General features: G+C 41.9%; 4 protein-coding genes and 1 long non-coding RNA gene across 5 annotated transcripts; 3 read left to right on the top strand and 2 right to left on the bottom strand.

Annotated features, from left to right (window-relative positions):
- Nucleotides 1-1,443: 1,443 nt before the first annotated feature.
- Nucleotides 1,444-7,893, bottom strand: LOC110488231. The gene is made up of 4 exons (XR_002468369.2): nucleotides 7,250-7,893; nucleotides 7,005-7,133; nucleotides 4,338-4,422; nucleotides 1,444-2,759 (listed from the first exon to the last, which is right to left on the bottom strand). It is a non-coding gene; the product is annotated as an uncharacterized LOC110488231 (long non-coding RNA).
- Nucleotides 7,894-8,009: 116 nt separating this feature from the next.
- Nucleotides 8,010-11,135, bottom strand: LOC118946464. Its single transcript, XM_036970998.1, has 7 exons — nucleotides 10,988-11,135; nucleotides 9,541-9,725; nucleotides 9,281-9,354; nucleotides 8,728-8,867; nucleotides 8,439-8,619; nucleotides 8,103-8,125; nucleotides 8,010-8,029 (listed from the first exon to the last, which is right to left on the bottom strand). Exons 1-7 carry the CDS (start codon nucleotides 11,049-11,051, stop codon nucleotides 8,010-8,012), a joined length of 687 nt encoding a protein of 228 aa, XP_036826893.1. The 5' UTR covers nucleotides 11,052-11,135.
- Nucleotides 11,136-28,989: 17,854 nt separating this feature from the next.
- On the top strand, nucleotides 28,990-56,686 carry LOC110488230 (metaxin-1). Its single transcript, XM_021560369.2, has 8 exons — nucleotides 28,990-29,322; nucleotides 38,891-38,960; nucleotides 40,459-40,544; nucleotides 49,381-49,473; nucleotides 54,418-54,600; nucleotides 55,309-55,385; nucleotides 55,496-55,653; nucleotides 56,013-56,686. Exons 1-8 carry the CDS (start codon nucleotides 29,242-29,244, stop codon nucleotides 56,234-56,236), a joined length of 972 nt encoding a protein of 323 aa, XP_021416044.1. The 5' UTR covers nucleotides 28,990-29,241; the 3' UTR covers nucleotides 56,237-56,686.
- A 2,063-nt stretch (nucleotides 56,687-58,749) lies between these two features.
- Nucleotides 58,750-94,484, top strand: LOC110488229 (thrombospondin-3b). The gene is made up of 23 exons (XM_021560367.2): nucleotides 58,750-59,065; nucleotides 62,464-62,670; nucleotides 63,688-63,941; nucleotides 67,997-68,099; nucleotides 77,081-77,107; nucleotides 77,252-77,334; nucleotides 80,363-80,414; nucleotides 81,062-81,210; nucleotides 81,472-81,612; nucleotides 81,916-81,990; nucleotides 82,149-82,301; nucleotides 82,984-83,094; nucleotides 83,195-83,302; nucleotides 83,852-84,011; nucleotides 84,415-84,533; nucleotides 84,621-84,673; nucleotides 84,904-85,097; nucleotides 88,534-88,712; nucleotides 88,803-88,851; nucleotides 89,037-89,233; nucleotides 89,459-89,631; nucleotides 92,383-92,522; nucleotides 92,623-94,484. The coding sequence occupies exons 1-23, from the start codon at nucleotides 58,981-58,983 to the stop codon at nucleotides 92,676-92,678; spliced, it is 2,868 nt and encodes a 955-aa protein (XP_021416042.2). The 5' UTR covers nucleotides 58,750-58,980; the 3' UTR covers nucleotides 92,679-94,484.
- A 7,232-nt stretch (nucleotides 94,485-101,716) lies between these two features.
- LOC110488228 (thioredoxin-interacting protein) lies at nucleotides 101,717-107,050 on the top strand. Its single transcript, XM_021560366.2, has 6 exons — nucleotides 101,717-102,228; nucleotides 102,803-102,878; nucleotides 102,984-103,131; nucleotides 104,851-105,210; nucleotides 105,503-105,805; nucleotides 105,922-107,050. Exons 1-6 carry the CDS (start codon nucleotides 101,973-101,975, stop codon nucleotides 105,967-105,969), a joined length of 1,191 nt encoding a protein of 396 aa, XP_021416041.2. The 5' UTR covers nucleotides 101,717-101,972; the 3' UTR covers nucleotides 105,970-107,050.
- The last annotated feature ends 37,129 nt before the right edge of the window (nucleotides 107,051-144,179 follow it).

The raw sequence follows: 144,179 nt of genomic DNA, 5'->3' as shown, positions 1-144,179 counted from the left end.
TACACCATTTCTGGAAGTTGAAAATATCTTAGTTCTTCCATGGCCTGCATACTCACCAGACATGTCACCCATTGAGCATGTTTGGAATGCTCTGGATCGACGTGTACAACAGCATGTTCCAGTTCCCAACAATATCCAGCAACTTCTCACAGCCATTGAAGAGGAGTGGGACAACATTCCACAGGCCACAATCAACTGCCTGATCAACTCTATTAGAAGGAGATGTGGGACGCATGTGTCACACACCAGATACTGACTGGATTTCTGATCCATGCCCCTACCCTTATTTAAAGTTATCTGTAATCAACAGATGCATATCTGTATTCCCATTCATGTGAAATCCATAGATTAGGGCCTAATGAATTGATATCAATTGACTGATTTCCTTTTATGAACTGTAACTCAGTAAAATCTTTGAAATTGTGGCATGTTGCGTTTATATTTTTGTTCAATGTATATAACAGAAACAATGTTAAATGAACAATGTACAGGAAGGAATACAACAGTACCCAATGTCAGTCAATGAAAAATAAATCAAACATAGTAAGATAGTATTAAGTTGGGTTGTTAGTTGGCTCTCTTTGTTATCTGTGTAACTATCATATAAAAACTACACATCCAGGTATTTTATAGTTTTTAAACTGACATAATCACATTTGACAATTGATGTTATACAAGCGATGTTACACAAGCCTCGAAAGTTATAATGATGTTTAGGGTATGGGGAGGAGTAAACAATTGTTGAAGGCTGTGAGCTCCAAAACAACAGAAACCCGTGATTGTGGGTGGCCTGTGTGATCCATAGAATGGTTTCATTCCATTTCTAGTTCCACATGTTCCTAACAACACAGTCACGAATAAGGAATGCACATAAAAGTTAGATATTGAAGAATTCTCAATGATTGGGCCAAAATAGGCATATCAAGTTTTGTATGTGCGTTCGTAGTTTTTAACTTTGCTGTTTGTAACGTGTATGGAACAAAAAATGGAATAGAAATATATTAGATGGATTACACGGTTCTGGTTGAGGGTTTTTATGAGGTTTCCTCAAAACCATCTGATTTCAATCACACTGGGAGCATGTACAACAGGAAGAGCTCAGCTTAACACACCTGATTATTTGTGTAAAGCTTAGAGGGATTATGGTCTGAAGGACTGTTTTATTCTGTAGACTGTTTACTTTCCCAATCGTGTATTGACTCTGTACTTTACAACTCATAATGCACCAGCACAATGTGGATTTGGTGTTCATGGTTGTAAAGGAGGATTTTAACAGGTTTATTATATTTATGTACAGTTTATATATATATATCCTTCTTATTCCGGATATATAAAGTATATACACCTATAATACCAACTGGGTTTGAACCTCGTTTTGAATGTCTGCACTCCAACAGACGGTTAGCCTGCTGAGCTAAAGCATTAAGTACATATTTGGTTTTCATATATTTTATTTGAGTAAAAATAAATGCATTGCAAGACAAAACAAAACACGCCACAATGTTTAATAAAGCATTAATCTTAATTTAATATTTAATAATGATTAAAAATAAATACTAAGCACAGGTTTTCAGATCTCAGCCAGGTTCATCATGCAAAGATAGTTCATGTTTCAAAGTACTTCATCCAACCACCTCCACGACACTTGCATCTTACAGTGAGATGGATGGAGAGATATATAATTTTCTTGGAGCATCGTGTCATTCACACATTACTCACATACCACACAAATGCTAAACAACCTGTCTGCTTACATAATGTTAATGGTATTTGCATTGGGTTCAAATAAATATGAAGTTGCCATTTAAAAGGCGTATCCTTCCTTTAAGGGTGGGGTGTGTAGATTACACGGACAGAGGTAAGCGGTTGAATGCATTTTCATTAATGAATCTACTTTGTACCAGCCCACATCCTATTTCTGTAAATCAATAAAGCCTAAACCAAATTTCATGTAACTCAAAGGATACTTGGGATTGCATGCATTTTGAATGACTTCAGATTAGATTACTTGAAGCATGTAGTTATTTCTACATGAAACTACTTTTAAGGTAGAAAAATAGCAACTTTGATGTTGGAGTGAACTGTCACTTTAATGAGGACACTTCAAAGAAGTCTTCTATTAAACTGTATATAACATGATGTGACACAAACTCAATACACAGAAATCAAGGACACTAATGATGTGTAGTGCTCAACTCCCAAAACTAACTTAAGATCTGTGCATGTAACTTGAGTTTTTGCAAATCTTCCATTGACATCAATGGGATCTCAAGTCAAGTTAGGATTCATTTCCATTTTGCAAGTTATCACATTATTAGTGTAAACTCCCTATTCAAATATCTGACCAATTAAGAAATGCACTCTGATTTTTACATATATTTTTTAACAATAATCTTTAACATTATACAACTGAACAGGTACATAAGATGCAAAGCAAAACATCTGAGATGTGTGTACCAATATTGTTTTGTACCAATGGACAAGTCAGAATGTAATAAAGATGCTGTTTGCCTTGATAACAGGGTCAAAGATGATGACGTCACATAGAGTAATACAAATACTAGCAAGGTTGCCCAATATTTATGCACAAACAAAAGTGTAATAAATAAAAAAGTATGAAACCATTCATTCCGATCATTTTCATTCTTAAAATATAACATACTAAATTCCTGATAAACTATACATATCTACAGGGGCTGTGATTTGATTTTGCTTGTAGCTCATCCTTATCTGCTTTTGTTCTGTTGACCAGAGTTTGCCTGAAAAAATAAATAACGATTATCATTAATATCTGTCATATCAGATAGATTATTATTTTCTTGATCAAGCAAGAACATAGTAATATTGTTCAAGGGGGTTTGGCTTGACCAGACCTATTAATAAACATTCTCCCCCATAGTATGGAACCAAGGCCCTACTGTTGATTCTCACAATAATTTAATTGCTTGTTCATGTCAATATTACATATTCTCATTGAACCCAATTTACTGGTCATTTACACTGAAAATGACAGGTTATTCAAACCACACACACAAGGTGGACAATCAATCAATGTTTTTTTGCCATTCGTCAAAAATAATGACTCATTTCGATTGAGCCTCATATGGGAACAGATTGGCCAATGAATGACTCACAATGGGAGGTGGGGAGAGGCAGCATTGTATAGGCTTCTTCCCATACAAGATATATCCATTACATTTAAGGATATTATGAATATGATTGGCATGCACTGGGCAGGGCCACTAGAATGCAGGTGTGAGTCAATCTGCCGCCTTTACTACCAAAGTAAGTACAGGGGTATCAATCACCAACACAACAATGGTGCTGGGTGCCATTCACAGGAAGTATCCCTTATAAGCTTTTGTAAGAGTGACATATAGTGGCATAAAAGATTGTAGGGCGTTGCTGTGAATGGACAAGCTGGGTACTGATCCAACATAATCTGATATCAAATAGGAAAGACCAACTGTTCTAATTGGACTCCTCTTTGGCCATAGCAGGCCAATTGGATGTCAACAAAACTAAGCTACAGATTGCAAATTAGATTGAATGTGTTCTATCATTCCATCAATGTGCACGTGACACTCAACACAATGAAAACACGTGTATTTCATTTTTGTGCTGCAAATTATTTGCATAAATTCCTGCAATGTGATTACCTGACTATGTCCTGTAACTCTCTCCGCTGTGTAGTGTATTTTAAATAGTTGAATGTGTGTGTGTGTGTGCTCTGCTTGTGTGTAACCTGCTGCGTATGTAAAAGCCATTAAAGAGCAGTATTATGAGGTTGACTTGATATGCATTAATAACAACAGCAAAGAGCAAAGCTGAATGCATTTGTTTGCATTACGCTTCTCTCCTATTATTTGGATTATATGGCTGTGTACTGTGTGGCTTGGTTACATTTGTTTAAGCTGAAAGGGCTCGCTCTACCCATTTGTCCCTGTGGTAAGCACTTGAGCCCAAAGTTTTCTGGCCCTTCCTTCTTTCTCAGTCCTTTCGTTACTGCTCTTTGTGTTTTGCAAGTGTCTTGGAACATTATTCTTGATGCTATGATGACAACTGGGAAAAGCAGTAGATTGGGACAATGGGATATGGATACTGTCAATAGGTGGAACCTGCAGACATCATTCAATCAAGTATCCATATGTACCTGAACTTGAACACGCAAAATGTGGCTGTCACAACAATCCTGAGCAATATGTTATTTGCATGTCACAGGTCAATGATATTTTAAGCCATATTTTAGTGACATAAAATTCACAACCAATCCGGAAAGGTCTTAGATTGTGGGTCTGTTAACATCACCAATCAGGAGCTGTGTTGGATTTAGGTACCTGTTGGTATGTCACCTCCACATCTTCCTGCTCAGGGGTTCACTATGTACATGCCTGTTTTATTCTTCTTTCGGGGCTCATCCTGCTGAGAGATATAACTCAGTATCAGACAGATGCATTCATTTCAGAACTTCCTTTCAAAACAACCCTTCCTCTAATGTCTATTGTCAGATTATCCCATCCTCACTAAACGTATGCAAAATGATGTAGGTGAAGTTCATGAAATCCATTCAGCATTGTTAGTCCAATACACTTAACACTCACAGTAATTCAAATATTTGGTTTAAAGTCTTTCACTCTGGCTTTTCAATTTGCAGCTGTTGCCGTGATGTGGTTTTGTAGAGGTATGCCACATTGTTTCCCCCACTATATGGTTCTTTCTATTTGTTGCTATTACAGATAACCATAGCTTTTGACATCAAGATGCACTTGAGTTCTTACATCCGGACACTAGAGTGCTTTGATAACATACTTTACTCAGAGATAGCCCCAAAGGAAGACCGAAGGCCAAAAGGAAGGCCACTAAGATTAAAGAGGAAGCTGGATTGTAGATTATCAAAAGTATTATTGTTCCTATTCTTTTGTTGTTGATCATATTAAGTATCATCAAATGTACAGAGGGGGCCAGGCCAATTTGATTCATTTGTATTGTACAGTGGCTTGCGAAAGTATTCACCCCCCTTGGTATTTTTCCTATTTTGTTGCCTTACAACCTGGAATTAAAATTGATTTTTTTGGGGGGGGGTTTATATCATTTGATTCACACAACATGCACAACACTTTGAAGATGCAAAATATTTTTTCTTGTGAAACAAACAAGAAATACGACAAAAAAAACGAAAACTTGTGCATGCATAACTATTCACCACCCCAGAGTCAATACTTTGTAGAGCAACCTTTTGCAGCAATTACAGCTGCAAGTCTCTTGGGGTATGTCTCTATAAGCTTGGCACATCTAGCCACTGGGATGTTTGCCCATTCTTCAAGGCAAAACTGCTCCAGCTCCTTCAAGTTGGATGGGTTCCATTGGTGTACAACACTCTTTAAGTCATACCACAGATTCTTAATTGGATTGAGGTCTGGAGTTTGACTATGCCATTCCAAGACGTTTAAATGTTTCCCCTTAAACCACTCAAGTGTTGCTTTAGCCGTATGCTTAGACTCATTGTCCTGCTGGAAGGTGAAGGTGAACCTCCGTCCCAGTCTCAAATCTCATGAAGACTGAAACAGGTTTCCCTCAAGAATTTCCCTGTATTGAGTGCCATCCATCATTCCTTCAATTCTGACCAGTTTCCCAGTCCCTGCAGAAGAAAAACCTCCCCACAGCATGATGCTGCCACCACCCTGCTTCACTGTGTGGATGGTGTTCTCAGGGTGATGATAGGTGTTGTTTTTGCGCCAGACTTAGCGTTTTCCTTGATGGCCAAAAAGCTAAAAAAAAATTGTTGTTGAATTTTAGCCCCTTTTCTCCCCAATTTCATGGTATCCAATTGTTAGTAGTTACTATCTTGTCTCATCGCTACAACTCCCGTACGGGCTCGGGAAAGATGAAGGTCGAAAGCCATGCGTCCTCCGAAACACAACCCAACCAAGCCGCACTGCTTCTTAACACAGCGCGCATCCAACCCGGAAGCCAGCCGCACCAATGTGTCGGATGGAAACACAGTGCACCTGGCGACCTGGTTAGCGTGCACTGTGCCCGGCCCGCCATAGGAGTCGCTAGTGCGCGATGAGACAAGGATATCCCTACCGGCCAAACCTTCCCTAACCCGGACGACGCTAGGCCAATTGTGGTCCTATGAACAGATACTATGAACAGATACTCCAATCTCTGCTGTGGAGCTTTGCAGCTCCTTCGGGGTTATCTTTGGTCTCTTTGTTGCCTCTCTGATTAATGCCTTCCTTGCCTAGTCTGCGAATTTTGGTGGGCAGCCATCTCTTGACAGGTTTGTTGTGATGCCATATTCCTTCAATTTTTTTACTAATGGATTTAATGGTGCTCCAAAGTGGTGTTCAAAGTTTCTGATCGTTTTTTATAACCCTACCCTGATCTGTACTTTTCCACAACTTTGTCCCTGACCTGTTTGGAGAGCTTCTTGGTCTTCATGGTGCCGCTTGCTTCGTGGTGCCCATTGCTTAGTAGTGTTGCACACCTTTCAGAACAGGTTTAGATATACTGAGATCATGTGACAGATCATGTGACACTTAGATTGCACACAGGTGGACTTTATTTAACTAATTATGTGACTTCTGAAGGTAATTGGTTGCACCAGATCTTATTTAGGGGCTTCGTAGCAAAAGGGGTGAATACATATGCACGCACCACTTTTCCGTTTTAAATTCTTTAGAATTGTCTGAAATAAGTCATTTTTTAAATTTCACTTCAACAATTTGGACTATTTTGTGTATGTCCATTACATGAAATCCAAATAAAAATCTATTTAAATTACAGGTTGTAATGCAACAAAATATGAAAAACGCCAAGGGGGATGAAAGGCATTGTATTGTAGTGCAAGGCACTGTATTGTACTAAATGTGGTATTAGTAATATTAGCTGCTGTAATATTCAACATTTCCAGCGCCAATGGCAGATAAAGGCTATGTTGAGGTAGACCACTATAAGTGCATGATCAGATGATCAGATTTCATGTTTAAAGGTATTCTTACAATGGTCTCAAAGGTCTTTCCATTGGGTTGCTCCGGCTGGGGGCCATGGGAGACATGTCCGGGGAAAGAGCCGATGTTGGGGGTGCTCTTTTTTTCATCTTTTGACCTTTTACAGCACCAACGCACCACCTGTTGAGAGAGCAACGTATAAGAAAGCTATCAGACATTGCGGAAAACTGTTTGCGTTAAAGTATCACAAAATGTTTGTTTCCGAATGGACACAAAATACCATGCAGGTTACTCACCATCATGATGAAGATGATAATGAGGAGTAGCAGGATGACAGCGGCTAACACCAACAGAGCAATGGCCCATCCCGGTACCCAGTCTCTGAAACCACCACCATTACCCCCGGAAGCAACGTTGGCAGTTGTGCTAGATTTAGTTGTGGTGCTTGACTGAGGCCTGGTGGAAGGCTTCAGGGGACGTTTAGTAGAACCGCCAGATGGGGAGGTGGTTGATCTCTTACTGGTTTTTGCTGAGTCCACCCTCCCAGGTGAAGTACTGGCACCATGACTTGTGGTTGGTGGAAAAGTTGTATTGGTCCTGTTGTTTCCTCCTGAGCCATCGGTTATCACTGAAGATAAAGTAGATGTAGCACTGGATGTACTGCGTGCACTATCGTTTCTCTTCCCACTGCCTATAGTGGTAGAGACGGTTGCAACACCAATTGGACCTTCTTTGGTTTTGTCAAATGAGGGATCTTTCGTAGTTGTAGCCAATGGAGTGGTTGTTGGCTGTTTAGTAGTAGTGGTTGTTGGCTGTTTAGTAGTAGTGGTTGTTGGCTGTTTAATAGTAGTGGTTGTTGGCTGTTTAGTAGTAGTGGTTGTTGGCTGTTTAGTAGTAGTGGTTGTTGGCTGGTTAGTAGTAGTGGTTGTTGGCTGTTTAGTAGTAGTGGTTGTTGGCTGTTTAGTAGTAGTGGTTGTTGGCTGGTTAGTAGTAGTGGTTGTTGGCTGTTTAGTAGTAGTGGTTGTTGGCTGTTTAGTAGTAGTGGTTGTTGGCTGTTTAGTAGTAGTGGTTGTTGGCTGATTAGTAGTAGTGATTGTTGGCTGTTTAGTAGTAGTGGTTGTTGGCTGTTTAGTAGTAGTGTTTGTTGGCTGGTTAGTAGTAGTGGTTGTTGGCTGTTTAGTAGTAGTGGTTGTTGGCTGTTTAGTAGTAGTGGTTGTTGGCTGGTTAGTAGTAGTGGTTGTTGGCTGTTTAGTAGTAGTGGTTGTTGGCTGTTTAGTAGTAGTGGTTGTTGGCTGTTTAGTAGTAGTGGTTGTTGGCTGATTAGTAGTAGTGGTTGTTGGCTGTTTAGTAGTAGTGGTTGTTGGCTGGTTAGTAGTAGTGGTTGTTGGCTGTTTAGTAGTAGTGGTTGTTGGCTGTTTAGTAGTAGTGGTTGTTGGCTGTTTAGTAGTAGTGGTTGTTGGCTGTTTAGTAGTAGTGGTTGTTGGCTGTTTAGTAGTAGTGGTTGTTGGCTGTTTAGTAGTAGTGTTTGTTGGCTGGTTAGTAGTAGTGGTTGTTGGCTGGTTAGTAGTAGTGGTTGTAGACATGGGAGTCGTATTTGTTATGATTTTAGCAGGTGTGGTGGGGATGGTTATGTTTGGAACCACGGCTGGTACTGGTGTTGCTTGAACTGAACAGAGAAAAGAGGAACTCACTCAGGTAAAACATTCAATCAGAGTAATGAATCAATAAATATTACATTATGTAAAAATACAATTGGTATATTTGTATGTCTTACATTCGGTATAATTTGAATTTATCTGGAGAACGGCAGAAGGATTGTCTTTGATATGTTTCAGGAAGAGATACTTGACCACCCATTGATTGATACCCTCTGTGTAGAAAACTATGGTAGCGTTTGCTATCACTGATCCATGACTGTGAAAGATAAGATTCAGAAAATTAAGAAAGTTAAAGATAATACAGTATAATAACAAATCCAACACCCAACCTTGATCCGGTGGATTGCGGGCATTAAACACGGCTTGCAAACCAGAATATCATAAGTTTGGCCCTGCGTGAGGCACAGCCATTTTCAATGTTTTTGTTTTGTTTCAAAGTTTGATATGTCTCTACCCTAACCCACCAAAATGTAACATTAAGGATATTGCGTCATTGAAGCTATAATTTTTATGAGATTATGTAGTTTAGACGAGACATGTCATTCCAAGTCATAATTTAACGTTTCTATCTAAGTCAAGGACAGATATGAATACAGTGTTTATACTTTAGTGACACATCCTCTTAAAAGCAGATTGAGGATCCAGATGACTCAGCCAAGCTTACTGTACCTGAAAGTCATTGTTGCAATGCCCTCATAAACGGATCCTGTTGAGCACGTACGACACCCATAGACTTCAGCAAGCTGCAAAATACTACATTAGTCCACCATTTCCCTCATTGTCATGAGACCATCCCATTCAGAGATCATTCCTGCTGTTATAATTGCTGTAAGTAAGTAAGTCAGCCTTGGACAAGGCCAGAACAGCCCATAGGTCCTTGCTGTGGTATAGTGGTATTGTTTAATTCAAGGCATGGTTCTCAAGCTTACCAATTGGTTGACCTCGTCATACATTTTCTTGTAGTCCTTAGAATTTGGACTCAACAGGGAGTCATTGAAGACACGATTGATGATCTCCAAGCAGATCTGGTAGGCCATTTTTGCTGTGGGGGTGGTGCTCATACCCGCTGGGGTGACTGAACGGGGCACTCGAAAGAAGCTGGCACACAGGGCACCTGTGAGAAGCAAAAAGATACACCTTACTCAAGTGGATAAATTAAGGCTAAAGTGTAAGGTGGACAAACTTTCATGTTGGGAGTCAGAGGATATTTGAGGGAGCCTAAAGTGCTAACAGATAGATGTCAAGTCTTAATTTGAGCCAGTTTGCTACAGCAAGAAAATAATCCTGCAGCAATAGGAAATGTGAATTATTAAACGTATTACAATTAAATGGACACTTCCTGTTGGGGTTGATACATTTTATGTGAGGGCAAATCAGCTAGATCAATTACACACTTTTAGAAGCCTTTTAAAATCTTGAAGACATGACAAGTTTGCATTTCCTGCTGTGTATGTAACTGTTATGATTTTTGTATTGTCCATTTGTTGTCTACTGTATTTAAACGCCACTTTAAACGTGTACATGATGCTGCAATAAAATTGACTTGTGGAGACAATAAAGTCAGGAAAGTAAAAGTGCAGGAAAATTCTCAGCAGCAAAAGAGATTAAGATCCTACATCTGTACACACACATAGAGTTAGCCGTTGGCTGTATAGTTTTATCCCCTTTTCTGGGGATACTGTATATTGTGTCACATTCCTACCTGTAAAAGGACACGTACAACCCGTAAAGTTAAATTTTATTTTATTTAACATTCAGGCCTGTAGAGGTCATAAAAGGAAACTTTCCTATTCAAACACTCATTTATGCCCGACATAGAATTCAATGTGTACCGGATTACTCTATCCTCATTACTCTTTAGCTTAGATTACTATATTCGCATCAGACATCAATTGAAGAACAATACCCCTCTCAAAAGTGTTTGGACTTAGATTGACTTTGCTAATTAGTTGTTGTGGGATGATCAACTCATGGAGATCTGAGTGTAGAGAACACTCGAGCGATTCCATCACTGTCATTAATATGCAAGGCATTTAGGGTTGGGACTAAGACTACAGTATACAAGGACCATTGTCCTTTTAGCTCAAATTAACCAAACCAAAGTAGATTGAATTGAATTATGGATATGTTTCAAAATAATTGTATTTTCAAGTCACAGAAAGTAGGCCATCTTTTCCCACTTAAAATCAGTCAAATATACCTGAATCAACACCAAGACAATCACCAGTCCATTCTTTTGTAGGGGTTGATACATTTTATGTTAGGGCAAGTCAAGTGTGACATTTTTCCAACTTCAAGCTACAGAAACATTTCTCCTTCCTTTTTCCATAAAGCAACAATAATGTTGTATTTACTTAACTGAATGAGTTTTCTTACCTGAGATGGCAAATACTAAAATGCATTGTGTAGTCCTCAAAAGGTTAGTCGAAGGTCGTACCATCTTGATGATTAAAATCAGGCTATTTAAACAAATTCAACCAAATGTATTATACAAACTATTTAACTTCTCAAGTATGGACTTTTCAATGATGAGTGGAATTTGTCATCTGCAGGGTGAGGTACCCTTTTATATGGGTTAACCTAACTCAATTGCCACGTGGATCTGAGGCTGGGCCGGGATAAAACTGAGTGAGAGGTGAATCATACCTCAACTCTGTTTGCTTCTGTGATTCTTGAGATATAGCATCAAGGCACATTTGTTTGACCTGTACACACAATACACTGAATTGGATCAGAAAAAAAAATCATATCTATATTTGTCCTGACACTTGTGTAAATCGTTGGCTGGGCTGCAATTTATTTAACAATTATTTGATCTGGGAGTCATACTGAGACCAAGGTGTCATTTACAGATGAGCCCTGAATTACATAAATGACTGAGAATACACACTTTAAAACATAAATTCAAAAATGCAAGCAGGAACAAAAACATGGTCGTAAAAAACAAACACATTCATCAGTAAAAAGGTCCTCAATCAGCTTTCTGAATTACCCTAGAGGCACCAGAACATCACTTTTAACAACATTTTGAAGATTGTTCCACAAATAAGGTGCAACAAAAACTAAAAGCTGATTTACCTAACTCAGTAGAGACCAAAGTAATTCCCAGTTAGACATCCCTGAGACAGGGTGTGGTAACTCGTATGTCTAAAGTTTAATAAGGATGTTAGGTAGAGTGAGACCTTTTGAAAAAGGGCTTTATACACGAAAACATAGTTTGTATCAACCTACGTGACATCAAAGAGGGCCAACCAACTTTCTGGTAGAGAATGCAGTGATGAGTACAAAAATTGTCGCCCGTAATAAAGCGCTTTAATGAAGTGGCAGCTGCGTTCATATAGAGGATGTTGCCATAGTCTAGGACCGATTAACTCAAATAATTAGGGGTTCAACAAGGGTTCTTCTTAAGATCCTCAAAGTTCTTCAAGAATCTAAGGGTTCTTGGTACTGAAAATTGCCACCAAAAGGTTCTTCCAAGAACCCCATAGGAGATGGGGTTCATCGACCACCCTCCTTAGTCTTGCAGGAACCTAACTGCCCAAATGAAACATTTGAATTTAGAACGATAGCTGGTGCAGTCACTTAACTGAAACATTTTAAGATCTCCTCAATTTAAGGTAAGGTTTGTCCCTTGTGTGATCTAAATTGATGTTGTTTTATAATACCATCTATACATATTTGTGCAAATCTTTCTAAAACAGAAAATGGACACAATTCAATGGATATCAATCAAGAAAGAGGTAAGAATATGTAGGCTATAAGCATATGTTGAAGGCTAGCCGTATTGGGTGCAGAACTACTCACTTTGTGTCTGTGTCTGCAGGTATGCAGACAAGGGGGCACACAAAGGTATGTCAATTGGTATTGGCATGTTAAGCAGATCACATGTACCATCCTCCTCCCTTACATCTTCAATGAAAATTCCATAGGCCTCTACATTCTGGACAAGGTATGAGTATGAAAACCATTATATAAAAAAACAAAATCATTCACATTTACCACAAAAAAAACAAGTTATGAATGCTGCTGTGTGCATGTTTTGTTAATCATCTTTATAATTACTATTTTTTTAATTCTCAGACTTCACCCTCCCTACACCTCTGATGAATATAACAGGCTACCTGTTAGATCACCATGCACTGCAAAATCATTCTGGCTGTGGATACGTAGAACGTCAACACATTAACATCAACACGCAAGAGGGTATTCCCATTGCATTTGGGGCTCTGCTGGGAGTTTACCTCATATTTGCTTAGCCTCTAAAATCATAATAATCACTGACAACTAAAATATTGTGTTATTGTTATTATGCATTATTATTATTAATAATAATCTTCCTCGAGGATCGATTAAAATCGGTTCTTTGAAGATGTGAAGAATGTGAAGAACCCCTAAATGATACTCCAAAAACCTTTTATTTTTAGAGTGTGAATAATCTGCTTTCAACTATTTAAAAAAATAATTTTTACCCCTTTTTCTCCCCAATTTCGTAGTATCCAATTGTGTAGTAGCTACTATCTTGTCTCATCGCTACAACTCCCGTACGGGCTCGGGAGAGACATGCGTCCTCCGATACACAACCAACCAAGCCGCTGCTTCTTTAACACAGCGCACATCCAACCAGGAAGCCAGCCGTACACTGCGCCCAGCCCGCCACAGGAGTCGCTGGTGCGCGATGAGACAAGGACACCCCTACCGACCAAGCCCTCCCTAACCCGGGCGACGCTAGGCCAATTGTGCGTCGCCCCACGGACCTCCTGGTTGCGGCCGGTTACGACAAAGCCTGGGCGTGAACCCAGGACTCTGATGGCACAGCTGGCGCTGCAGTACAGCGCCCTTAACCACTGCACCATAGAAGAGCTCAGCTTCTTTACAAACTCCTCAGTATCGTTATTAAAATACAGCTTTTCATCTATCCAGATGCCCAGATATTTGGAAGCAGGGACACAATCAATATGGACACAATTTTTAAACCAGTTACATGCAGCCTGGTCTAGGCCAATTGAGGAAAGCCTCTGAATTAGCAGTGAGTGATCAACAGTATCGAAAGCCTTTGACAGGTCAATGAAGAGGGCAGCACAATGATGCCTTTTATCCATACAGTTAACCACCTCATTTATAACTAGGGATGCAGCAGAGATAGTGCTATGACCTGGTCTAAAACCTGACTAATGGACATTTAGAATACATTTCAAAGATAAGAAAGATCTTAAGTGAGAATTGATCAAGGATTCTAATAGTTTAGCTAGGCAAGAGTGTTAGACTGATAATGATTTAGGTCACAAGGATCACCACCTTTGTGAAGGGGGAGTACATGGGCTGCCTTCCAAACCTTGGGGATAGTACCAGATATAATCATAATCAATGGATCAAGCATATCAGCTCCAGTGGATTTGTTATACATACATCTTAAGCAAGACATCTAGCACATCACAGATAGTCAATTGTAGAAATGAAAGATTCACCAGAAGTAGACAGGTTAACTGTCGAGTCAGCTAGAGGCTGGCAGAGGGAAGAGCAGTTGATTTACTGACCAGGGTCAACTACACCACCGTTTCTCTCAAATAAAAAGCCTACCGAGATAAAAATGATGATTAAAAGCATCATTTATCCCATTCTTCTGTTATGATGCCAGTCAGACAGAACTTGCTTATTATTGGAATAGCTAACTAGTTGTGTTAGCGTACGGATAGCATTATTAAATAACATTTTAAACAGAGGAGAGAGGAAGGCATGCAATTGAGACTTGAGAAGGCTAACCAAATAGGTGTTTTTCCAACACTGTACTCTGATTTTGTGTTTTCTCAGTTAGACTAAAACAGAAAAGGGATTTTCTAAATCATTCTAAATCATTCTAAAATCAGCTTTTTCAGTATCTCAATCAAAATGTTTTAATATCTTTGGTTATGATGCAGCTCTTTTATATTGAACATAAACCTCTTGATAACTCAATTTCAAATGTTGTCATTGATTAGGATCTGTTTATACACAAACAAAACATCACCTTGACGTTAGTTTTTGCCTAACCTATTCTTATAATTGTGCTTCAAAGGGGAAGGGAGTTGTGTGGCAAAGGAGGACACAAAGAAAGTTTTTGACGTATGTAGCTTGTCACCAGTATGTAAAATTGCTTTTTAATCCATCTATAATAGGTTGTATTTGCTGTCGCAAAGCCTTGGAGCCTTTGCTTACTGTTATTAGGTCCTTGTACCCACCCAAATGACTTGTCATGTTGGAACGATTTACACACTGTTGCGTAATGGCAAACCCTGTGGGATGCAATTCATCAACCTGAAAATAAAACTATGAATAAGACCAGGGTTGGGGAGTAACTGATTACAAAAAAAATGTAACTGTAATCAGTTACCTGCTAAAATATTGTAATCAGATTACAGATACTTTAGAAATTGATGATTACTCATTGGATTACTTTTAATTTCAGAATGGGATGTTTCCAAAATGTTTTGATTATGACACTTTTCTGTTTTCTCAATGACATTCAATTCACCATTGAAAAAAAGGCTCAAGTTTAACTTTGTTACACCTGAGCGAGTCTGGCCACAAGTCAGAGACCACTATGATGAAATGCCAAATGCTTGACTATGATTGAGCTGAGTGATTGACTATCCAACACAACACTAATAATCAACAACACAAGTGAGGTACAGTACCTGTAATCTTGAATTTTCTTCCATGGCCACAAAACGTTTCAAGGCTGGGATTGTATTAACCAACGCATGACCAAATGAACATCATATTACTCACAGGTTAGTAATACATTGGGTGCAGACTTTCTGTTGATTTTCAACTATAAAAAACTATGTTTCCATTCTAGCTGCCCGCAATCTATTGGCTATCTGTATGCAGTTAGTGCCGCCCAGTGGAAGAATGTGATTAATATCTTACCCAACTTGTCTGCTATATACAGTACCTATACCGTGGTCCTTGAAGAGCCTCTACAGGGTTCTCAGTGTCCATGTTTTTATTTATTTATCTCGCTTACCACAGACGTTGAATTTTGATGCAATTTTTGATGCAAGAACCGCGAAAAGGTTGGGTTTAGGTAACAATAAATGAAATACATTTAAAAAAGACTGAAACCAAACACTCCACATCATGCCTAGGTTTTGTATGGGGGTCAGGATGAAATCTCCATTTCAACATTTTACCTCTACCCTATGCTGCTTAGAAAGGATGATATTACTAAGCTTATTGTATCATGACTCAAGATATGACCCAGATGCAGACACGGGAGCCGGATAGTACAGTTCTCAAGTGATTTATTAGAAACACGGGGCAGGCAAAGGGCAGGTCGAGGGCCGGCAGAGGTTCGTGATCAGGTCAGAGTCAGGTTCAGGACGGCAAGCAGGGCAGAACCGGAAAAAAATAGGAAACAGAATTAGAGAAACAGAAAGGTGGGAAAGAATGCTGGTAAGACCTGACAAGACAAGATGAACTGGCTACAGGCAAACAGAGAACACAGGTATAAATACACAGGGGACAATGGGAAGATGGGCGACACCTGGAGGGGGTGTAGAGACAAGGATGAAGACAGGTGAAACCAATCAGGGTGAAACATATTGAGCACACAAGTACCTCACTATACCCGACCTCTGTAAGGGATATTGGCAAGTGCCATTGTCAGAGGCAACCAACCCGGAGTCATCAGCCTTCCACACATCTGATAATATCAAACATCGTATGAACTGTAACTGACTTCTTCTCAAATGCCTCTCAGACCACAATGGAAAAAACTGAGAATAGCATATAAACATAGCATAGCATATTAACAAGCTTATAGTTCAACACAATCAAACCATGATTAATCCACAATTCAATAAAATATAGCTTATAAAATAAGTTTAAAATCTTTAATGTACAAGCTGTTATTGTGTGTGTTGACATGGCTGCATGTGTGTGCATAGCCGCATGCATGCATGTGTGTGTGTGTGTGTGTGTGTGTGTGCGTGTGTGTGTGTGTGTGTGTGTGTGTGTGTGTGTGTGTGTGTGTGTGCGTGTGCGTGTGTGTGTGTGTGTGTGTGTGTGTGTATACCTGGCTGCGTGCCTGTGTGCATAACTGCGTGGGTGTGTGTGCATGCATAAAAACATGAATGTTCCTCGTTTTCTCATGCTCCTCCTCTGAAGGGGTGTCCCTCCATCCCCCTCAAGTATCCTCAACAAATCACCACATGGAGTTTGTTTGGACATTTCAAACTATTTTTAAAGCATGGCAAGCATTGTCAGCTTTTAAAAATAATAAGAGCACCATGAATTAAAAACATTGTTGCTACGGTCATTTTTTTGGAATACCAAAAAAAGTACCCCATTCCAGAGAAGTCTTTAAGTAGTGCTAGCACATCTGAATTCTAGTAAAGGTCTCACTTTTGTCATATTTATATGAACACAGCAGTATCAGTAGAATGACCAGTAAAACACAGGTGGCCACAAGACCCACAACTGGGACTGATGAAGACGATCCAAAAGCTGGGACTGATGAGACTTTAAGGACCGCAAAACATCAGACCAATACTCAAAGAAAAATGTATATGAAATAGAGAATAAATATAATTTATTGAAGTGGACACATTGCTGTAGATAAAATATAGAATAAATATCTTGACAACTGACTGGCAAAGGCTGCACCTCCAAACCTATGCTTGTTAACACTAACATAACAAATATTAGACTATCAAAGACATTATGAAAAGATAACAAGTGGTCAAATAGGTTCTCTCACCTCCAACTGTCACCCAGCTCTCTAGTTATTCTCCTTCATTAGACATACACTTATAGGAGCTTTCACCTGCCTGATTATGCCACTATGGGGATAGTTAAATTCTCCGTTGGTCTCATTCTTGATGCGTAATCCGTCTTTGTAGTACTCAGTCCTGATATCTAAATCCACAGCGCATAGTAGTAGATTCTCCCTCCGTCTCCCGGATCGCAGCAAAAACATATTTACACTGTAAATCGGCATGCATTAATCAACATCACTGTAGACGTCATAGACAGACATCACACACAATTGAACAATTTTGTTTGAGCTTGTGTCTCATAATGCATTGAACTCTACAATTACAATTGTCATGGAGTACAACAGTCATACCATGCAATGTGATGTTGACAGCAGTACTGTACTCTCCTGTTCCAGATTCACGCCAGTATTACTCCACTGTCCCCTTCAAGTGTGTAGCTGATGGTACATGTGGACCCTGTTACTGACCCCTTGTTATGGTCAGACAGACATTGACAGGTATCCTCTGTCTGTACCTTTTCAGTCTCCATCCAGTAGCGTTCCCCTTCTCCTCAGAGCTCAATGTGAGAGATTTCCATGCAAAATGCTGGGTTTTGTTGGGACTTGTGGTAAAAGAAACTTAAGGAGGATGCATATCTAATACAAAGACATACTTGGTCAGAGTTTCAACTGAGATACAGTAGTGTGAGATAGACAAGCAGGCAGGCAGACAGACAGAACCATAGACGCTTACCTCCTGACTAGAGAAACTGAAGTTTGCTATTTGCCTCTCCCAGCTACACACACATACCCTCCTTTGTGAGTAGAACCAGCAGGGATAATAGTGTAGAATCTCCCTGCATGCCCATTACTTATGTCATATAGGGGCTCAAGAGGTTATTATTTTCTGTAGGGAACAATCTTGTTCCAGAAGAATCTCCAGCCTGTAAATAACTCTTTAACTCCACAGCTCAATCACTGAGTCTCCAGGGCTTGAACCTCTGTCAGTCATTTTGGCAGAACTGATTCTGTACTAGGGCGCTGTACTGGAGTAGCCGGACATCCTGTCCTTATACCACGTATACTCCCAGTCTCTTACATCTAATAATGACTATCTCTCCACTGAATATCTGGGTCCAGTCAGACTACAAGGTCACAACAGCATTGGGTCTGACTGTACGAACACAACACACACAATTATCTCAGTTTTACAATTCTGAATATATTCATAGATATTCATGACAAAAAGCTTGAGGTTACATTAAGAACCGTAAATGGATCATGTGTAGACAATACAATTAAGTAAAATGCATCATCCATTCATGTTTTGGTAAAAAATATAGTTTATTTCAGATTCACCATTAATATTTATCTGGATTGGATCACTGTACAGGGTGTAGTAGGCAGGGTCCTCACTCCCAGCTCTGCACCAGTACTGCCCTCCATCTGAGACACTGACTCGGCTGTGTAGGAGTATCCAGCGATAGTAACTGGGTCAGAGCCTTGGCTGTGTCTGTACCAGTAGATTGTCCACCCAGAAGACTCGACTGTACAGGTCAGTGTCACTGTATCGCCTGTGAATACTGCCCTTTGGCCGGACTTCAGTGTGGATGTCGGACGATTATCTTTTGGAATTTAGGAAAGGTTGTCATGCAACAGGAAAACATCTCTTGAATCTGCTGCCTGATATGTCCTCTTGATGAGTAACTGATCAAAATTCAGCGAGGCAGAATAGCCTACTGACACATAACATGTCTATGATTGACTCAACATTGACTCAATGTCCAACTGTATGACAAAAAGTCACACACAAGAGAGTAACTCACCATTTATTGTCAGAGTAAACACGTCACTTGGTTATGAAGATGTGGGTCTAGAGAATCTGTTCCCTTCACACCAGTACTGACCCTGGTCAGATACAGAAGCTATACTAATGGAACACTATTGTTACCGCTGTCTTTGAACCACTGATAGCTCCAGTCACTGTGAGATCACACAGTACAGGTCAGAGTGACTGTCTCTTGGATCTTTAGTCAGTGAAGCCTTGGGCAGAGCTGTTGAGACATATCACAGATTAGACACATACATGATCTTAACTGGGTACATGCAATTTAAAATAAGTCTTTAAAAGAAGATAAATGTTTTGCTCAGAATTAGTACTGTGGCGGTAATGACATTTTGTCAGCTGGTGATTGTCAAGCAAATAACTGCCTGTCTCATGGTAATTGACCGTTTATTAACATCAACACATTTAGCATCTCCTGGCTCCCCTGCAGAGCCTACAAGCCACTGATGCAGACCTTCGGAACATCTACAGTCTAATAAATCAGAATAGCATGTTAGAACCTGATATGGCTATGCCATATGGCTGTGGGCTAGACTAGTTCATTTAGTAGACAAGATTTGCTTAGAATTCCGTGGCATTGGCCTCCCGAGTGGTACAGCGGTCTAAGGCACTGCATCGCAGTGCTTGAGGCGTCACACAAAGGTACCAACACATGAGACACACACAAAGGTACAGACACATGCATACGCACACATTGTGATACTGTTGTATGGTGGTATTGAACATTTTGTGTTGAGGAAATGTGGTGGTCTAGGGATGTTATAAGATGTACAAACATAGTTCACTGTTTTATCTTTTGTCTTATATGTAATGTCGATGATTTGGTGTGCTTGAAACCCAGGAAGAATAGCTGCTGTCTTGGCAGCAGCTAATAGGGATCCCTAATGAATAAAAATAAAAATACTACAGACCCGGGTTTGATCTCAGGCTGTGTCACACCTGGCCGTGCCTGGGAGTCCCATAAGGCAGCGCACAATTGGCCCAGCGTCGTCCGGGTTAGGGGAGGGTTTGGCCAGGGGGGCATTACTTGGCTCATCGCAGTCTAGGGACTCCTTGTGACAGGCCGGACGCCTGCATGCTGACACCGGTCGTCAGTTGAATGGTGTTTCCTCCAACACATTGGTACAGCTGGCTTCCGGGTTAAGCAGGCGGGTGTTTAGGAGAGTGGTTTAGCGGGAGAAAAAGGGGGTAAAAAAAAAGTAAAAATTGCTCAGAAAGTATCTAATTATTTCCAAGTGTAGCGTGTTTGCCAAATCGCTGAGCCATAAGTTGTTAGATGGAACTTCCTTCCTTTTCCTAAACAACAACATACATTTTATTGCCGAAATGAGACTGAGAGTTTAGTTGTTTTTGGAGGTTGGTTAATCTGTTTAGGGTTTCTGACACTCCCACGATGATCAGAAGCAGGTCTGAGTCAATTGAAGTCTCCAGAACTTCGGGGATCCTAAAAATTCCATACCAATAACCATGTAAGTTAGAGCACTTCTGCCGAAGTCGATGCCTCTCCTTTTTCGGACGGTGCTCGGCGGTCCATTTTTCATTTTCCATTTGTCTTGTCTTGTTTTTCCACACACCTGGTTCTCATTTCCCTCATTATGTGTTGTGTATTTAACCCTCTGTTTACCCCATGTCTTTATGTGGTATTGTTGATTCTGTTTCATGTTATGCGCACGTTAGTCTGTTGCGCTGGGTTATGTTAACCCAAATTGTTATTTTGTGTTTATTTTGCCGTTTGCTTTTGGTTCGCCTAAATAAAAGGCTCCGTTGGCTACCCAATATCTGCCCTCCTGCACCTGACTCCCTTAAAGCCATTTACGCATTCCTGACACATAGGGCAAAGCAGTGGAGTAGTGTACACTCCTCAGCATGACATGTATCACACATAGGGGAGGTCTCAGGAAATATCCTATTCAGCTTAGTTTTTGAATAGTGTATTCTGTGTAATACCTTGAATTGTGTGAGACGATGTCTGGAGTTAATGGAGCAGGTGTGGATCTACTCCATATACTATCTTCCCAGTCTGCTACAGAAATGTCAGTGCCTAGCTCTTCCTCCCATTTTGCCTTAATGGTATCTGTAGAAGGTGTGCTGACAGATTTAACAGGGTCTTATAGACAGATTTTTATGCATCCATCAAACATCGAAGGTTTAGCATTTCCAAATGTAGCAAGATGTTTTCTAACATAGTCTCTAATCTGTGGATATCTGAAAAAGTTACTTCTGGGAAGATTATAGGTTTCCCTCAGCAAATCAAAGGAGGCAAAGGTCCCTTCCATATATAGATCCCCTATGGTATTGATGCCTAGTTCTCACCATTGCTCAAAGGTGTTGTCAAAGTAAGAGGGGCAAAGGAGGGATTCCTCACAATAGGGAGCAGGAATGATATTGGATTAAGGTAAAAAAAAAAAGAGGTGCGTCATCAAGCCGAAACGTAACAGCACAGAGTGTATCATGAGAGAGAATGTTACTGAATGTTTTATAGAATTCACCAGGGAATCCATATTTTATTTCATTTTATTTATTAATTTTATTGTATTTAACCTTTATTTAAGTAGGCAAGTCAGTTAAGAAGAAATCCTTATTTACAATGACGGCCTACCAAAAGGCAAAAGGCCTCCTGCACTGACGGGGATTCAAAATAAAAATAAATTAAATAAAAATATTGGAAAAAACACATATGTGAGAGACAACACAACACTACATAAAGAGAGGCCTAAGACAACAACATAGCATGGCAGCAACACATGACAACACAGCAAGGTAGCAACACAACATGACAACAACATGGTAGCAACACAACATGGCAGCAGTACAGGGTACAAACATTATTGGGCACAGACAACAGCACAAAGGGCAAGAAGGTAGATACAACAATACATCACGCAAAGCAGCCACAACTGTCAGAAAGAGTGTCCATGATTGAGTCTTTGAATTAAGAGATTGAGATAAAACTGTCTAGTTTGAGTGTTTGTTGCAGCTTGTTCCAGTCGCTAGCTGCAGCGAACTAAAAAGACGAGCCACCCAGGGATGTGTGTGCTTTGGGGACCTTTAACAGAATGTGACTTGCAGAACGGGTGCTATATGTGGAGGATGAGGGCTGCAGTAGATATCTCAGATAGGGGGAGTGAGGCCTAAGAGGGTTTTATAAATAAGAATCAGCCAGGGGGTCTTGCGACGGGTATACAGAGATGACCAGTTTACAGAACAGTATAGAGTGCAGTGATGTGTCCTATAAGGTGCATTGGTGGCAAATCTGATGGCCGAATGGTAAAGAACATCTAGCCTCTCGAGAGCACACTTACCTGCCGATCTATAAATTACGTCTCCGTAATCTATCTTGGGTAGGATGGTCATCTGAATAAGGGTTAGTTTGGCAGCTGGGAGGAAAGAGGAGCGATTACAATAGAGGAAACCAAGTCTAGATTTAACTTTAGCCTGTAGCTTTGATATGTGCTGTGAGACGGACAGTGTAGCATCTAGCCATACTACCAAGTACTTGTATGAGGTGACTACCTCAAGCTCTAAACCCTCAGAGGTAGTAATCACACTTGTTGGGAGAGGGGAAATCTTCTTAGCAAACCACATGACCTTTGTTTTGTGGGTGTTCAGAACAAGGTTAAGGGCAGAGAAAGCTTGTTGGACACTAAGAAAGCTTTGTTGTAGAGCGAGGACCGTGGTCTTGCCACTCTTTAGAGATTTAATTGTTTCTCGAATTTCTCAGAGAGATATTTTCTCATTCAGGAAGTTAGAATCTTCCTGGTTCAAGGCAAGGAGAAGGGGTTAGAATCTGCTTTAGATGTATATAGAGTCTCGTAAAACTGATGGAATCTGTCATTTATGTCCTTGGGGAAAGAGAGTAATTCCCCATTTTCAGATTTAACTTTGTAAATCATTTGGTCACTCCCTTTTTTAGAGTTGTCTGGCAAGTCATTTGTGCGGTTTGTCACTAAACTCAAAATATTTTTGCTTGGAATAGAGAAAAGATTTTGCAATATATTCCAATTTTAAAGAGGTTATTTATTTTGTTTCTCCATAGATGGATGACTAGCATTCTCCCAATCCAGTAAGTGAATTTGTTCCTCCAATTCTACACATTTTTCTCTGCTTTACCTTCTTCTGGCAGCCTTAAAGAAGATGATACAGCCTCCCACAATACTGCTGGGGAAGTCTCTTTGTTGTTGTTGGTATCAAAGGAAAATGTAATTTGGTCTTTAAGATGCTCACAGAATATCGGTTCTGTGAGGAGCTGACTTTTCAACCTCCAGACACTCTCGCTTGATACAATGTCACCCAATCTCAGGGAAGAGGTGAGTGAACTGTGGTCAGAGATGATAATATCATGATACCTCACATTACAGGTATCCAGGAGTAATTTAGCATCAACCAAAAAGTAGTCAATACGGGTATAAACATTTTGAACATGAGAATAAAAGGACTATTCCCTTCACGTAGGGTTGGAGATCCTCCAAATATCAAATAAGTTAGATTTTTTTATGTAGGTATTCAACATTTGTTTGAATAGGGGGCAGGGGTATGCCGGGTAGAGGATCTATCCAAATATTGGTCTTGCACACAGTTAAGGTCCCCTCCAATAACCAGGTTAGTATGGGAGATAGCTGGAATTAGGACAAGGACTCTTTTGAAAAAGGTGGGGTTATCAATTTTTTTGCCCATAGATATTCAGTAAAGTTACAGAAGTAGAATGGATCTCTCCTATTGCGATCACATTGCAACCTTCTTTATCCGCAATAGGGGTTTTATGTACAGTAGAAAGGAATTATTTTCTGTACCAGAATTGCTTTGCCTCTCGTTTTGGCGGAGAAGCTAGAATGATACACTTGACCCACCCACCAACATTTAAGTCTGCTATAAGAATTGTTTTTCAGATGGGATTCTTGCAAAAATATAATATCAGACGAGAGTGATTTCAAGTGGGCTAGGACCTTGCCTCTCTTGACTGGTTCATTTAAACCCTTGACATTCCAGGAAATAAATGTAAGCCCCGCACTCCTCTCGTTTATTGTTCCTATGGTGACCTGCATAACATGCAACTCAATAAAAAGGTATGAAAGCCCACCAAACCATCAAGAGCAGCATATGTAGCACTTACACTGACCCCTCCCCCAGCAAGCACCCTTACTAGCCACCCTGTCCCCCAACTTTCCCCAACATTTACCCTCCCCCTCAACCAACCTTGAACAAGCATATACAAATAGGAAACAAATGATTACAAATTTAAATAAAGAACACACTGTCTGGCTGATGCCAAAAATTCACGGCGTGACCTCAAACGAGAACAAAAATAAAATCCCAAATATACAGTATGTTCACCACTCACTATCCTAGAACTTCTACTAACATATGAATTGAGGAGGATCCCGCAAATCAAGTGTTAATTTAGCATCTAATAAACCAAAACAAAAAAAGTTGCAATGTAAATGTATTACGCACTTAAGCTCCATCCTGGATTGACTCCATGCGATAAGCAAGATGTAACAGCTCAAGGTTATATTGCAGAGCAATGCAGATCTAAACATAAACCATCAGAAACTGATACAGACAGCAGTACATTTACATATTGTGGGTTGGGAAATTGGAACAAGGCTCTTGCTAAATTAAACGTACCCCCCCAATCCAAAAAATAGAAAGAGAAAACGTATAAATAGAAATTACATATATATAAAATAAATACTAATAAAAAAATCTACACTAAATTAAAATATATCTACACATACATAATAACAAAACGATGAGAAAAAATAAAGTACAAATACTATTTATATGTACACACACATGTATATATATACTGTACATACATACATACATACATACATACACAAACACCACAGGAGGCTGGTGGGAACCTAATTGGGGAGAACGGGCCCACGGAAATGATCGGAGCGGAACCAGCGGAACGGCACAAAACATCAACACGATTTCCAGGTGTCTGATGCTACCCCATCTACCCTGCCCCAACCATCACCCCCTGCAAAACAAAAAGGTATGATAATGATAATAAATAAGAATTGATAAATGAATAAATAATGAAACAAAACTAAAAAATTTAGGAATATAAGGACACTCGTCCGAAAGTGTCAATAATCACACCTGGCAAGCTAATCAAACAGGCATTGCTCTAAAATTCAACGACAGGTCAGTCGTCAAGTCCACGAGCAGACCCTAACACGCAATGACAAGGCCCTCTAACCCGTACTAACCCGTACTAGTGTGTATTAAACTTATCTACGTCCAAAACCGAGTAGAGACAAATCTTCAGTTGTAGGATGCGGTAGATCCCAAATTAATACACCGCTGGCATCAAAAAACATTTTAAAAGCAATGAGGCTGATGCAACAGATCAGAACGCTTAGCTCAAAATGTTGGTAAAATATTAGGATATTTTCTCACATTATAAGCTATAATCGTGAATGTTCCAAAATGCAATCAGTTAGCTGAAAACACTGCTCTCAAAAGTGACCGTAAATGAGATTGCCATGTAATTAGTTATTATAGAGATGCATTTTTATGGTGAAAATGATCTTCCCCAAACTTGAAACTCACACGCTGCCTATGCCTATGCCAGTTATGGCTCTCGCTGATCCTCAACACATGGGCCCCACAAGGGTGCGTGCTCAGCCCCCTGCTGTACTCCCTGTTCACCAATGACTATGTGGCCAAGCACGTCTCCGACTTAATCATCAAGTTTGCAGACAACACAACAGTAGTAGGCCTGATTACCAACAATGACGAGACAGCCAACAGGGAGGAGGTGAGGGCCCTGGCGGAGTGGTGCCAGGAAAACAACCTCTCCCTCAACATCAACAAAACGTAGGAGCTGATCATGAACTTCAGGAAACCGCAAAGGGAGCACGGCCCTATCCACATCGACAGGACCGCAGTAGAGAAGGTAAAAAGCTTCAAGTTCCTTGGTGTACACATCACTGACAATCTGAAATGGTCCACCCACACAGACAGTGTGGTGAAGAAGGCGCAACAGCGCCTTTTTGGGAGGGCGACCTGCATCCAACAGAAACTCTTGTTTGCGTTGCAAAACTTCTTCAGAGTAAACAGTTTCTGTTGCAAAGTTTTGCAACAGATTAAATGTTTTGCAACAGAATCTGACTAATGAACACACCCCTGGTGGTTTAATAGGCTACATCTCACATATTGTTTGCCAATTAAGGTCCCCTAGGAAACATGGACCAAAACTATGGTTCTTACACTCTCACATGTATTGACACTTGTATCTCTGTAGTTTGGATCTATTTTTACAAGTATCATAAATTAAGTATATTTTTAGTTCAAGAAACATGTATCCTGTCCTCTCCAGAGATGGAAGAGGAAGCGAAACATTCCATTCTCTTATTTTTTCTGTTTCAATGGAAGTCAATTAACTAAGTCAACCAGACCAGGCTGCTGTCACATCTGTGTCAATGGGAGAACCACCACCTTAATTAGACAGGAACTGATCATTTTTTCCATGAATGGCATGAAGCGAGATGGTGGTTGGAAGAGCGCGCTTGTTTGAAATGGAAAAGCGTTGCGGTAGCTTTTGATGAAGAACAACATCAAGACGAAGCAGCTGCTTTATTAGTGGGATGCACTGTTGAGCGCTACATCTCGAGGGGTTTGTGCTGATTGTACGGAGATTGTGACAGCCAGTTAAATGGCGTCTCTTGAGAAGGCAAGAACAAGATGTATGTCAGGAGAAGTGCAGTATTATCATAAGGAGACGTATACTTGGAATACAGAGGAGGAGGTGAATGAGGTCAAAGTATTGGAGATGGTAGGCTTGGTGAAGTTCTCAGAGCATGAGGCTTGCACTGAGGGTCAGGATAAAGATGAGTCTGTGACAGTAGAAGTGAAGTTTTTGGAAAAGTGGACCCTTGCCTTTTGGCTAATCCATTTGTGGTTTCAGGGTGGGTGAAAACAGAGTTGGGTGCTGTGGAATCGGTGAAGGTAACCAGAAGTGGTCTTGTGATAATTGTTTGTGTTTCTGCTGGTCAGAGGGAGAGGCGTTCCACATTAAACGAATGGGGGCAAGAAATGTGAATTGTTTTGCTCTCAAGAAAAGGGTGCCATTGAAAGGAGTGATTACCGGGGTAACAGTAAATGTAAAAGTTGACCAACTGAAGGGGACGATTCCCAGTGTTTGTGATGCTCGTCATTTGGTGCAACAGACAGGGTGGCGTGAGTGGGGAAACAGAAGAGTCATTGTCTGTTCTTATGAGTTTTGATGTTGAGACTTTGCCCGACAAAGTGATGCTAGGATATATAATTTATTCAGCTTTTGTGCCGAATAAATTATGTTGTTACAGTTGTCAAGCTTCTGGGCATGTGGCGGCAGTGTGTAGGAGGGAGGTTCCTAGGACCATGCCTCAGGACAACCTGGCATGATGACTCCTTGATGATGACTCCCAGTCCACCTGGCCATGCTGCTGCTCCAGTTTCAACTGTTTTGCCTGCGGCTATGGAACCCTGGCCTGTTCACCGGACGTGCTACCTGTCCCAGACCTGCTGTTTTCAACTCTCTAGAGACAGCAGGAGCGGTAGAGATACTCTTAATGATCGGCTATGAAAAGCCAACTGACATTTACTCCTGAGGTGCTGACTTGTTGCACCCTCGACAACTACTGTGATTATTATTATTTGACCATGCTGGTCATTTATGAACATTTGAACATCTTGGCCATGTTCTGTTATAATCTCCACCAGGCACAGCCAGAAGAGGACTGGCCACCCCTCATAGCCTGGTTCCTCTCTAGGTTTCTTCCTAGGTTTTGGCCTTTCTAGGGAGTTTTTCCTAGCCACCGTGCTTCTACACCTGCATTGCTTGCTCTTTGGGTTTTTAGGCTGGGTTTCTGTACATCACTTTGAGATATCAGCTGATGTAAGAAGGGCAATATAAATACATTTGATTTGATTTTATCATAGGTGTGAGAAGTGTGCAGAAGGGCATGAGATAAATGAATGTGTAGCATAGGGGAAAGTAGTGGTATGTGTTAATTGTAGGGGTGCCCATGGGGCTGGGGATCAGACATGTCCCGTGTGAGAGAGGCAGGTTGAGATTTCCAGGGTTAGAGTAGTGCAGAAGTTGTCATATGGTGAGGCAGTGAAGAAAGTAGAGGTAGATGGGTAAAGTGGGCAGGATCATTAGAGGAGTGGTGTGAGTAGTAGATCTTTACCAGTACATATGGATTGGCCAACAAGTGATATATGTTTCAGTGAGATTGGATTTTTAGCATTTATAGCAATGGTTATCAACTGTACAGCAGGGATGGAACGTAGGTTGCAGAAAATTGAGGTTGTAGTGGCAGCTGCAGAGAAGTAATTGGGTGTGTTAAGTGGTGGTGTCGCAGCCTTTCAGGTTGTTGGCCTGAGGTAGGACTAAATAGATTTAAATAGGGTAGGGTGGTGTTATTTGTTATAAAAATAAATAAAAATATGAGTGTGGTGTTAGATGGTAGGGTATGTGTTTATTTATTTATTCAAGCAAAGTGTACGGGGTTGTACTCCAGGCTAGTAGGTGGCGGTAATACAACATTTATTGGATTTAAAAAAATACTTTTTAAAAATATTTTTTTAAATTGGTAAACAGCCTCAGTGAATTACCAGTATCTTCATGTATTCACCATCTTTGTCCTCCCTTCTTGTGTCTTCATCAAATAGCTCATTGTTATATCTGTTCCTTCATTCAACGTTGCTAAGGAAATCCTGAGATTGTTGTCAGTGGTTACAGTGGCGCGAACGCCTTGAGCACACCGACAGTGTTTAGGGTTTTGGTACCCCAGAAGTACTTCATTTCCAATGGAACGCTGCGTGTTCCTTGCAGCATTGCGTTGCAGAAGCAGTGCGTTATGTGTGGATTTATCGAACGTATGCATCAAATTGTATGCAGAGAAGGCTTGACCGAAATGGTAGTAGAATGTGAATGTTTAACTTTTATTGCACACATCCAGATGATGCTGCGTACCATTTTGCACAATGACACTGTCGATGTTATCGAGGCGTTCGCAGCTTAGCTTCCGAGTGAAGGGTTAACAAATTAAGATGGCTGCCCCCTTGGAGTTGTACTGCTGGAAAGGCGATTGGGGTTTACCCTCAGTTGATACAGACTGTCTAACCGTTTTGGTAAGAAATACAATAGGTGATTACAATACGTAAATTATTATTCACCGTTACTGTCGTCGCATAAATAATTTCCCTTCAACACAAGGCAACAGAGGGTGAGGACTGAGGTGACCTAGCTAGCTAGCTAACGGTTAGCTCCGCTTTGATGAATGACTTGAATGCACACTCATGTTAGCTAGCTAACTAACTACATAATGTGTTATTGACAACATGACATGCATTGATCCAACAATCCTAGGCTGGTCAATGATCGTCACGTTCCCATTATGTTAGCTCAGTTATAACATTTAGCTCAAATCCAGTAAAACATGCTCTTATTATTTAGCCAGGTAACGTTAACTAGTTGGATATGCAACTTGGTCAGGGAACAGCCAATTTCAGGTTTCTGGTTGCTTGCTTTTGACAAGTCAAGTGTGACCTGACTTAAACGGCCTACTGTACTACTCTGTTGGAATATTGTGTTGAGAATTTCTAGTGCCGCATTTGATGACAGTTTGAACTAGCTACATGTCTTGGTATTAGCTAATGCCAAGGATCGAGTAATGGCCTAAATTGTCAAAGGTTATGTTAAACGCTTTCCATTCTGTTTTGCTCAACTGTCTTTGCTCAGACACCAATTTCATAATTTGCCCCCGGAAAAAAAATAGTTATGCCTAAAATAAATGTCATTTATAGTGTCATTTTTTCAATTATTAAAGTGACTAATAAGTGGCCACTGCAATGTCCAGTTCACAATACGCATTCATTTGTGAAGTGAAACATTTACATTATTTATTATGGCAATAATTTGTAGTTTAGAGTTAGTTTAATTCACTACTTCTAACTAAGCATACAATTCGCCAGCAGCATACCACCCTGCATTAGGGGCGGCAGGGTAGCCTAGTGGTTAGAGCGTTGGACTAGTAATCAAAAGGTTGCAAGTTCAAATCTCGAGCTGACAAAGTACAAATCTGTCGTTCTGCCCCTGAACAGGTAGTTAACCCACTGTTCCTAGGCCGTCATTGAAAATAAGAATTTGTTCTTAACTGACTTGCCTAGTTAAATAAAGGTAAAAAATCAACGGTGTCCTCTGCGGTCCCATGGCACTTATCGCAGGATGTTAAATTCCCAATTTGGCCACCTAATAATCCCCAGTTTACAATTGGCCCTGTAACTATTCCCCAGGTTGTTTCTGCAAATGAGAATGTGTTCTCATACACCCAAATATTTGTGGACACTAACTTTAATTCCCAGATGGTGTTTGAGATTAAGAAAAAGTGTCAATAATTTAACCGATTTTAGCCTGGTGTTTTCTTTGTATTCGGCATATGGTAATTAATATGGAGGCTCATTCCTCCAGTGAACATTGGAGGGCTGGTAACATAGAGATCCTATTTATTACATTATTATAATTCCTCATTCTATGGCAGACTTCATTTAACTAACACACAATTGATGCTGATGTCATTGTGAATGGTGGCGACTGGAAAGGGAACCGCTCTCACTTTAGCCCCCTTTTGTTGGTGTTATAGGGACTTGCTTTGAACCCTGGCTAGCCTGTTATTACTTGTCTTTGTTTTAATTTACCCAGCATGGATTATCTCACTGTCCAGTGCAGCTGTCTAAACAGCATGCAGCCATCATCACCACCACCACCCAACTAGCGGGGTTCTAAGAAACTAGAGAAAAGCCAAGAAAGGGGAAGAAAACATAAATAAGCACACACTCTTCCCCTTGTATAATTTACAAAAAATGGTGTTTCCTGTGGAAAGATGCCCTGTTACCCCCTCCCCACACCCGCTGCTGACAGGTCTATAAAATCGAGCATTGACTTAAATACAGGAGAATATAATACAGTATAAACATAAGAGATGAGTAAAGCCGTATGTATGTGTTATTTAAACATTTATTCAAGTGACTTGTGTTCCATTATTAGTGGCCAGTGATTCCAAGTCTATGTATGCAGGGTAGCAGCCTCTAAGGTGCAGGGTTGCGTAACCGGGTGGAAGCCAGCTAGTGATGGCTATTTAACCGTCTGATGGCCTTGAGATAGAAGCTGTTTTTTAGGCTCTCGGTCCAAGCTTTGATGGACCTGTACTGACCTCTCTGTGGAAGAACTTGACTGGCCAGCATAGAACCCTGACCTCAACCCCAACAAATACCTTTGGGATGAATTGGATCAATGTCTGCGAGCCAGGCCTAATCGCCCAACATCAGTGCCCGACCTCATTAATGCTCTTGTGGCTGAATGGAAGCAAGTCCCCACATCAATGTTCCACCATCTAGTGGAAAGCCTTCCCAGAAGTGTGTATGCTGTTATAGTAGCAAATGTGGGAACCAACTCCATATTAAGGCCCATGGTTTTGGGATAAGATTTGAAAGTTCCAACAAAATATGTGTAGACATGATTGGGAGCCACAAGGAAATTTCCTGCTGCCTGACAAAGGTCTGTCAATTACTGTGGCTCCCTCCTTTGTCTGTATTTTTAGGGGATCTGAAACCCAATGCTTGTCGAGCTTTCTCAATTTACATGATTTGGACTGCACAATACTACCACACTCTTACTTTAAAGCTCCAATGCTGTCTATACAGCATAAACCACAGACTACCATCTCTCTCCCCATCTCAGGCAGGTGTTGGCATAATCGACAGTAGTTAAAACCATGTTAATGAACAATGTTCATTCCACAGCTTCTGTTTAATGACTTAGGCATACTAGGATAGTGATCTAGACCTTAGTGTTTCTTTCGTTTCCCTCGAGCCAGACACACTTCAGCTGGCAAACCCAAATAGCTTTTTTTCCTGAAGGAAATGGGATTTAAAAGCGTCTGGCAAATCCCACAGTGGGAAGGAAACACTCCCATTATTTTTCCTGTGGCAGGGAAAAATGTAATGATTTTCATTCTCATCTGCAACAAAGTGGGGTCTCCATTTACTAAACCCACACCCGAGCGGGATGAGGGTGGGGTTATGGTTTCTAACATATGGTACAATGTCCAGAACCCTCTCTTATTATAACTACAGTCACACACAGAGGCCATATGGGAGGGGTAAAGGTGATTTTCTTGTATACACATCCAAGTATTAAGGTTGTCTTCATTCTGAGAGCTTAAAGTGATCTAATAGCCATTTCACAAGCCGAGATGAACTGTTCTGTGCTGACTTGGTTACGCATAGGTTAGTTGCTTGAACCATGCTAGAAGTTATGATCTAGGGTCAAAGACATATCCAAGCCAGACCAGCACAGTTCGGGTCAGCACGATAGTGCCTAAAGGGTAGGCTATGATAATTGAGCTACTCAAAGAGAGATGAGAGGTCTATAGGCCCAAACTGTCTACATTCAGACATAAGGGAATCTACTGTTTAGTTACTGTGCCGAGAAAGTGATGTTTGGACTTCATCACACTCAGATTGAGGGAGGGAGGAATGTTCTGCTTAGCTGCTCTAAAGCTGCACAGCAGTCACTGTGGGGTTGGAGGCTACTTGGCAGTGTTATATGATCTGCCATGACAAGGCAGACAGGGCTTTATTTTGTCAGGCCACAGAATTCATCTCTTTCACTTAAGATATTTTCCTAAGTCATGGGCTGTTTTCTAAAGCTGTGTCAGTGTTGTCCTGCTATGTGAACCCACACATACTGGGCACAAAACACATCAAGCTATTAAGAACCATTGTTTGACAGCATGCATTCACAGTATCAACATCCAGGCCAGTTTACCTAATTTGACTTTCTAGCTACCTATTTTTTACTTAACAATAAAGGTGTCTTGGTCAGGTGTAGGGTTGCAACTTACCTACAATCCACAGGTTTTCTAGAAATCCTGGATTCTGGATTTTGCACTTATTCTCTCCTGATTCCAGGATATTCCCAACCAGGATTTATGGAAAAACTGGGAATTCTGGGAAAGTCATTGATTTTGTTATTATTATCTAGGGATAGCCAACATCTAATGTTGGCACATTTTCGTGGTATAGCCTACTCTACGCTAGATCCTTGCAGGAACTCAATTCTTTAGCAGTCTAGCTTATTTGTAAACTCAGCAAAAAAAATAAATGTCCTCTCACTGTCAACTGCGTTTTATTTTCAGAAAACTTAACATGTGTAAATATTTGTATGAACATCACAAGTTTCAACAACGGAGACATAAACTGAACAAGTTCCACAGACATATGACTAACATAAATGGAATAATGTGTCCCTGAACAAAGGGGGGATCAAAGCCAAAAGTAACAGTCAGTATCTGGTGTGGCCACCAGCTGCATTAAGTACTGCAGTGCATCTCCTCTTCATGGACTGCACCAGATTTGCCAGTTCTTGCTGTGAGATGTTACCCCACTCTTCCACCAAGGCACCTGCAAGTTCCCGGACATTTCTGGGGGGAATGGCCCTAGCCCTCCCCTCCGATCCAACAGGTCCCAGACGTGCTCAATGGGATTGAGATCCGTGCTCTTCGCTGGCCATGGCAGAACACTGACATTCCTGTCTTGCAGGAAATCACGCACAGAATGAGCAGTATGGCTGGTGGCATTATCATGCTGGAGGGTCATGTCAAGATGAGCCTGCAGGAAGGGTACCACATGAGGGAGTAGGACGCACAGCGTTGAGATTGCCTGCAATGACAACAAGCTCAGTCCGATGATGCTGTGACACATTGCCCCAAACCATGACGGACCCTCCACCTCCAAATCGATCCGCTCCAGAGTACAGGCCTCGGTGTAACGCTCATTCCTTTGACGATATATGCAAATCCAATCATCAGCCCTGGTGAGAAAAAAACGTGACTCGTCAGTGAAGAGCACTTTTTGCCAGTCCTGTCTGGTCCAGCGACGGTGGGTTTGTGCCCATAGACAACGTTGTTGCTGGTGGTGTCTAGTGAGGACCTGCCTTACAACAGGCCTACAAGCCCTCAGTCCAGCCTCTCTTAGCCTATTGCGGACAGTCTGAGCACTGGTGGAGGGATTTTGCATTTCTGGTGTAACTCGGGCAGGTGTTGTTGCCATCCTGTACCTGTCCCGCAGGTGTGATGTTCGGATGTACCGATCCTGTGCAAGTGTTGTTACACGTGGTCTGCCACTGCGAGGACAATCAGCTGTCCATCCTGTCTCCCTGTAGAGTTGTCTTAGGCGTCTCACACTACGGACATTGCAATTTATTGCCCTGGCCACATCTGCAGTCCTCATGCCTCCTTTCAGCATGCCTAAGGCACTTTCACACAGATGAGCAGGGACCCTGGGCATCTTTCTTTTGATGTTTTTCAGAGTCAGTAGAAAGGCCTCTTTAGTGTCCTAAGTTTTGTTTATGGTTCATTGAACAAGCATGGGAAACAGTGTTTAAACCCTTTACAATGAAGATCTGTGAAGTTATTTGGATTTTTAGTAATTATCTTTGAAAGACAGGGTCCTGAAAAAGGTATGTTTCTTTTTTGCTGAGTTTAGTTCAGGCCCTCGTTTTAAACATTTCCAGGATGGATTTCAAAATGAATGTGATAGCTGGGCCAAGTTTAGGCTGTAGCATACTTGGCTTGTATATCCTTGTAAATGTCAGTCAGTGTTTGTTTAGGGTACTGTAGGTTTGTATTGCTCTATGTGAAATAGGCTATGCATTCCTCTCCATCCCTATGGACACCCAAAAAGGAAGATGATTTATAGAGTGCTCCGAGCGCCACAGAGTACCTCAATCCTCAGTGAAATTTGCCAACAGTTCTGCGGTTGAGGGTATCTGCGTTTTTATGTTTTTTAACTGCGGTTTCCTAGGGGTTTCAGAAAATGGGGGGTTTGAACCTCAGGAAGACGACTTAGGGACTCGTCACCCCTCCTCTCCTTTCTTTTTCTTTCCCCTCCTACCACCACCACCCAGATAGATTTCAAGTTAACCCCTGTAAGGGTGACTACTTTTAGGCTACTTTATGCCAAAGCGATGATTGACGTCTTTGTTTTCAATTAAACCCAGCTAGTTTGAGTCTCGTGAATATTGAATGTATCCCTCCTCAACTTTTAAGAGGCCTAGCCTACATATAGACCTAATTTAGGGAGTGCAGGTTGGTTGTTTCATTTTGTTGGCCTGACGTCCTCGGGGTTTAACTTAAAGTTGAGGTAAATAGAAATATTTGGACACTTGCCCTGTCAGCATAATGCAAGTGATGTGCCCTTAAGGGTTTCGGAGTGCTGTAAACTCTACCTCGTAAAGGTAGGATAATCCTGGATATCAAATCAAATCTTATTGCGCCAAATACAATACAAATACAATGAAATGCTTACTTACGAGCCCTAACCAATAATGCAGTTTTAACATTTTTAAAGTACCTAAAAACAGAAAGAATAATAAACAAAACAAACAATAATTTAAGGAGCAGCAGTAAAATAACAATAATGAGGCTATATACAGGGGGTACTGGTACAGAGTCAATGTACCTGTTATTCGATGTAATTGAGGTAATATGTACATGTAGGTAGAGTTAAAGTGACTGTGCATAGATAATAACTGAGAGTAGCAGCGGTGTAAAAGAGGGGGGGGGGGGGGGGGCAATGCAAATAATCTGTGTAGCCATTTGATTAGATGTTCAGGAGTCTTATGGCTTGGGGGTAGAAGCTGTTTAGAAGCCTCTTGGAACTAGACTTGGCGCTCTGGTACTGCTCCCCAGTCTATAACTAGGGTGGCTGGAGTCTTTGACAATTTTTAGGGCCGTCCTCTGACACTGCCTGGTATAGAGGTCCTGGATGGCAGGAAGCTTGGCCCCAGTGATGTGCTGGGCCGTTCGCAGTAGTGCCTTGCGGTCGGAGGCCGAGCAGTTGCCATACCAGGCAATGATGCAACCAGTCAGGATACTCTGGTTCAGCTGTAGAACCTTTTGAGGATCCATGCCAAATCTTTTCAGTCTCCTGAAGGGGAATATGTTTTGTCGTGCCCTCAAACCATGTTAGTTTGTTGGTGATGTGGACGCCAAGGAACTTAAAGCTCTCAACCTGCTCCACTACAGCCCCGTCGATGAAAATGGGGGCATGCTCGGTCCTCCTTTTCCTGTAGTCCACAATCATCTCCTTTGTCTTGATCCCGTTGAGGGAGAGGTGGTTGTCTTGGTGCCACACGGGCAGGTCTCTGACCTCCTCCCTATACGCTGTCTCATCGTTGTCGGTGATCAGGCCTACCACTGTTGTGTCATCAGCAAACCTAATGATGGTGTTGGAGTCGGGCTTGCCCGTGCAGTCATGAGTGAACATGGAGTACAGGGGGGGACTGAGCACACACCCCTGAGGGGCCCCCGTGTTGAGGGTCAACGTGGCGGATGTGTTGTTACCTACACTTACTACCTGGGGGCGGCCCGTCAGGAAGTTCAGGATCCAGTTGCAGAGGGAGATGTGTAGTCCCAGGGTCCTTAGCTTATTGATGAGCTTTGAGGGCACTATGGTGTTGAACGCTGAGCTGTAGTCAATTAATAGCATTCTCACATAGGTGTTCCTTTTGTCCAGGTGGGAAAGGGCAGTGTGGAGTAGAGGTCGACCGATTACGATTTTTCAACGGCAATAGCGATACCGATTATTGGAGGACCAAAAAAAGCCGATACCGATAAATCGGCCAATTTTTTTTAAAAGTTTAAAAATAAATATATTAAAAAATTACAAAAATAAATGTATCTTTTATTTGTAATAATGACAATTACAACAATATTGAGTGAACACTTATTTTAACTTAATATAATACATCAATAAAATAAATTTAGCCTCAAATAAATAATGAAACATGTTCAATTTGGTTTAAATAATGCAAAAACAAAGTGTTGGAAAAGAAAGTAAAAGTGCAATCTGTGCCATGTAAGAAAGCTAATGTTTAAGTTCCTTGCGCAGAACATGAGAACATATGAAAGCTGGTGGTTCCTTTTAACATGAGTCTTCAATATTCCCAGGTCAGAAGTTTTAGGTTGTAGTTATAATAGGAATTATAGAACTATTTCTCTCTATACGATTTGTATTTCATATACCTTTGACTATTGGATGTTCTTATAGGCACTTTAGTATTGCCAGTGTAACAGTATAGCTTCCATCCCTCTCCTCACCCCTACCTGGGCTCAAACCAGGAACACATCGACAACAGCCACCCTCGAAGCAGCGTTACCCATCGCTCCACAAAAGCCGCGGCCCTTGCAGAGCAAGGGGAACAACTACTCCAAGTCTCAGTGCGAGTTACGTTTGAAACGCTATTAGCGCGCACCCCGCTTACTAGCTAGCCATTCCACATCGGTTACACAAGCCTAATCTCGGGAGTTGATAGGCTTAAAGTCATAAACAGCTCAATGCTTGAAGCATTGCGAAGAGCTGCTGGCAAAACGCACTAAGGTGCTGTTTGAATGAATGCTTACGAGCCTGCTGGTGCGGTACACGTTGGAGAAACGACAGTCCTTTTTTTGCAAATGCGCACGCTAGATAAACTAGTAATATCATCAACCATGTTTAGTTAACTAATGATTATGATTGATTGTTTTTTATAAGATAAGTTTAATGCTAGCTAGCAATTTACCTTGGCTTCTTACTGCATTCGCGTAACAGGCAGGCTCCCCGTGAGGAAGGTGGTTAGAGCGTTGGACTAGTTAACCGTAAGGTTGCAAGATTGAATCCCTGAGCTGACAAGGTAATAATCTGTCATTCTGCCCCTGAACAAGGCAGTTAACCCACCATTCCTAGGCCGTCATTGAAAATAAGAATGTGTTCTTAACTGACTTGCCTAGTTAAATACAGGTGTAAAAAAAAATGTTATTGTTATAAAAACTTGAAATCGGCCCTAATTATTCGGCCATTCCGATTAATCGGTCGACCTCTAGTGTGGAGTGCAATTGAGATTTCATAATCTGTGGATCTTTTAGGGAGGTATGGAAATTGGAGTGGGTCTAGTGTTTCTGGGATGATGGTGTTGATGTGAGCCATGACCAGCCTTTCAAAGCACTTCATGGCTACAGACATGATTGCTACGGGTCGGTAGTCATTTAGGCAGGTTACCTTAGTGTTCTTGGGCACAGGGACTATAGTGGTCTGCTTGAAACATGTTGGTATTACAGACTCTGACAGGGGAGGTTGAAAATGTCAGGATATTCTTGCCTTTTGAGTTTTCCTAACGAGATCTCTTGGTCTTTGAAGGAGCCGTTGTGTTATTTAAACATTCACTGAATTTTCAAGAAGGTAATGAGCTTTGTAATCTGGTATTTTGGCTGGAAAAGAGTCATGCACCTCTCTTCAGTTCCAAAGACATGTAATTTCTTCAGTGCTATCTGGAAGAAGTGGTGTTCTTCTTGCTTGAATAGTTTCTCTGTGGTGAAAGAGGCATCTCGCTGTCCTAAAGTATAAGGTACCAAAGTAATCCATAAGACTCCATTACTGTGGTCCTGTATGGCAGAGTTGATAGAGAGTTGGTAGAGCATGGGGCTTGCACAGCCAGGGTTCTGGGTTTGATTCCCGGGGCCACCAATATGTAAAATGTATGCACGCGTTACTGTAACTTGCTTTGGATAAAAGCTTCTACTAAATGGCATTTATTATATTGAGTCATAAACTTTATTGGAAACTGTTTGCTCATCTGTTTCTCTGTCTTTCTTTCTCTCAGGCCTATGCCAAGTTTGCTGGTGCTCCACTCAAAGTCCACAAGATCACCAACCCCTGGAGAAGCCCCACAGGTAATTCCAACCCAGAGCACTGCTATGTTCTGTTCTCACTATCGTAAAAATCGATACATATTGCAATATTATTTTGGATGATATTATATATAGATATATTTTGACTTCAAGTATCAATTTGAAATGTTGTATTTTTTTGCTAGGTAGCTTGGCTAGCGCTAGTCGGCATTACCTGCGCTAAAACTCCAGTATTTATCTTCTTTTAAATACGTTTTCAGCACTTTTATTTCCATGACTGATCAAAAGTCATTTTCTTATGCTGTCTCGTCTCTCTTCAGCAGACACACACTGAGTGTCCAAAACAATAGGAACACCTGCTCTTTCCATGATATAGACTGGACCAGATGAATCCAGGTGAAAGCTTATTGATGTCACTTGTTAAGTCCCCTTCAATCAGTCTAGATGAAGGGGAGGAGACGGGTTAAAGAAGGATTTTTAAGCCTTGAGACAATTGAGACAGGGATTGTGAATGTGTGCCATTCAGAGGGTGAATGGGCAAGACAAAGATTGAAATGCCTTTCAACAGGGTATGGTAGTAGGTGCCAGCTACACCGGTTTGAATGTGTCAATAACTGCAATGCTGCTGTTTTTCACACTCAACAGTATCATGTGAGTATCAAGAATGGTCCACCACCCAAAGGACATCCAGCAAACATGGCACAACTGTGGGAAGCATTGGAGTCAACATGGGCCAACATCCCTGTGGAATGCTTTCGATACCGTTTAGAGTTCATGCCCTGACGAATTGAGACTGTTCTCAAAGGGCAAAAGGGTGTGCATGTAAATATTATGAAGGTGTTTCTAATGTTTTGTACACAGTGTATAGTGAGCAATATGTTTGGAACATCAAATCGCAATCGAATCACAATACATATAGAATAGGGAGAATTGCAATTCTTATCTTATCAGCATCTAAGCATTTTGATATCGTAATGAGGTCCCTGGCAATTCCCAGCCCTAGTACTCACCATGCCTTTTTTGGAATGAACTCACTGAACTCAGTACAGGCTCACACATCACACAACTCCCATAGTGTTACTTTACCGTCTGCGTTCACTCACCCTTAGGAACGAAGAAAGCCATGGTTTGATATATGAGAACAGGAAGCTCTTACTTTCCCCCTCTTCTCACTGGAGTAGAACAGGGGTCACAGGTCGTGTGGTAACAGTCAAAAGGTCAGCGAGCACCTGACGTTCTCATATCTCTCAGTACCACCTTCTTTGTATGCCAGCCCAGTTTTGCTGCACCCTCCTGGCTTCCTCACACCACAGGGGGTTCAGACGACTCTGAGGTCTTTATGGTTACTGTCTGGATCGTTGTTTTTTGCATTCCCGCTATCCATTTCAGAAGATCGCTATATCATTTTAATGTGTTTCCTGAGATGTTAAACACTTTTCCACGCGTTGTGAGTGAGGTCAGATAATCTGCGCAGAGCGATTGCAATAAAGTAGACCTTGATTGCGCCCTTTCGGCTGACTGCACTGGTCCCTCGTTTCAGGTACCTTGCCGGCACTGAAGACCACGGAGGAAAGTACTCGTAGTCTTTCCAAACCCAGTAATATCATCATTCACCTTAGAAAACAGGTGAGTCCTATTCCTACCATGTCTCTTCCTCTTCCCACAGGGGAGATGAATGGTAAGCAGGTGAAAGACAACCTCCCCCTCCACCCCCATCCTTTTGGAGAGGGAACAGGTGGGTGATGATGCTCTGCCAAATTATGAGCTGTTCTATAGGAAACGTGTGTTAATGTAACACTAAAAGGTTGAGACATTCTTAATAACAAACAGGTGAGTGACATCCGGAGCCATTTGTAGATATCGTCATAGTCAGGAACTGATTTCCAATGTGTACTGCTTTTGGCTTCAAGGTATATTCCCTTGCTTATAAATTCTGGGCATGCAGATTCAAGTTAGAAATTAGTTTCACAAGTATTTTCTTGAGCTCCAGTAACAACATGGTAATCTCTACAAGACCTCCACATCTATAGTTGGGTTGGGCACTAGTTATTTTGTTGGTGCGTTCAAGTTAAATTGTCAGTACTCAAAGTGGAGGTTCACACACTCGGATTTAAAGTTTATGTTAAACAATTTTTTATTTGAAATAACCATTTAACCAACCATATTAAGAAGTATGGTTAAGAAACTTAAAAAAGGCACACTTTTGCATAAGTGCAGGGGTCTTTCTCGTCTGCCAAACTGATACAACTGGTATGCAAAAGGAAGACCGTAGGCAAAACTTGAGGTCCTTAAATATATTGCTGTCCAGGGACAGTGAGTCTTGGGGGTGGAAATTAACTGGTTATGAGTTGTTGCATTGACCTTTATTGGTAGAAAGTCTTGGCATAGTGATTTACTAGGCTTAATTTAGTGTTTTAGGCTGGGTTGTGAGCCTCTGGTGTAGAAATCTTGGCCATAAACTCTGCATAGATGGAAGGGGTCTCTCATCAAGTCACCAGAGGGGTATACTACAAATCAGGATGAATAAATTAGCCAGCTAACTTGCCTTAATATTCTGAAATAACCTTTTACAATTTAGAAAGATAAGCTTAGACATGGTCTAATTGACTACAACAACCAAAAACACATCTAAGTTTAGCTTTCAGAAATCAATCAATAGTTGTTTCTGGTTTATCTGGTTTATCAAATTAGTTGGCTAACTCATTGATCCTACTTTGTAGTATACCCCACAGGTTGAGCAACAGATGATTTGTTTAGCAGTGTTGTGGTAAAGCGTCTCCCATATTGCTTCGACCTTACAGATTGAGGGCCAATGGTTAGGGCCAATGGCAACAGTCTTATTGGGGTCCGACACATAACAAAAAATACATTACAGACAAAAAACTTTATTTACATACATTTAAAAACATGACTACTAAAAACGGACTATCCTACCGATCCTTGGCTTCGGCAATGACATTTACAAAATAGCCTCCAACACTCTACTCAGCAAATTGGATGTAGTCTATCACAGTGCCATTTGTTTTGTCGCCAAAGCCCCATATACTACCCACCACTGCGACCTGTATGCTCTCATTGGCTGGCCCTCGCTTCATATTCGTCGCCAAACCCACTGGCTCCAGGTCATCTATAAGTATTTGCTAGGTAAAGTCCTGCCTTATCTCAGGTCACTGGTCACCATAGCAACATTCACCCATAGCACACGCTCCAGCAGGTATATTTCACTGGTCATCCCCAACGCCAACACCTACTTTGGCTGCCTTTCCTTCCAGTTCTCTGCTGCCAATGACTGGAACAAATTGCAAAAATCACTGTAGCTGGAGTCTTATATCTCCTTTAGTAACTTTAAGCATCAGCTGTCAGAGCAGCTTACCGATCACTGCATCTGTACACAGCCCATCTGTAAATAGCCCACCCAACTACCTCATCCCCATATTGTTATTTATTTTTGCTCTTTTGCACCCCAGTATCCCTACTTGCACATCAACTTCTGCACATCTATCACTCGTGTTAATGCTAAATTGTAATTATTTTACCACTATGGCCTATTTATTGCCTTACCTCCCTAATCTTACTACATTTGCACACACTGTATATAGATTGTTCTATTGTGTATGTTTGTTTGTGTAACTCTGTGTTGTGGTTTTTGTCGAACTGTTTGCTTTATCTTGGCCAGGTCGCAGTTGTAAATTAGAACGTGTTCTCAACTGGCCTACCTGGTTAAATAAATGTGGAAAACAATCTCTATTTTTTTAATGTTAATGCAAGTGTAGCAAAATGCTTGTACTTCTAGTTCCGGCAATGCAGTAATATCTAACAAGTAATCTAACAATTCCCCAAAAACTACAGTTGAAGTCGGAACCTTACATACACCTTAGCCAATCACATTTAAATTCGTTTTTTCAGAATTCCTGACATTTAATCCTAGTAAAAATCCCTGTCTTAGGTCAGTTAGGATCACCACTTTATTTTAAGAATGTGAAATGTCAGAATAATAGTAGAGAGAATGATTTATTTCAGCTTTTATTTATTTCATCACATTCCCAGTGGGTCAGAAGTTTACATACACTCAATTAGTATTTGGTAGCATTGCCTTTAAATTGTTTACTTGGGTCAAACGTTTCGGGTAGCCTTCCACAAGCTTCCCACAATAAGTTGGATGAATTTTGCCCCATTCTTCCTGACAGAGCTGGTGTAACTGCGTCAGGTTTGTAGGCCTCCTTGCTCACACACACTTTTTCAGTTTGGCCACACATTTTCTATAGGATTGAGGTCAGGGATTTGTGGTCAGGCCACTCTAATACCTTGATTTGTTGTCCTTAAGCCATTTTGCCACAACTTTGAAAGTATGCTTGGGGTCATTGTCCATTTGGAAGACCCTTTTGCAACCAAGCTTTAACTTCCTGACTGATGTCTTGAGATGTTGCTTCAATATATCCACAGAATTTTCTTTCCTCATGATGCCATCTATTTTGTGATGTGCACCAGACCCTCCTACAGCAAAGCACCCCCACAACATGATGCTGCCACCCCCTGTGCTTCGCGGTTGGGATGGTGTTCTTCGGCTTGCAAGCTTCCCCCTTTTTCCTCCAAACATAACGATGGTCATTATGGCCAAACAATTCTATTTTTGTTTCATCAGACCAGAGGACATTACTCCAAAAGGTACGATATTTGTCCCCATGTGTAGTTGCAAACTGCAGTCTGGCTTTTTTTTATGGTGGTTTTGGAGAAGTGGCTTCTTCCTTGACGCACAGACTTTCAGGTTACGTTGATATAGGACTCATTTTACTGTGGATATAGATACTTTTGTACCTGTTTCCTCCAGCATCTTCACAAGGTCCTTTACTGTTGTTCTGGGATTGATTTGCACTTTTTGCACCAAAGTACGTTCATCTCTAGGAGACAGAACACATCTCCTTCCTGAGCGGTATGAAGGCTGCGTGGTCCCATCGTGTTTATACTTGCGTACTATTGCTTGTACAGATGAGCGTGGTACCTTCAGGCGTTTGGAAATTGCTCCCAAGGATGAACCGGACTTGTGGAGCTCTGCAATTTGTTTTCTGAGGTCTTGGACGATTTTCTTTTTTCTTTTCCCATGATGTCAAGCAAAGAGGCATTGAGTTTTAAGGTAGGCCTTGAAATACATCCACAGGTACACCTCCAATTGACTCAAATGATGTCAATTAGCCTATCAGAAGCTTCTAAAGCCATGACATCATTTTATGGAATTTTCCAAGCTGTTTAAAGGCACAGTCAAGTTAGTGTATGTAAACTTCTGAAGCACTGGAATTGTGATACAGTGAATTGTAAGTGAAATAATCTGTCTGTAAACAGTTGTTGTAAAAATGACTTAGATGTCCTAACCGACTTGCCAAAACTAGTTTGGTAACAAGAAATTTGTGGAGTGGTTGAAAAACTAGTTTTAATGACAACCTAAGTGTATGTAAACTTCTGACTTCAACTGTACCTAATACACACAAATCTAAAGGGGTGAATGAGAATATGTACATATAAGTATATGGATGAGCGATGGTCGAGCGGCATAGGCAAGGTGCAATAGGTGCTATAAAATACAGTATATACATGTGAAATGAGTAATAAGATATGTAACCATTATTAGTGGCATTGTTTAAAGTGACTAGTGTGTGTTTGCATAAGTTCATACACACAACAAGTATGCTATACATGCTATATTTGTATAAAAAAATAGCATTTAACTTATATTGTACATAATATTGCTGTAACCGTCTCTTATGACCGAAAATAACTTCTGGACATCAGAACAGAGATTACTCACCTCGAACTGGAAGAAGCTTTTTCCTTTAACGAGTCCGACGCAAAGGATATACTGCTTTCTCGGTAACAGGCCCAAATCTCTGTCATTTGCATGAAGAAAAGATGGAGAAAAAGGGGATCAGAGGTCAGACTGCCTTCTGAGAATTCGTAGGCGAGCGAGTAAACTCCCACTGCCATCCCTTCTATTTGCCAACGCGCATTCATTGGAAAATAAAATCGATGACCTACGATCAAGATTATCCTACCAACAGGACATTAACCTTAATATCTTATGTTTCACCGAGTCGTGGCTGAATGACGACACGGATAATATAGAGCTGGCGGTATTTTCCACCCACCGGCAGGACAGAGAGGCTACGTCTGGTAAGACGAGGGGTGTGTGTCTATTTGTCAATAACAGTTGGTTCGCAATGTCTTGAGGTATTGCTCGCCTGAGGTAGAGTACCTTATAAGCTGTAGACCATACTATCTATTATTCGTGTCTATTTACCAACACAAACCCATGCTGGCACGAAGACCGCACTCAACCAACTCTATTTAAGGCCATAAGCAAACAAGAAAATGCTCATCCAGAAGCGGCACTCCTAGTGGCCAGAGAAATAAATCCATTTTACCTCATTTCTACCAGCATGTCACATGTGCAACCAGAGGGAAAAAGCTCTAGACCACCTTTACTCCACACACAGAGATGCATACAAAGCTCTCCCCCACCCTCCATTTGGAAACTCTGACCACAATTATATCCTCCTGATTCCTGCCTACAAGCAAAAACTAAAGCAGGAAGTAGCAGTGACTCACTCAATACAGAAGCGGTCAGATGATGCGAATGCTACGCTACAGGACTGTTTTTCTAGCACAGACTGGAATATGTTCCGGGATTCATCCAATGGAATTGAGGAGTATACCACCTCAGTCATCGGCTTTATCAATAAGTGCATTGACAACGTCGTCCCCACAGTGACCGTACGTACATATCCCAACCAGAAGCCATGGATTTACAGGTAACATCCTCATTGATCTAAAGGCTAGAGCTGCCGCTTTCAAGGAGGTGGACACTAATCCGGACACTTATAAGAAATACCGCTGTGCCCTCAGATGAACCATCAAACAAGCAAAGCGTCAGTACAGGATTAAGATTGAATCCTACTACACCAGCTCTGACGCTCGTTGGATGTGGCAGGGGTGAAAACTATTACAGACCACAAAGGGAAACCCAGATGTGAGCTGCCCAGTGACACGAGCCTACCAAACGAGTTAAAGGCCTTTTATGGACCTGAGACAAGCAACACGGACGCATGCACAAGAGCACCAGCTGTTCTGGACGACTGTGTGATAACGCTCTCGGTAGCCGATGTGAGCAAGACCTTTTAAACAGGTCAAAATTCACAAAGCCGCGGAGCCAGACAGATTACCAGGACGTGTACTCAAAGCACACCCAGACCAACTGGCAAGTGTCTTCACTTACAGACTCGGTCAGGGAGAGGATTAAAATGTAATACCTGCGTGTTTCAAGCAGACCACCATAGTCCCTGTGCCCAAGGAACCAAAGGTAACCTGCCTAAATTATTACCGCCCCGTAGCACTCACGTCGTTCGCCATGTAGTACTTTGAAAGGCTGGTCATGGCTCACATCAACAGCATCCTTCCGGATTCCCTAGACCCACTCCAATTCGCATACCGCCCCAACAGATCCACAGATGACGCAATCTCAATCGCATTCCACACTGCCCTTTCCCACCTGGACAAAAGGAAGAAATATGTGAGAATGCTGTTCATTGACTACAGCTCAGCGTTCAACACCATAGTGCCCACAAAGCTCATCACTAAGCTGAGGACCCTGGGACTAAACACATCCCTCTGCAACTGGATCCTGGACTTCCTGACGGGCCGCCCTCGGGTGGTAAGGGTAGGCAACAACACATATGCCACGCTGATCCTCAGCACTGGGGCCCCTCAGGGATGTGTAGTCCCCTCCTGTACACCCTGTTCACCCACGATTGCGTGGCCAAACACGACTCCAACACCATCATTAAGTTTGCTGACGACACAACAGTGGTAGGCCTGATCACCAACAACGATGAGACAACAGCCTCGCCCTCAATGTGAGCAAGACAAAGGAGCTGATCGTGGACTACAGTAAAAGGCGGTCCGAACAGGCCCCCATTAACATCGAGGGGGCTGTAGTGGAGCAGGTTGAGAGCTTCAAGTTCCTTGGTGTCCACATCACCAACAAACTATCATGGTCCAAACACACCAAGACACACCTTTTCCCCTTCAGGAGACTGAAAATATATTGGCATGGGTCCCCAGATCCTCAAAAAGTTCTACATCTGCACCATCGTGAGCATCCTGACCAGTTGCACCACCGCCTGGTATGGCAACTGCTCGACATCTGACCTAAGGCGCTACAGAGGGTAGTGCGTACGACCCAGTACATCTCTGGAGCCAAGCTTCCTGCCATCCAGGACCTATATACTACTAGGTGGTGTCAGAGGAAGGCCCAAAAATTGTCAGACTTCAGTTACCCAAGTCATAGACTGTTTTCTCTGCTACCGCACGACAAGCAGTACCGGAGCGCCAAGTCTAGAACCAAATGGCTCCTTAACAGCTTCGACCCCCATGCCATAAGACTGCTGAACAGTTAATCAAATGGCCACCAGACTATTTACATTGTGCCAAGAGGTGTTGCTTTATTTGTTTTTTGAAACCAGGTTTGCTGTTCACTTGCACTATATGAGAAAGAAGGGAGTTCCATGCTATCGTGGCTCTGTATGTTTCCTTGAATTTTGCCAGTGCTGTGTGTAAATTGACTATGTAAACAATGTCTCTTTATAAAAAGAAGAAGCGATGCAGTTAGTATTTCCACAACTATTAGCTAAGAGATTGATATTTGCACTCTGATTACAATGAAGAGCAAAACTTGCCATTCTGTTCTAGGCCAGCTGCAGCCTTCTTTGCAGCACTTCTGACTGGGCAATAATCAAGATAAGATACAACTAGAGCCTGCAGGACTTGCTTTGTGGAGTGTGGTGTCAAGAAGCAGAGCATCTCTTTATCACGGACAGACCTCTCCCCATCTTTACAACCATTGAATCAATATGTTTTGACCATGACAGTTTACAATCTATGGTCACTTTAGTCTCCTCGACTTGCTCAACAGCCACACCATTCATTACCAGATTCAGCTGAGGTATATACCGGTTTTGTACTACTTGTGGTCAATTTGCAGTCTACAAAATATGTGTAATTAAGTTCCGGCCCCCTGACCATCCGCTCAATAAAAAATTGGCCCGGTGGTTTAATCTAGTTGAAGATCCCTTTTCTACAGTATTAGTACAAATGTGATCAATACACGTGGATGATATAGTTCCTGTAGTGTTTGTAAACACCCTGCTAGGTTGATTAATAACCTGAACCAGATTACAGGCACTGGTTACAGTGAGAAGCTTCCGCTTGATGAAAACCAATCAATATTCAGGTCCCCAAGAAAGTAGACCTGTTTACATCACATACAATATCAAGCATTTCACACACATTATATAGATACTGATTGTTAGCACTTGGTGACCTACAGTATAGTAACTCCCTGAAATAATAGAGGTTTGATGAGGCAGGTGAACCTACAACCACAACACTTCAATAACACTTGACATTAGATTTTCTCTAAGCATTACAGGGAAATGGCTGTCAACTTTGTGTGTGTATATATATATATATATATATATATATATATATATATATATGCAATAATTAAGATTTTACTGAGTTACAGTTCATATAAGGAAATCAGTCATTTGAAATAAATTCATTAGGCCCAAATCTACGGATTTCACATGACTGGGCAGGGGTGCAGCCATGGTTGGGCCTGAGAGGGAATAGGCCCACCCACTGGGGAGCCAGGCCCAGCCAATCACAATTAGTTTTTTTTTTCCCACAAAAGGGCTTTATTACAGACAGAAATACTCTTCAGTTTCATCAGCTGTCCGGGTGGCTGATCTCAGACAATCCGTCAAGTGAAGAAGACGGATGTGGAGGTCCTCGGCTGGCGTGGTTACATGTGGTCTGCGGTTTTTAGTCCGGTTGGACGTAATGCCCAAATATCTAAAATTATGTTGGAGGTGGCTTATGGCAACCGCTCTGGTGGATTTTCCTGCAGTCAGCATTCCAATTGAACATTTCCCCCAACTTGAATCATCTGTGGCATTGTGTTGTGTGACAAAGCTGCACATTTTAGAGTGGTCTTTTATTGTCTCTAGCACAAGGTGCACCTGTGTAATGATCATGCTTTTTAATCAGCTTCTTGATATACCACACCTGTCAGGTGGATGGATTATCTTGGCAAAGGAGAAATGCTAACTAACAGGGATGTAAACAAATGTGCACAAAATTAGATAAATAAGCATTTTGTGCGTATGGAACATTTCAGGGTTCTTTCATTTCAGCTCATGAAACATGAGACCAACACTTTACATGTTGCGTTTCTGTTTTGGTTCAGTATAGATTCCTCTCTGTGCTTTGTAAAGGCCTTTTCACCTGAACTTTTGCTATGACTGTCTTTTTACCTGGTAAATTCTATTGACTATTTTGTAACGACATCCATACTCTCATCTAGGACCTGATATCCCATATCTAAACTAAATGACTGACCGTCCTTGTCTTTCAGAAATACAACGCTGACTATGACCTCTCAGCCAAGGAAGGGGCGGACACTCTGGCCTTTGTGTCACTACTGGAGGAGAAACTGCTGCCCGCATTGGTGAGATCACGTCTACATGTGGAGAGGGCGAGGGAAGGCCGGAGGAAAGAGATGACAGTTTGTTTTTCTCTCTTCACATACCGTAGAACATAGAAAAAGAAAGGGAACGTGAGATGAGAAAAGGGGTAAAGGGTGGATATGGTTTAGCAGATCAGGGTAAAACAGGGGCATGGGGTCAACACACACACACACACAAATAACCATATCCACATCTTAACAATCCCATTATTGCCTTTCTATGGTGGTTGATGATGATCCAAACATTATCAAAGGTCTCGGCTCTTTCAGTCTGTGCCAGGGGGAGGAGTTGGAGTTACCCCTGTGGATTCAGGAAAATAAATTCTGTCTGACACCATACCCAAACCGGGCGCGTGTGTTCGTCCACCCGCCATCGTGCGCATATTGATTTTGTCCCCCCCACACCAAACGCGATCACGACACGCATGTTGAAATATCAAAACAAACTCTGAACCAATTATATTAATTTGGAGACAGGTCGAAAAGCATTAAACATTTATGGCAATTTAGCTAGCTAGCTTGCAGTTGCTAGCTAATTTGTCCTATTAACCAAGCTTGCTATTGCTAGCTAATTTGTCCCGGGATATAAACGTTGGGTTGCAATTTTACCTGAAATGCACAAGGTCCTCTACTCAGGGTGGTCCTGTCTTATTAATTCTGTCTGGTATTGGGAGTTGACCTTTTGATAACCTATGGTGTTGACAGGGTAGGAACTAGTGTGGAACATGCACGTTTCTCCACCTTGAAAAGATCACAGGTGTGTTTTGAAAAAAGTTGCATTTGATCTTCATTGTTGTGTGTTGGCTCTATAACGTGCCTTTGATCATTTGTTGTAGTTGCTCTAGCAGTACTTTATGGTCGCAATCTATGGTACCTGCCTCTTCTGTTCTCCTCCTCCTCCATCCATTTACAGTGCCTTCAGAAAGTATTCATACCCCCTTGACTTATTCCACATTTTGTTGTTACAGCCTGAATTCAAAATTGATTAAAAAAAAAGAAATTCTACACACAGTACCCCATAATGACAATGAAAACAACATGTTTTTAGAAACGTTTGCGAATGTATTGAAAATGAAATGCACTAAATTACCAAAAGTATGTGGACACTTGCTTATTGAACATCCTCATTTGAAAATCATGGACATTAATATGGAGTAGGTGCCCCTTTTTGCTGCTATAACACCCTCCACTCTTCTGGGAAGGTTTTCCACTAGATGTTGGAACATTGCTGCAGGGACTTGCATCCATTCAGCCACAAGCATTAGTGAGGTCGGGCACTGATGTTGTGCGATTAGGCCTGGCACGCAGTTGGAGTTCCAATTAATCCCAAATATGTTTGACAAACCATTTCTGCATGGACATGGCTTTGTGCACAGGGCCTTCCCTTAACTGTTGCCACATCACAGAATCGTCTAGAATGTCATTGTATGCTGTAGCTTTAAGATTTCCCTTTACTGGTCTTCAGGGGCCTAGCACAAACCATGAAAAACAACAGACCATTATTCCTCATCCGCCAAACTTTACAGTTGGCACTATGCAATCGGGCAGGTAATGTTCTCCTGGCATCCGTTAAACCCAGATTCGACCGTTGGACTGCCAGATGGTGAAGCGTTATTCATCACTCCAGAGAACGTGTTTCCACTGCTCCAGAGTCCAATGGCAGAGAGCTTTACACCACTCCAGCCGGCGCTTGGCATTGCACATGGTGATCTTAGGCTTGTGTGTGTCTGTTCGGCCATGGAATCCCATTTCATAAAGCTTCCAACCAATAGTTATTGTACTGATGTTGCTTCCAGAGGCAGTTTCGAACTCGGTAGAGAGTATTTCAACTAGAGGTCGACCGATTATGATTTTTCAACGCCGATACCGATTAATCGGCTGATTTAAAAATAAAAAAAAATTGTTTTATTTGTAATAATGACAATTACAACAATACTGAATGAACACTTATTTTAACTTGATATAATACATAAATAAAATCAATTTAGCCTCGCCTCCCGGGTGGCGCAGTGGTTAAGGGCGCTGTACTGCAGCGCCAGCTGTGCCATCAGAGCCCTGGGTTTGCGCCCAGGCTCTGTCGTAACCGGCCGCGACCGGGAGGTCCGTGGGGCGACGCACAATTGGCCTAGCGTCGCCCGGGTTAGGGAGGGCTTGGTCGATAGGGGTGTCCTTGTCTCATCGCGCACCAGCGACTCCTGTGGCGGGCTGGGCGCAGTGTACGCTAGCCAAGGTGGCCAGGTGCACGGTGTTTCCTCCGGTGCATTGGTGCGGCTGGCTTCCGGGTTGGATGTGCGCTGTGTTAAAGACAACCCACCGGCTTGGTTGGTTGTGTATCGGAGGACGCATGACTTTCAACCTTCGTCTCTCCCGAGCCCGTACGGGAGTTGTAGCGATGAGACAAGATAGTAGCTACTACAACAATTGGATACTACGAAATTGGGGAGAAAAAGGGGTAAAATTCAAAAAAAAAAAAAATCAATTTAGCCTCAAATAAATAATGAAACATGTTCAATTTGGTTTAAATAATGCAAAAACAAAGTGTTGAAAGTAAAAGTGCAATATATGTAAGAAAGTTTAAGTTCCTTGCTCAGAACATATGACATGAGACTAGCTAGCCATTTCACATCGGTTATCTAACGGGTGGCATCCATCAGTCTAAATATTCCTGTTACATTGCACAACCTTCAATGTTATGTCATAATTACGTAAAATTCTGGCAAATTAGTTCGCAATGAGCCAGGCGACCCAAACTGTTGCATATACCCTGACTCTGCGTGTATTGATTTTAAGAAAGGCATTGATGTTATGGTTAGGTACATGTTGGACAACGACAGTCCTTTTTCGCGAATGCGCACCGCATCGATTATATGCAACGCAGGACACGCTAGATAAACTAGTAATATCATCAACCATGTTTAGTTAACTAATGATTATGATTGATTGATGTTTTTTTTATAAGATAAGTTGAATGCTAGCTAGCAACTTACCTTGGCTTCTTACTGCATTTGCGTAACAGGCAGGCTCCTCATTAGAGCGTTGGACTAGTTAACCGTAAGGTTGCAAGACTGAATCCCTGAGCTGACAAGGTAAAAATCTGTCTTTCTGCCCCTGAACAAGGCAGTTAACCCACCGTTCCTAGGCTGTCATTGAAAATAAGAATGTGTTCTTAACTGACTTGCCTAGTTAAATAAATCGGCGTCCAAAAATACCAATTTCCGATTGTTATGAAAACTTGAAATCGGCCCTAATTAATCGGCCATTCCAATTAATCGGTCGACCTCTAGTTTCAACCAAGGATAGACGAGTTTTACTCGCTCATTCTGTGAGCTTGTGTGGCCTATCACTTCATGGCTGAGCTGTTGATGCTCTTAGATGTTTCCACTTCATAATAACAGCACTGATAATTGACCGGGGAGCTCTAGCAGGGAAGAAATTTGACCAACTGACATGTTGGAAAGGTGACATCCTATGACATCTTTAGATCTTTAGTAAGGCCATTCTACTGCCTGTTTGTCTATGGAGATTGCATGGCGGTGTGCTCAATTTTATACACCTGTCAGCAACAGGTGTGGCTGAAATAACCAAATCCATTACTTTAAAGGGTATGTATGTCCACATACTTTTGTATATATAGTGTGTCTCCTTTTACATAAATATTCACACTCCTGAGTCAATACATGCTACACCTTTGGCAGTGATACACCTTTTGGCAGTGATTAAAACTGTAAGTCTCTAAGAGCTTTGAACACCTGAGTTGTACAACATTTGCCCATTTTTATTATATTCTAAATTCTTTAAGTTCTATCAAATTGGTTGTTGATCATTGCTAGACAACCATTTTCAAGTCTTAAGATTTAAGTCAAAACTGTACCTCGACCACTTGGGAACATTCACTGTCTTCTTGGTAAGCAACTCCAGTGTAGTTTAGGCCTTGTGTTTTAGGTTATTGTACTGCTGAAAGGTGAGTTCATCTCCGAGTGTCTGGTGGAAAGCAGACTTAACCAGGTTTTACTTAAGGATTTTGCCTGTGCTTAGCTCCATTCCATTAATTGTTTTTATCCTGAAAAACTGCTTAACGATTACAAGCATAACCATAACATGATCCAGCCACCACTATGCTTGAAAATATGGAAAGTGGTCATCAGCAATGTGTTTTATTGGATTTGCCCCAACCATAACACTTTGTGCTTTGCCACATTTTTTTGCAGTATTACTTTAGTGCCTTGTTGGAAACAGGATGCATGTTTTGAGATATTTGTTTTCTGTACATGCTTCCTCCTTTTCACTCAATCAATTAGGTTAGTATTGTGGAGTAACTACAATGTCACAGCCATTAAACTGGTAGGAAGGACGCCTGTATCTTTGTAGTGACTGGGTGTATTGATACACCATCCAAACTGTAATAAATAACTTCACCTTGCTCAAAGGGATATTCAATGTTTGCTTTTTTTTATTTGTACCCATCTACCAATAGGTGCCCTTCTTTGTGAGGCATTGGAAAACCTTCCTGGTCTTTGTGGTTGAATCTGTGTTTGAAATTCACTGCTCAATGTGTGGGGTACAGAGATGAGGTAGTCATTCACAAATCATGTTCAACAATATTATTGCACACAGGGTGACTCCATGCAACTTATTATGTGACTTGTTAAGCACTTGTTTACTCCTGAACTTATTTAGGCTTGCCGTAACAAAGGGGTTGAATACTTATTGACTCGAGACGTTTCAGCTTTTCATTGTTAATTAATTTGTTAAAATGTTGTTGTTTTTTAAACTGATTTCACTTTGACATTATGTGTGTAGGCCAGTAACAAAAAATCTCAATTTTAAATTCAGGCTAAAAAAAAGTCCAGGGGAATGAATACTTTCTGAAGGCACTGTATGTGTCTGTCCCTGCCTTTCTCTGTCTCTCTCCATCTCCCTCCTCAGATATACACACAGTGGGTGGACTCAAAAAACTATGTGGACGTGACACGGCGCTGGTACGCCGAGAACATCCCCTTCCCACTCAACTTCCTGCTGCCCAACCGCATTCACAACCAGCAACTGGAAAGGCTAAGGCTGGTGAGGGGAGACCCCACACTGGAGCCTGGGGAGCAGCTGGAGAAGGAGGTGAGGAGGAATGGTTGAGGGTGAGAAAGACATATTATGGAAGAAGATAAGAGCGTGTGAATTGACACAATGGGATTCTGCAGATGGGCAGGTAGCAGGTGGAGGGATGAGATAGAAGGTGAAGAAGAGGGTGATGCAGAAGAGAGGAACAAAGAGTTTACAAAGAGTTTATTCAGACGGTGAGAATGAAGAGATGGAGGGGAGTGATGAAAGAGGGTCTTGAGAAGGAGGTGAAAAACGAGTATCACCGCAGGGCATAAATTAGGGGTTATACGGTCAAGTCTATGGAAGGACTATTATCATTAAAATGGCAGCTAGCTATTACTAGAGAGAGGCCCTTGAATTGGCTCTTTGGTACACTGACATGGAGAGGGTAGTTCATAGTAATCCCAAAAAGCCAAAACAGTCTGTGTTTTCACAACACATGGTAATTGAGTCAGGTAAAGGGGGTATTGTTTTTTTATGCTATATTTTATTGACTCTAACTCTGGATGGGCAAATCTGGTCCTTGGCAGAGTTCCCCATCTCTGGTTTAACTGTACACACAACAATGTTCTGGCTTTGTTGAAGGATGGTTCGTAAATAAGCCCCATGGGCACTTGCTCGCTGACTACCTTTTTCATGAATGCAGATACAGCTGATCAGGCTGTGAATGCCTCTGTGTGTCCATGCTGATGGTTGTCTGGGGGCTTTTCATCTTCTCCACAGCTCTATCATGATGCGCTAGAGTGCATGACCCTGCTCTCTCAACGGCTGGGCTCACACAAGTTCTTCTTCGGGGATTCGTAAGTGGCTGCTGTGTGCAAACTGCAAACAAATTGCATGTATAACACGTTTGCCCCACCGTCTTTCATATCAGTGTGTGTATACTGTCATTTGTGGATTGTCTCCACAGCCCATCCTCTTTGGATGCCTATGTGTTTGGTCACCTAGCCCCCCTGCTGAAGGTGAAGCTGCCCAATGGGAAACTCCAGCAACACCTCAACTCCCTGGACAACCTGCGGCATTACTGCACCAACATCCTCATCCTCTATTTCCCCTCAGAGGGCGGAGGTAAGTTCCCTGGAGTATTATTTTTCATCTCCGGTCCTCGAGCAGTACCCCCAACCGTACACATTTGTTGTAGCACAGGACAAACACACCTGATTTCAAATAGTCAAGTGGATGATTGGTTGACTGGTTGATTCAGGTGTGCTTGTCCGTGGCTACAACAAAAAAAGTTGTACTGTTTGGGATACTTGAGAACCAGCTGATCTGGAGTGCCTTGTCTAGCAGTCTGATACTCAATTCCAAAACACTGAAAACTCTAACTGTATTGAGAATCTATTGCTAAAATGTTAGATCCACTGTGTGCAGAGACTTCATGCTTTCTGCTCTTGGACTCTCATCCTGTTTTTTCTTCTCTGTTTTAGAGACACCCATTCGCAAGGTGTCAGTCCATTCGGACAGTAGTGACTTTGACAGCGAGCCCCATAAACGACGCAAGCAAATCCTGTCGGTCCTGTTCGCCATGGGCTCGATGCTGGGCTACGCCATTTTGATGGGGATCGTCAGCATCCAGCACATCCGACCGCAGGCAGCGCTAGTGGGACCCCGCCACATCGAAGAGGGAGGCGAGGAAGAGGAAGAGGAATGAGCAGTACTGTCTCGGTGTAGGACCAGATGGAAGGAGGTGTTGTGAGGGGAAAATGGACGTTCTCTGACTTATTCTGTGCATATTGACGGAGAATAGATGGACAGGAATTACGTTCCTCAAACATCTCAATCTCCCACATTGCACGATAATCCTCTGTCAGTTCAGACCACTTCTAGGCTTCCACAAACATGCCTAGTTATGCAGTCTCTGTTTTTGGTGCTTGATTTTTGTTTTCTCGACATCCCAGGAAGGCATACCTTTTCTTGTCTCAGAATCTTCAAGAACACTTTAATTTAATTCAAGAATGGTATGCCTTTTATTTTTTCAGGTTTCTTTCTTTCAGGTAGAGGTTATGAGGGTTGAGCCACTTTCTGAAATGTTTTGTCAGGTTTCACTTACACAAACAGAATTTTGACTTGATTTCAGGTCATTAAAAGTACAAATGCTGAACCATCTGTCACAAGGTGTTTGTTGTATGTTTGCCAACATTCCAGTTTCTCCAAGCTTCAAATATGTTACCCTACCCCTAAAATCACAATCGAAAACATAGACAGAATTATACAGTACAGCAGATATATTAACTGGAAGTTATTTAAATTGCTTGATCTTTCCAAGAAGGGGAAGGAGACAGACTTTAGTTTAACACAGAGAAGGTTTCTGTCACAACAGAAGAAAAAAAAAACATTTATACACTGAACAAAAATATAAACGCAACATGAAACAATTTCTAAGATTTTACTGAGTTACAGTTCATTTAAGGAAATTAGTCAATTGAAATAAATGTATTATCCCCTAATCTATGGATTTTAAATGACTGGGAAGGGGCACAACCATGGGTGGGCCTGGGAGGGCATAGCCCAGCCAATCAGAATGTTGTTTTTCCCCACAAAAGGGCTTCATTACAGACCGCTGATGAAACTGTGGGTTTGCAAAACCGAAACATTTCTGCACAAACTGTCAGAAACCATCTCAGGGAAGCTCATCTGTGTGCTCGTCGTTCTCATCTGACTGCAGTCCAGTGTCGAAACCGACTTCAGCAGGCAAATGCTCACCTTTGATGGCCTATGGAGAAGTGGGCTCTTCACAAATGAATCCCAGTTTCAACTGTACTGGGCAGATAGTATGACGTTGTGTGGGCGAGCGGTTTGCTGATGTCAACGTTATGTACCAGGTACCCCATGGTGGCAGTGGGGTTATGGTATGGGCAGGCTAAGCTATGGACAACGAACACAATTGCATTTTCTCAATGGCAATTTGAATGCACAGAAATACAGTGATGAGATCCTTTAGGACTATTTTTTTTAAAGGTATCTGTGACCAACATATTATATCTGTATTCCCAGTCATGTGAAATCTATAGATTTAGGTCCTAGTGAATTCATTTGAATTGACTGATTTCCTCTTCCTCCTCTGTAAAATCTTTGAAATTGTTGCATGTTGCGTTTTTGTTAGAAATGCTTTGTGGAGACAATATATACCTATCTGAATGTTATGTCTATTTTTTTAATCTTTATTTAACTGGGCAAGTCAGTTAAGAACAAATTCTTATTTTCAATGACGGCCTAGGAACAAACAGTCTGTTAACTGCCTGTTCAGGGGCAGAACGACAGATTTGTACTTTGTCAGCTCGGGGATTTGAACTTGCAACCTTTGTAACCACTAGGCTACCCTGCCGCCCTCCTAAACACGCCCTGGTTCTTACGCTGAGGTTGAACTGAGAGGTTGAACTGAAGCATATAAACAGTGAAATAGATACAGTACGCTCAATAATATGCTGAAAAATGGCTCCAACTGACATTGTTTGTGTGTTCTATGAGCTACACAGGCAACTACTACAAGGAGGGAGATATTATTTTCACCATATGTTTTGTCTCCACATTCATCATTTGACCTGTGTGTTGTCATTGTGTACATTGTAGGCCAAAACATTACCAATGAGACACAACATATGGATGAAATCACACTAATATCCATTAGTTTAAACAGTCTCAGTAATCAATCTACAACCACATTATTTCAGAAAAGAAGACTATAACTTGAAGGCAATAGCCCAGAGCCATGACATAATCTCATAATCTTTTTGAACCAAAAAACAAGTTTTCATAAATACATAAATTCATTCTCAAAGCTTCTGGCAGGCCATTCCAAATGTTGTCACGGGTAAAGTTTGGTAGTTTGGACCTGGTCTAGTAGGATTGTCAATTAGATCCCGTGGGATGCTTTTTTATAAAAATTGTGCTATTGTTAAATGAATATCCCGTATTTACCAGCTCTTAAACAAATCGTATGAATGCACACAAATGAAACGGAATCATTGCACCATAATTAAACATTAATTGTGTGATTGCAATTCATGTACAGTAAGAAGTGATATTTGTTTTCATTTCGTTTGAATACTTTTCAGATTATCAGTATGCAAGTTGGAGACAGGGAGCGCACAGAGGCCATTGCCCTGTTCACTGTCTGTAGTAGCTCGCAGACCAGCTCATGTTTCTCATTTGGGAGATGGGGAAAGTGTTCGGTGCAGCACACCCCAAGCTGCGCGGATCACGAGCGAGACCCGCTGACCTGCCTGGCTGTGCGAGCCTAAACTCCTTGACAACTCCACCCGCGCTGGTCAGCGTGCCGGTCGAGGAGTGTTCTTCACACACTCCCACTCACGTTTCGTTACTTCGGTGTAGTCACAGTTGAAAAGTTATACATTCGATTATTTAGGTAACGTTTATAAACCTTGTGCCTTGAGGATGGATATGGTGAGGTTTGTGCTACATTTGCTGCTTGCGAGCGCGGCGGTTCTCTTGGGCTTGACCAGGGCTTCAGAAATGCAAGGTAATGAAAACTATAACGCATGATTTGACAAAATAGTATTCTGATGTTAGTTTTAATTGTATTGTACGTGAAGCCACTGCATCGTTCAGTGGCTGTATGCCACAACCTATATGTAAAAAGGTTCATGATTATTATGGTAATTCCTATCAAATTCACTTTCGCGGTGTTGAGGCATTCTGATTAGGCTATGTTCAATTTAACCACTATAGACTCGAGTGTATTAAAAATAGACCAAATAGACACTTATGTGGCAAACGCGAAATGTGCGCTCTTGTGGAATGCTTGCCATCGCCCACGACCTCTTCAACATTTGAGGTCATGCAAATTGAAGGACTTTTTTGTTGTTGCGTGTTGTGCCGAAAATATCCCCCCTGCCAGAATCCCCCCCTTCTATTTTCCTTAAATTTGTGGCTGCGTATTACATCATCTCTATCATTACATTGCAATGCCATCAGAATAATAAATAGCATATTAAGCATACATTTGCTTTATAAAGAGCTCCTAAACTTGAAACGGTAAGCATCTCTAGCCTACTCTTTTCCTTCTTAATTCTGCATACAATGGCTGCCGTCTCTATACAATAGAGATGACCAGATGTCCTGCTAAATGCAGTTTAAGATAGCAATAAGATTCAACCAGTGAAACAATGAACACTCACTGATGGGTCCGCCTCCCACTAGAAGGTGTTTGCTGAACCGTATGGTGCAATGGGGCCAAGCAGATGATGGGCATCAATAAGTTTTCACAGGGACATGCCCACAACGATGGTGCTACGGTCTAATGGCTGTCAGCTCAAGGTGTGCGCATGTCAACTATGACTTAGGGAGAGCGAGAAAGATATCTTTTAATTACACCTGTCCATCACACTGATTACTAATGGTTACTGGCCCATACAACAGTCCAACAGAAGGATCACCTCACAAATTCTTAACCCCTAGGGTAATTGCTTCCCTGCCTTTTCATTCACTAGGGCTGCTTTAAGTGGGACTGAACATTCAGAATGGTGCAGATAGAAATGGTATAGACTGGACTCACTCGTCACTTATACAATTGGGAATCTGTTCTATACGGTGCATTTCTATCTGCAGTGGTCAGTGTTCTGGTCTACTGAACAAGCCCATCCCAAGTTTACAAGTGATTTAATAGTGTTCTGAAAGTTGGGGATAGAGGAAAGGAGAGGGTGTCCGGAAGGAGACCTTTCGGATTCGATCAAACAGTGGAGGCTGATATTTTTTTTCAAGAACTTTGGTAAGGGAGATATCAAATGCAGAGAGCCTTGTTTTTGAAAGCCAGGACCGACTTGCGGGACTTCCAATGATGTTGAGCTCTACCCCAATCAATTCTTGCAGCTTTGACTTTCAGCCATGTGTCAGAGTGAATATCTGAAGTGAGAGAGAATGGGAGAAGACTGAAGAGAGAATGAGTGTGAGATGATAAGGACTTGGAGGAAGATCATCAAAGGAAATAAAAAAGAGACCAAGTAGAACTAACCAACAAGCAACGCAGCAGTTGAGATGGGGAGGAGACCAAGGTAGAGAGTGAGAAAAAATTGATTGAAAGCAAAGGTGACCAACAAGAGGAGTTAGCATTATGTGACAATGGAATAAGATGACATGGAATGCCTGGGGTGCTGATGTGACCAACTGGGTTCGAACCAATGATTTATATATACACTATATGACTGACAGGGGGCGCTGTTTTCAAGCCTCCAACATGGCACTCCACCACCACTGTAAAAAAAAACATTTTGGTAGCTATACAAATGCATTTATTCATGTCTACATTTATTTTTGCTAGATTTATTATATTACATACATCTTAATGCATACTTTTAAATGATATGTGAGCTAAACATAAAATAAATCCTTAAAGTACAATTTTTTGCAATTTGTTATGTTACTGCCCCCACTACCACAAAACAATACTGAAATACATGTCATTTTGTTCTTGAAACATTTAAATGAAATACTGTAGAATTCCATTCATTCCTATCGAGGACTGCTTCTTCTGAGGAGTGCCAATATTGCCAACCGGTTGCTTCAAATCCTCTCATTGGCCAATACATAGCATCAGCAATCCTGGGTTTATATACATTATTGGTTTGAACCCGGGTCTCCTGCACACCACAATACTGTATTAACCCGCTAAACTAAAGCCCAAGGTTCATTACTAACTGGTGATTTGGTAAACCATGAAGAGATGAGTACTGTAACTGCCTGACACATGAAGGTTTAGCTGAGTTAGCTAATCTTCTGGCGTGCAAGAGAACTGGGTTCGAACGCAGTTGGTCACACATTAGGTCCAGGTCTATATTCAACATAATTCAGACTGAACAAATCCTGGGCTTGTATTATAAGGGGGGGAGATATACAGAGACGGGCATCTGCAAGGGGAGAATTGGTGGTTAGAGGCACCCCTGATGTCTTTGGCTTTAGTCAGATTTCTGAATGGGCAGCCACTAGGGAGACACGAGAACGATTAGAGAGAGGCTGGTATGTCTAATCCAATACGTCTGTCATCTTTCTCTTTCTCTCTCACTCACTCACCTGGACGAGAGCTCAAGCAAAACGCTCATAGGATAAATGGACTCTTATCTAGGCCTTGAACATACTTGTTACAACAGTTGAGAATGTTACACGTGACATTTTTTTGGTCTGCGTTCTGTTGCTGCACACATTTGCAACTCATGATGGTTACAAGCATTTTAAGATTTTTCCTGTCATCTGCACCCCATGTTTTTCTCCCTGCAGTATTTCCAACCTCTCAAAGGGTTTCCAATATCTTCATAGACAAATATAAGAAACCGTTTTCTTTAAGCGAAGGAGCATAATGTATATTGCAGCCCCACGCCAGTCGCCATTGCCAACCATGGCCAATAACTTACCATTATAACACCCCCGGAATTCACCATAAATGGAGAGACGTCTCATAAAGAAAAGATTCCAGCAGCACCCAGTTTAATGACAGACATAAATGCTGCCACCAACAGTGACAGCAAAGGCTGGTCTTTTCAGTGACAGTGTTTATTTTGTGGCAGGGGCGACGGAACAGAAAGAAGACGAGGCGTTGAGTTTGTGTCAGGCTTATAAATTCTCAAAAAACCCTCCAGAGTGGCAGTAAACGCAAAAAGGAGGAATCCCCCATTTGTCTATTCATTCATATTTTCTCTTTCACTCTTACTCCATTCGATATCTCCTTTTTTGTGTCCTCTGTTTGGCCTTCTTTCTTTTGTGTATGCCTATTTTCTCTCTATTGCAATATCCCTCTTTCTCTACCTTCTCCATCACTATCCATCCCTCCTCCTTTTCACACCCTACACACGTGCATACTTTAAGGAGGCATTTCCAAAGTATTCCAACTGGACCCATGTAATTCACCACCACCCCTCCATATTTCAGTGATTGACATGCTGGAGCTTCACGATGCCAGGCAGAGTGCGTCCGCGGTGGGGAAGATGTCGGGGGCTCTGGGCTTCGTGTCGGACCTTTACCTGGTGTCAACTCTTCGTCTGCCGCCCAAACTGGGAGGAGTGCTGTTGGGAGTCTACAACAAAGGCGACAACAGGAAGTACCTGGAGGTGGCCCTCATGGGCAAGGTCAACAAAGGTAGGGTGTACTGTCAGTAGAGGGGATAGGGAGGGAAGTGTGGTAGATAGATATTTTGGTGTAGCCTAAATTGATTCTCTTCATGGCCTATAACTAAGACACAATCATCCAATCCCAATAGTGGGTTTCCCCAATCGACTCCTAGCCCCTACACCCATACATCTAAGATAGTTGCAAAACAATTAACAATATGTATGTTGTTTTTCCATATGGAGCTCTTGTTCTACAAACTCTTCTACAGTATGTAGGCTAGCTTCAATGATGCTCAGGGTTGCCTGATCTCTATGTTCTGGGTACATACAGTACATTTTAAGAGAAGGGATTAAGAGATGCTAGAACGAGGAGCGGAACCGGAACGAGGATCTCCACCTTCTCTCTTTGCTAAATTACAGGCAAGTTCATCTCGGTTACCTAGAAGTACAATTCTCCCCTGAAAGTGTGTCATTTCCTGTTTTACTTTCTGGGGGAATGCCGTTAACAATTGTGATTAGTCTTCTCCCTCGCAAATGGTAACTCTTGGCTAAACACCTCCCTTCGGCTAATTTCACGTTTTTTATTGTATTTGTATGAATTTTTATCATACAGCTAATTCTGACTTTGTGGCTGTGGAATCTAGTGGAGAGTGTTTATCATCCATACACAGGCTTGAAAATCACCCCACCAGTTTAAGCACCGACTTCATCCAATCCTGATTCGTTCAAATAATCAACGTCTAAAACTCCAAACCAGGAACTACTAGATTATTGCCGTTTCATCTTTTCACGAGAATCTGTCCAAGAGAGATTGCGGGTTATGGACTGAATGTCCCCTTCCCTTCTGTAATTTGAAAGATGCTAACACCTATGAAATTGTGATTTGTCCAAATAACCAGTGATGAAAAATCCAAATACAGGAACTACTGCTGCTCGTTATCCAACGCATCCCATTCCTTCCCGACAGATTCTATGGTACCAGTTATGTTTACGTAGATCTGTCTACAAGAGATGACCTGATCTTAGAATCCTCTCTGTTTCTCAGTTCTGGTGCGCTACGTACGCGAGGATGGTAAACTACACACTGTGAACCTCCAGAACCCCGGCCTCTCCGATGGACGCACCCAGTCACTCCTCCTCCGTGTGGGTGGGCTCCAACGAAACCACCTCCACATGGAACTCTATGTCAACTGCCGATTGGCTGACTCAGCACAGGTCCTGCCATCCATGGTCCAGCTCCCAGCTGAGGCAGAGTCTGTGGAGATACGCAACGGGCAGAAGGCCTATGCCAGGCTACAGGTGATGAAACACAACTTTAATAAGTTCCGAACAGACCTAGACTGAAGTTAAAGGTAGACTTAGCAATAAGATATCATCATACACAGTGGGGCATCCTGCTTACAGAAATCAACAACAACATTTAAATCTGCCCTATGGCTTGCACAATTGACTCTCCCCAATGTGGGCACGTGTGCCTCAAGGGACTGCAACAATTGGGAAAAGCTAATAGTTTTTGTATAGCAGAAGGTGGCAGGGCAGCAAAATGATGATGTCATATTGCTTAGTCTACCTCTATTTATTCAGAGCACATTTTAGAGCATGCTCTCAGACTCGAAGTCTCTAATCATACTTCCTAACTCAACCATTTGTACTACACTACTTGTATGTAGTTGGCAGGAGTCTGGCAGATTAGCTTTTATAAGACCAAAGCAATTAAGCCATACAGTACATGAAACACAAAGCCAGCCTGACCACAATGAATTCCTCATTTTAATAGTGTTGCTCATTTATGGTTGATTTACATGCCTAATCTTCTATCCACAACTGCCATCTATGCCACTTAAGCAAATTACCTAGATTTTGCATGGCTAATAAGATGTCGTAGATATTAGTTATGAAGTAAAATTTTATTTTATTAGTCACGTGACCAAAACAACAGGTACAGTGAAACCTTACAGTGAAATTCTTACTTACGAGCCCCTAACCAACAATGCAGTTTTAAAAAAATATGGATAAGAATAAGAGATAAAAGTAACAAGTAATTAAAGAGCAACAGTAAAATAACAATAGCAAGATTATTTACAGGGGGGTACCGATACAGAGTCAATGTGGGAGGGCACAGGTTAGTTGAGGTAGTATGTACATGTAGGTAGGCACTCCGGTACTGCTTGCCGTGCGGTAGCAGAGAGAACAGTCTATGACTAGGGTGGCTGGAGTCTTTGAATTTTTTTAGGGCCTTCCTCTGACACTGCCTGGTATAGAGGTCCTGGATGGCAGGAAGCTTGACCACAGTGATGTACTGGGCCGTTCGCACTACCCTCTGAAGTGCCTTGCGGTCGGAGCCCGAGCAGTTGCCATACCAGGCAGTGATGCTCTCGATGGTGCAGCTGTAGAACCTATTTAGAATCTGAGGAACCATGCCAAATATTTTCAGTCTCCTGAGGGGGAATAGGTTTTGTCCCCTTTCACTACTGTCTTGCTGTGCTTGGACCATGTTAGTTTGTTGGCGATGTGGACACTAAGGAACTTGAAGCTCTCAACCTGCTCCACTGCAGCCCCGTCGATGAGAATGGGGGCGTGCTCGGTCCTCCTTTTCCTGTAGACCACAATCATCTCGTTTGTCTTGATCACGTTGAGAGGGGTTGTTGTCCTGGCACCACATGCCAGGTCTCTGACCTCCTCCCTATAGGCTGTCTCGTCATTGTCCGTGATCAGGCCTACCACTGTTGTGTCATCGGCAAATTGAATGATGGTGTTGGAGTCGTGCCTGGCCGTGCAGTCATGAGTGAACAGAGGGGACTGAGCACGTACCCCTGTGGGGCCCCCATGTTGAGGATCAACGTGGCGGATGTGTTGTTACCTACACTTACCACCTGGGGGCGGCCTGTCAGGAAGTCCAGGATCCAATTGCAGAGGTAGGTGTTTAGTCCTAGGGTCCTTAGCTTATTGATGAGCTTTGAGGGCACTATAGTGTTGAACGCTGAGCAGTAGTCAATGAATAGCATTCTCACATAGGTGTTCCTTTTGTCCAGGTGAGAAAGAGCAGTGTGGAGTGCAATAGTGATTGCATAATCTGTGGATCCGTTGGGGCGGTATGCAAATTGGAGTGGGTATAGGGTTTCTGGGATGATGGTGTTGTAGTGAGCCATGACCAGCCTTTCAAAGCACTTCATGGCTACAGACGTGAGTGCTACGGGTCGGTAGTCATTTAGGCAGGTTACCTTAGTGTTCTTGGGCACAGGGACTATGGTGGTCTGCTTAAAGCATGTTGGTATTACAGACTCAGACAAGGAGAGGTTGAAAATGTCAGCGAAGATACTTGCCAGTTGGTCAGTGCATGCTCGTAGTACCCGTCCTGGTAATCCGTCTGGCCCTGCGGCCTTGTGAAAGTTGACCCGTTTAAAGGTCTTACTCACATCGGCTGCGGAGAGTGTGATCACACAGTCTTCCGGAACAGCTGGTGCTCTCATGCATGTTTCAGTATTATTTGCCTCGAAGCGAGCATAGAAGTAGTTTAGCTCGTCTGGTAGGCTCGTTTCACTGGGCAGCATCTCGGCTGTGCTTCCTTTTGTAGTCTGTAATGGTTTGCAAGCCATGCCACATCTGACGAACGTCAGAGCCGGTGTAGTATGACTCGATCTCAGACCTGTATTGACTCTTTGCCTGTTTGATGGTTCATCGGAGGGCATAGCGGGATATCTTGTAAGGTTCAGGGTTAGAGTCCAGCTCCTTGAAAGCGGCAGCTCTAGGCTTTAGCTCAGTGCAGATGCTGCCTGTAATCCATGGCTTCTGGTTGGGGTATGCACATACGTAAAATGAGTGAACTGTCAAATGTCTACTATTTTATAAGTAACTTTTCATCAAAAAAAATGGAATAACATGGACTAGAGCTGTACATCCTATCTATCAGCTACATTTTAATGGCTCATGCTGAGGCTTATATGGAGAACTCTGTAGTTATCTGTAACTCTGTGGTGCTGTTTGCATGTGTGACTATCTGACTGATAGATGCCACACTCCCTGTCAAGATGGATGAAAGAGAGAACAGGAAGGAGGATGGGGGAATTGTAGAAGGAAATATCTAAAATGAGAGGGCACACTGCAGCTATTGTTCCTAGTTTGTATCTCTTATCTTGAATGGACCGCTCAGGTGATATGCATGCAGATGTACACGGGTACTGACCAGGGTCATGTTCACTAGGCATAAAACAATAAGAAACACGTGTTTCCCTTTCCGTTGCACAACATTTTGATTATTTTTTGCTACGGTGTGCCCCAATGAACACAACCCAGAGCATGTGCCTCAATATGTCTAAGTAAGACTGGGGGTCAATGTTCCCTCTAATTGTTTTCGCACTGAGCAAATTTCAGGTCTACTGAGCGCGAACTTGAATGTTGTGAATATTCTGTGCAACTTCCTGCGTGCGTTTACTGTGAACACTGAGATTGTACCCACTTTAAGTTACAGTTTTAACAGTGATCATAATGTAGGCCTACCAGAGTGGCCTACCTTGAAAAACAATATTATTTACATGGAAATAGCAGTTCTAGCATTCAGCCTACAGTAGCAGCCAATGTTTGGTATTCAATGTAGAATTACATTCCATGAGACTTTTTCAAAATCCATGCAGGGCTTGACATTAACCAGTTTATCCACTTGTCCTTCAGACAAGGAAGTGCCAGAAAATGTTGTTGTGTTGTGTTTGATGCAAGAAACCACTTTACAAAATAAAATGCATTATTATTCCCATACCATTATTATTGTTACAATGAATCAGACACAAATGTATGGTCTCCTCTGCCTATTGGCTACTAATTAGCTTATTCAAGCCTGTCTCAAAATATAACACTGCCCCTTTAAAACATAAAAAAGCTCTTTACCTGACTCGTTTTTCAAAGATGCTGACCAGAAATTAGCCATAACTCAATAACTAGCAAAGAAGATGAATAAATGTGCACACGCTTTGATCTCAAAACAAGTGAATCTACTCGCAACCGCTCATGCTCGTCACGTTGCATTGAAAGTGGCAAATATTACATTGATTTTATGAAACATTTTGAGTGGAGGGAAATGTTGATTGTGTTAACTAATGGGGATTTTGTTTTTGTACTTCTATGCACGAGCTGGTATTTCTTTAGCGCAGCAGTCCTGGGGGAGCTGCAGTCCCAGAGGAGTTGTAGGGAACATTGCATGTTGTCAGTTGCATAACATAGCCCTAGGCCTAGACATTCATTTAAAAGTGACAGTTTACTCTGAATACAAATTAGCATGATTTTCCACCTACCATGCCCCTTTGTGTGTGTGAGAGAGTTAATTAGTTTAACTGTACTGTGCTTGTGTGTGCGTGTTTCAGGGCTCAGTGGACTCTTTGAAACTGGCTTTGGGTGGCTCCATAGCCAAAGCAGGAATCCTTACCGACTGTCCGTTTCAGGGAGATACACATTTTCAGAATTCAGGTAAAATCTTTGTATACAACCATAAACACATGCAAACGATCCTCATACTAATTTATTACACTGAGTATACAAAACATTAAGAAAAGCTGCTCTTTCTATGACATAGACTGACCAGGTGAATCCAGGTGAATATTATGATCCCTTATTGATGTCACCTGTTTAAATCTACTTAAATCAGTGTAGATGAAGGGGACGAGACAACTAGGGCTGTTATGGGGACCGTATGACCGCCACAATGGCAGTCACGAGTCATGAAGGCAGTCACATTCCACTTGTAATTAGGCTTCTCCAAGCTCTGATGCTGCTGATGGTCATTAGTAGCCTACCAAACTTTCTAACTGCCTGGTACTCAGCACTCAATTGTCCCTCTAATCACTCTGACATAAATGCAAATATACAGTACCAGTCAAAAGTTTGGATACACCTACTCAATCAAGGGTTTTCTTTATTTGACTATTTTTTACATTGTAGAATAATAGTGAAGACATCGAAACTATGAAAGAACACATATGGAATCATGTAGTAACCAAAAAAGTGTTAAACAAATCACGGATGTGAAAATACTGCCCCCTAGCCTTAATGGACATTAGACCAGTGGAAATCTGTCCTTTGGTCTGATGAGTCCAAATCTGAGACTTTTGGTTCCAACCGCTGTGTCTTTGTGAGATGCCGAGTAGGTGAACGCATGTGTATTTCCCACCGTGAAGCTTGGAGGAGGAGGTGTGAGGGAGTGGTGGTGCTTTGCTGGTGACACTGTCAGTGATTTATTTAGAATTCAAGGCACACTTAACCAGCATGGCTACCACAGCATTCTGCAGCTTTACACTATACCATCTGGTTTGCGCTTAGTGGGACTATCATTTATTTTCAACAGACAATGACGCAACACACCGCCAGGCTGTGAAAGGGCTATTTGACCAAGAAGGAGAGTGATAGAGTGCTGCATCAGATGACCTGGCCTCCACAATCACCTGACCTCAACCCAATTTAGATGGTTTGGGATGAGCTGGACCGCAGAGTGAAGGAAAAGCAGCCAACAAGTGCTCAGCATATGTGGAATGTCCAGGTGAAGCTGTTTGAGAGAATGCCAAGAGTGTGCAAAGCTGTCATCAAGGCAAAGGGTGGCTACTTTGAAGAATCTAAAATAAAAAGTATATTTTGATTTGTTTAACACTTTTTTGGTTACTACATGATTCCATATGTGTTATTTCATAGTTTCAATGTCTTTACTAATATTGTACAATGTAGAAAATAGTACAAATAAAGAAAAAACATTGAATGAGTAGAGGTGTCCAAACTTTTTCTATAGGCTACCACATTTCCATAGACTCTGCAATTGCGTGAGAAAACAGAGTGATGGCCTCTATTAAAATGAGGATGATCCCATCAGCGTTCTATAGATTAGGTATACTATATTTACAACTTTTCTAATATTAAGCAAATTGATTATCTTTACAACAGGAGTATAGCCTACCTAGCTGGCATGAAAATAAACTACAGGAAAAGCATCCTCCATTCGCTATTTAAGTGCATGTATTTTTTTTGCCTTGCCCCTGTTTCGAGACAGGTGCATGATAATGGTCCATTCTAAATCAAAACAAATTATACACATATTATTTAGTATATGTAAAGACAAGACTAAATCAAGAATAGTCTGATGGGTGACAATATTAGTTTATCACTTGTGAATTATGTACTCAGCAAAAAAGAGACGTCACATTTTCAGGACCCTGTCTTTCAAAGATAATTTGTAAAAATCCAAATAACTTCACAGATCTTCATTGTAAAGTGTTTAAACACTGTTTCCCATGCTTGTTCAATGATTCATAAACAATTAATGAACATGCACCTGTGGAACGGTCGTTAAGACACTAACAGCTTACAGACGGTAGGCAATTAAGGTCACAGTTATGAAAACGTAGGACACTAAAGAAGCAATTTTACTGACTCTGAAAAACACCAAAAGAAAGATGCCCAGGGTCCCTGCTCATCTCCGTGAACGTGTCTTAGGCATGCTGCAAGGAGGCATGAGGACTGCAGATGTGACCAGGGCAATAAATTGCAATGTCAGTACTGTGAGACACCTAAGACAGCGCTACAGGGAGACAGGACAGACAGCTGATTGTCCTCACAGTGGCAGACCACGTGTAACAACATCTGCACAGGATCGGAACATCCGAACATCACACCTGCGGGACAGGTACAGGATGGCAACAACAGCTGCCCGAGTTACACCAGGAATGCACAATCCCTCCATCAGTGCTCAGACTGTCTGCAATAGGCTGAGAGAGACTGGACTGAGGGCTTGTAGGCCTGTTGTAAAGCAGGTCCTCACCAGACATCACCGGCAACAACGTCGCCTATGGGCACAAACCCACCGTCGCTGGACCGGACAGGACTGGCAAAAAGTGTTCTTCACAGTTTTGTCTCACCTGGGGTGATGGTCGGATTCGCGTTTATCATCGAAGGAATGAGCGGTACACCTAGGCCTGTACTCTGGAGCGGGATCGATTTGGAGGTGGAGGGTCCGTCATGGTCTGGGGCGGTGTGTCACAGCATCATCGGACTGAGCTTGTTGTCATTGTAGGCAATCTGAACGCTGTGCTTTACAGGGAAGACATCCTCCTCCCCTTCCTCCCCCATGTCATCCTGACATGACCCTCCAGCATGACAATGCCACAAACCATGCTGCTCGTTCTGTGTGTGACTTCCAGCAAGACAATAATGTCAGTGTTCTGCCATGGCCAGCGAAGAGCCCGGATCTCAATCCCATTGAGCACGTCTGAGACCTGTTAGATCGGCGGGTGAAGGCTAGGGCCATTCCCCCCAGAAATGTCCGGGAACTTGCAGGTGCCTTGGTGGAAGAGTGGGGTAACATCTCACAGCAAGAACTTGCAAATCTGGTGCAGTCCATGAGGAGGAGATGCACTGCAGTACTTAATGCAGCTGGTGGCCCCACCAGATATTGACTGTTACTTTTGATTTTGACCCCCCCCCCCCCTTTTTTCAGGGACACATTATTCAATTTCTGTTAGTCACATGTCTGTGGAACTTGTTCAGTTTGTCTCAGTTGTTGAATCTTATGTTCATACAAATATTTACACGTTAAGTTTGCTGAAAATAAATGCAGTTGACAGTGAGAGGGATGTTTCTTTTTTTTTGCTGAGGTTATCATCTCTTGTGAATGATGACCATCATAAGGCAAGAAAGAAGACATACCTTTTTTTTGTGACTTTTTAGTCGCACAACTCATGTAGCCTAGCCCATAGGCCTATATGTTTTGGTCAGGTTTGTATCACAACTAAAGTGGCCAAATAACTTCTTAAAATGAAGCACATGAATCCACTTTGCAACAGGCGTAGAGCCTAACTGGCATGCATACGCAGTGCGTGAGTTTGAAGTTTTGGTAAGATCATTTTCACCATAAAAATGCACCTCTATAATAAAAGTATTACATGCATAATCCTTTGTGCGGATAATGTTGATAGTGTTTTCCCGTTAATGGAACATTTGCGCTTATCGCCTACCGCCGTGTGCACATGGCTGCACTTATAATGTGAAGAAATAGCCTAATAGTTTATCAACATTTTAAGCTAAACATTCATATCTGTTGCGTAAGCCTCATTGCTTAAAAAAGGGTTTTGGATGCTAGTGGTTGTATTAATGTGTGATCTATTAATGTGTGATCTAGCCTGTCACGTTGGTAACAATGATTCGGGAGACAGGCGCAGGAATGCGTAATAGGGTTTTTTATTATGCCCCCAAGTTATGGCGTGCCGTGTGAGGGCACGGGGACGAAGACCAAACAAACACATATACAACACACAGGGTTGAAACCCAAACAAAAGAGCGAGGAATACCTCAAAAATATACACACACGCACCCACGGAACGAGACCTGTAATCATCTGCGCAATCCACAAGGGCACGAAAGCCCAAAACACACAGCACAGGTACTCACACGCACCAACGAACATTATAATAATAATCGACAGCCCAATGGAAACTAAAGGGCACACTTATACAGTTGAAGTCGGAACTTTACATACACCTTAGCCAAATACATTTAAACTCAGTTTTTCCACAATTCCTGACATTTAATCCTAGTAAAAATTCCCTGTCTTAGGTCAGTTAGGATCACCACTTTATTTTAAGAATGTGAAATGTCAGAATAATAGTAGAGAGAATGATTTATTTCAGCTTTTATTTCTTTCATCACATTCCCAGTGGGTCAGAAGTTTGCATACACTCAATTAGTATTTGGTAGTGTTGCTTTTAAATTGTTTAACTTGGGTCAAATGTTTCGGGTAGACTTCCACCACCTTCCCACAATAGAGCTGGTGTAACTGAGTCAGGTTTGTAGGTCTCCTTGCTCGCACATGCTTTTTCAGTTCTGCCCACACATTTTCTATGGGATTGAGGTCAGGGCTTTGTGGTGGCCACTCCAATACCTTTGTTGTCCTTAAGCCATTTTGCCAAAACTTTGGAAGTATGCTTGGGGTCATTGTCCATTTGGAAGACCCATTTGCGACCAAGCTTTTACTTCCTGACTGACATCATGAGATGTTGCTTCAATATATCTACATAATTTTCTTCCCTCATGATGCCATCTATTTTGTGAAGTGCACCAGTCTCTCCTGCATCAAAGCACCCCCACAACATGATACTGCCACCCCCGTGCTTCACGGTTGGGATGGTGTTCTTCGGCTTGCAAGCCTCCCCTTTTTTCCTCCAAACATAACGATGGTCATTATGGCCAAACAGTTCTATTTTTGTTTCATCAGACCAGAGGACATTTTTCCAAAATGTGCCGTTGCAAACCGTAGTCTGGCTTTTTTATGACGGTTTTGGAGCAGTTGCTTCTTCCTTGCTGAGCGGCCTTTCAGGTTATGTCGATATAGGACTCATTTTATTGTGGATATAGATACTTTTGTACCTGTTTCCTCCAGCATCTTCGCAAGGTCCTTTCTGGGATTGATTTGCACTTTTTGCACCAAAGTACGTTCATTTCTAGGAGACAGAACGCGTCTCCTTCCTGAGCGATATAATGGCTGCGTGGTCCCATGGTGTTTATACTTGCGTACTATTGTTTGTACAGATGAACGTGGTACCTTCAGGGGTTTGGAAATTGCTCCCAGGGATGAACCAGACTTGTGGAGACTACAATTGTTTTTCTGAGGTCTTGGCTGATTTCTTTAGATTTTTCCATGATGAAAAGCAAAGAGGCACTGAGTTTGAAGGTAGGCCTTGAAATACATCCACAGGTACACCTCCAATTGACTTAAATTATGTCAATTAGCCTATCATAAAGCCATGACATTATTTGCTGGAATTTTCCAAGCTTGTTTGAAGGCACAGTCAACTTAGTGTATGTAAACTTCTGACCCACTGGAATTGTGATACAGTGAATTATAAGTTAAATAATCTGTCTGTAAACAATTATTGGAAAAATTACTTGTGTCATGCACAAAGTAGATGTCCTAACCGACTTGCCAAAACTATAGTTTGTTAACAAGAAATTTGTGAGTGTTTGAAAAACAAGTTTTAATGACTCCAACCTAAGTGTATGTAAACTTCCAACTTCAACTGTACAAGTACTAATCAGTGGGAATAGGGGACAGGTGTGCTTAATGAAAGTTCAGAGGGATCCGTGACAGAGCCATGTGAGTGAGAGGCGCTTTGGAGCAAGCAGCACAACAGGGAGAAGGAATTATAATTTATTATATTCAGCCCAACAGCCACTGGCCACAAAAGGCATGGATATTTTGAGGGGAAATTACAGCCACACAAAGCGGATGCTACTGGGAAATTCAAGGCATTATCAAGGCATTTGTCAAATTGTGAATGAGAGACTGATGAAAAACATATTGAGCTCATGCCTTTCATTCAACTTTTTTTCAAATAATCATTAGAGTCGCGTCATGCAGCCTTAGAATGTATTAAAAATCAAAACATATAGACAAGCCTTTGCAACATAACTAAAGTTACATTAATAACTCTAAATGAAGCATGTAGGAGTACCTGTCTTCATCATAAGGGAGGTTTCTGAGTCAAAGGTGAACAAGGTGATTCGCTCACTAAAGAACTCTAAAGCCAAAGATGTGTTTGGGATGGACTCTACCTTTCTTAAAAACTACAAAGAGTCACTCATTGGCCCCATTACTAAGGTCACCAACACATCTATTGGTCTCTGTGTGTTTCCAACGGTATGGAAGTCGGCCATAATAACGGCCATCTTTAAATCAGGCGACCCTGCTGACGTGAGTAACTACAGGCCCATTAGTATACTACCTGTGGTGTCAAAGGTTGTTGAAAAGTGTGTAGCAGAACAACTGATTGCCCACCTCAACAACAGCCCCTTCACATTACACTCCATGCAGTTTGGCTTCAAAGCGAAACACTCCACAGAAACGGCCAACTGCTTTCTTCTGGAAAATGTGAAGTCCAAGATGGACAAAGGGGATGCTGTTGGGGCTGTGTTTCTGGACCTAAGGAAGGCTTTTGATACTGTTAACCATGAGATTCTCATCACAAAATTGTCCAAGTTCAACTTTTCCCCTGATGCCTTGAGATGGATGAAATCATACCTTGAAGGCAGAACTCAGTGTGTCAGAGTGAGCAATGAGCTGTCGCCCACTCGTAGCTATGATGTGGGCGTGCCCCAAGGGTCAATACTGGGGCCCCTCCTGTTCAGCCTGTACATTAATGATCTGCCTTCTGTCTGTACTGGGTCTGAAGTTCAAATGTATGCAGATGATACAGTGATATATGTGCATGCAAAGAGCAAACAACAAGCTGCACAAGAACTCACTACTGTAACAGATGCTACTGAGCCAGATGTCTATGTGTCAGGGGAGAAGCTCCAGGTGGTATCCGATTTTAAGTACCTTGGCATCATACTTGATTCAAACCTCTCTTTTAAAAAGCATGTGAAAAAGGTAATTCAAATAACCAAATTCAACCTAGCTAATTTCCGATTTATACGAAATTGTTTGACTACAGAGGTAGCAAAACTGTACTTCAAATCTATGATACTCCCCCACTTTACATACTGCTTGACTAGTTGGGCCCAAGCTTGCTGTACAACATTAAAACTTATTCAGTCTGTCTACAAACAGGCTCTCAAAGTGCTTGATAGGAAGCCCAATAGCCATCATCATTGTCACATCCTTAGAAAGCATGAGCTCTTGAGTTGGGAAAATCTTGTGCAATACACCGACGCATGTCTTGTATTCAAGATCCTTAATGGCCTGGCTCCCCCTCCACTCAATATTTTTGTTAAACAGAAAACCCAGACATATGGCAGCAGATCCACAAGGTCTGCCATGAGAGGTGACTGTATAGTTCCCCTAAGGAAAAGCACCTTTAGTAAATCTGCATTCTCTGTGAGAGCTTCCCATGTCTGGAATACACTGCCATCAGACACACATAACTGCACCACATATCACACTTTCACAAAATGCTTGAAGACATGGCTAAAGGTCAATCAGATTTGTGAACATGGTCCCTAGCTGTGTGTTGCCACTTTCCATGTTGTCTGTTGTCTGTAGCTTGTGAGGTGTGGAAACACTTTGTTACTTTTATGAATTTTGTCTTGCTGCTTTTTGTTTTATGTTGCTCTGTCTGTATGCTACGTCTTGCTTGTCCTATGTTGCTCTGTCTGTATGCTATGTCTTGCTTGTCCTATGTTGCTATGTCTTGCTTGTTCTATGCTGCTATTGTCTATATTGTAATTGTTTTTAATAACCTGCCCAGGGACTGCGGTTGAAAATTAGCCGGCTGGCTAAAACCGGCACTTTTACTGAAATGTTGATTAATGTGCACTGTCCCTGTAAAAATAAAAAATAAACTCAAACTCAAACCTGTGTCTTGGTTAACCACTCAACACAGAATAGCTGCATGTGCAACACTCCCTCAAATCATTTAGAGAAAGACCCTTTCTAATTTATGCTAGAAAATACTAGAAAATAATGCCACGGAATTCTAAGCTAATTTTGTCTGCTTAATGAACTAGTGTAGCCCACAGCCATTTGGCATAGCCAGATCAGGAACAAACATAAGGACAACTCAGAGTATGCTATTCTGTTCTTCTGAAATAGACTACATTTCCTTCATATCATGTTTCTTTAGACCTGTCTAAAATAAATAATGGATTTATTGTGAAGGTTTAGGCTATATTGCATGGTTAATTATACTTTTTAACATGTAGATGTTCCAAAGGTCTGCATCAGTGGCTTGTAGGCTATGTGTGAAAGCCAGAAGATGCTAAATGTGTTTGTTAATTAATGGTCAGTTACCGTGAGACCGGCAGTTATTTGCTTGACAATCACCAGCTGACGAAATTTGTGATCGCCACAACCCTAGGTGCAACTCAGTATTAGGAGGTTGTTCCTAATGTTTGGTAAACTCAGTGTATAACGTTATATTCACTTTAGTCATGGAAACTCAGACCTAGGAGTAACATCACTAGATCTGGGATTAATGACATTGTCTTGGTAACAAAAAAAAAAACATTTTGTGTCTGGGGGTTTATGCTACGGCAACTTGCGGATAAGACAGGGATGTAGGAAAGCCAGATGTCCCAACTCTGCCTTTTCCTCTGTGCCAAACTGACATTTATTATGTATAGACATGTAAGCCAGAATATTGGTACATTGTGGGAGGAAACCTGTCTGTCTATAGAGAGTGTTCACTTTGATATCTGCTGATATATATTTCCATCCACTTGTTCCTCCTACCCATACGTCACATTAGGTATTTGGTCAGCAGAAGCTAATCTCAGTAGTGTATTCTTATCACTTTAACCCCCTCTAGTGGTGAGCCCACGTAACTAACATATAATTGTCATGTTGGTTGTCCTTTTTCTGTCTCTGTTTACATGTACTAGTTCATGTCTGTGAAAGGCATTGTTATGAATAGTATATTAAAATGAGTAGTGTGTTGTGATTGAAATGATTAAAGTGGACTTTCTGGTCTCCATAGTTAGCGCCGATGTCAATGCCATTCTGGGTGAGTATCAATCAGAAACACTGGTTTATCAACCTCCCCCTACCCAAATGCTACCTAACAATTATAGTTACCGGTATAATGCTATAATTTACTTTAATGGTTTCCCTGTGCTTATGTTCTAATGCTTGGACATCACTGTGTCAGGTGACCACACCAAGGCTTTGATTGGCCAGCTGATCATTTTCAACCAGATTCTTGGCGAACTCCGAGAGGACATCAGGGAACAGGTAAGAGATGGAGAGAGAATGAGAGGGGGAAGAGGCCCAGGGGGAATGAAAGAGAGAGAGGGGAGAAGGCAGGGGGTGTGTGGGGAGGGGGTGACTGGATAAGAGGCACGGGGACTGAGGGTGAGAGGGGACTAAAAGAGAGAGATGAAAGAGAGAGGAAACAAGCAGAAAAGTGCAGGTTCATCAATTGTGTGCTCACATAAACAAGAACGTAACTGTTTGAGAGATGGCAGTGTTCTATAGCACAGGTTTTCAAGCTTTTCTTGCCCAGGGACGACCTCCCAGGAAAACCAAACAGGGACCCCCATTATATGTCATGTCTTATCATCAGGCAAGGAGCAGTTATCATATTTTAAAATGAATAGATTTGCTAGATAGTTTTTCATTATTTTGACCTCCACAGCCACATTATAGCCTATTATATTCGAGGATGTCTTTTCAAAGCCTATGTCAGATACTCCAGTGAGTGTAACTGGCTCCAATGAGTGTATTTTACACAATATTAGGTGTTGAGAAATAAAGTTGACATTAGAAAGAATATATTTTCCTATTTTCTACTGTGGGTAGACAATTCAAACTTAGTTCATTGTATTGTTACTAGCGATATTCATTAAATAAACCACTTTCCACTTTAAAAATGTGCTGACTCCCTGTACCTCCCCCAGTTGAATACCCTTGTTCTATAGAGCAACTACAGTATACTACTGTTCTATAGAGCAACTACAGTATACTACTATTCTATAGAGCAACTACAGTATACTACTGTTCTATAGAGCAACTACAGTATACTACTATTCTATAGAGCAACTACAGTACACTACTGTTCTATAGAGCAACTACAGTATACTACTGTTCTATAGAGCAACTACAGTATACTACTATTCTATAGAGCAACTACAGTATACTACTGTTCTATAGAGCAACTACAGTATACTACTGTTCTATAGAGCAACTACAGTATACTACTGTTCTATAGAGCAACTACAGTATACTACTGTTCTATAGAGCAACTACAGTATACTACTGTTCTATAGAGCAACTACAGTATACTACTGTTCTATAGAGCAACTACAGTATACTACTGTTCTATAGAGCAACTACAGTATACTACTGTTCTATAGAGCAACTACAGTATACTACTGTTCTATAGAGCAACTACAGTATACTACTGTTCTATAGAGCAACTACAGTATACTACTGTTCTATAGAGCAACTACAGTATACTACTATTCTATAGAGCAACTACAGTATACTACTGTTCTATAGAGCAACTACAGTATACTACTGTTCTATAGAGCAATTACAGTATACCCCTGTTCTATAGAGCAACTACAGTATACTACTATTCTATAGAGCAACTACAGTATACTACTGTTCTATAGAGCAATTACAGTATACCCCTGTTCTATAGAGCAACTACAGTATGCCCCTGTTCTATAGAGCAACTACAGTATACTACTGTTCTATAGAGCAACTACAGTATACTACTATTCTATAGAGCAACTACAGTATACTACTGTTCTATAGAGCAACTACAGTATACTACTGTTCTATAGAGCAACTACAGTATACTACTGTTCTATAGAGCAACTACAGTATGCCCCTGTTCTATAGAGCAACTACAGTATACTACTGTTCTATAGAGCAACTACAGTATACTACTGTTCTATAGAGCAACTACGGTATACTACTGTTCTATAGAGCAACTACAGTATACTACTGTTCTATAGAGCAACTACAGTATACTACTGTTCGAATAGAGCAACTACGGTATACTACTGTTCTATGGAGCAACTACGGTATACTACTGTTCTATGGAGCAACTACGGTATACTACTGTTCTATAGAGCAACTACGGTATACTACTGTTCTATGGAGCAACTACGGTATACTACTGTTCTATAGAGCAACTACAGTATACTACTGTTCTATAGAGCAACTACAGTATACCCCTGTTCTATAGAGCAACTACAGTATACGACTGTTCTATAGAGCAACTACAGTATACTACTGTTCTATAGAGCAACTACAGTATACTACTGTTCTATAGAGCAACTACAGTATACCCATGTTCTATAGAGCAACTACAGTATACCCCTGTTCTATAGAGCAACTACAGTATACTACTGTTCTATAGAGCAACTACAGTATAGCCCTGTTCTATAGAGCAACTACAGTATACCACTGTTCTATAGAGCAACTACAGTATACCCCTGTTCTATAGAGCAACTACAGTATACCCCTGTTCTATAGAGCAACTACAGTATACCCCTGTTCTATAGAGCAACTACAGTATACTACTGTTCTATAGAGCAACTACAGTATACCCCTGTTCTATAGAGCAACTACAGTATACTACTGTTCTATAGAGCAACTACAGTATACTACTGTTCTATAGAGCAACTACAGTATACCCCTGTTCTATAGAGCAACTACAGTATGCCCCTGTTCTATAGAGCAACTACAGTATACCCCTGTTCTATAGAGCAACTACAGTATACTACTGTTCTATAGAGCAACTACAGTATACCCCTGTTCTATAGAGCAACTACAGTATACCCATGTTCTATAGAGCAACTACAGTATACCCCTGTTCTATAGAGCAACTACAGTATACTACTGTTCTATAGAGCAACTACAGTATACCCCTGTTCTATAGAGCAACTACAGTATACTACTGTTCTATAGAGCAACTACAGTATACTACTGTTCTATAGAGCAACTACAGTATACGACTGTTCTATAGAGCAACTACAGTATGCCCCTGTTCTATAGAGCAACTACAGTATACTACTGTTCTATAGAGCAACTACAGTATGCCCCTGTTCTATAGAGCAACTACAGTATACTACTGTTCTATAGAGCAACTACAGTATACTACTGTTCTATAGAGCAACTACAGTATACTACTATTCTATAGAGCAACTACAGTATACTACTGTTCTATAGAGCAACTACAGTATACTACATTTAGAGTTGAATACATTAAACAGTTCTGGTGACTGCTGTATGTTTGTGGTCTTCACAGGTAAAGGAGATGTCTCTGATTAGGAACACTATCCTGGAGTGCCAAGTGTGTGGTGAGTGCATGAAGAGCAGTACCATACCATCAGGCTGCGCCTCCGTGTATAAAACAGAGGGGATTCATATAAAGAAAATATAAACAAGATGATATGAGAAGCACAGGAAATCAGAGCGAGAGAGAGATTGAAATATATGAAGTACTTTAGCTGTCTTTGATTGATCTTGCTTGGCGCAATGGAACCAATGGAAAAATTGCCCCTTTCAATTTAGCAAAAAAGAGTTCCCCGCCACTGTTTCGGTAAAAAGCTTAGGAAAGGGGCTGGAGAAATGTAGCCACTCTCAAATTCATAGAAAGAGCTATTGATGCAAGGACTGACCATCCATGATACAAAAAATGATAGTTGTGAGGCTATACAGTGTCTGTTTACATTTAATTTCTTTACAAACATTGGAGTAAAACAAGCTTATATTTTGGGCTCTGATGGGATGTGACAGTTGAACTGAGCTCATTAAGCATTTATAAGTTATATTCTTCAAGAATCAATGGATACATATAATTCATTTCTAAGTAGCAACTGCAGATTGCTTGTTTTAGTGCAAACCCTGCCCATATGGCACTCTGTGCAAGCTCGAAGGCATGCTAAAAGATTTAAAATCCTATTTTGAACCCAGCTCTGGTATGCTCTATATCTTTGTTAACCAGGCTTCCACGAGACCCACTCTCGCTGCGAGCCCAACCCCTGCTATAAGGGCTTGGCCTGTACAGAGACCAGGGAGTACCCAGGGTACCGTTGTGGTGCCTGCCCAGACGGCATGACGGGGAATGGCACCCACTGCCAGGACATTGACGAGGTATTCTAAGGGTCTTATTTATATTTCTTTAGCACCACAAGATGATAGCATGATATGCTCCCATCATTTCTTAAACATTCTTGGTTGAGTTTCCCAAAAGCTTTGCAGCTAAGGTGGAACAATATTTCCCCAGACGACCCAGCTGCAGAGTAACAATTAGAAAGTTGATGTTTGGCGACCAATCACTTTGAGGTGTGACAAAAACACAAATACACTGATATATGTATTGTTACTTTCTGTCTCTCTCTCTCCATGTCTAAGTGTGCTCTAGCCCGGCCCTGTTTCTCGCCCGAGGGTTGCGTAAACACGGCAAAGGGCTTCACCTGTGAACCATGTCCCGTCGGCTTCTCCGGACCCCTCCTTAGCGGGCTTGGGGTGGAGTTTGCCAAGAGCCACAAGCAGGTCTGACCAACATTAGACCCCCTGACACACACACACTTTGTTTTCGTGAAACGTCAGGACTTTTTGGAGTGTAAAAATGTTTGACCATTAAAAATCCTATTTTCCCTAACCCTACACACATACATTAACATTGTGCACACACACATACACAGCAGGCACACACCACCACCACTATTGACACCTCTTCTCACCCACTGTATACATAGATGTGCACTGTGTCAAAGTGATTGCCACTATGGCCATCATAATAGGTGGTCTGATATGTTTTGTCCTTAAAGTGAGGTGTTCTGTCTTTCTATGTAGAAGTGCAGAGATGTGGATGAGTGTGCTGACCTCTACAAGGCCTGTGTGCCGAACTCTGTCTGCATCAACACAGAGGTCAGTAGTGGAAAGGGAGTCAGAGGTTGCGAGGTGAAATATTTGTATCACTTAAAAGAAATACATGATTCCCTTTCTGTGTCTTTCTCTCTGTCTCCCTCCTGTCTCCCCTTCTGTCTTACCCCAACTCCCTCCTCCATCTCGCCCTCCCACCAAAGGGCTCGTTCAGGTGTGGTCCATGTAAGGAGAGCTTTGTAGGCAACCAGACGGTGGGCTGTTTCCTGCGGAGGTCCTGCGCCACGCTGGGCTTCAACCCCTGTGACGTCAACGCCCACTGTGTCATAAAGGGTGCTGCCAGGGTCTCCTGCGAGGTAAGACACGCATAGCACATCTCAATAGGCTAAAGACGCTTTTAAAAGGAAGTTGTTAAAGGGATAGTTCACCCAAATTACAAAGTGACACATTGGTTTCCAGCAATTCATGCTTTGGTTAAGTTTCCCTGGCATTGTTTTCGCATGCTAATGTTTTAGCATTTGTGGCCCAAATCCCATTCATGTCATGGGACCGATATTATCATTTTTCATGCATCATGTCCAAATCCTCCAAATGTATCTAAAATTGATTGTGAACCTCAACAACGTCCCTTATAGTTTATTTGAACATGATGTGCAAAAAATGCTAATATCGGTCCCGTGACTTGAATAGGATTTGTGCCAGAAACGCTAAAATATTGAATGTGGAAACTAAACTAAACCAACGCATGGATTTCTGTCATACCTTGTCCCTATACTGCTTACGGGGTAAGGAAACCAATATGTAATTTTGTAATTTGGGTGAACTATCCCTTCAATGTCTTTTTAGCACCAAGAAAAAGATAACAACCAAAATATGACACTTTCCCCAAAATGTGTTGCCATGGAAAAGACGTCTTTAATTGGTTGTAACAGAGACCAGTTGGTTGTAATCTGGTTATACAGTATGACATCATTAAGAAATCCTGTTCCAATTTTTTACCACTTGGTATATTCTCTCTGAATATCTCTTCCCTTACAGTGTAATGTGGGCTGGGCAGGTAATGGGCATACATGTGGCCCAGACACAGACATTGATGGCTACCCCGACCAACCTCTCCCCTGCATAGACAATGACTATCACTGCCGAGCCGTAAGCTTGTTACACACACACACACACACACACACACACACAAAACATTAACAAAATGTCTTACTTACCACAATCATCATGTGTTGTGTTCCCTATGCAGGACAACTGTGTGAACACGCCCAACTCTGGCCAGGAGGACGCAGACGGAGACGGTATAGGTGACCAGTGTGATGAGGATGCGGACGGAGACGGCATCAAGAACATGGAGGTCAGTCTAGCCTTGTATCCAAGACAGTACATTATGAAGACAGGCTAAAACTGTTCCTCCAACAGAAATCCCCGATCACACTTGTAGGCGATGTCATGGTGACGTTGCCTAGCTAAGCGCACGCGTAGAAACGTGTCATCAGGTCTAACGGTCGTCTCATGCCAAACTGTGCATGTGCACGCCGTCAAATCAAAGGTACTCCTTCAATATAAAGTTGTTTTTGACAGAAAATGTGTCAGTTAGCCAGTTTCACGAGGTTGAAGTAATAACATGTTCAACTACTTGAGACATTGGCTCGAATCAAGGTTGTGCCTTTACATTTTCAGAAAATGAACAAGTAAGGAAGAATTTTTCACTTCTCTCTTTGACTCTTTAAACCATGGTCTGGTCTGTTTCGCAAGTGTTCCCGGAAATCTTGCGATGGTTGCACCTCTGGGTTTAGAAATTCCATGTTTGTATTTTGTCAGTGTGGGATCATGTTCAGTAGGCAAAATGGAATCTTCCTGTTTCCACTTCACACCATTTAGTTTTTCCTCTTCGTTTTTCTAGGACAACTGCCGTCTGGTCCCCAACAAGGATCAACAGAACTCGGACACAGACTCGTATGGGGACACGTGTGACAACTGCCCCAACGTTTCCAACGGAAGCCAGAAGGACACAGATGGAAACGGGGCTGGGGATACCTGTGACAATGACATTGATGGGGATGGTAGGCTATGGATCGCTTAGGACAGGGCTATTCAATTACTGTCCCACAAGGACCAAAGTACTGCTGGGTTTTTTTCTCACCGGGTAGTTAATTGATTGGTTGATATTATTGATTATGTTCCTTGTCTGATTTAGTTAATGAATAGAGGGAGAGAATGGAAGTGTTTGTTTCGCAAGTGTTCCCGGAAGTGTTTTGGCCCTCCAGGTCCAGTATTCACAAAGAATCTCAGAGTAGGAGTGCTGATATAGGATCACTTTTGCCTGTCAATCATAATAAATAAGAGTATATGAACAGGGAAGACTTAATCCTAGATCATCACCACTCTACTCTGAGACCCTTTGTGAATACCGGCCCAAAACCATAAATGAATCGCTCATCTTCCTCCTCCTTGTCCTCTCGCCAGGTATCCCAAACGTGCTGGACAACTGTCCCAAGGTGCCCAACCCTATGCAGACTGACCGTGACGGGGATCGAGTGGGGGACGCTTGTGACAGCTGCCCGGAAGTCAACGACCCCATGCAGGTCAGAGGTCAAGAATAACATTCTAGATAGTTGAAATAAAACTATAGTTTACTGAGGAAATCTTTGAAACCTATTTTCTCCGTTCAGTCTGATGCAGACAACGACCTGGTGGGAGATGTGTGTGACACCAACCAGGACATGTGAGTGCTCTTACTAGTTTTCTGGTTTAGGGGACTTCAGCAAAACATAAAGAAGCTATTTTTGGAGCTGTTATCTGGTTATATAACCATATGACAACCAGGCTGAACAAGGTAACGCTGTCTTTTTCTTGTCACTAACAAGATGTGTAAAAAACATAATTTTACAATACAATGTCCATGATCTCAGGTTGTATACTTGAGCCTTCTCCTAATGTCCCAATCTTGTCCAGGGATGGGGACGGCCACCAGGATTCAAGGGACAACTGTCCAGACGTCCCTAACAGCTCCCAGCTGGACTCAGACAATGACGGCATCGGCAACGAATGCGACGATGACGACGACAACGATGGCATTCCAGATGCGAGACCTCCCGGGCCGGATAACTGTCGTCTCATCCCTAACCCCAGCCAGACAGACACTAATGGTATGGGAGGAGTTCCAGGGAAAGAGATTCTTTGAAGCGCAGAGTTTTGACCCTTTGACACGTATGAACACGTGTATGATCATTCTACAGTGGTCCCTGCAGCGTACGCTCAAACCGGTGTGATTAGAACACTTATTTAGAAGGTTACAGTTATGATTGACGCAACAGTCAGTGTTTGAGCTGGCCACATTGGTCGTAGTGTTAACTGAGAAAAGAGTGACCGAACACAAGCAGTGATATTTAGCTAACTCTCGGATGACAGAAACCATAATATGAATAAGGCTAATAGCATTTACTATTTACAATTCATCACATCGCTGGTGACCTCACCAGTGATCTAAATAATTGAGTAAAACCCTTTCTAAAAATCTAATAAAAGTCATCCGTGGTCTAACAGACGTTTACGTGAGTGCATAGTATGAGGTCAGCAAACATGGCGCCACACATACAGTTGAAGTCGGAAGTTTACATACACTAAGGTTGGAGTTATTAAAACTCGTTTTTCAACCACTCCACAAATTTCTTGTTAACAACCTATAGTTTTGGCAAGTCGGTTAGGACATCTACTTTGTGCATGGCACAAGTAATTTTTCCAACAATTGTTTACAGACAGATTATTTAACTTATAATTCACTGTATCACAATTCCAGTGGGTCAGAAGTTTACATTCACTAAGTTGACTGTGCCTTTAAACAGCTTGGAAAATTCCAGAAAATGATTTCATGGCTTTAGAAGCTTCTGATGGGCTAATTGACATAATTTGAGTCAATTGGAGGTGTACCTGTGGATGTATTTCAAAGCCTACCTTCAAACTCAGTGCCTCTTTGCTTGACATCATGGGAAAATCAAAATAAATCAGCCAAGACCTCAGAAAGACAATTGTAGACCTCCACAAGTCCGGTTCATCCTTGGGAGCAATTTCCAAACGCCTGAAGGTACCACGTTCATCTGTACAAACAATAGTACGCAAGTATAAACACCATGGGACCACGCAGCCGTCATACCGCTCAGGAAGGAGACGCGTTCTGTCTTCTAGAGATGAACGTACTTCGGTGCGAAAAGTGCAAATCAATCCCAGAACAGCAGCAAAGGACCTTGTGAAGATGCTGGAGGAAACAGGTACAAAAGTATCATGATCCACAGTAAAATGAGTCCTATATCGACATAATTTGAAAGGCCGCTCAGCAAGGAAGAAGCCACTGCTCCAAAACCGCCATAAAAAAGCCAGACTACAGTTTGCAACTCCCTTTGGGGACAAAGATCATACTTTTTGGAGAAATGTCCTCTGGTCTGATGAAACAAAAATAGAACTGTTTGGCCATAATGACCATTGTTATGTTTGGAGGAAAAAGGGGGAGGCTTGCTAGCCGAAGAACACCATCCCAACCGTGAAGCACGGGGGTGGCAGTATCATGTTGTGAGGGTGCTTTGCTGCAGGGACTGGTGCACTTCACAAAATAGATGGCATCATGAGGAAATAAAATTATGTAGATATATTGAAGCAACATCTCAAGACATCAGTCAGGAAGTTAAAGCTTGGTCGCAAATGGGTCTTCCAAATGGACTATGACCCCAAGCATACTTACAAAGTTTTGGCAAAATGGCTTAAGGACAACAAAGTCAAGGTATTGGAGTGGCCACCACAAAGCCCTGACCTCAATCCCATAGACAATTTGTGGGCAGAACTGAAAAAGCGTGTGCGCGCAAGTAGACCTACAAACCTGACTCAGTTACACCAGCTCTGTCAGGAGGAATGGGCCAAAATTCACCCAACTTATTGTGGTGAGCTTGTGGAAGGCTACCCAAAAAGTTTGACCCAAGTTAAACAATTTAAAGGCAATGCTACCAAATACTAACTGAGTGTATGCAAACTTCTGACCCACTGGGAATGTGATGAAAGAAATAAAAGCTGAAATAAATTATTCTCTCTACTATTATTCTGACATGTCACATTCTTAAAATAAAGTGGTGATCCTAACTGATAAAGACAGGGAATTTTTACTAGGATTAAATGTCAGGAATTGTGAAAAACGTATTTGGCTAAGGTGTATGTAAACTTCCGACTTCAACAGTAGCTGGCAAATAGCTTAGCATTAGCTCATCATAATAATTACATCCTTCAAAAAATTATTTTACACACTTCATATGTGTCCATTATAATCTATGCAAGAATCGGAATGCATGATTTGTCACCAGTACTTGAAAACGTGAATAAAACAGTTAATACATTATGCTCCGTACATACGGTGTTCTACATTAGAAACGACAATACGATATACAGAAACTATAATGATAGCGTAACAAGGCATTTACTTTGATAGGAATGTACACATGTCAAAGTTATTATTAGTAGTGAAGGAAGCTAGAAAATGTGCCAGGGAGGAAAAAGTTTGTGCTTGGGCTTTCATTGAAGAGAGAAGTATGTCCTGCTCAGTAAAGCCTCAAACGTAAATTGTCCGCAACAGTGAAATGGACTACTTATATGTGAATTGACTAGTTGAAACATAACCTATAGATAATTAGCAGGCAGCGTGGCTTGGTTTGAATCACATTTTGCAACAGTGAGTAAGTATATTCTGACATCGCGTGCAAGAGACTCACACTGGGGGCGACTGTTCGAGATAGTTGAAACTCACACTGGGGTGACTGTTCGAGATAGTTGAAACTCACACTGGGGCGACTGTTCGAGATAGTTGAAACTCACACTGGGGTGACTGTTCGAGATAGTTGAAACTCACACTGGGGCGACTGTTCGAGATAGTTGAAACTCACACTGGGGTGACTGTTCGAGATAGTTGAAACTCACACTGGGGTGACTGTTCGAGATAGTTGAAACTCACACTGGGGAGACTGTTCGAGATAGTTGAAACTCACACTGGGGCGACTGTTCGAGATAGTGGAAACTCACACTGGGGCGACTGTTCGAGATAGTTGAAACTCACACTGGGGTGACTGTTCGAGATAGTTGAAACTCACACTGGGGAGACTGTTCGAGATAGTTGAAACTCACACTGGGGCGACTGTTCGAGATAGTGGAAACTCACACTGGGGCGACTTTTCGAGATAGTTGAAACTCACACTGGGGTGACTGTTCGAGATAGTTGAAACTCACACTGGGGCGACTGTTCGAGATAGTTGAAACTCACACGTGAGAAGGTGACCAGGATTTAAAGGCCCAATCTGTAACTTTTCAGACACACACAGAGGGGTAGCACTTTTTACTGGAAATTAAAGTTAGAGTAGAATTTCGTATTCTGTTTTAAATGGTTTGGCATTTTATTGGACTGCTGGCAAACTACCACAGGCCACCTATGTTTGTCCTAACCTATACTGTATGTCATACTACAGTAACCTATTTCCGCTATACTCCCCATCCCATCTGTTTTCTCAGAGTGGTGTATGTTTGTGTATTTTTGTGTCCCCCTTATCCAATCAGGAAATGGCGTTGGTGACATGTGCGAGAATGACTTTGACAACGACTCCGTGATAGACTTGATTGACGTGTGTCCAGAGAGCGCTGAAGTCACAATGACCGACTTCAGAAACTATCAGACGGTCATCCTGGACCCGGAGGGCGATGCCCAAATCGAACCCAAGTGGATTGTGCTCAATCGGGTGACCATTTGGAATATTCCCATGTAGAAAACAAACATTATATTGTATGTACTTCAATTAATTTAGTATTGTTCTGAAATTAATTTTTAGGGTATGGAAATTGTTCAAACCATGAACAGTGACCCTGGTTTGGCCATAGGTAAGTCTGTAAACCTCCTTCTGCCACTCTGTGGTGTATCTTTCTGTCTGTCTTTCTCTGACCCCACCCCTCTTTATCCCACTTTCTCTCCTTTTTACGTGAAAATGTCTCAAAAAAAGAGCATGAAAGTCAAGTATCTCACTCTCTCTCTCTCTCTCTCTCTCCCTCAACCCGATCCCCACCAGGCTACACAGCCTTTAACGGGGTAGACTTTGAAGGGACATTCCACATCAACACGGCCACAGACGATGACTACGTGGGCTTCATCTTCGGTTACCAGGACTCGTCCAGCTTCTACGTGGTCATGTGGAAACAGACGGCGCAGACCTACTGGCAGTCGCTGCCTTTTAGGGCCATGGCCCAGCCAGGCCTGCAACTAAAGGTGGGGCACACAGTAAACTGCACCAGTTGACTTTAAAGGGACATTACACTAAAACATCAGAAGTTTGTCAGATGTTTTTAGACCTTCAAAATAGTCTTGTGTCAATAGGAGTCCACATCCCACGTCATCCAGTTGGGTAGTTCCAGCTACATGCCTCAACTCCAAATGTAATAGATATTAGATTACCCCAGCCACACACTTGACTTTACTCGCTTCTCTCTACAGGCAGTGAAGTCACGTACGGGTCCAGGCGAATACCTCCGGAACGCCCTGTGGCACACGGGCGACACCCCAGGCGAGGTCACGCTGCTGTGGAAGGACCCCCGGAATGTGGGCTGGAGGGACAAGACATCCTACCGCTGGCACCTCAGCCACCGCCCGCAGATGGGCTACATCAAGTGAGCAAAAAGTCAAAGGGCATTACAGCCACAAATGCTCTACTCCTAGTTGTATTCTTCTGCCAATGTATTATTTGTATTTAACCTTTATTTTAACAGGGAAAACATTTTGAGATCTAGAGACCTATAAATATACACATTTTACACAACCCAAAAAGTATATATACTGAACAAAAACATAAATGCAACATGCAACCATTTCAAAGAAGTCAGTCAATTGAAATAAATTCATTACGCCCTAATCTATGGATTTCACATGACTGGGCAGGGGTGCAGCCAGGCCTACCCACTGGGGAGCCAGGCCCAGTCCATCAGAATGAGTTTTCCCCCACAAAAGGGCTTTATTACAGACAGATATACTCCCCCCCCCCCCCCCCCCCCCAGCAGACCTCTCAGACGATCCCACAGTTGAAGAAGCCGGATGTGGAGGTCCTGGGCTGGCGTGGTTACGCGAGGTCTGCTGTTGTGAGGCTGGTTGGACGTACTGCCAAATTCTCTAAAATGACATTGGAGGCAGCTTATGGTATATAAATTAACTATCTATTCTGTCAACAGCTCTGGTGGACATTCCTGCAGTCAGCATGACAATTGCACGCTCCCTTAAAACTTGAAACATCGGTGACATCGGTGGCATTGTGTTGTATGACAAAACTGCACATTTTAAGTGGCATTTTATTGTCTCCAGCACAAGGTGCACCTGGGTAATGATCATGCTGTTTAATCAGCTTATTGATATGCCACACATGTCAGATGGATTATCTTGGCAAAGGAGAAATGCTCACTAACAGGGATGTAAAAAAATGTGTGCACAAAATTTGAGAAAAATATGTTTTTTGTGCGCTTGGAACATTTCTGGGATATTTTATTTCAGCTCATGAAACACGGGACCAACATTTTACATGTTGCGTTTATATTTTTGTTCGGTGTATATATATATATATATATATACAGTGGGGCAAAAAAGTATTTAGTCAGCCACCAATTGTGCAAGTTCTCCCACTTAAAAAGATGAGAGAGGCCTGTAATTTTCATCATAGGTGTACACTTCAACTATGATAGACAAAATGAGAAAAAAAATTCCAGAAAATCACATTGTAGGATTTTTTATGAATTTATTTGCAAATTATGGTGGAAAATAAGTATTCCCTCAGCCGACATCAAAGGACCAGCTGACATCATGTCAGTGATTCTCTCGTTAACACAGGTGTGGGTGTTGACGAGGACAGGGCTGGAGATCACTTTGTCATGCTGATTGAGTTCAAATAACAGACTGGAAGCTTCAAAAGGAGGGTGGTGCTTGGAATCATTGTTCTTCCTCTGTCAACCATGGTTACCTGCAAGTCATCATGCTTTGAACAAAAAGGGTTTCACAGGCAAGGATATTTGTGCCAGTAAAATTTCACCTAAATTAACCGGATCATCAAGAAATTCAAGGAGACCAGTTCAATTGTTGTGAAGAAGGCTTCAGGGCGCCCAAGAAAGTCCAGCAAGCGCCAGGACCCTCTCCTAAAGTTGATTCAGTTGCGGGACCGGGGCACCACCAGGTACAGAGTTTGCTCAGGAATGGCAGCAGGCAGGCGTGAGTGCACCTGCACGCAAAGTGAGGTGAAGACTTTTGGAGGATGGCCTGGTGTAAAGAAGGGCAGCAAAGAAGCCACTTCTCTCCAGGAAAAACATCAGGGACAGATTGATATTCTGCAAGAGGTACAGGGATTGGACTGCTGAGGACTGGGGTAAAGTCATTTTCTCTGATGAATCCCCTTTCCGATTGTTTGGGGCATCCGGAAAAAGCTTGTCCAGAGAAGACAAGGTGAGCGCTACCATCAGTCCTGTGTCATGTCAACAGTAAAGCATCCTGAGACCATTCATGTGTGGGGTTGCTTCTCAGCCAAGGCTCACTCACAATTTTGCCTAAGAACACAGCCATGAATAAAGAATGGTACCAACACATCCTCCGAGAGCAACTTCTCCCAACCGTCCAGGAACAGTTTGGTGACGAACAATGCCTTTTCCAGCATGATGGAGCACCTTGCCATAAGGCAAAAGTGATAACTAAGTGGCTCGGAGAACAAAACATTGATATTTTGGGTTCATGGCCAGGAAACTCCCCAGACCTTAATCCCATTGAGAACTTGTGGTCAAAGGCGGATGGACAAACAAAAACCCACAAATTCTTGCAAACTCCAAGCATTGATTATGCAAGAATGGGCTGCCAACAGTCAGGATGTGGCCCAGAAGTTATTTGACAGCATGCCAGGGCGGATTGCAGAGGTCTTGAAAAACAAGGGTCAACAGTGCAAATATTGACTCTTTGCATCAACTTCATGTAATTGTCAATAAAAGCCTTCGACGCTTATGAAATGTTTGTAATTATACTTCAATATTCCATGGTAAAATCTAACAAAAATAGCTAAAGACACCGAAGCAGCAAATTTTGTGGAAATTAATATTTGTCATTCTCAAAACTTTTGGCCACGACTGTACATACATATACATACAGTAGCTCGGTGGAGGCCCTAGAAACATCAAGTTAACCAATCATGTGAAAAAGTTAGGCAACTCAGATATCTGTAATTCAACAGCAAATTTAGAGAAGATGGAAGGTTATTAAGTAGGGCCTTCCTCACTGTTTTCTTGAGCTGTTTACTGTATAGAGATAGATCTATAGCTCTTTATGGCTATACAGTATCTATATATAATTCAGATGATAGAGCGATCTGTACAGCTTTTCATTGTGTATATCTATGCCAGAGTGAGGCTGTATGAAGGCATGACATTGGTGGCAGACTCGGGCGTGCTGGTGGACACCTCAATGAGGGGTGGGAGGCTGGGCGTCTTCTGCTTCTCCCAGGAGCAAATCATCTGGTCCAACCTGGGCTATCGCTGCAACGGTATGTCAACCTTCTTGAATTGGAATTTAACCTCTTGAATTAATTCAATTGAAATTGTTATGGCTTCCTGGTTATAACCTTTCTTTCTTTTTCCCATCAGATACTGTACCAGAGGACTATGAGTTCTACCGCAAGCAGATCCACATCAGGGTGTGACTTTAAGCCTAGCACAGCATCTGTGCAGCTACATTACATCACCTGTGCCTTCGCTGTATCCTGTGTGTCTGTGTGTGCGCATATACATGCATACTTTTGTGTTTTTAAGGTACATTTACTTTACAGTGGTACTCTTTCTGTCTTTAACTCCACAGCAACCTTACACCTGACTACAGGTTGGCCAAGTCAAGAGTTAAAGATTGATTGACAAAATAATAGTTTTTATTATTATTATATAAAATGACAAAATAATAGCTTGTATTATTATTATATAAAATGAAGAATGAAAGCTATACTGAACAAAAATGTTAACGCAAAATGCAACCATTTGAAAGATTTCACTTAGTTACAGTTCATAGAAGGAAATCAGTCAATTTAAATATATAAATTAGGCCCTAATTTATGGATTTCACATTACTGGGCAATGAGCACAGCCATGGGTGGGCCTGGCCCAGCCAATCAGAATGAGTTTTTCCCAACAAAAAGGCTTTATCACAGGACAGAAATACTCTTCATCTCCTCAGACGATCCTGCAGGTGAAGAAGCCTGATGTGGACGTCTTGGGCTGGCATGGTTACACGTGGTCTGCAGTTGTGAGGCCGGTTGGACGTACTGCCAAATTCTCTAAAATTATGTTGGAGACGGTTTATAGTAGAGAAATTAACATTACATTCTCTGGGTAAACTCTGTTGAACATTTCTGCAGTCAGCATGACAATTACACACTCCCTCAAAACTTAAGACATCTGTGGCATTGTATTGTATGACAAAACAGAACATTTTAGAGTGGCCTTTTCATTGTCCCCAGAACAAGGTGCACCTGTGTAATGAGCATGCTGTTTAATCAGCTTCTTAATATGCCACACCTATCAAGTGGATTAATTATATTGACAAAGAAGAAATGCTCACTAAAAGGGATGTAAACAAATGTGTGCACAATTTGAGAGAAATAAGCTTTTTGTGCATATGGAACATTTCTGGGATCTTTCTCATGAAACATGGGACCAACACTATACATTTACATTTTTGTTCAGTATACTTTTAAGAAATCAAGATTGTGAAATCCCAAGGTAAAGGACGATACTGAGTGTACAAAACGTTAGGAACACCTTCCTAATATTGAATCAGAAGAGCCTCAAGTCGTCAGGGCATGGACTCTACAAAGTATCGAAAGCCATGTTGACTCCAGTGCGTCCCACAGTTGTGTCAAGTTGGCTGGATGCCCTTTGGGTGGTGGACCTTTCTTGATACACACAGGAAACTGTTGAACGCGGAAAAACCCAGCAGCGTTGCATTTCTTGAATTGTTTGTCATGCCCACTCACCCTTTGAAGCGCTCTAATGTTCCTAATGTTTTGTACACTCAGTGTATGTGTAGAATGGAAAATTAAATGCATAGTTTTTTTTTAGTAGTGAATATATGTTGGAAAAATGTAAAAGCCTAATCTTAGACTTAAACTGAGCATCATGAAGGTTTCAGACTCACACTTGTCATATTACACACCACTGAATCCACTGTTAAATTGTACAATATTTCTCATGATGAAGGGTTTAACACAAGGCTGAGTTTATAATGAATTCTATACTTGTTCTTTCTATGAGGATCATCGAAAACAAAGGTGTGTGTGTGTGTGTTATTTTTGCCCAATAAGGAAATAATGCTATGCATAGCTATTACAGATATGGAAGTAATTAAAGAGAAGTACTGTATATCTCACTGACTTTTGTGAAGAATGAGATGAGACAGACCTATGTGGAAGCCTGCGAGAAACACATTTCACAGTAATAAACATCCAAATCTCCATCCACCATCTTTTTTACTGAGTCTGTTTGTATGTAACCCATAATATTAGATCTCACCAACCCAACATATACATAAGATGAATTGGCTACATTTACACAATTCTGAGCCTTTTTTCGGACTAATTGGTATTTTGAGTGAATAAGCAAGCTGAGTTCGGGTCCTCGGAAACAAGACACGCTGCATCTTAACACACTGCTCGCTTAACCCAGAAGTCAGCCTTACCAATGTGTCGGAGAAAACAGGTCATGGCTAGAAGGCATCCAGCTTTGGTCATATTAACGTCAGATTTGACTGTTTGTAGCAAGTTAGAAGAACTTATGCAACAGGTTAGGATAATTAAAGTAGAAGGTTAGGAGAATTAGGTTAAGGTTAGGAATAGGGTTAAGGTTTGCTAAAATGGCAACTTTGAATGCCAGCTGGAATCCTTCAGCACATTGGTAAGGCTAACTTCCGGGGTTAAGCGAGCAGTGTGTTAAGAAGCAGCACGGCTTGGCAGGTCACGTTTCAGAGGATGCGTGTCTCAACCTTCGCCTCGTTGCAGGGATGAGATAAGGTTGTAACTACCATTTGGATATCATGAAAATGGGGGCAAAAAACTAAGATGCATTGTGATCTGAATGTGATCAGATCCTCTTGCCCATCTTCGGAGGTAGTCAGGCACACATTGTGTCTGGATATCTTACAAGTGTAGACGGCTCTGGACAGTGAATCCATTTAAATTATTATTCTGCCCTCTAAAATAATTTACAACTGGCACCACTGACTTATGGCATCAGCAGGCTGTGCGTCTTGCAGGAGGGCCGGGAAATCTGGTCACAATGCACACACAGTGGATGGATAAAATACATTTTAACACCATGTGTAGACAAGTCTGAAAATGTGGGCACAAAAAGAATGAGGAAAAGATCAGGACACGGGATTCATGTTATAACCAGGGGTGTATTCATTACGCAGACTCTGTTGCAAAACATTTCGTCTGTTGCAACTGAAACCATTTACTCCAAACAGAAAACATTTTGAGACGAAAACGTGAATTTCTATTGAAAAAAATCAGGTAGGTCACTCTCCGTTTCGTTCTTTTCAACCTAGCAACATAAAGGTTGCTAGATCGAATCCCCGAGCTGACAAGGTAAACATCTGTCGTTCTGCCCCTGAACAACGCAATTAACCCACTGTTCCTAGGCCGCCATTGTAAATAAGAATCTTAACTGACTTGCCTAGTAAAATAAAAAAGTCAGCGGTGTAAAATAGAAATAACACTTGTTATAATTCACTGTTTAATTACCTCCAAAAACAATGCAACTATCATTGATGTTGATGCTATCCATCTGGTCAGTCAGTCTGGCTGAAATCGCTCACTAAAAATCTATTTTAATGCAGCTTTATATTCACATTTGGGAAAATGCAAGGTATGGTTGGAAATGTTTTGGTCTCTAGCGTTCTTCCTTCTCCCAGGGAACAACCGTGGGCGTGGATAAAAAAAAGACGCGGCAGGCGTTTACATGGAAAATAACTATAGCAGCACACGTTGACCTCTAGATGGAGCAATGTGATCACAGTTTTAGTGGTGACAGGGGAAACATGAACTTTCTCTGCACTTCTGATTCACGCTCCAGACATTCAAATTCAAACACCAGTCAAATGTGGGTGAAGCAGATTATTTGATGAAATTTGACCAATTTCGACCGTTGACTACCCAGCTAGCACACTACCCAGATAGTCTCACCACGTCTTGCCAGTTAGCAAACATTCTCCATACTTTTTCCCGATGTATCATGTGTACAACATCGGCGAGATGTATGTGTGCTATCTGGGTATAATATATGTCATGACATCCAATCGTAACAATCTAATGTCTCAGGAAAAAAGGGTAACACTTGAAGTCTTGATAACTTTGCAGCATTTAAATAAAGTCACATAAAAAAAGTAAGGAATGTAGGTAAACGCCCAGGTATACGTTTTATAATTTAATAATCTATAACTATTTGGAACTCTGTAACGTGGCTCATATTCAGTCATAGGTCAAACTTACAGTATGAGTATTACCTATGAAGCCAGCGTTTAAACATTGACATTGCTTGAGTCAGTTTTCCTGCTTCCAAGAAAGCACCTGGCATACTCATAAACATCCGCCGCAAAAGCAACAGCAGTCGACCTCTCTTCAAACTTTATTCATACATGTTGTAATTGGCACAAAGCCAGCTGTCGTTGTGTAATGGATATTACAAGCAATGTCAGAAATTAGCTATGTGTGTGACCCATTATTCTGAGATTGTTTACCACATTTGTCTTCAACCCCAAATTAGTTTGTCTCATGTTTGGTGTTTTACGGAATATTTTATTCATGCTATGGTTTCTCACTAGAGGGCGCTTTTCTCATTGCAAAACAGCAATATCACTATGCATAGATAATAAACAGAGTGTACCAGCAGAAATAGTCGGGATTATTTCCTTTTCAAACAACCGAAAGTGAGCAGTTGTAATCTGAATAAAGGGAAAAGGCAAATATGTTTGTAAACATACCATTCAAAAGTAACATGATGATTGAGTGTCTATATAGCTGTACCATGATATTTGCATTGCTACTAAGTAAACCTCCAATTGGTCCCCACTATTCCACCCACTAAAAGCCCTCCTCATCCCGAGTTGGGTTGTCATCCCAATGCCCGGCAGACCACCCCCGACCCCCCGGATCCCATAGCCCTGAAGAGACTGGGATCCATCCTTCGAAAAGAGCACACAGTGCCACTCACAGAACAGAAGTACATCAATTGCCAAATGCATTTCCATCGCCCTCTCCTCGATTTGTATTATATATAGCCATCAAAAAAAAAATATATATATAATAAAATCATGTTTATCTTATTTTCCATAATTAGCTATTAATATGTGTAGTAATGTAGGCAATTTATGCAAAGGATTTTACCTCTCACCAGTCTCGCCATTACCAAAATGACATTATTGCAAGCCATTATTATATTAGCAAACAATTATTGTGAATCATCCTGTATTGTTCCTAACATCTTTTACTCCCTCACAACAGTTGTGGCATACACACATACACCCACACACTCATACACACTCAACCCCTTTCCCTCACACAACCATAGGCTCACATTTTCAACAGTTGCACCATCCCAGAGCCCAACTCAAGAAAGGTCTTGATTTACGAATGCATATACAGTTGCAGCTGTATGAGAAGGCCTGCAAGACTGCAAAAAATGGACAGAAATGGGGAGATTTTATTAACCATTATCACGTCCTTGATGTACCCCTTTCCCCTGAAACACCCACAACACGGTCCCCCGTATTGACCATATTCCCAAGCATCTCCATGCAGTCAGACTATTGATTTTGTGCCACCAGGGCCACAATAATATACCCCCTCATGATAGTTTGTTGGTGATGTGGACACCAAGGAACTTGAAACTCTCAACCTGCTCCACTACAGTCCCGTCATTAAGAATGGGGGCGTGCTCGTTCCGCCCACAATAATCTCCTTTATCTTTATCACGTTGAGGGAGAGGTTGTTATATATAACTTTTTATAAGCATGTATGAGCCTTCATGATGTGTTATTATAAGGGTTATATAATATGTCTCTCTATGTATAATTTTTTGAACTGACTCAAAATGGCTGATATTTTGTTAGGATCATTACTTATGGGATAATGATAAGACATAGGATCTGCATGCTAAAAAGATGACAGTTGTTGAGAAAGCTTTCCTGTGACCCAAGGTTGCAGGGTCTTCAGTCCTTGTCATGGTTGAAAAGAACCCAAAGCAATTAAGCGTGTGTGTGTGCATGCATGCGTGCGTGCTCCTGCATGCATGCATGTAGGCCTATGCTGAAGCCCCAGGACCCAGGCCTGTGGGGGACCCATGAGGAAGCAAAAAAATGGTATAAAAAGGAAATATATACTGTATATACAGTATATATTATATATGTAGTATATATTTTGTATTTTTATTTTACCGCAACCACCAATCACAGGAGGATTCAAGAGCCTGCTCGCAATGAGAGTAGACTGCTTGCTGCTGCCACTCTGCTAATCATCGAGGGTGGAGAGAAGGTAGGAGACCCCCATGGGTAACTGGCATAATAAATAAATGTGACTGGTCAATTGTGTGAGTCAGGGGCTGGGCCCAAGAGGCAAAAGAATAAACAAATAAATAAAAAATGAGGTTATTTTGTTTTATTGTGATATTTTTTTTATCCAACCACAGGAGCCTGCTCTCAATGTTCAAAATACACCAGAGAGCATAATTTAGCTACAGGGGATCAATAGTTCCTTAAATAATAATAATGTGGATTAAGTTTATCACAAGCACATACAGGCATCTGACAAAAATAAAGGAAACTCCAACACAAAGAGTCTTAAAAGGGTGTTGGGCCACCACGAGCTGCCAGAACAGCCTCAATGCGCCTTGGCAATAAATTCTACAAGTGGACCTTAACCATGCCAGGAAAATGTATCCTTTATTTTGGCAGTTACCAGAATGCCTACCTTTGGGAAGGCCACAGTTTGGGCAGCGTGCACCAAATATGCAGTGGTGTAAAGTACTTAAGTAAAAATACTTTAAAGTACTACTTAAGTTGTTTTTTGGGGTATATGTACTTTACTATTTATATTTTGACAGCTTTTACTTCACTACATTATTAAATCAAATTATGTACTTTTTACTCTATACCCTGACACCCAACAGTACTCGTTGTAGCAATATTGATGTATTATTGAAACACTCGTTACATTTTGAATGATTAGCAGGACAAAAAAAGTTACATTCATGCACTTATCAAGAGAACATCCCTGGTCATCTCTACTACCTCTGATCTGGCACCTTACTACACACAACTGCTTTGTTTCTGAATGATGTCTGACTGTTTGAGTGTGCCCCTGGCTATCCGTAAACAATTGTGCAGTCTGGTTTGCTTAATAAAAGGAATTTTAAATAATTTATACTTTTACTTTTGATGCTTAAGTACATTTTTTGCAATTACATTTACTTTTGATACTTAAAAATATTTAAACCCAAATACTTTTAATATAGTAGAATTTGACTGGGTGACTTTCACTTTTACTTGAGTCATTTCCTATTAAGGTATCTTTACAAGTATAACCTTGAGTACTTTTCCCACCACTGCAAATATGCCTTGTGGTCATAGACATATACCCCATAGAAGGGATTTGTAACCTCTTACTCTGGCAATTCGAATGTTAAACTCATGAGCCTAGCAATGTATGCCAGTCCTGACTTGAATGGGAACAGCCATGTATGGATTATATTTAGGGCTGGTTTCAGAAACCGAATGAAACATTTAGTTTGGAAAGAAAATGCATACAGCTGAAAAGAGAAAACTTATCTGTCTGTAGAACCATTAGAAACAATTTTTTTGCTAACAGCATCTTGAGATAGGTAACAACAGTACGCTACTGCCACTACGAGCACATTGGCCACCAACGGTCCATGAGTAGCCTAGCTATGGCTAACACCTTCATCATTAGGTGAGTCAGTGTGCCACTTGAAATTGTATTTAGTAGCCTACTGTAGCATATGATATACACTGAGTATACAAAACATTAAGAACATATGTTCTTTCCATGACATAGACTGAACAGGTGAAAGCCATAGACCCTTTTCCAGATGCGCGCGACTCTAGGCGGCGGTAAGAAAGCCATCGCCAACTGCCCTCCTTTCAACATAGCATAGATGTACGTTTTTATTACTTCTAAATAAAATGACTGTTGGGTTATCATACGCTTATAATTATGTTTTGATTATTGCTTGAACAGTCGCTAAGATTATATTCGCTTGTGATCTTTGCATAAATAACTATTTTGGTTGCAGCAGTTGTTAGCTAAAATGCTAACGTCATTGATATAGGTAGGATAGGCTGTCACGTTAACTAATTTAATACCAAAAGCTAGCCAAAGAGCCATTTTACTGGTTGAAGTTTAAGTGTTTTTTTTAAAAGTATAATGCAGTTGATTTGCGATGATGACACAAAAAGAATATTAAGAATGAATTTCATCCCAGTTTTACAGTTAAAATATAATCCAAAAGTAGTGTGAAATGCACTCATATGCAACATGTAAATAGAGGCACCCGCTATCAATTTGCATACCGGCTTTTGTCAAGAACTGCAAAGGCGCAGTGTTTTCCACGGTAAAGTTTCCTGTGTGTATCATGAATGATCCACCACCCAAAGAACATCTAGCAAATTTCATACATCTGTGGGAAGCATTGGAATCAACATGGGCAGAAATCTCGGTGGAGTGCTTCGATACCTTTTAGAGTCCATGCCCTGACGAATTCAATACCAATTGATCTCAGTTTGTCAGTCAAGAGTTGCACTCATTTATGTAATTTGTCAGCTATTCTCTTCTGTCATGTAAATTACGTAGACTTGCATGAAAAAAAAACAAAGCCATGGGGCCAATGATTTCTTAATTACAAGGTCTACAGCCAATGCTGGGAACTTTAGAGTCCATATGTTAGTTATCAATATGTCGTTTTGGATGTTGATTTGATAATAGCAGTGGATGTACACTGAACATCACCCCTCATAAATCTCGTTAAAATGCAGATCTGGCTACTTTTTCGAAATTGGAATAATGGAATAACAAACCTGAGGAAAATGTATGTAGTTCATTTTGATAATTTTGGGGGATGGTTGTAAGTTTTATGTTGTGTGCAGTGACATGTCTGACTGTGAACCTAATCACGATGTGCTTCCTTGAAAGCCTACTGAAGGCATGGCCAAGCCTATGTAGAAATATGACCAAAAGGTTTTACAAAAATATTCCAAAGCAAGCTTGTCCTCAAACAACTCTGTCAAATTGTTTCCCCAACAGACTGACAATAGTTAGAGCCTTAACACTCATTTATCCACTACCAGGATGGAAAATGTAAATCGATGGGGCTGTAAAATACTAAATCACGTTATAGATTTGAGGGCAAATTAATTATCTTCTTCCTGTCCCGGGCTTGTGAAGTTAATTTATTTCTCCAGACAAGCGTCTAGTCTAGCCACTCCTCCGCATCCGTTACAACTGCTGAGCACTCGCGCTCTCTTCTCAGCCACGAGGTGTCCACGCGCAGTTCCCGGGTGGTGATTGGTTAAAGACAACACAAGCATATTTTTCAACCAATGACAGTGATGTGCATGCGCTGAGCCATGTTGTGCATTCTGCTTCCACATGCTCAGCTGAGGTGATCGACAAACCTGGTGAATCACTGGCTGGTCTCCACATATAAAAGCTGCGCCTTCTTGGTTTATAGCTCACACTGTTAACATGAGAGAAGGTAACATATGAGTTTAGTCGTACGCTATAAAGCAAGCATTTTGCGCTGCATCCCAATCGTAGACCTATGAACCTCGCCCAATCATATTGACAGTCTAATTGAACAACAAAACTTCGAATTGGAATAGCTCTGAACTTCTTGCAGTTCAAATCTTCTTCGACTTGGATATCGATTAAATAGCGAACATGGTTGTTATGTCAAAGAGAGTGAAGACCTTCGAGGTTATTTTCAGCGATCCTAGCAAGACTTTTTACTGCAGTGGAGACAAAGTAGCCGGGAAGATCCTGGTGGAAGTAGCTGAGGTGACGAGAGTCTCGGCTATGAAAGTGCTCGGAGTTGGATGCGCAAAAGTGGAATATGCCAAAGGAAAGCAGAAATGCCGAGAGGAGAATGAGTACTTGAGATACGAAGAGGTTGTTCAACTTGATGACCAGCCAGCTGGTAAGATCCTCATATACATTTTCCAAGCAATCAACATGATAACTTGTTTTTAAGTGTAGCCATGTGGCTGCCCGTTTAGCTGGTGCTGCTGTCGATGATGATTAACTTGCTAGCTAAGTAAGGTTAGTGACTCTCAAATCATTTTCGTGATTATGACATGCATTTCAAATGTCACTGTAAGGGTTGAATTACATATTAATGTGAAATAACGTTATTAGATTAGTTTACCGAGCTGTTATATAGACTGAAAGTGCCCCCTACTTATGAGGAGTCATTGATTTAGAGTTGAATTTCATGGAATGAACAATGCAAACGATTTTGGCAGCATTAACTGAGCAGTGCATGGTCAGTCGATACAGGGAATCCCCTTATGAGGTGTCAAGCATTTAGTATCTATGTTTCACTGTACTTGGCAGAGTGGCATGGTGTCCTTGGCAAACCCCCCAACACAAGGCTTGGCAGGAAGTTAACATAGCTGATAGTCTAAAGTAAAAAATAAACCAACCTTTTGCCTGATTAGTGGAATTGGCAAGATAAATCACCTTTATTAAATGGCTTTCTTTTTCACTTTCAGATCATGATGGATCAGTTATCCTTAGACCTGGCAACAAGTATGAGTACATGTTTGGATTTGAGCTCCCCCAGCAAGGGTATGTCTCTGCATTGGCCTGTATTATTTTATTGTCAATACAACAAATCTTCCTCTCTGGGTCTGTGGCTCTGTCTTATCTTTTTACCTTTTTGTTTCCCCAAAGGCAGATTGTGTCTTCCTACAAGGGCAAGTTTGGCTATGTCCAATACTATGTCAAGGCCTTTATGGAGAGACCTGCTCAGCCTGCCCTGGAGTGCAAGAAACACTTTGAGGTGGAGGAGCCCCTGGATGTGAACACACCAGATCTGTTGGTGAGTTCATCTCTCGCATACCGCAGCCTGAACTGCAAAAGTAGAAATAGCTGAGTTGCACGCTAACTTGCCACTTGGAAGTCTGAAAAGAAACTCCTCTTTTAATAGTATTTCTGATACACAACATATGACATTTTGAAAGCATTAACCTGTCTAGGTTAACCCCCCCCCCCCCCCCCAAACATTCAGCTGAAAAGGCAGCGCGGGATATACAAAAATATTTGTAGAAATATTTAACTTTCACACATTAACAAGTCCAATACAGCAAATGAAAGATAATCATCTTGTTAATCTAACCATCGTGTCCGATTTTTAAAATGTTTTACAGCGAAAACAACATATATTTATGTTAGATCACCACCAAATCCCAAAAAACAATTTTTTTCCAGCCAAAGATAATCACAAAAGCAGAAATATAGATAAAATGAATCACTAACCTTTGATCATCTTCATCAGATGACACTCATAGGACATCATGTTACACAATACATTCCTGTTTTGTTCGATAATGTGCATATTTATATCCACAAATCTCGGTTTACATTGGCGCCATGTTCAGAAATGCCTCCAAAATATCCGGAGTAATTACAGAGAGCCACGTTGTGTCAGATTTTTTAAAACTTTATGGAAAAAGCATACCATGCAATAATCTGAGACGGCGCTCAGAGGTACACAATATTTCTCTGCCATGTTGGAGTCAACAGAAATACGAAATTACATCATAAATATTCCCTTACCTTTGATCTTTCATCAGAATGCAGTGCCAGGAATCCTAGTTGTTTTGTTCGATAATGTCCATTACTAGTGTCCAATTAGCTACTGTTGCTAGCATGTTTAGTTCACATGTCCAAAAGCTGGCACCAGTCCAGGCGAACTTGGGACGAAAACTTCAAAGTTATATTCCAGGTCGAATAAACTGGTCAAATTAAGTAGATAATCAATCTTCAGGATGTTGTTATCATATATATCCAATAACGTTCCAACCGGAGCATTCGTTTTTGTTTACAGAGTAATGGAACGCATGGCTATATCATGAGAAATGCGCCTGACCAGGACCTGGCATTCTGCCAGACCACTGACTCAAATAGCTGCCATCCGGTCCCACATCACACTAGAGGCTTCAGTCAACAGTCAGTAGAACGTGGAAGTGCGAACATATCTATATCTTACTGGGATGTGAATAGGCGATGAGTTAAATCAACCAGCCCCAGAATTTCCACTTCCTGTTTGGAAGTTTGCCTGCCATATGAGTTCTGTTATACTCAGACATAATTCAAACAGTTTTAGAAACTTCAGTGTTTTCTATCCAATAGTAATAATAATATGTATATATTAGCATCTGGGACAGGGTAGGAGGCAGTTCACTATGGGCACGCAATTCATCCAAAGTGAAAATGCTGCCCCCTATCCCTAAAAAGTTAAGAGTGAGCAGTCTGTATCGCAGACTTTTCCCTTGCACTATAATTTCAAATGTGGGATTAGTCGGGTCCTGATGTAAAGCTTCAGGTCGGCAGCTCTGTCATATGCTGTGCATCTGCCTTGTAAAGCCTTAAAGCATGGACAGATTTGTCCCTAGAATTCTTCAAATTATTAAGTTAACTTGGCATTTATGTGGACATGAAGGAAGAGCGATACTGAATTGGAGCTCTAAAAAACATGGTTAAACATCTGTTCAAGTGAGCCCCTGTGAAACCACTATTTTTCTTGCCCTCTCTACAGTCTCCTACAGGTGGCATGAAGGAGAAGAAGGTCACCTGCATGTTCATTCCTGACGGCCAGGTGTCCCTGAATGCCAAGATTGACCGCAAGGGGTTCTGTGAGGGTGAAGACATCTGCATCTGCGCCAAGTTTGAGAACACCTGCTCACGGATTGTGGTCCCCAAGGCGGCCATCATCTCCAAGCACACCTACCAGGCCAATGGCAGGACCAAGGTCTTCCGCCAGAAGCTCTCCTCTGTGCGCGGCAACCACATCATCTCCGGCATGTGCGACGCCTGGCAGGGAAAGACCATCCGGGTGCCCAAGATCAAGCCCTCTATGCTGGGCTGCAACATCATCCGTGTAGAGTACGCCCTCATGGTGAGCATCTTGATCCCCTCCAACTAGCAAAATAGCAGAGTGCTAATGGCTTTGGTGTTAAGCAGCCGTTTCGAGTAGCAAAGAACTTCCATTGGGGAAATTAAGTGTATTGATCAACCTTCAAACTAACGCATCATAGACATGCTTGTAATACTATGGTCATTACTGTAAATCCGCCAGATCCCTTCAGTTGGATAAGGGGATTAGCCAAGTGACCGCACTAGTTTAGACATGCAGCCTTTTGAAATGGCCACTCGGCAAGTCTGGTTTCTAATGTTATCCCGACCTGCAGATCTACATGCACATCCCAGGCAGCGAAAAGCTGATCCTGGAGCTGCCGCTGGTCATCGGCACAGCCGGCCTGGGAAGCCGCACCAACAGCATGAGCAGCACAGATGGCTCGGTCAGCAACGCCTCAGCCAGCTGGGTGTCCCTTCGCATGCCTTCTGCGCCCCCCAGCTACTGTGACGTCACACGTGACTGCCGCCTGGACCAGCCCCTCACGCCACTTCTGAATGACTACGATGGTGACGACAGTCCCATCTTCATGCACGCCTCTGCGTTCCAGTTCCCAAACCTGCCTGCCTACTCTGAGGTGAGTATCTCGAAAATAAATGCAGAGTGATTAAGTGATATCTCCATGATGGCACTAGTTGAAGGGTGATTGAATTGATGAGCAGGTGGTCTAACAAAGCGTCTCGTATGTTTCAGGTTGATGAGGAGTTCAGTGGCAACGCTCACATGCTGCAGGTCTGCTGAACTACCTTGTAGCTTCCAGAACTCTGGTCCACTGCACAAGGGCCACTTTCGGCACTTAGCTCACTTGAGTAGAAGAGCCAAACTACTTATGGAGAAGTGTTGGACGGACTTTGAGAAGTGATGTGGCGGATATCGGAGCTGGCCCTGCATCGAGAAAGGAAGAGGATGTGAAAAGCAAGAAGCTGAAGAGTGCCTGCGCTGTCGACAATCTTTGCTGCGCCATCTAAGCTGATCTTGTTCTGTTGCTGTTCCGGTTTCTGAACGTGCCACTGCAGACCTTGTGGTTTGCGATGTCTTGTCCATTAGTTTCCCACCGGGGCCAAGCACACGTTGACAAGTCCCCAACTGATTATGAATAAGCTCTTTGCTTGTTGGGTGTCCGTCCTTCATAGTGTGTAGTCAATTCTTATAATTCCTGTATTTCATGAAAATTGGGATTTCATCTGAGCAACCATATTTTGTTTATTTCTAAAATGAAAGTAAGCAATTTTATTATGGAGTTTGTTTGACAGACTGATGTTAAGAGGATATTTGTTGCTTTTGATAATTGCGACATGTTGAGAGATATATATTCTCCCAAGACAATCGTGCCGAGTCCATATATTTTTCTGTACCAGTGTTTTTGAAAATGTTAATTCTATGGTATTGCACTTTCTTATGGATGCATATTGCTCTGTAACTGCCTACAGGAGATCTCCTGATTTAGATTTGTTTCTGTTGAGAGAAAAAAATGTTATGTTTCTGAGTGTCCAAAACAAAATTCAATATATTATGGCAAGGGCTCAAATTGTTTCTTATTCCAAATGAGGGCTGAATCACTAAGCCAAACAGGTGTATTTAGGCTTAACTCCTCGCACATGCTATCAGACGTTGATATGTGAATATTATTGTCAACATATTTGGTTTCTCCTAGACAGTGTCGCACTGTGGGATGCCTAAGCAGGCCCTCAACTGAATGACTAAGACTGATCTGTGAGAACACATATGCAATGCATCTTTTATATTTTGTGCAGATCATAAATGAATTTTTTTTTTTTTGTGAGACCCTATGGGTTAGTATCTATTAATAAAAAGTTTGAATTAATTTGTCTTGTGGTACAAATCTAATGTGCATGACGACAACCTACAATCATTACGGTTTAGCCAAGTGTTAATGGTACCAGGCCACAATTGCTTATAGAGATGATCCCTTCGCTGAAAGGGAATTTTAATTAAAAGCCTAGGGTGGGATTCAATCTGTATTGCAGAAAAATCCTCGTTTATAGCTCAATTTTAATGGCAATGTTCCAGCATTCGCGGTAAACTCATGTCGGCGCAATGGGATTTTGTTTTTATGCAGATCTGCGATATGGATTGAGTTCTGCGCCTAGTATTTACACAATGGTTCTGAAACCTTCGGTTTCACTAAATTCCATGTTATAACCAGTCATACTATTTTTATTGAACTTGTGTAACTACAGCTTCACGACTATTGGAGGTAGCACCTTTTCAGAACTAAAATCAGGCACAATTTTTCAAGAGACCCACAATAACGAGAGCAAATATACTTGAACCGGGATTCAATCCGATTGCGCTTTGCAATGCATGTTTTAAAGGCAACGTTACCCCATTCACAGTAAATGCTGCATGTGACGCCTCAATTGGAAATGGCCAAAAAATGAAACATTGTGCAAATCCACAATTGATTTCAATCCCTGTCCTTGCCCATAACTTCCCCTACCAACTGAACAAGGATAAACACAATTCTTAGGAAACATTCCCTTAATTTACCTAGCTAGAAAAGATACTTGAAAGGCATTTCAAATGAGAGTGGAGCGAATGCAGGCTTAGTTTAGTTGTGCTATGCATGGTGTATACACTATTGGGTTTGTGACCTCTTATCGTCTTTGGGAAGCTTGTACTTTTATCCTTTCAAGTTACCTCCATGTCTAGTGATCCCAATTATGTTTTGTAAATAGAGGGAGATTAAAAGAACACCTGTTCCCAGGTTTTTACCACTTCACCTCACTTATAATACTGAACTCAGCAAAAAAAGAAATGTCCTCTCACTGTCAACTGCATTTATTTTCAGCAAACTTAACGTGTAAATATTTGTATGAACATAAGATTCAACAACAGACATAAACTGAACAAGTTCCGCAGACATGTGACTAACAGAAATTGAATAATGTGTCCCGGGGGGGTCAAAATCAAAAGTAACAGTATCTGGTGTGGCCACCAGCTGCATTAAGTACTGCGGTGCATCTCCTCCTCATGGACCGCCAGATTTGCCAGTTCTTGCTGTGAGATTGTTACCCCGCTCTTCCACCAAGGCACCTTCAAGTTCCCAGACATTTCCGGGGGGAATGTCCCTAGCCCTCACCCTCCGATCCAATAGGTCCCAGACGTGCTCAATGGGATTGAGATCTGGGCTCTTCGCTGGCCATGGCAGAACACTGACATTCCTGTCTTGCAGGAAATAACGCACAGAACGAGCAGTATGGCTGGTGGCATTGTCATGCTGGAGAGTCATCTCAGGATGAGCCTGCAGGAAGGGTACCACATGAGGGAGGAGGATGTCTTCTCTGTAACGCACAGCGTTGAGATTGCCTGCAATGACAACAAGCTCAGTCCGATGATGCTGTGACACACCGCCCCAGACCATGACGGACCCTCCACCTCCAAATCGACCCCGCTCCAGAGTACGGGCCTCGGTGTAACACTCATTCCTTCTACAATAAACACGAATCTGACCATCACCCGTGGTGAGACAAAACCGCGACTCTTCAGAGGAGAGCACTTTTTGCCAGTCCTGTCTGGTCCAGCTACCGTGGGTTTGTGCCCATAGGCGACAGTTGCCAGTGATGTCTGGTGAGGACCTTACAACAGGCCTACAAGCCCTTAGTCCAGCCTCTCTCATACTATTGCGGGCAGTCTGAGCACTGATGAAACTCAGGCTGTTGTTGTTGCCATCATGTACCTGTCCCGCAGGTGTGATGTTCGGATGTACAGATCCTGTGCAGGTGTTGTTACATGTGGTCTGCCACTGCGCAGGACGATCAGCTGTCCGTCCTGTCTCCCTGTCTTAGGTGTCTCACAGTACGGACATTGCAATTTATTGCCCTGGCCACATCTTGAGTCCTCATGCCTCCTTGCAGCATGCCTGTAGCACGTTCACACAGATGAACAGGGACCCTGGGCCTCTTTCTTTTGGTGTTTTTCAGGGTCAGTAGAAAGGTCTCTTTAGTGTCCTAAGTTTTCATAACTGTGACCTTAATTGCCTACCGTCTGTAAGCTGTTAGTGTCTTAACGGCCATTCCACAGGTGCATGTTCATTCATTGTTTATGGTTTATTGAACAAGCATGGGAAACAGTGTTTAAACCCTTTACAATGAAGATCTGTGAAGTTATTTGGATTTCTACAAATTATCTTTGAAAGACAGGGTCCTGAAAAAGGGGCATTTATTTTTTTGCTAAGTTTATGTCCCAAATTAGATGGTTTTCTCCTTTATGTCTGTATAGCGTGGGAATCCAAAGTCGTGTCATTTTGCTTATATTACCTGAATGCGATGGTTATACTACAAGCCTGTGGCCAGAATATTTTGGTAATTTGGCCTTTTAACGCTTGATTGACGGAGACAGGCAGATATGGAGTTTGGAGAGGACTCATTTATTGTTTGTGCCCTTGTCTAGTCAGTGATGGATTCAGTCAAGACTGAGAAGCATGAACAGGGGTCATTTTTCCTAAGCATATTCTCTTTTCTTTCGGTGCTGACGTGCCTGAGTGCTCCTGTGGGTAGAGCGATAAGGGCCGTCGCTAATCTTCTGTCCAGCAGCTCCACCTCCTCTCTTCTCTGACTTAACCTCTGAAGCCTATGCTTCAATTTCACTTTCTGTCTGAACATATAGGGTTGATCCTAAGTTGAGATCCGCAAGGCCTGACTCTTCAGACGTCATAGGGTCACCGGTCACATGACCTGGGGAAACCTTAACAAATTTGTTTCCTGGGCCCACCCCTCGTATCCATTCAGGATCCCCTTACGTTTGTGGACACATGGCCTCACACAGCTCTGTGAGGTCACACCGACTAGCTACGTTAGTAGTAGAAGTGCCCATCCTCATGTCATGCCATGCTTTTCCGTTGCCATTTTGCCAACATCTGCACTAATGTACATGGGAAAACTGTTTGGTTTGGCCATATGTCATGGGTGGGTAGTTGCATGTACAGGTGTACACAACTTCCCTGTGGTCAAAGGATGAGGGTGGCATAGGCCAGATTTGAAAAAATAACTGTAATGTCCACCTTCTTCTGGAAACATTCCCAAAGTTAATGGTTGACCAAAGGAGTAGCAGATGGTGAACTGAAATGGTTGAAACCCACCCACGCATATTGGTTAATGGCTGTTTCCCTTGAGATTGTTCCACTCCATTGAGTCACCATTACTTGCCCATTCTGAACTTAATGAGTGGGAATGGCTAATGTGGTGGCTGTGGAAGAAATATCAACAGCAGATAACAGAGCTACCCAAATACTATAGGAAATGTTATAAATAATATATTATTCACTGTAGTATTATACATACACATATATATATATTAATATATATATATATATATATATTATACACTAGTGTTTTTGCGGACTAATATTGTAGTATTTACAGTTAAAGCTGCAATATGTAACTTTTTGGGCGACCTGACCAAATTCACATAGAAATATGAGTTACAGATCTGTCATTATAATTGCAAGCAAGTTCAAATCAAATCAAATCAAATTGTATTTGTCACATACACATGGTTAGTTCCGACAATGCAGTAATAACCAACAAGTAATCTAACTAACAATTCCAAAACTACTGTCTTGTACACAGTGTGAGGGGATAAAGAATATGTACATAAGGATATATGAATGAGTGATGGTACAGAGCAGCATAGGCAAGATACAGTAGATGGTATCGAGTACAGTATATACATATGAGATGAGTATGTAAACAAAGAGGCATAGTTAAAGTGGCTAGTGATACATGTATTACATAAGGATACAGTCGATGATATAGAGTACAGTATATACGTATGCATATGAGATGAATAATGTAGGGTAAGTAACATTATATAAGGTAGCATTGTTTAAAGTGGCTAGTGATATATTTACATAATTTCCCATCAATTCCCATTATTAAAGTGGCTGGAGTTGAGTCAGTGTCAGTGTGTTAGCAGCAGCCACTCAATGTTAGTGGTGGCTGTTTAACAGTCTGATGGTCTTGAGATAGAAGCTGTTTTTCAGTCTCTCGGTCCCAGCTTTGATGCACCTGTACTGACCTCGCCTTCTGGATGATAGCGGGGTGAACAGGCAGTGGCTCGGGTGGTTTTTCCCATTCCTCCTTGCAAAACAGCTCGAGCTCAGTGAGGTTGGATGGAGAGCATTTGTGAACAGCAGTTTTCAGTTCTTTCCACAGATTCTCGATTGGATTCAGGTCTGGACTTTGACTTGGCCATTCTAACACCTGGATATGTTTATTTTTGAACCATTCCATTGTAGATGTTGCTTTATGTTTTGGATCATTGTCTTGTTGGAAGACAAATCTCCGTCCCAGTCTCAGGTCTTTTGCAGACTCCATCAGGTTTTCTTCCAGAATGGTCCTGTATTTGGCTCCATCCATCTTCCCATCAATTTTAACCATCTTCCCTGTCCCTGCTGAAGAAAAGCAGGCCCAAACCATGATGCTGCCACCACCATGTTTGACAGTGGGGATGGTGTGTTCAGCTGTGTTGCTTTTACGCCAAACATAATGTTTTGCATTGTTGCCAAAAAGGTCAATTTTGGTTTCATCTGACCAGAGCACCTTCTTCCACATGTTTGGTGTGTCTCCCAGGTGGCTTGTGGCAAACTTTAAACAACACTTTTTATGGATATCTTTAAGAAATGGCTTTCTTCTTGCCACTCTTCCATAAAGGCCAGATTTGTGCAATATACGACTGATTGTTGTCCTATGGACAGAGTCTCCCACCTCAGCTGTAGATCTCTGCAGTTCATCCAGAGTGATCATGGGCCTCTTGGCTGCATCTCTGATCAGTCTTCTCCTTGTATGAGCTGAAAGTTTAGAGGGACGGCCAGGTCTTGGTAGATTTGCAGTGGTCTGATACTCCTTCCATTTCAATATTATCGCTGGCACAGTGCTCCTTGGGATGTTTAAAGCTTTGGAAATCTTTTTGTATCCAAATCCGGCTTTAAACTTCTTCACAACAGTATCTCGGACCTGCCTGGTGTGTTCCTTGTTCTTCATGATGCTCTCTGCGCTTTTAACGGACCTCTGAGACTATCACAGTGCAGGTGCATTTATGAGGAGACTTGATTACACACAGTTGGATTGTATTTATCATCATTAGTCATTTAGGTCAACATTGGATCATTCAGAGATCCTCACTGAACTTCTGGAGAGAGTTTGCTGCACTGAAAGTAAAGGGGCTGAATAATTTTGCACGCCCAATTTTTCAGTTTTTGATTTGTTACATTTTTTTGAAATATCCAATAAATGTCGTTCCACTTCATGATTGTGTCCCACTTGTTGTTGATTCTTCACAAAAAAAATACAGTTTTATATCTTTATGTTTGAAGCCTGAAATGTGGCAAAAGGTCGCAAAGTTCAAGGGGGCCGAATACTTTCGCAAGGCACTGTACAAGGGATACTAGTACAGAGTCAATGTGCAGGGGCACCAGTTAGTCAAGGTAATATGTGCATGTAGGTAGAGTTATAAAAGTGACTATGCATAGATCATAACAGAGAGTAGCAGCAGCGTAAAAGAGGAGGGGGGGTGCAATGCTAATAGTCTGGGTAGCCATTTGATTAGATGTACAGGAGTCTTATGGCTTGGGGTAGAAGCTTTTTAGAAGACTCTTGGACCTAGACTTGGTGCTCCGGTACTGCTTGCCATGCAGTAGCAGAGAGAACAGTCTATGACTAGGGTGGCTTTGAACATTTTTAGGGCCATCTTCTGACACCGCCTGGTATAGAGGTCTTGGATGGCAGGAAGCTTGGCCCCAGTGATGTACTGGGCCGTACACACTACCCTCTGTAATGCCTTGCAGTTGGAGACCGTGCAGTTGCCATAACAGGCAGTGATGCAACCCGTCAGGATGCTCTCGATGGTGCAGCTGTAGAACCTTTTGAGGATCTGAGGACCCATGGTAAATCTTTTCAGTCTCCTGAGGGGGAATAGGTTTTGTCGTGCCCTCTTCATGACTGTCTTGGTGTGCTTGTTAGTTTGTTGGTGATATGGACGCCAAGGAACTTGAAGCTCTCAACCTGCTCCACTACAGCTCTGTCGATGAGAAAGGGGGCATGCTCGGCCCTCCTTTTCCTGTAGTCCACAATCATCTCCTTTGTCTTGATCACGTTGAGGGAGAGGTTGTTGTCCTTGCACCACACGGTCAGTCTCTTACCTCCTCCCTATAGGCTGTCTCGTCGTTGTCGGTGGTCAGGCCTATCACTGTTGTGTCATCGGCAAACTTAATGATGGTGTTGGAGTCGTGCCTGGCCGTGCAGTCATGAGTGAACAGGGATTACAGGAGGGGACTGAGCACGCACCCCTGAGGCGCCCCCGTGTTGAGGATCAGCGTGGCGGATGTGTTGTTACCTACCCTTACCACCTTGGGGTGGCCCATCAACAAGTCCATGATCCAGTTGCAGAGGGAGGTGTTTAGTCTCATGGTCCTTAGCTTAGTGATGCGCTTTGAGGGCACTATGGTGTTGAACGCTGAGCTGTAGTCAATGAATAGCATTCTAACATATGTGTTCCTTTTGTCCAGGTGTGAAAGGGCAGTGTGGAGTGCAATAGAGATTGCATCATCTGTTGATCTGTTGGGGCGGTATGCAAATTAGAGTGGGTCTAGTGTTTCTGGGATGATGGTGTTGATGTGAGCCATGGCCAGCCTTTCAAAGGACTTCATGGCTACAGACGTGAGCGCTACGGGTCGGTAGTCATTTAGGCAGGTTACCTCAGTGTTCTTGGGCACAGGGACTATGGTGGTCTGCTTGAAACATGTTGGTTATACAGACTTGGTCAGGGAGAGGTTGAGAATATCAGTGAAGCCACTTGCCAGTTGGTCAGCACATGCTCACAGTACACAGAGCGTGATCACACAGTTGTCCGGAACAGCTGGTGCTCTCATGCATGTTTCAGTGTTATTTGTCTCAAAGCGAGCATAGAAGTAGTTTAGCTCGTCTGGTAGCTCTCGGCTGTGCTTCCCTTTGTAGTCTGTAATGATTTGCAAGCCCTGTCACATCCGACGAGCATTAGAGCTAGTGAAGTATGATTCGATCTTAGTCCGGAATTGACGCTTTGCCTGTTTGGTGGTTCATCGGAGGGCATAGCATGATTTCTTATAAGCTTCCGGGTTAGAGTCCAGCTCCTTGAAAGCGGCATCTCTAGCCTTTCGGTCAGTGCGGATGTTGCCTGTAATCCATGGCTTCTGGTTGGGGTATGTATGTACTGTGTCACTGTGGGGACGACGTCATTGATGCACTTATTGTTAAAGCCAATGACTGATGTGGTGTTCTCCTCAATGACATCAGAGGAATCCCAGAACATATTCCAGTCTGTGCTAGCAAAACAGTCCTGTAGCTTAGCATCTGCTTCATCTGAACACTTTTTTTTATTGATCTAGTCACTGGTGCTTCCTAATTTAATTTTTTACTTGTAAGCAGGAATCAGGAGGATAGAATTATGATCAGATTTGCCAAATGGAGGGCGAGTGAGAGATTTGTAAGCGTCTCTGTGTTTGGAGTAAAGGTGGTCCAGAGATTTTTTTCCTCTGGTTGCATATTTAACATGCTGATAGACATTTGGTAAAGGGGATTTAAGTTTCCCTGCATTTAAGTCCCCGTCTAGTAGGAGCGCTGTATGTCCCGTTGTAGTTTAATCTTCCGTGTAGGTCATCTATTTTATTGTTCAAAGATTGCACGTTTGCTAGCAAACTTCAAGGGAAGCCAGTCTGGATTTTGCTTCACACCAATCACATCACATCTATAAACCAAACGTCATTGACAGAAAAAAATAATTGCAACTCAATATAAAGAAGGTGTTCCTAATGTTTTGTATACTCAGTGTATATGTAAGCAATTAAATAAGAACACACAAAATAGACTTCAGAGTCCCTGGACTTAATGCAATGAATCCCTTTGAAAATGGCGTACTGTATGTGGCATCGATATGAGTCAGAAACAGTTAATCTAGAGTCAAAATTTACTATAAAGTGTAAATATTATAATTTTGGTCATAAAGTCAGTATTGTCTAAAACAGAGTTTTGAACATCCGTGCGTCACAATGGGTAAATGAAGGTTGGATTTTGATTTCACGATGTCTATTTTCCCACTAACATGGGGTGAACAGCTGTGGTGATTGCTCTCTATCCAATAGCATAGATGGGTTGGTTGTCTAGCAACAAAACCGACGCGTGCACAACTATGGGGCAAAACAGACAGGGTTGGCTTAGATTGTTGACAACATCTAAACTATATTTCGTCTCCAATGTTTATTGAAAACATAAATACACTTGCACAATGAGCACTTGCTGTCTCTCAAATACATCGTTACAGTTGTTGGTTAGCTAGCTAGCGAATTTCAGCCATATTAGCGTTTACATGAAATCAGTAAAAATACCTCAGAACAAGACATGCTATCAAGAACAAGATGAAACGAGCCAATTAAGATTCCCCACATGGCAGTTTCTTGTCATTGTTGCTAGCTATCTGGCCATCCAAAATCAAAACAACACATGGACTTCTGCCCAATTGAAGCGTGCACATTGTTTTCGTGACGTTGTCAGCTAACCCATCTATAGACATCGAGACAGACCTGGGGCCTGTTGCACAAAACTAGGATAAGGGATTAAGCCAGGATATCTTGGTGATCCTGGCTCAATTGATCCGTAATCCGGTTGCACTAAAGATGGATAGGGGGCAGGAGGATATGTTATGGTATAAATTACCATGGAGATTTATTCTGTGGAGCTAGCCTGCTCCAGACCAGGCTAAATTCCAGGATCTATTTAATCTCATCCCTAATGTCAGTCAGCAGTCACCACAAATGGAAACCAATAGTTATTTCACTGCTCACTATACATTGTTATCACATATAACTAGACCCACTGTTATTTAAACGTTTGTGATCATTAATTTCAATGATTTTGGATAAAAAATGATTTTTAGATGATGTTGCTATCATTAGATAATTTACAGTTTCCCATAGACTATAAGGCTATATATAAAATGCTAGAATATTAGGGCCACAGAGGGGAAAAAAACACAAGTCATAATATGGTAACCAGTTGTTTTAAAGGAGGACAGTTGTTAAAATGACAGATGTGGGGCATTTCGTGAAATTGTACTTCAGTATGGTTTCATAAACAAAGACATGCTGATGTGCCAGAATATTAAGTATCACATTGTCATAAGTATCAAAACTGTAAAAACAATATGTAGCTTTTCTGCAGAAAGAACCAGCCTCATAAATTTATGACTTTATCCTTTTTCTTCAGTGTGGCCCTAGTACTCTGTCATATAAACAAATACACATTCCATATGAATATAAAAACACAATGTGTAACATTATGTTCCTTTATTGAATAAGGACAAAACAAAGCAGGTAAACCATCAGCTCCTTTCAAAACTGAAGTCACAGTGACTCTACAAGATGGAAAGCACAGAATCTAAGCATATTATACAAAATGATACATATACAGACCTTTGAATGTGTATAACACACCCTGCATGTCTGCACACTAAAATAAATGCAGGACAAATCCATACACATCAACTGAACAGACAAATGAATGGATGCAGTAGCCTCCCTGCAGCCTTGTATTACACACAGTATACCGCACAAACATCATAAGAGGCCAAATTCGTCAAAAAACGAACCCAAAAAAACCCAAATTCCTCTGCCACCGCAGGACATATTTAACCAAAATTGAAAGCACACATACTAACTAAAATAATTCAACACATATTGGTCCCTCAGCAGCCGACCACTGTCGTCATCAGGGAAGATTGCCGGATTGTCCCAGTCCATGGCTGGTGGCACTCTGGGGGCCCTCTCCTTCCTCGGGCAGGCCACATTGTGGAGGACAGCACAAGCCACAGTAATATCACATGCCCTAACAGGGCTGACCCTTAATTTGTGAAGGCAGTGAAAGCGTGCCTTCAGGAGGCCAAAGGTCATTTCAACTCTGGCCCTGGTCCTGGCATGGGCATGGTTGTAGGCCTGCTGTGCTTTCTGGGGGTCTGTGAAAGGTGTCAGGAGAAAAGGCTGGCAGCCATACCCCCTGTCTCCCAGCAACACACCAGAGAATTCACCTGTCAACACAAAATCTCATCATTACTACCTCATAAACACAGTGATATTCTTGACACAGCCATGATGGTTATAAATAGGGGTTGTGTGGCTTACCTTGTGATAGGCACTGATAGATTTCAGAGGCCCGAAAGATTCTGGAGTCATGGACTGAGCCAGGCCATTTTGCCACAACATTGCTGATCACACAGTCAGCATTGCAGACCATCTGAAATCATAAGATGAGGAATATTACACCAATCAATGCACATCACTGGCAATGCAGAGTGTTCGTCAATGGACAATATCAAAAAGTTATGTTCACCTGAACATTAATGCTGTGAAAGGATTTCCTATTCACAAAATCGGCCTCATGGGCACCTGAGGGGGCTTTTATCCTTATGTGTGTGCAGTCCACTGCACCAATGACATTGGGGAAACCTGTCACACAAAGTAATGAGTATCCTACTATGTGTTAACAGTTGTCCTGTAATTTGTAGATCCTCTTACCTGCAATCCTATAGAACTCCTCTTTGATGTCACAGAGTCTTCTGTGGCCAGGGAAGGAGATGAAGACATCTGCTAATGCTTTGATAGCCAGACACACACTCCTTATTGTGCGGCAAATTGTGGCCTTGTTCAGCTGTTCTGCATCCCCCACTGAGTACAGGAAGGCTCCACTAGCAAAAAAGCGCAAGGCCACACAAACCATTTGCTCCACACTCAGTGCATGGCTCCGTGCAGTGCGGTGCTTAATCCTGGGACCCAGTAGTCTGCATAGATACCTGATGCCATCTGCAGAAAACCTGTATCTTTCATATAGATGGTCATCAGGGAAGGCCAGTGGGTCCAACCGGTCCCTGAAGACCCTTTCTCACCTGAAGGCTCTCCTCAGCACAAGTGCTTCTTCATCCACCACATCTCGCACGAATGGGCATGCCATTGTCAGAGCAGAAAGGAACACACAATTTTGGGCCTTCATATAGGCTAGTGGCCACACCTGGTGCTGGGGGGGGTGGGCAAAAGAGGGCGATGCCTTATAACGATGACTTGGTTGTACTGATTGCTGGGAAAATAAAAAAAACCTTAGAAAGATGCCACCGTCCTGTGTGCTCACAATAAGAGCTCATATGTCATGGCTCACTTGACTTTACGAGAATATACCTAATTTTTATTTTGAGCTGTGTCATCTTCTTGGAGCTGGGGGAGGAAAGAAAAATAATGATTAATACATTTGTGTTACAGTTAGCATACAGTGTACATTGAAGGCATATCTCACCTCCCTCTCAAGTTTTTTTATTTCAAGGTCCAGTTTCCTAATTGTCCTCTTTTTTATTTCGAACTCCAGTGCAAGATTTTCCATCTTTTTCTTCTTGTACTGAATGTCTATGTCTGCCAGTTCTATTTGGCACCGGAGGTGGTTGCCATACAACTTTCTGATAGCTTGTGAGCTCTGTGAACACAATACAATTAGCGCAGCTGGAATTTGGCAGGATGTGGTGTCCTTTTATTAATACGCACTATGTTGCCAGGCTGGTTTTCCCACTGTATAGCATCTGGGTCCTGTAAAAGAAATTAGATTTTTTGATTTTGATGAGGACTCCTCACCATTGTAGAGTAAATAGTACTTTCACAGTCTTAACATGATACCTCATGCCTTCTGGAATCCAGAGAGATGGTCTCCTCCTCATCATCGTCTCCATCATGTGCTGTTGCTGCTGCACTGGGGCCTTCACCCTATCACATTTAATCGGATTCATATTGAAGCTAGTAGACAAGACATGCCAGGCCTACAGTATGCCTTTGATGGAGTACTCACTGGATCAGCATCGTCTGGTGCTTGTGCTGGTGGCTCTAACAGGAACACAGTGCTGCCAGACACTGCAAGGCAATAGGTAAACCAAAGTCAGACAGTCCAAATTGATTCAATATGAATGTGGTTGTATCCCATGTAGAGATGGAAGGACATACCTTGAATGAAGCGGGTGGCATCTTGGGAGGAACCTATGCTCGTCTCTTTCCCCCCAGGGATCCCCTCTAAGACGGGCCTGCCTTTATTTAGCTCCAAGGCCATGTCCTCTGCTGGGGTAAGGTCAGCCTTTGGTGACCCACCACCCGTGCCTTGTCTGTCGGTATTCTTTTTCACTGCTAAAACAGTACAGACAATGTGTGAGCAGGCACCTTCTGGGTACAATATATGCTTGTGCTTTGTTAAATATTAGTCAGGGACCATACCATTCTGCAGAATGTTCTTGTATTTGATTTTGACCTGCTGCCATGTCCGTTTTGGCCCGTTCATGTTTAATCTACACACACACACACACACACACACACTTAATGGAGTCACACTGCAAAAAATTACTTGGTATTTTTGTCTTGTTTTCAGTAAAAATATCAAAAATTTTATCATAGCTTTATACAGTGTGATGGAGTTACTTTACACAATTTCACTCATATCTGCAGTGCATTTCAATAAAAAAAATTAACCGTTTCATAATTACAGTACAACTGCATTTTTGGAGATGTGAATTAAATATTTGAATTGTAATTGTGATGTTTCAGCGGAGCGGTGAGTGTGTAATTGTGCACTACTTACGCATTCAGGCGGTCTGCAATACTTTGCCACGCTTTTTCTCTTTGCTTTATCACTGTGGCGGTGTTGCCTTTCTTCTTAATTATATCTTTTACCTCCTCGTATGCCTCCATGAGGATTTGTGCTTCCGACGGGGAAAAGTACGCGGCTCTAGTTGCCATGGTAAATCAGTTAATCTGTGATCTGTGGCGGGGTCTATTTGAGTGAGCCGTGAGCGCGCACCTATCCAGGATTGGTTTCACCTGGCTTAATGAATCCGTGTCTGCTCATCCTGGCTTGGTCTTTGTGCAACCAATTAAGCCTGGACGCACATGTTTTGGCTTCATTGAGCTCAGCTGAGTCATTTATCCCGGATGTCTTAATTCTACTTTTGTGCAACAGGCCCCTGGGGCCTGTTGCACAAAACTAGGATAAGGGATTAAGCCAGGATATCTTGGTGATCCTGGCTCAATTGATCCGTAATCCGGTTGCACTAAAGATGGATAGGGGGCAGGAGGATATGTTATGGTATAAATTACCATGGAGATTTATTCTGTGGAGCTAGCCTGCTCCAGACCAGGCTAAATTCCAGGATCTATTTAATCTCATCCCTAATGTCAGTCAGCAGTCACCACAAATGGAAACCAATAGTTATTTCACTGCTCACTATACATTGTTATCACATATAACTAGACCCACTGCTATTTAAACGTTTGTGATCATTAATTTCAATGATTTTGGATAAAAAATGATTTTTAGATGATGTTGCTATCATTAGATAATTTACAGTTTCCCATAGACTATAAGGCTATATATAAAATGCTAGAATATTAGGGCCACAGAGGGGAAAAAAACACAAGTCATAATATTGTAACCAGTTGTTTTAAAGGAGGACAGTTGTTAAAATGACAGATGTGGGGCATTTCGTGAAATTGTACTTCAGTATGGTTTCATAAACAAAGACATGCTGATGTGCCAGAATATTAAGTATCACATTGTCATAAGTATCAAAACTGTAAAAACAATATGTAGCTTTTCTGCAGAAAGAACCAGCCTCATAAATTTATGACTTTATCCTTTTTCTTCAGTGTGGCCCTAGTACTCTGTCATATAAACAAATACACATTCCATATGAATATAAAAACACAATGTGTAACATTATGTTCCTTTATTGAATAAGGACAAAACAAAGCAGGTAAACCATCAGCTCCTTTCAAAACTGAAGTCACAGTGACTCTACAAGATGGAAAGCACAGAATCTAAGCATATTATACAAAATGATACATATACAGACCTTTGAATGTGTATAACACACCCTGCATGTCTGCACACTAAAATAAATGCAGGACAAATCCATACACATCAACTGAACAGACAAATGAATGGATGCAGTAGCCTCCCTGCAGCCTTGTATTACACACAGTATACCGCACAAACATCATAAGAGGCCAAATTCGTCAAAAAACGAACCCAAAAAAACCCAAATTCCTCTGCCACCGCAGGACATATTTAACCAAAATTGAAAGCACACATACTAACTAAAATAATTCAACACATATTGGTCCCTCAGCAGCCGACCACTGTCGTCATCAGGGAAGATTGCCGGATTGTCCCAGTCCATGGCTGGTGGCACTCTGGGGGCCCTCTCCTTCCTCGGGCAGGCCACATTGTGGAGGACAGCACAAGCCACAGTAATATCACATGCCCTAACAGGGCTGACCCTTAATTTGTGAAGGCAGTGAAAGCGTGCCTTCAGGAGGCCAAAGGTCATTTCAACTCTGGCCCTGGTCCTGGCATGGGCATGGTTGTAGGCCTGCTGTGCTTTCTGGGGGTCTGTGAAAGGTGTCAGGAGAAAAGGCTGGCAGCCATACCCCCTGTCTCCCAGCAACACACCAGAGAATTCACCTGTCAACACAAAATCTCATCATTACTACCTCATAAACACAGTGATATTCTTGACACAGCCATGATGGTTATAAATAGGGGTTGTGTGGCTTACCTTGTGATAGGCACTGATAGATTTCAGAGGCCCGAAAGATTCTGGAGTCATGGACTGAGCCAGGCCATTTTGCCACAACATTGCTGATCACACAGTCAGCATTGCAGACCATCTGAAATCATAAGATGAGGAATATTACACCAATCAATGCACATCACTGGCAATGCAGAGTGTTCGTCAATGGACAATATCAAAAAGTTATGTTCACCTGAACATTAATGCTGTGAAAGGATTTCCTATTCACAAAATCGGCCTCATGGGCACCTGAGGGGGCTTTTATCCTTATGTGTGTGCAGTCCACTGCACCAATGACATTGGGGAAACCTGTCACACAAAGTAATGAGTATCCTACTATGTGTTAACAGTTGTCCTGTAATTTGTAGATCCTCTTACCTGCAATCCTATAGAACTCCTCTTTGATGTCACAGAGTCTTCTGTGGCCAGGGAAGGAGATGAAGACATCTGCTAATGCTTTGATAGCCAGACACACACTCCTTATTGTGCGGCAAATTGTGGCCTTGTTCAGCTGTTCTGCATCCCCCACTGAGTACAGGAAGGCTCCACTAGCAAAAAAGCGCAAGGCCACACAAACCATTTGCTCCACACTCAGTGCATGGCTCCGTGCAGTGCGGTGCTTAATCCTGGGACCCAGTAGTCTGCATAGATACCTGATGCCATCTGCAGAAAACCTGTATCTTTCATATAGATGGTCATCAGGGAAGGCCAGTGGGTCCAACCGGTCCCTGAAGACCCTTTCTCACCTGAAGGCTCTCCTCAGCACAAGTGCTTCTTCATCCACCACATCTCGCACGAATGGGCATGCCATTGTCAGAGCAGAAAGGAACACACAATTTTGGGCCTTCATATAGGCTAGTGGCCACACCTGGTGCTGGGGGGGGTGGGCAAAAGAGGGCGATGCCTTATAACGATGACTTGGTTGTACTGATTGCTGGGAAAATAAAAAAAACCTTAGAAAGATGCCACCGTCCTGTGTGCTCACAATAAGAGCTCATATGTCATGGCTCACTTGACTTTACGAGAATATACCTAATTTTTATTTTGAGCTGTGTCATCTTCTTGGAGCTGGGGGAGGAAAGAAAAATAATGATTAATACATTTGTGTTACAGTTAGCATACAGTGTACATTGAAGGCATATCTCACCTCCCTCTCAAGTTTTTTTATTTCAAGGTCCAGTTTCCTAATTGTCCTCTTTTTTATTTCGAACTCCAGTGCAAGATTTTCCATCTTTTTCTTCTTGTACTGAATGTCTATGTCTGCCAGTTCTATTTGGCACCGGAGGTGGTTGCCATACAACTTTCTGATAGCTTGTGAGCTCTGTGAACACAATACAATTAGCGCAGCTGGAATTTGGCAGGATGTGGTGTCCTTTTATTAATACGCACTATGTTGCCAGGCTGGTTTTCCCACTGTATAGCATCTGGGTCCTGTAAAAGAAATTAGATTTTTTGATTTTGATGAGGACTCCTCACCATTGTAGAGTAAATAGTACTTTCACAGTCTTAACATGATACCTCATGCCTTCTGGAATCCAGAGAGATGGTCTCCTCCTCATCATCGTCTCCATCATGTGCTGTTGCTGCTGCACTGGGGCCTTCACCCTATCACATTTAATCGGATTCATATTGAAGCTAGTAGACAAGACATGCCAGGCCTACAGTATGCCTTTGATGGAGTACTCACTGGATCAGCATCGTCTGGTGCTTGTGCTGGTGGCTCTAACAGGAACACAGTGCTGCCAGACACTGCAAGGCAATAGGTAAACCAAAGTCAGACAGTCCAAATTGATTCAATATGAATGTGGTTGTATCCCATGTAGAGATGGAAGGACATACCTTGAATGAAGCGGGTGGCATCTTGGGAGGAACCTATGCTCGTCTCTTTCCCCCCAGGGATCCCCTCTAAGACGGGCCTGCCTTTATTTAGCTCCAAGGCCATGTCCTCTGCTGGGGTAAGGTCAGCCTTTGGTGACCCACCACCCGTGCCTTGTCTGTGGGTATTCTTTTTCACTGCTAAAACAGTACAGACAATGTGTGAGCAGGCACCTTCTGGGTACAATATATGCTTGTGCTTTGTTAAATATTAGTCAGGGACCATACCATTCTGCAGAATGTTCTTGTATTTGATTTTGACCTGCTGCCATGTCCGTTTTGGCCCGTTCATGTTTAATCTACACACACACACACACACACACACACTTAATGGAGTCACACTGCAAAAAATTACTTGGTATTTTTGTCTTGTTTTCAGTAAAAATATCAAAAATTTTATCATAGCTTTATACAGTGTGATGGAGTTACTTTACACAATTTCACTCATATCTGCAGTGCATTTCAATAAAAAAAATTAACCGTTTCATAATTACAGTACAACTGCATTTTTGGAGATGTGAATTAAATATTTGAATTGTAATTGTGATGTTTCAGCGGAGCGGTGAGTGTGTAATTGTGCACTACTTACGCATTCAGGCGGTCTGCAATACTTTGCCACGCTTTTTCTCTTTGCTTTATCACTGTGGCGGTGTTGCCTTTCTTCTTAATTATATCTTTTACCTCCTCGTATGCCTCCATGAGGATTTGTGCTTCCGACGGGGAAAAGTACGCGGCTCTAGTTGCCATGGTAAATCAGTTAATCTGTGATCTGTGGCGGGGTCTATTTGAGTGAGCCGTGAGCGCGCACCTATCCAGGATTGGTTTCACCTGGCTTAATGAATCCGTGTCTGCTCATCCTGGCTTGGTCTTTGTGCAACCAATTAAGCCTGGACGCACATGTTTTGGCTTCATTGAGCTCAGCTGAGTCATTTATCCCGGATGTCTTAATTCTACTTTTGTGCAACAGGCCCCTGGCCAGTAGTTCCGATTTTGTTTACATAAGACCACACATCACAATGCTTGCGAAATACTGCACCAAACATGATAGTTAGATGTAAAATTGCGCAACTAAAATATTTTTTGTAGTTTGGGTACAACAGAAGGCAATTTAAACACAGCCTGATTCTGAGTATTTTATAATTGCAGTGTAGAAGAGAGATTGGTCTGTAACCCAACTATTCAACTACTACCCCCCCACAACCCATCCCCAGAGCCAGCGTTATGAAAAACAACTATCATCTTTTGACAGCTATATACTGTATATCTCTGTAGCTGACTGACCATTTCAACTTTATTTAACCAGGTAGGCTAGTTGAGAACAAGTTCTAATTTGCAACTGCAACCTGGCCAAGATAAAGCGTAGCAATTCGACACATACAACATCACAGAGTTACACATGGAATAAACAAAACATACAGTCAATAATACAGTAGAACAAAAGAAAACTAAAAGTCTATATACAGTGAGTGCAAATTAGGTAAGTTAAGGAAATAAATAGGCCATGGTGGCGAAGCAATTACAACACAGCAACTAAACACCGGAATGGCAGATCGGCAGAAGATGAATGTGCAGGTAGAGACACTGGGGTGCAAAGGAGCAAAACAAACAAACAAATACCAGTATGGGGATGAGGTAGGTAGATAGCCTATCTGTAAACAGCCCATCTAAGTACAGGTGCAGTGATCTGTAAAATGCTCTGACAGCTGGTGCTTAAAGCTAGTGAGGGAGATGTTAGTCTCCAGCTTCAGAGATTTTTGCAATTCGTCAACTCATGGTCAACAGAGAACTGGAAGGAAAGACGACCAAAGGAGGAATTGGCTTTGGGGGTGACCAGTGAGATATATCTGATGGAGCGTGTGCTACGAGTGGGTGCTGCTATGGTGACCAGTGAGCTGAGATAAGGCGGGGCTTTACCTAGCAGAGACTTGTAGATAACCTGTAGCCAGTGGGTTTGGCGACGAGTATGAAGCGAGGGCCAACCAACGAGAGCGTACAGGTCGCAATGGTGGGTAGCGTATGGGGCTTTGGTGACAAAACGGATGGCACTGTGATAGATTGCATCCAGTTTGTTGAGTAGAGTGTTGGAGGCTATTTTATAGATGACATCACCGAAGTCGAGGATCGGTAGGATGGTCAGTTTTACGAGGGTATGTTTGGCAGCATGAGTGAATGATGCTTTGGTGCGATATAGGAAGCCGATTCTAGATTGAATTGGCTGACCAGTGATCCAGTGTTATGTAATGGGGGATACCACCCACATGTACAGTGCATTCGGAAAGTATTCAGGCCCCTTGACTTTTTCCACATTTTGTTACGTTACAGCCTTATTCTAAAATGTATTCAATTGTTTGTTTCCCTCATCAACCTTCAATCTACACACAATACCCCATAAATACAAAGAAAAAACAGGTTTTAGAAACGTTTGCAAATTCATTCAAAATAAAACCTGAAATATCACATTTACATATGTATTCAGACCCTTTACTCAGTACTTTGTTGAAGCACCTTTGTCAGATATATGGGTATGACACTACAAGCTTGGCACACCTGTATTTAGGGAATTTCTCCCATTTTTCTCTGCAGATCCTCTCAAGCTCTGTCAGGTTGGATGGGGAGGGTCGCTGCATGGCTATTTTCAGGTCTCTCCAGAGATGTTCGATAGAGTTCAAGTCCGGGCTCTGGCTGGGCCACTCAAGGACATTCAGAGATTCCTGCGTTGTCTTGGCTGTGTGCTTAGGGTCGTTGTCCTGTTGAAAGGTGACATTTCACCCCAGTCTGAGGTCCTGAGCGTTCTGGTGCAGGTTTTCATCTCTGTACCTTGCTCTGTTCATCTTTCCCTCGATCTTGACTAGTCTTCTTGTCCCTGCTGTTGAAAAACATCCCCACAGCATGATGCCTCCACCACGTTTCACTGTAGGGATGGTGCCAGGTTTCCTCCAGACGTGACGTTTGGCATTCAGACCAAAGAGTTCATTCTTGGTTTCATCAGACCAGAGAATCTTGTTTCTCATGGCCTGAGAGTCTTCAGGTGCCTTTTGGCAAACTCCAAGCGGGCTGTCATGTGGCTCTTATTGAGGAGTGGCTTCCATCTGGCCACTCTACCATAAAGGCCCGTGTAACGAGTGCGCTGAGAGTCGGGAAGCAAATACAGGGAGTGAGTGTTTTAATAAATAAACAAAACAATAAACACGAAACACAAACAACACACCAACATGAAACATAGTCAATAACACCTGAGGAAAGAACCAAGGGGAGTGACAGATATAGGGAAATTAATCAAGGAGGTGATGGAGTCCAGGTGAGTGTCATGAGGCGCTGGTGTACTTGACGATGGTGACAGGTGTGCGGGATAATCATGACCGCCTGATTGGTGGAGTGCTGTAGAGATGATTGTCCTTCTGGAAGGTTCCCCCATCTCCACAAAGGAACTCTAGAGCTCTGTCAGAGTGACCATCATGTTCTTGGTCACCTCCCTGACCAATGCCCTTCTCCCCCGATTGCTCAGTTTGGCCGGGTGGCCAGTTCTAGGAAGAGTCTTGGTGGTTCCAAACTTCTTCCATTTAAGAATGATGGAGGCCACTGTGTTCTTGGTGACCTTCAATGTTGCAGACTTTTTTTGGTACCCTTCCGCAGATCTGTGCCTGAACACAATCTTCTCTCAAAGCGCTATGGACAATTCCTTCGACCTCATGGCTTGGTTATTGCTCTGTCATGCACTATCAACTGTTGGAAGTTATATAGACAGATGTGTGCCTTGAATTTACCACAGGTGGACTCCAATAAATTTGTAGAAACATCTCAAGGATGATCAATGGAAACAGGATGCTCCTAAGGTCAATTTTGAGTCTCATAGCAAAGGGTCTGAATACTTATGTAAATAGGGTATCTTTTTTTATTTGTATAAAAATTGGCTAAAATTTCGACATACCTGTTTTCGCTTTGTCATTATGAGGTATTGTATGTAGATTGCTGAGGGTTTTTATTATTTAATCCATTTTAGAATAAGGCTGTAACGTAACAAAATGTGGAAAAAGTCAAGGGGTCTGAATACTTTCCAAAGGCACTGTATTTCAGACATGTATGCAAATGATCAAGGCCCCCTAAAAACAATTGAACACTAGAGCCAGTTCTTAAAAACACTACTGGAAGTCTCGCTATGTTCCATTGGCATATGACAGAAACTATTTCTCAGCCGAGTGTGGAAAGATATCTCCGGTGTTACATTATGGTCGTCTTTCACATAGTCATACCAGGTTATGAAGAGGACAACTCGATGTCCAAAATCGACATGCTATTGCTATGTTTCACCATTTCTCTCATTAGAAAACTGTAATTGCATATACATACATAGCGTGTGCTGTAAACAGTGTTACTCAATTGGAAATATAGGGCACTGGGAGTAACCAGTACTTTGCAAAGTACAAAGGCAGAAACCTTATCTGTGTGGACTGCTTATCTGCTAATATAAACAGTTTAGTTTGTGAGCAGCTCCTTACTTTCTTCCACTCAGATTTCTGTGCACAAGTTCTGAGGTCATTTAAGGTTGGTGAAATATATAGAAGAGGCTTTTCATTCTAAACTCAAACTTTTTCCATGGCATTGCATTTGTGCACTCAGATAGACAAGCAGGTTATAAATAAAGAGCGTGAGAGCGTTGTAATCCTCGATCCCTCGCTCCCTTTGTCCATTGCATGACCTAGCCAGGGCATACCTCTAATCTTAGGCCCTAAACCTAGCGGAGACAGGAAACGGTTAGCATTAGCGTAATCTCGGTTAACCCAGAACTAAAACCTCATGTAATTTGGTCAGATGCTCTGGGGAGAGACGTGTTAGAAAATGTGATAACGGGATTTGCGAAGTCTCCAGCCTTATAAATGGAAACTCTCTGCCAAAGCCCCCACCCTTCCTTTCACCTGTGTTTATCACCCATGCAGTGTCAACCTGAAAGTGTGCGAGCATGTTTTCGACACTGCTATTTCGAATCTTAGCCATGTCCATTCCATCCCTTTGTTTAAAGTCACTCCAACAGATGTGTTTTAAAAGGTTGACTGGCAAAAGAGACCTTGTACTGTGGCATGCTTGCCAACTGGCTATGGTAAAAGTTGAATATATCAAGCGTGGCAAGGTTTGTGCAGTTTGCTGTTGGAGGTAGCCTCTTCACTCGGGAGACTCATCGCTGAAAGCTTCATGCCTTACCCCGCAGGCCCTGCACACCACAAGGCACCATTATCATTTGAAGTGGTAAGGTTCAAACGGCTGGTATTGAAAATAAATGTGATTGGAATTGAAAGGAATAATGGTGACAATATATGTTCATAGAAATGCATACTCCACACACTATATGATGCAAAAAAATATGTAATTTGTTCTTTATTAATTAATTTTCTTACAAAATGCAATTACACAGTGGACATGAAAATTCTGAAATCAAATGCACTGTATACTATGATAACAATCATGTCAGCAATGTAAAAACACATTGGTTAATGCATTGGCCATTTACATTTAACTGTTGGCTCCTCTGTCCACCAACATAGCCCAGCAGTCCCATTGGTCCGTGTCCTAGTGAGCCCCTACAGACACCCCATTAGCAACCCAACACTGTTGTTTACTCCACCTGCAACTATTCTTAGAATAGAGCAAGACTCCCCTTTGGACTTGACTCCACTACCTCTCACCTCCTTACCCTCACCCCTTGGCCAATCAAACCCCTAGCTGTCAAAATAGCAGTCCAGGTAACTACAGACAGGGGAAACCAGACACGAGGGAGCGTCAAGTGAGGCCAGGTCAAACCCTGCCCACCTCTCTTCCATCACCACTTCCCCATTATGTGTGAGCATTTACTATCCTCTCATCACCAACTTATGACAATTGGCTTTGTTTTAATGATAGTACCAACATTGTCAACATGTCCCCACCTCACCAGGCTCACCATGACTTGCCTAGTTAAATAAAGGTTAAATATTCTTTCTTTTTTTTAAATCCATGGACCTATGATCCAGGTTCATGCTATTTCCATGGGTTAAAAAAAAAATATATATAATATTGAACCTTTATTTACCTAGGCAAGTCATGGATACTTTGTTGTGTCTGTGAGAGAAGGTAGTGTCGATGTAATTTGGAAATGTGACAGTTAAATGTTCTGTTAGACGTCATTGACCCCACCAATCTTTTGGTACAACCCACCTGAGGTAAATAAAGGATAAATAAAAAAGCTTAGGATTGCTCTATTTACATCTAAGCTGTTTTTGCACTGACCCCAAACTATGCCCTACATCCCATAAACCCTTTGTAACCGAGAACTCTATTTTGAAGGTTTTTCTTGAGATCGTTTGGATCTTTGTGGAACTATTAGTTTAATTATTTTATTTTTATTGAACCTTTATTTAACTAGGCAACTCAGTTAAAGAACAAATTCTTATTTGCAATGACGACCTACCAAAAGGCAAAATGCCTCCTGCAGCGGCTGGGATAAAAAATTAAAAAATATAACTATTACTATAGCATTATAGACTATGGAAATAACTAAATTCATCTTAAAGTGGCAATCTGCAGATGCTACATACATTTCTGGACCTATACATTTATGATATATAGCCATTGATTCTTGAAGAATATAACAGAACTCAGAATATAAGCTTGTTTGACTCCAATGTTTTGTAAACATAGCAAATGTAAACAAACCCTGTATAGCCTCAGAAAATTGTTAAAACTATATATTTTTTAATCATGGATGGTCAGTCCTTGCATCCACAGCGCAGTCTATGAATTTGAGAGTAGTTACATTTTCTCCAGCCCCATCCCTCAGCTTTTGACCAAAACAGAGGCGTGGTGTCCACTTTGTTAATGTTTCAACTGCGGATTGGCCCTTAAATGCTACAAAAACAAACAACTTTGAATCAAGCAGTATTAGAATCTCTGCATTCTGAAGAGGCATAACTTTAGCATCACAAATGGAACCGAATGCACTGTGGAGCAGCATGAGCTGGGAGTACAGTATGTGTACAGTGTGAGTGGGAAAATTGGCCTGATGAGCCTTTTACGTTACATTACGCCATGTGGAGCAAAGGTGAGAGGATAAACCTGTTCTCCAGTTTCCATCACCTGCTGGGGAGCCAGCGACATCAACATTTCTCTTCAATATTTTTTTATCCAGGCACTCTGGGAGACATGCAACGTGGTGTAAATGTGTTTGTTTTGGAATGTTCAATGCCAAGCGAAGCCAAGAGGTGGAACAAACAAGGTCATGTCCTGCGACAAGAGGACGTAATATGAGACCTGTTCTGGGATCTTTCTGAGAGAATTATATCAAAACAAGGCTTACTGAGTAGCCCGATCTAGACTCATCTCATTACCATCTTCCCTTTCACCCAGTTGGCAAGATAAGGATCCTCAAGAACAAAATGGATTATATTTCTGAGACAGTTGTGAAAATTATTCTGTCCGTAATCAATGAAAAATATGTGTATTGAGATATACGCAGAAACTGCGTGGTTATAAATGTGTGAAAATCCACTTCAGTTTATAGGTCCAGTAAAGAAGCCTATCTCAGGATCTTAGAAGAAACACGGTTCTTTTTTCCCTAAAGCTCAGTCGTTATAGAGTAATAAGTATAACATACATTTGACAGTCAATCCTCTGTCTATGAGCAAACCAAATTCATCAAATAAAGCAGTTCTGTGAGTGGTGTGCTTTTGGGTCGTCAAAAGAAATAAAGGACCCCTGAGTGTATAAAACATTAGGAACACCTTCCTAATATCGAGTTACACCCCCCTTTGCCCTCAGAACAGCCTCAGTTCATCGCCCAGGTTGACTCCAATGCTTCCAACAGTTGAGTCAAGTTAGCTGGATGTCATTTGAGAGGTGGACCATTCTTGTTACACGGGAAACTGTTGAGTGTGAAAAACCCCCCGTTGCAGTTCTTCACACACTCAAACCGGTGCGCCTGGCACCTACTACCATACCTCGCTCAAATTCACTTAAATCTTTTGTCTTGCCCATTCACCCTCTGAATGGCACACATACACAATCAATGTCTCAATTGTCTCAAGGCTTAAATATCCTTATTTATTAACGTGTCTCCTCAATAAGGGATCATAGATATCGCCTGGATTCCCCTGGTTAGTTTATGTCATGGAAAGACCAGGTGTTCCTAATGTTTTATACACTGTGCCTTTCAGGAAACTCATCTGAGAATTGTGTCACAGAGAAGACACTCCACTCCATTGAACCCCAGGGCAATACGTGTAAAGCTAGCTAGTGCTTCCCACACCACCAGACAATATTAATATGATATAATTGAATATATATAATATAGATCATTCTATTTTAAATGTGCATCTGTTAATGCAAGCATTGCAAATTATTGCTGAGCCATCCATTCCATACTTAAAGGTGCTGGAATGTCTTTACAGGGACAGGGCAAGTGTGCACACTGTCAGATAGCAGCCTGTTGATTAAGCCATTGAAATCCTTAGATTAGTGGGGGCTAATTTTATACAGTGCTCATTAGTGCTCTGAGTCCCTGGCATACTGTAGGATCAAGTATTTTTACACCTGCAATAACTGTCACAGTGCCAAGTTCACGAGCAGTCAAATGGGATTAAAAACAGAGGGTCAATTCACATCTTGGAATACAATTCAGAGTTCTAGATTTGACTTTTAGAAAGATACATGACAACTCTACAAACAACATCACTATCCTTATAAAAATGTTTACGATGTTAGAAAGCCTATTTACAGTTGAAGTTGGAAGTTTATATACACTTAGGTTTGGGTCATTAAAACTCATTTTTCAACCACTCAATACATTTCTTGTTGACAAACTATAGTTTTGGCAAGTCGGTTAGGACATCTACTTTGAGCATGAGACAAGTAATTTTTCCAACAATTGTTTACAGACAGATTATTTAACTTATAATTCACTGTGTCACAATTCCAGTGAGTCAGATGTTTACATGCACTAAGGTGACTGTGCCTTTAAACAGCTTGGAAAATGGCTTTAGAAGCTTCTGATAGGCTAATTGACATCATTTGAGTCATTTGGATGTGTACCTTTGGATGTATTTCAAGGCCTACCTTCAAACTCAGTGCATATTTGCTTGACATCATGGGAAAATCAAAAGAAATCAGCCGAGCAATTTCCAAATGCCTAAAGGTACCACGTTCATCTGTACAAACAATAGTACGCAAGTATAAACACCATGGGACCATGCAGCCGTCATACCGCTCAGGATGGAGACGCGTTCTGTCTCCTAGAGACGAACATACTTTGGTGCGCAAAGTGCAAATCAATACCAGAACAACAGCAAAGGACCTTGTGAAGATGCTGGAGGAAACAGGTACAAAAGTATCTATATCCACAGTAAAATGAGTCCTATATCAACATAACCTGAAAGGCCGTTCAGCAAGGAAGAAGCCGCTGCTCCAAAACCGCCATAAAAAAGCCAGACTACGGTTTGCAACTGCACATAGGGACAAAGATCATACTTTTTGGAGAAATGTCCTCTGGTCTGATGAAACAAAAATAGGACTGTTTGGCTATAATGACCATCGTTATGTTTGGAGGAAAAAGGGGGAGGCTTGCAAGCCGAAGAACACCATCCCAACCGGAAGCACGGGGGTGGCAGCATTATGTTGTGGGGGTGCTTTGCTGCAGGAGGGACTGGTGCACTTTACAAAATAGATGGCATCATGAGGGAGGAATATTATGTGGATATATTGGATATATATATCTCATGACATCAGTTATGAGTTAAAGATTGGTCGCAAATGGGTCTTCCAAATGGACAATGACCCCAAGCATACTTCCAAAGTTGTGGCAAAATGGCTTAAGGACAACAAAGTCAAGGTATTGGAGTGGCCATCACAAAGCCCTGACCTCAATCCTATAGAACATTTGTGGGCAGAACTGAAAAAGCATGTGTGAGCAAGCAGGCCTACAAACCTAGCTCAGTTACAACAGCTCTGTCAGGATGAATGGGCCAAAATTCACCCAACTTATTGTAGGAAGCTTGTGGAAAGCTACCCAAAATATTTGACCCAAGTTAAACAAGTTAAAAGCAATGCTACCAAATACTAACTGAGTGTATGTAAACTTATGACTCACTGGGAATGTGATACAAAAAATAAAAGCTGAAATAAATAATTATCTCTACTATTATTCTGACATTTCACATTCTTAAAATAAAGTGGTGATCCTAACTGACCTAAGAGGGAATTTTTACTAGGGTTAAATGTCAGGAATTCTGAAAAACTGAGTTTAAATGTATTTGGATAAGGTGTATGTAAACTTCCGAATTCAACTGTATATGATTGCTGAGTCTTGTGAGGTAATTGGAGGAAAAACAGCATGGGAAGTTTGATCCTTATCTCAGGTAGCTAAAGGCATTGCAGATGCTCTTTATTAGAGCTCTGATTGGTTAAGGGGAGTTGTTCATCCAGTCTCCCATTGGCTGCCATGTCCCAGACACTTGCTTCGCTCCTGACAGTTTGGAGCATGTCTCGAGTTTCATAGATTTCTTTGGCCGCAGGCAAAAGAGATTGAGACACGAAGTAAACACACTAATGGTTTTACTGTATGAGCCTTGGTTGTCTTCGCAGATTGCAGAATCACCTTGAGGTGTGAATGGCCTAGACTACAGAGGTGTGCATGGCCTAGACTACAGAGGTGTACATGGCCTAGACTACAGAGGTGTGCATGGCCTAGACTACAGAGGTGTGCATGGCCTAGACTACAGAGGTGTGCATGGCCTAGACTACAGAGGTGTGCATGGCCTAGACTACAGAGGTGTGCATGGCCTAGACTACAGAGGTGAACAGGATGGCATCTGGTATGGGTGTGGGCTTCGTAGAGAGAGTTCTCTTGGACACCAAAACCAAAAAAAAACGCTTTAGGTCAGCTAACGGAGAACACTCGAGAAGCCACTACCTCTCAGTGACACATGTTGGAGTTTAACTGTTGTTTTGTCTGGTTGGCTTGGAGTTTTCACTCTTGGGGAATTTCAAAGAACTCTGTTTCTGTGACAGAGTGGTGGTGAAGGGGGATTTTGGTTCTCATTTTGCCTTTCCTTTCTGTTCCACTAATTACTTTCTTATTTTGCAATATAACTTGCCTCGGGCTCTAGTAGTCACCACCTCTCCCATTCATGTTTTTGGTGTGTCACAGCAAGTCAATCTCACAAAACATTATATCACTTTGTAAGAAAAACAGAATTCAAAACCTAGATAAGTCTTATAAGTCTTGAACTTGTATTTTTAAGAGAAAGGACAACGGAACAATTGAGGATGTTTATGACAAAGCTGAAGATGTTGCATTTTGTATGTGTTTGCTTAATGAAAATTCCTGAAGGGTGAAATCATTGTGATGATTATAAATCCAGCATAACCCAGAGCTCTGGGAAGTGCTGTGCAAGCAGAGTGCATGTGGCAGCCCATGTGAAACTGCTCTCAGCCAATTGCATTGCAAGTGATTTAGCTCTCTGGCCAATCAGAAACGAGTTGAGTCAGCATGTGAAATAGGAAGTCCTTAGTGATGGCAAATATCAGAAACCAATGTACTTTAGGAGAGACTCTTTCCCTCTGGCTGTTATCTTAGAACATCTGTACGTGGAATATACTAGTCACCTTACCATCCACCATCCAGGCATATCCAATAGGAGCACTCAATTGTTTAACAATGAACAATGGATGAATTGACAGACCTAACTTGTAACAAACACAAAGTCCTCACTACTGTGTTATGCACAATGCCCTTCAAGTTTTGGTTTGCTCTTCAGAGGGTAAAATGAATAATAGAAAGTGATGACCGAAAAGAGCTTCTGGACATCAGAACAGCTATCACTAACCTTGATTTGGATGAGGACTTCTACTTCAATGAGTCAGAGGCGAAGGACATATTGATTATCCCGAGCAGGGCCCATATCCAGGCTCTGAAGCTCGTTGGATGTGACAGGGCTTGCAAACTATCACAGATTACAAATGGAAACCTAGCCGCGAGCTGTCCAACGACGCAAGCCTACCAGATGAGCGAAATACCTTCTATGCTGGCTTCGAGGCCAGCAACACTTAACCATGCATGAGAGCACCAGCTTTTCCAGATGACTGTGTGATCACGCTCTCGGTAGCCAATGTGCGTAAGACCTTTAAACAGGTTAACATTCACAAGGCCACAGGGCTAGACAGATTACCAGGACGCGTACTCAGAGCATGCACTGACCAGCTGGCAAGTGTCTTCACTGACATTTCCAACCTCTCCCTGACCCAGGGCTCTATTTTCAGCTGGAGTTAAGGCAGTGCTAGTGTCAAACGCGCATTCGTTTGGAATTTTCTCATGTACAAACTGGCACACTGGTATTTTCCAGCCCTAATGCCAGGTTCGGCAATTTACCTGTCTAACATCAGCTTGCTTGCACTCAGATGGGAGGGATGGAAATATTTGAGATGTGACCTTAAAAACATGATCCAAAATGCAAATTTTAGGCAGCACTGGTTGGGATATTTAAGTGATTTTAGTGGCAACACAGTTGGTTATGGCATGAATTTTGACAGCGTAAATGCAGCCTAACCAGTCACTGCCCATATGCGCATGTAACAAGATGTGCTTTTGGTACTTGTATAGGCTACTTTGTATTTACAAACATAAAACGTTTGTTTTGTTTGATTCAAAACCAAGAATAGCCTCTCCTCCTCTCAATGAAGGCTGTTTTATTTTTGTCCTGCCCAATGTAATCAAGTAGGCTAGTCAAGTCCAACCACTTGGAAATAAATCTTAATCAACAAAGCTTTAATAAAAGATAACGTTTGAGAGGGGAAAAACAGTTTTTTATCTATGTATTGTAGGCAGGCTGACATTATTTTAACCATGTTTAGACATGCGTAAAAACCCCTCCATGATGTAGGCTACATGTGTCTGTTACGATCTACTAGGTGTGGTGGTTGGAATCAGGCGCAGAGAGCAGGGTTCAGTCGTTTCTTCACATTTATTCCCCAGCGCAACAAAAACAGTCACGCCAACACACAGGGCGTAAAATAAGTTGCCAGTCAAAAACAACAGGACTAAACAGTCCGGAGAATAAATACAGGAAAAAATCACACCATCAAAACACAGAGTAACAAAAACAAGCCCGCACAAATACCCAGCGGGCCTAGTGCCCCTAAATACCCTACAAACAAATCCTAATACAAAACAGGTGTACCCAATTAACCAATAACCCAAAACAAACGGAAAGGGAATCGATGGCAGCTAATAGGCCGGCGACGACGACCGCCGAGCACCGCCCGAACAGGAAGAGGCACCATCCTCGGCGAGGTTCGTGACAGTGTCCATGTCCATCATGAAACAAGAGATGAGGATCTCGGTAAATACTGAACCTCGTATTTATAAGTTATTTTCCTGTAACAAAGGTTTGTTTTCCGTTTCAGATTTTTTAAACCCAAGACCTCTGTAGGTTACCATTCGCCTAAGCCTACTTTAACGAAGGCTGGTTCAACAGCAATGGATTGTCTTTTTTATCCTGGCGATTTTATGATATCATTACATTTTACATTTATTTATTGTTGTTGAAAAACCTCAAAAACACAACAGATTGCTGGTTTTTCGTAGAATTTGACTAAAACCCAGTGAAATGATTCACTGTCCTGATTCTTATGGGGAGAACGTCCATGGTGCGCATGCAATGCAACTTCTGGAGAACTGGGAATGCGATCTGTATGTTGGTTCCAGTATATACAGTGTCCTCCTGAGGATGGCACCCTAGGTAGATATGAACAAAAAAATGCTGTGAAAAAATGTCATTGTTGTTTATCAGCTTGATCTTACACTCAAAATATCATATGAATCTAACCTTAAATTTAGTTAAAATTGTTCAAAGAAGTTTTTGTTGTATACTGTAGTTTAATTTCTTTGCTCTCTGTATGTGTCCTAGTGTAAAGAGAACTCGCCCCGTAGCACTCACATCTGTAGCCATGAAATGCTTTGAAAGGCTGGTAATGGCTCACATCACACCATCATATCTCAGACACCCTGGTGGGCCGCCCCCAGGTGGTGAGGGTAGGCAACAACACATCCGCCACACTGACCCTCAAAACGGGGGCCCCTCAGGGGTGCATGTTTAGTCCCCTCCTGTACTCCCTGTTCACCCATGACTGCTTGGCCGTGCACGTCTCCAACACCATCATCACGTTTTCCGACAACACGACGGTGATAGGCCTGATCACCGATGACGATAAGACAGCCTACAGGCAGGAGGTCAGAGACCTGGCAATGTGGTGCCAGGACAACAACCTCTCCCTCAAAGTCAGCAAAGGAGCTGATCATAGACTACAGGAAATGGAGGGCATGGGCATCCCCCATTCACTTTGACAGGGCTGTAGTGGAGCTAGTCGAGAGCTTCAAGTTCCTCAGTGTCCCCATCACTAAGGACCTATCATAGTCCAAACACACCAACACAGTCGTGAAGAGGGCACGACAATGCCTATTTCCCCACAGGAAGCTGAAAAGATTTGGCATGGACCCTCAGATCCTCAAAAAGTTTTACAGCTGCACCATTGAGAGCATCTTGACTGGCTGCATCACCGCTTTGTATGGCAACTGCTTGGCATTCGACAACAAGGCGCTACAGAGGGTATTGCATACCGCCAAGTAGATCACTGGGGCCGAGCTCCCTGCCATTAAGGACCTGTATCCCAGGCGGTGTGAGAGGAAGGCCCTAAAAATGATCAAAGACTAAATAAAAGACATAGAATGCCCACCCAAATCACACCCTGACCAAACCAAAAAGAGACATAAAAAAGACTCTCTAATCTAAGGTCAGTGCGTGACAGTACCCCTATCTACGGTGGCGGCTCTGGTGCGGGGACGTAGCCTCTGGCTCACCCCGCATTGGTGGCGCCTCTGGCCACCGACCCCGGACTGGGGACCCTGGTTGCGGGCCCCGGACTGGGCACCCTGGTTGCGGGCCCCAGACTGGGCACCCTGGTTGCGGGCCCCAGGCTCTCTAAGGTCAGGGCGTGACATCTTTGATAATCTTTTCATACTTTTTAACTCTGCATTGTTGGAAAGGGCTTGTAAGTAAGAATTTCACAGTTAAGTCTACACCGGTTGTATTCGGCGCAGGTGACAAATACAACTTTGTTTAGTTTTGATTATTTGTGTTCCCTATAGCTTTTCTGTAACAGAAGTGGTCAGTCATTTGACAAACTGTTTTAAAGGATAAAATGCATTATTCATGTTACAGTGATATTGAAGGGAGACTATGGTTTAAATTGAACTACTTCACATAAACCTGACAGACATGAGGCTTTATAACTTATGACATTCATGAGCCTTTATAATGTGTTATTATTTTAAGGATTCCTGTATTATAAAGTATGTTATGTCTCTCTATGTAGCAAATTGTTGTTATTTAGTCAGGAAGTCATACGTGCTGATAACAAGTCTTACAGTGCATTATAAATGGATCATAATATGTTATACCTGTCGGTGTTAAGTATTGTGTTGTGACAGCTTGGCCAGCATTGTAAAGCTGAGAGAAGTACCCAATGTTCTCTTAGCCGTTCTCTGACCAAACAAGGTTACTCTGTCTTGCTGCAATGCTCTCCTTCCCTGCTCTGTGCTGCTCTGGTATGCCTTGACTACTATGGCATGTGCTTCAAGATTTCCTGACCCACGTACACTTACACTGGTCTCTTGCCAAGATATGTGCAGCCGGTCTTCTAGGAAAAAAGGAAATACACCCCATCCAGTTTCCACACTTGACCAGGCTAGTAAACTGCAGTGGTGTAAATTACTTCAGTAAAAATACACTAAAGTACTACTTAAGTATTTTTGGGGGGTGTCTGTACTTTTTCTTTACACATTATATTTTTGGCAGCTTTTACTTCACTACATTCCGAAGGAAAATAAGGTACTTTTTACTCCATACATTTTCCCTGACACCCAAAAGTACACCCAAAAGGAACATCACCGATCATCCCTACTGTATCTGATCTAGCAGACTCACTAAACACAAATGTGTTGTTTGTAAATTATGTCTGAGGTTAACCCTGGCTATCCATCGATTAAAAATGTTTTTAAAAATTGTGCCGTCTGGTTTGCTTAATATAAAGAATTTGAAATGATTTACACTTTTACTTTTGATACTTAAGTATTTTTAAGTCTTTTTAAAACCAAATACTTTTAGACTTTTACTCAAGTAGTGTTTTACTGGGTGATTTTAACTTGAGTCAATTTCAATTAAGGTATCTTTACTTTTACAAAAGTATGACAATTTAATACTTTTCCCACCAATGGTAAACAGTGGACGCTGAAGCTACTGTAGTAATAGTTAATTTTGCAGCTAACTTTCAGTCACTGACACACAGACACAATAATTGTGCCCATTGTGTGGTTACTGTATGTTGGTCACTCTTGAATCATAGTTTGGAGTCCTTGGTGTATGTGGTTCTCTTCAGTAATCATTCCATATTCTGAAACAAGCAAGTATGATACAGTTAATAGAATATTACATTTTGTGGGAAGATTTGCCAGGATGACACCCAGTTAACACAAATTACAATAATGATTCTCTGTAATTCTATTCACTTTCTGAATAGCTTTGGAAATAAGCCTCATGTCAACTTTTGTTCATCATCAAAAAGGAAAAACAAGATCATGTTACCATCCCATGGATTGGAAGATGTGTTCTAACTTTCCTTTCCGCAAATATGCACAACATTGCAACAGACTATCCTGCCCTTGTTCTAAATTTGAGTATTGTCTCATCACAGAAAACCCTCTGATGGTATGAAACCATTATACTCAACTCAGTATTCACACTCTGGTTTCTTTTTTTGGGCTTCTCATTGGCTCAGCCACTTGATCACTCACATTGCGATTGGTCATATCGGTTGTTCACGAGGGCTACCATTCAGTCAGCGCGTGTTCACCACACCCTGCATCAGACACCCTCCCACTTGTGGATTTCCTGTTTCTGTTCTAGAGGCCTGAGTCAAGCAAGCCTGAGTCTCTTCTCTCGTCCTCCTCCTCCTCTCTGTTCTACTTTTATTACAGCTGGTTGAGAGAATCCAGGCCACCATGTGTTAGCTAGCTGCTATAGGAAACAAAAAGCATCTCTGATCAGTTATAGACCTGCTTTTACAACTATTAGGCTTAGGCACCACTAAAAGACCTCCATAAAACCAGGGCACACAATATATTTTAATATAAAATGGTTTACAATAGATTAATGTAAAAGACTGATATATTTGTACAAATATTTAACATATTTATTGTAAAAAGAGGGGTTGAGCGTGTGTGAGTAAAAATGATGTGTAAGATAACAATGAAGCCTGGTCTGTGAAAGAAAGCCATAAGCCATCACACTGGCCGGGCAAACAATTTCTGTCTCTAAAATCTCTCATCAAACTTTGCAGTCTTCCTTTCTGTGCCTTTCTCTTTCATGTTCCCAAGGGAGAGCATGTCCGGATAAATGCAAAGGGTTACTTGGCGTGCTGGCTTTACATTACATCACAGTCCTTTTCGACAAGTTTGACTAAATACAGACCTGAGACTACCCCTCACACCTTTTTCACCTATAACAATTTGCCTGACAAATGAGTGAGGTAGTCCTACTGTATTTAGACTACATGACACACAAGATATTTGATGGATAGGTGAATGTTAACTTGACCAACATTTTGTCAATCCAGTTTCGTTAACTAAGTTGACACAGGCATTAGATAACTAGAGTCACAGAAGCGCCAGTATAGGGTAACTGTCTTTCTCTTATGCAAGCATGGATCCTTTCATTCCCAGTATAGCCCAGTCTGACTCTGAAATAGGAAACTGATTAGGTCATTGTGTAAATGCTTAGAAAGAAGAGCTGATCTGATAGCACTATAGGATCTCACGGCAGGGATGATCAAAGTCAAAGCAGATGTGTGTACAAACTACACTGATTAAATGGGGAATTACTAATTGAAATGTATACGGAATTGATGGTGATAAATGGGCTAAAACGTGAATATATCACAGGTTAAAAGTGGATTTAAACATGTGAAGGTTATATTGTTTTAGAAGAATCTAATAGCCTGTATCAAATAAACTCATCACATACTCTATGAGGTGAGATAATGTTTATGACCTTCAGAACATTTGCTATGGTACAACAGGCCCTCGCTTGAGGTGAACTCAGTCTTTTCCTCTCTGCTTATCCTCAACAAAAATGAGAACCCCCATTGGCCGACAGGCGCTATCACTCGCTCTTTGATTGGCTGAAGGGCATGTGCATGCGGCTGCCATGCGAGGAGTGCATGTAAGCATCCCCTGCTGGCAGTTCAGTTCAGGCTCTGGTCTTGAGACAGTACTTTTTTTAGAAGAGAGGCTTTCTCAAGGGCCTCCCTCATACCACTAATGACTGACTAACTTTGTTTTAAGAGTGAGCTCCCGATTCCTACGTTGGAGCCCAACTTCAAATGGACTGGACCTGAAGAACAAGGTGTGCTAGAAATGTCTCTTCCCCCTGCACTCAATGTGCACTACTAAAAGGTTACTAAATATTTCTTCCCATTTCTTTCATTCTTATGAAACACTGGTTTATCTGGTTCCCATTGAATTTTGCTACAGTACATGTGAAACACTGGTTTATCTGGTTCCCAGTGAATTTTGCTACATCAATCCCTGTTCCCACACTCCTATGGCACTACACCCCTGGGCCCCACTCCAATCTCCCTATCTCCCCTGGGTAGAAGGTACATTGGTGGCTTCCACATAACTCAGTCACTGACCTACATCTTCCATGATTGAGTGGGCACACGTGTCAGTTAAAGCCTATGCTCTTCCTAGACAGGTTAGCTGACAACGTCATGAAAACAATGTGCGCTTTTTAATGGGGCAGAAGGCCATGTGTTGTTGTGATTCTGGATGGGAAAATAGCTAGCAACAATGACAAGAAGCTGCCATGTGGGGAATCATAGGTGGCTCGTTTCAGCTAGACTATCTTGTTGTTGATACCATGTCTTGACTGAGGTGTTTTGACTGATGTCAGATATATGGCGAAAATTCGCTAGCTAGCTAGCTAACCAACAACTGTAACAATGTATTTGAGAGACAAGTGCTCATCGTGCAAACGTATTTATGTTTTCAGTAATATATGTTGTAAACAATCTAAGCCAACCCTGTCTGTTTTTAGATGTGCTAAACAACCAACATATCTATGGCATAACACGGAACTCGTCTGAAACCCAAACTATGCCATTGCCCATTTATTTGACTGTACCCACTGTAGTCAATTCTGAAGCATAAAATGTTAAATAATTACTCCAAACACGTCAGTTAAGATTTGACTCCTCCTTAGGCCGGGATTCAAAAGTGCACTTCAAGGTATTTTACGCTTGAGCCGATATCCACAGCGTTCTCTCAATGTGAATCCGATCTCTGTGAACATCAAGGAAGTGATCTTTGATTGAATCCCGGCCTAGACTGTTTTGCTATGAGTCTTCTGTTTAAACAGGAGAGAGCTTAACCTAGAAGGGAACACATGAAAAACAAATTATCAGACTGTTAGGTTGAATTTAGACGGTCAAGTTTTTTTTTCCTATTCTGTGTGACCTTCCATGGCAAAATGGGGTTTAATGAAGAGGGAGACAAGATGTTCACTCAAGTCATGAGGGTGAGGAATCCCTAGACCACATGTCTCTTTTCGGTCTGAAGGGGTGTGGAAATCATACAGTTAAATAGTTACATAAACAAGTCTGCATATGCTACTAAAGTTAACATAGCATATTGTTTCAACAAATCTAGTGACATCTCTTTCACGTCATCCACTTTTAGCTTACATTTGCACGTTTTGAACCACTACTTCCCGGAGCACTAAACGAATGTCTTCTTTGACGTCTTCTTTGTTTACCGCAGATAGAAGGCACTTTCATGGTCAAGGACTGTACTGACTTACACATAGACATGAGACACAGGCTGCCTAAAATCAATTTGATCAGCTAACACAGAAAAACTGTAAAATACAAAACACAACACAAGGACTGGTGAAAGATATACGCAGGATGTGGGCTGGTGGAATTTGAGATACTGCGGTCACATGTCTCAAATGGGGTCATGTACATGCTCTCTGCTCAAAGAAGAGAAAGTACCTGCTATTCCATCCACAACACACAGACATAATCTGTAGCTACATGCCAGGTTAAACTCTTTAGGGACAGTTTCGCACGGACACAGATTAAGCCTAGTCCTGGACTAAAAAGTTAATTGGAGAATTTCTAGATATGTTTTTTAGTTGAGGACTAAACTAGACTAGGCTTAATCCAAGTCTGGGATTAACCGGCTATTATCACCCATTTTCTGGATCATAGTAATGAAAGTGTCACGGCTCTCATCGTAATGAGGATCGGACCAAAGCGCAGCGTGGTTAGTGTTCATGATTTTATTTGGTCACAAAACACTTGAA

The sequence above is a fragment of the Oncorhynchus mykiss genome, chromosome 32 (genome assembly GCF_013265735.2).
Source record: "Oncorhynchus mykiss isolate Arlee chromosome 32, USDA_OmykA_1.1, whole genome shotgun sequence".
Lineage (NCBI taxonomy): Eukaryota > Metazoa > Chordata > Actinopteri > Salmoniformes > Salmonidae > Oncorhynchus > Oncorhynchus mykiss.
The sequence above is the reverse complement of the archived record's forward strand: the minus strand, read 5'-3'. Positions and strand labels throughout refer to the sequence as shown.

Coding starts and splice junctions, on each gene's coding strand:
- LOC118946464 (XM_036970998.1), bottom strand. CDS start 11,051: ATGGTACGACCTTCGACTAACCTTTTGAGGACTACACAATGCATTTTA. Junction 9,355..9,540: donor ATGACGAGGTCAACCAATTG/GTAAGCTTGAGA, acceptor AGTATTTTGCAG/CTTGCTGAAGTCTATGGGTG. Junction 8,620..8,727: donor AAATTCAAATTATACCGAAT/GTAAGACATACA, acceptor TTCTCTGTTCAG/TTCAAGCAACACCAGTACCA.
- LOC110488230 (XM_021560369.2), top strand. CDS start 29,242: ATGGCTGCCCCCTTGGAGTTGTACTGCTGGAAAGGCGATTGGGGTTTA. Junction 55,386..55,495: donor AAGTTCTTCTTCGGGGATTC/GTAAGTGGCTGC, acceptor TTGTCTCCACAG/CCCATCCTCTTTGGATGCCT. Junction 55,654..56,012: donor TTTCCCCTCAGAGGGCGGAG/GTAAGTTCCCTG, acceptor TCTCTGTTTTAG/AGACACCCATTCGCAAGGTG.
- LOC110488229 (XM_021560367.2), top strand. CDS start 58,981: ATGGATATGGTGAGGTTTGTGCTACATTTGCTGCTTGCGAGCGCGGCG. Junction 82,302..82,983: donor CTGCCAGGGTCTCCTGCGAG/GTAAGACACGCA, acceptor CTTCCCTTACAG/TGTAATGTGGGCTGGGCAGG. Junction 88,852..89,036: donor TGACCCTGGTTTGGCCATAG/GTAAGTCTGTAA, acceptor GATCCCCACCAG/GCTACACAGCCTTTAACGGG.
- LOC110488228 (XM_021560366.2), top strand. CDS start 101,973: ATGGTTGTTATGTCAAAGAGAGTGAAGACCTTCGAGGTTATTTTCAGC. Junction 103,132..104,850: donor TGAACACACCAGATCTGTTG/GTGAGTTCATCT, acceptor CCCTCTCTACAG/TCTCCTACAGGTGGCATGAA. Junction 105,211..105,502: donor GTGTAGAGTACGCCCTCATG/GTGAGCATCTTG, acceptor CCCGACCTGCAG/ATCTACATGCACATCCCAGG.